At 39.5% G+C, this 144,179-nt stretch overlaps 1 protein-coding gene across 1 annotated transcript; it reads right to left on the bottom strand.

The window, feature by feature from the left end:
- Positions 1 to 10,431: 10,431 nt before the first annotated feature.
- Positions 10,432 to 66,715, bottom strand: ATP10B (ATPase phospholipid transporting 10B (putative)). Its single transcript, XM_052772159.1, has 21 exons — positions 66,075 to 66,715; positions 53,403 to 53,607; positions 50,197 to 50,282; positions 47,329 to 47,435; positions 43,571 to 43,702; positions 40,952 to 41,079; positions 39,565 to 39,817; positions 38,414 to 38,649; positions 30,929 to 31,108; positions 29,797 to 30,376; positions 29,159 to 29,265; positions 28,280 to 28,406; positions 26,561 to 26,745; positions 22,945 to 23,257; positions 21,670 to 21,746; positions 21,008 to 21,133; positions 18,850 to 19,050; positions 16,961 to 17,041; positions 16,747 to 16,851; positions 16,102 to 16,289; positions 10,432 to 13,102 (listed from the first exon to the last, which is right to left on the bottom strand). Exons 1-21 carry the CDS (start codon positions 66,575 to 66,577, stop codon positions 12,595 to 12,597), a joined length of 4,428 nt encoding a protein of 1,475 aa, XP_052628119.1. The 5' UTR covers positions 66,578 to 66,715; the 3' UTR covers positions 10,432 to 12,594.
- Positions 66,716 to 144,179: the final 77,464 nt, after the last annotated feature.

Below are 144,179 nucleotides of genomic sequence, written 5' to 3' on the forward strand. Positions count from 1 at the left end.
CCTGCTTTCATTTTGATAGAGGCTTTTTTCTTTTTTTTTTTTTGCAAATCATTGGAGATTTGTTATGAACTGCAAGCAAGCTCAAATTATACTCTTCACCAGTTATGATTTAGTTCATAACTAAACTAGTTCATAAAGTCAATGCAAATCTTTCTATGTTGTTTTCACGGAAATCAGAACAAATTCATATATTTGCATGAGCAACGATATTCATAGACTGATCCAAAAAAAACATTTTCAAAACTTCTAACTTGAACTGCATTTATAGAAGATGTAGCTAATTCCTTGTTTTCCTGCCTGCACTGAAATGGAGTACAGCTGATCTGAAGAGCGCATCGTCTTTGTAACACTCCACATTCAGGAAGACTAGTTAAAAAACCCCACGTACAGTGGAGCCAAGGGCCTGCATACAAAAGAGAAACATATGTGTATACGTATGTGCTTGTGAACCCAGGACAGAGGGGTCAATTCTGACAATATGGATCCTTAATCAGAACAGGCATATTTTTTTCTGGCTCCTTCCCAGTAGCTGGAACCATAATAGCTAATATTAGAGCTTTAGGGCAGGGAAAAGGGTGATAAGGGCAAACACCCTTTTATTTTTTCACATAATTTTCCTTCTTTCTTTTTTTTGTTTTTTTGTTTTTTTTCTTAAAACAAACATTTCCTGATTTCTTTCTTCCCTGTTTTGAAATAGTGAGGATGCTACATTGACTCAGAGTGGTCACAAGGTGTTTCCACTTACATGAAATCTGTGAGAAATGTGTTTCTAACAATTTCCCTGCAGGCAGGAACCTATGGAGCTGGCAAATGTCTCAGTGGGACTCATCTGCAGCAAAATTGTGAGTTTGAAAAGGGGCTGTCGATGGGCTTTCAAGGCTTTGGCCTGGCTCTCTCTAGCAACATTTTTGTGATCCGAATTGGCATTGATTGTGTTCCTGTGCAGGGTAAACAATAGCTTAAAGCAGCTGCTAATTAGCACAGCTCTGTTCTGTTATTGCTTTTCATGTCTAGATGCCTCCTTCAGAAATAAGAAGCAGAAGGAAAACATCCAAGCAGAAGAATCAGAAGGCAAAGGAAAAGAAATGGATGGGGATTACAAGTGAAAAATTAATGAGGAGAGACCTCATTTCACAAAGCTTATATAAAGCTGGGCTGCATCTGTGCAAGGAACAGTGACCCAGAAAGAGAAATCTGTAAAAACTGAGAGCAAGGTGCAAAACTTGGTAGCTTTTGTCCCTCTGAGGCGCACCTACATTCACAAACAAGGATCCCTTGTTTATGGCCACTGCGAGCTCATCTTTGAAGTTTCTACCTCTCTTTCCCTCCCCTCCAGCAGGTCCTGGCTCAGGAAGCAGCAGGGCGCTCTCAGCGCTCACGAAGAAGATTGTGGCCAAGTGTGAGTCCAGAGAAACTGTGCTGTGGGCTCAGCACGTCTTACCTCACATTTATTTAGGGATATCAAACCTCCTTATGCAGCCATTTCTTTTCTATCTATTCTTCATATATATATATATATGTTTTTTATATATATATATATATATAAAACATATATATATATATATATATATATATATAAAAGCACTTAGCTTCTGGCCCAGATGAAACCCTTTGTAACACCGCTGCTGCCCATCTGGCTGCCTTAGAAGAATTCCCTTTCTGGAAAACTTGGGATTGTTCCCAGTGTAGGTGAGCAGGTAAAAATCTGTGTTTTCAGGTGCAGCAGAAGTCTGCAGAAAGTCATTCTTGCTGAAAAAAAAAAAAAAAAGGCACATGGATAGTACTAAAACGGATGGGGAATATTTCTCAGTATTTCAGAATTCAAATCCTCAATTAATGGACATCTCCTTTCATAGCCGATCCCAGAAGAAAAAGACCTTTAGTACCTTGCATGACAGGGCTGAGATTCTCACCCCAAAGGCTCGCTACTTAATACCTGAAAACCAGGACTCTTCACAGTTTCCCTAGAAGAGAGAGTAGCATCGGCAGGAGTGCCAAATCAGCACGCTAGTTTGAATTACACCCCTTGCTTACTTGCCTGTTGCCCTGAGTGGAAACTCAGGAGAATTATTTAAAATGAAACCTTTTGTCTTCTACATTAAGAACATCTCAGGTAATACTGAGCACCTCACTCTGCTATTAACGGTGGGTAACCTCCAGGTATTAACACATCGCTTATCTCTCCTACTAATTTCTCCTGCCGATCTTTGCCTTACAGTTCAAATAAAGGATCGAGGCATCATATGCTATCGCATCACATAAGCTTTTTCTCCGAGTAGCATCACCCGTTAGCAGTCAGTCTAATTTGACTGTTTCCAAACCAGAAAGGACAGCTGTCAGCCACCTCCCAGAACGGATTCAAAAGCTATAATCAAGAAATATTCTCCAAGAAGTTGTTCAAAGCTGGTGCTTATCACTCTTCAAAAGACCGTGAAGACAATAAACTAGTCAATTTACTCTAATGGACAGGTGCAATCTGAGTATTTAGTGTCTCATTAATATTGACTGGCAAGACTTAAAGGAATTTGAATGCCATGGATGTCAGCTGCTAGACTGGCAGGATATGAAGCAGTGATGATCAATATTTGTACTTGCGCAAGAGGATAATTCCAGTTTATTTTCTGAGGTGTTAACTATTGAAATTAATGATGTTTAAAACTTGCACTTTGTGAATCTGTTCAGATTTCCCTTTGAAATAGTTGCTGTTCGCATAAGGTTGCAAGGAACCACCATACAATAGCAGGGATTTCTCCTGATGAATCTGATCTGGTTCTCTCTACATTTGGCACCAACTTTCCTGCCCTCTTCTGACTCCCCCAACTCTGCCAGCATCCCAGCCACCGACGACTTAAAGCATGCTTGTTCTCATATCACTTGTGCCAGGTAGGGCAAAGGATTATTATTTCCACTTACAGACTGGGAGAGCAACCACAGAAAGACTGCTCCCTACCTCCTGGAAGGTATTTAGCTCTGTCAGAGTCACTGAGCGGCACCTGCAACCGATGAACCCTGAAGCAGCATGTTTATTTTCCTCAGGGCCAGACGAACTTGGGGGAAGTCAGCTGGCAAGGCAGCCTCACCCAGGTTGGTTTAGGGTATTTATGTATTTTGGTTTTGTTTAAGAATGCTGTTGAGAAGGAAAGACTATTAAGCCATCTGTTGCACAGTTAGGTCTAGAAAAATACACGCTGCCCAAAGTCTGGTTTCTTTTTGTTTTAGCAGCACATTATCCATTTTGCTGCTGGCACCTGCATCTCTCTGACCCTGGGAGCTCTGCACTGAGGGAAGAGCATCCCTAGGGGCTGGCTCAGGAAAGCCTGGGTAGCCAGCAAGTGACTTCTTAACCTCAGGATACTAATTAAAAAATGCCCTTGAGTCAGCTCCAAGTCAGGTAACAAAAAAAAGGCCCCGAAAGGCCTGGAGAAGGATGGATGTTCAGTAAATAACAAGACCTGGAAGACCTTACTGTTGGTGACAGGCAGATAGTTTCAATACATAGAGCTTAAGTCTTATTGAAAGTTGTTTAAAACCACTTATATACGGTTTCTTTTTCAGAAATACAGGCGAATTGTTCACTTTCCTCTTCCTAAATATCTGATTATTTAGCAGAGTTGAACTATTAGCGTCTTAACAAAGAAAGAACTATACACAAGCTAATACCTATTTTTACAATAAATTCTCTGCTTTGCCTTTTGTGAGCTGAAACACCTTTTCGATACTGACAATGGATTAGAGATAGATAAACAGTATTAAGAAGACAAAATATTTCTTGAATGTGAGCATTTAGGGGATTCTGAATAATTTCCTATCCCTTATCAACCTTTAAAAGGATTTTCATTTACCACTGAACAGCATATCTAAATAAGTTGCAAAACAGAGGTTTGCCCGTAAACCATTGACTTTGATTATCTGCATTTTATCAAACACAACTAATTTGCACTTTAACCTATTTCCTGCCTTTTTTTTAGGTGATTGTAACTTTCCAGTATGAGAATAAAACATTATTACATGTAACAAATAGAGCATATCTAAGGACATACTTTCAATGAAATAGTTTCCAAACTTTTGATGTTTGTGGTCGTTATCATGAAGGTTAATGATGATAGGAATAATAGCAAGCAATAGGTGCTGAAACTCTTACAATAAAAGAGCAACAAAGTGAATATGGAGCTTTGATGAACTGACATTTATCTGAATCTATTATCGTAGTATTTTCCTAACTCTGCAAATTCCATTTTGCTTCAAGATTTCTGCATTTTTATAGCAAAAGCATTGTACGGAAAGCTGATGTTTTGAAAATGAACTGATCTCATATTAATTCTGCATCATGATAAAACTTTTGCCATAAGCCACATGACTGCTATGAAATACATGTTTCTATTTCAGCTGATTTAGAAAAAAATTATCAATTTCTATATACTGGGGGTGATACAGAAATCCAAAAAATCTAGACTGTAGTGAAAACGATGAAGCCTATTTAATTAGGAAAAAAGTGAAAACATTAAAGACTTTCCTGTTTCTTAGTACACACAGGACCTGTCTCTATGCCATCGAATGCAGTAGAGGCTTTGCCATTGACCCCAGAGGGTGGCGGGGCGCTCCCTCCAGCACAGCACCTACCCCTCCTTTCACAAGAGATTTCTACTGTCTCTTCTAACCTGCCCTTCAAGTCTAGTATGTGCTAATGAAATTGCTTTAATAAATTAGTGATTACTGATCCAAATATTTAAATGTAGCTCCCCTCCACAGAAACAAAAAATGATGAAGCCCTCCAACAAAAAATTCTGTATTTTCAAATGCTGTGATTAAAAATCCAGTTTCAGAAACACATAATAAATATAAACCAGAGAGAGCTCTTAAAGATAGGCTATAGCTGATTTCCCTGTACAGCTTGTCTTTTAGTTTCTCTGGTTGCTAAGATACTAGCAGTATTACCTTTCAGTATGTCTTTGGGATTTGAAGATGTATATTCTCTTACCCCCTGTAAAAGTCTCCTCCATGTATTGCATCCATACCTTTACCTGCACCTTTCCTTTCAGAAAGAGCAGGTGGAGAGTGTAGGTGAGATTCTCCACACATATAAAGCCACAGACCTCCAGTTACTCCAACAGAGCACTCCTACCTTCCAACCACTTACAATCTGGCCTGGTAAATGCAACTGCTTTATTTAGAAATTAACAGTTTTGAGGTTGTGTCACACCAGGTAATGTAGACTCTTCTATAAATGCAAATAACTTCACTGTCCTAAAAGATGCCAGAATTATTTTATATGAGGGTTCTGATTTTCAAAGTTAACTTTCAAATTCTATGCCTAAATACCTGATTGCCTCAATCAATATAATTTTGATGTCTAAATGGTTTTGTATTTTAGCGCTCTACCATCAGCCTTGAACCATCATGAAGACTCCAGGCTGGGGAAGTTATCTTCAGGATTTTATAAATGATGATGTCCATTTCCAGAACAACTGAAGATGGAGTGATTTGAAACAAACTCTTTAAAGTTCATCCCTTGCACTAAGCGTGATTAAACACTATATAATTTAACATTATTTGCTGATAGAAAATCAAAGCATTTGCCCCCAGCATGCTGACATTTACAGCAGTGGAGAACATTTGCACATTTTATGCTTATAATAACAGATGAGGTATGAAATGGATTCTGATAATGCTTTGAACACCATGGAAGTCTTGTCATTTATCACAACATATAAGCTTGCTCTGGATCCCTACCATTATTGTGATATATTTCTATACAGTAAATGTAAAGAAAAGCTTTATTTCTATGGTGGATGGTGGATGAATGTTCAGAAGTCCAGTAAGCAGGTTCTCTTCAAGCAAGCCCCACTGTAGTGCTAGTCTCATTTCTTGCAGTTTCTTTTTTTTCTTTGTTTTTTGTTTATTAATAAAGACTTGGGTAGACAAATAGCTGATGTGGATCATCTGTAACTCCTTACTGCAAAGAGATCAGATTCTCCCTTGAGATGCTCTACTGTCTTACATTTCTGTGAAACTATGATGTATCACAAATAACCAGTTATGTGGAATAATCTCAAGAAACTGCAAATCAGTCTAAATTTTAAATGAACACAAGTCAAATGCACACACGGTGCCAGAATATTTCTTTTAAATAAGCTGCCTTCCAAATCAGTATTAGGAATTAAAATATTCATTTGGTGTGTGCTTGGACTTTTTTATTGAAAGGTGCTGGACAGTTAGATTACTTTGGGCTGTAAATTTTAGCTTTGGTTTTTTTCATCTGAGAACTAATAGCTGCAAGCACAATTCTGGCTCTTTGATGTCTCTGGACTATATTACTTCCTTACTGTGAAACTGAAGATTATGAAAAGGAGCAAAGGATCTTAAGAACAGATTCCCATAATTTATATATGTTCAAAATTTTTGAGAAATCATATTTGAATCTTTACAGCATTATCTCCTCTCAAAACAAGATTAAAAGAAAATCATTTTAGCCTACTACAAGTGTGGGGCCATTCTTCACAGTCCTCCATACTTAACTGAGAACATACATGGATGCATACTTTACTCGTTTTACTCATAAAACGTGTTAGATAGAGACTTCAAGCCCCGAGTGACCTCTGAACAATGCTTGAAAGTAGTTTAAGAGTTTTGTTGGGAAATGTCCAGGAGGCCTTGGACATGTTCATGTTCTTCCTTTGTCATTATGGTGCACTCCAAGTCTTGGTACTTATTAGTCCATCTCCCACTCTATCCCATGTACACAGTACCAGAATGAAGAATCTAATCTCCTCTCCAAATCTTGATTCAGACCATGACATCACTGGCCACAAGCTGCCTAAACATTGTGAAAGAGGAACCATTCAGATCAAGCACATACAGAAGTTTGTTCTTCCTGGCAAAAGTCTTTAGAATTAAAGTATTAACAAAACAAGATAGGCTCTAATAAAATTTCAGTTGAAGCCAGCTGATTTTAAATGAGCTGTATTGACCTGCCTGCAGCCCATTGATTTACATTTGTCCTTTTTTGAATAAAACCAAAAAAAGTACAGGAGTTCCTTAAATTATCTGTTTGAGGTTAAATAGAACAACGTTAGTAAAACAGGGAGGAATACCAACATACAAAAGGAAGGTCCCAGCTGTGTTTGGACTCATCTTACAACGTATTGGCTACTTATTTTAAATATTTGTCAGTGTTTGGGAAAAATACATTCTTTCCATTTGAGGTTTTTTGGATGCCCACCACCTCATGCAAAGTACAATACCCACGAAGTCTAAGGTATCTGCTGACTCACTGGAACAGCCCATGGTACTATAAGCATAGCAGCTAATGAATTCAACATTAGAGCCCAGCTTTGCTTTCTGGCTGGCTTCAAACTCTCACAGGGACTGCAGGCAAAGTGGAGAACAAGATCTGAACAACTGAAAGCATAACAGAGAACTCTGACAAATTTCTTGTCAGGATTATCTGAAGCAGTTAAGAGATTATCTGTGGTTGTTGTGCCACCCTCCTGATGAGGGCAATAAATTGTGGCAGAGAAATAGCCCCCAGGGCTGACAGCAATGATGGGTTAAACTATTCCCTCTCCCCAGTCCCATAAAGATCTTGACTCAGCTTTGTGGGCTTGAACCAATGGCAACAACAAATCAGCAGCTAATGACTTGGTTTCTGTGAAGTCAAGGTCAAAATTCAGTTTCTGTGGAGCCAAGAATTGACCTTTTAGTTATAATGATGATCATTTATAGAGCTCTGCTCTCCTGTTGAAGAACACAATAACCACACAAGTTCTTTTGGCACTAACATGGGAAGAAATCTGCAAAGTATGCCTGGAGGTGGGAGCCTACTTCAGTAGCTGCACTGGGGATGGTGGATAAATAACCATTGCCTTCAATGACTTCAGGCAACAGATGGCTACCCCTCTGATATTTTTGGAAAAATAATGATTCAGACTCTATTCAATCTCAGTCTTGTTTATGTAGCTGAGAATAATCAGGTGTTACATTAAAGAGCCGGGCAGCAAGTTCTGTTCACAGTTTTCTCATGTACTGATAACTGCAGCAAGTTCCAGTCACCGGCAATGTCAAAAGTACTTTATAGATCTTCAGTGTTATTTGGTCAGCTCTCTAAATCCCACCCTCTGTGATCATTATCTTCAAGAGTCTCTCGTCTCCGCGTTTATATTTTTACTGATCAGTGCTGCTTACAAGTACCTAATCATGCCACATCCTGCCTGCAGTCACCTTACTCCTAAAGCAAATAGCTCTGTACTCGCATACCACCTCAAATGGCAATCAAACAAATGAATTAAACATTGCAGCATCAGCCAACAAAGTGGCAAAATATACGCAATTCACGCTTGGGAAAAGTGGTTTCTGTGCTGGAGCACGATGCACACCTATCTCTACAGAGTTTAAAACCTGGTTTTGCATTTCTGAGATATATAAGAAAAGAGAACAAACTGGATTCCTCCCTCTATCCCACCTGAATAATTCTGGATTTTAGCCTGAACAGTTATTGCTGATATCAAGCAGATAATCAGCTATAACTGTCAAAGACCACATCTCCAACTTGCTGTGCTAAGACAGACGCAAACAACGAGTAGACATGTGCATGCGTTTCCTGCACCTTGTATTAACCCCCCCCCCCGGCCCAACAACTGGTCTCTGTTGAGAGCATGACGCATGGCTCTTCACTGACCATTGCAAGCAGCCTGGGATTGCATCTGTTACTCAGCCAACAGACCTGGTAAGTCAGCTCCTGTTCACCTCTATATGAGATGCCACCTTCAGTTTGTCACATAGGTATAGCTCTGTATAGCTCAAAGTGTTATCAATTAATATGTATAATATGATTGAAATAACCAGGGAGCCGCTAAAGTCCTGTGTACAGCCCCCGTCAGTTAATATTTAAAACAGGGAAACAATAAGTAGATACAATTTAGGGTTTAGGAACTAACTACTAGACAATGGAGCTTTATATTTATGTAAGAAAAGGTAATGGATTGTGGTCTGGTCAATAAACCTTGAAGAACCACTTGGAACTGTCAAGACAGACTAAGGAGGTAATTCCTACAGGAGGACATCGCGACCACCAACTCATTGACCACCGACTCAAATGATACCACCTACTCAAAAGAAGACAACGAAGGAAGAAGACAGAGTCTGCGCACTAACTTACGTGAGGGGCAAAGAAGAAAGAACCAATCATTAAGGAAAATAACAATGAATATGTAGTAGTTAAGTGTATAAATGTGAGAATTTTTGAGACAAGGGTGTGCTGTCTTGAGACAGGCACCCATTCATGCTCATCAATGAAATTAATTTGAAAATACCTCAACTCTGTGCATTATTGGCTTGCACACTGGGTAAATGAACCCTGTTTGTGGGACAACAAAAGCACTGTTGCATATGCAGTATCATTACTATAATAATATCATAGATCAAAATAAAAAGTATGCAGTAATTTCACAAAAAAACATTAATTTTAGTGTTTTCTCCAAGTGTATGGAATGTTGAATATCACCAGAGGATACATTAAAAAGTGAGACACCTGTTCTGTTGTGAAGCATTCACATTAGAACTAATGGAACATACATCTTGACAGTATTATTAAATATGTCTTGAAGTAAAAACAAGCTATCTTGGAAATCCAGTTAGGTCTAAATAACCCATTTAGTAAATACACTTCCCCTCTTGCAAATAAATTCATTGGAGGGCTTGCTTTCTTACTGTAGGCTTGCTTTCATTGGAAAAAAAAATGTTTTTTAACTCTAGATCCTACTTCCCAAAGGGATTGATAGTCTTAGCTAATTTACCTCATGATCAAAGGGAAGTGCCTGTTCACCATCTTTTTAACATGAGATAGTTCATGATCACTGCTTACCCAGGAGCATAGAAAAGATCACACTGTTTAGCAGTGAATAGTAAGTCCTGAACTATGGCAGCATCTGCTTTGGGAGAGGGATGGTATCGTTGTCACCCAGGAGGAGGGGATTAGGGGAGAGCTTTATAAAGCTGCAGAGCCAGCTGGGATGCAGAGGCCAGGTCTTGCCTGATGCTGCCTTTTGTTTCTGGTTGTTTCAGCTTTCTCTCTCCTCAAGGATCAGGCATGCTTTTCCTCTATGTTGCAAACTGCCCAGGTAAATCATCTATTGGACCATTTTTTTATTATCTAGCACACAACAGAATTAACAGATTGCAGGTCTAGCTGTAGAATTATTTAAGGCAGCCATGCAAATTTGGATTCTTTCTTTCTTTTGACTGAAGTAACTATTTTTGGTTACAGCCTAGAAGCTACTTAGAGAGGGATTGTCTTCCACTTCTCTCATCCCCTGACACAGCAGGGACTCCATCACTATAGAGCTTTTAGGGACTATTTTGCTGGAGATCATAAGCAATCCTTCCTTCATTCCCCTTCTTAAAAGGACCCTCCCTTAACTATATGCCATTTCTCAACCTAGGCCCAGCTGTCAGGGCAAAATACATGGTAGAATGGTTTTGCAGAAGCTGTGGTGAGAAAACGTGAAATTAATTCTTGGCTTTGAATTCAGGAACGTCTACAGGTCTTCCAGATTTGCTTAAACATAATCTGTCTGGCCCTTTTCCATATATGCTCAGTCGCCGTGCACATTCTGATAAATTTGTTACCTAGTTTTTATGATAAGCATTCCTATAGCGCAGCCTACTAGCTAGAGGAGTGGCCTCAGAAAACAGGAGTTTGTCACTCATGGATGACAATAGGAAATCCACTCCTCTGCCTCTGCTTTTGTCCTCTCAACAACACACCAAGTCATGACCATATTACATTTATTACTATAAAAACATTTCACAATTTGTAATAAAATGTATAAGAAATTAGCATCTTCTTTAAGTTCAAAGGAAATGGACCATTTAATGTAAGAACACAGCTGTGAATTGTAAAGGCTTGATCTTAAGTCTTGTCACCCAAGGTCCATTCCCAGCTAGTGAGCAAACATTTGAGCAATCTCACACTCCATTAACAATAATCTCAGCTATGCCTAATTCCCTTCATTTTGTACATCATGCAAAAAATCTCTTTCTGAATTGTTTTACAGCTGACAATTAATACTTTAACGATTGCAGTTCTATGTGTGCTCTTGCTCTGGCTACCAGCAATCCCAGTGGCAGATATGCTACTCAATTTTGCCTGAGTTGCTTTAAAATAACATCTTGAAGACTCTAGTTACAGTAATTATTATAACACACAGAATTTAAATTAGTATTTGCTAAACAGGTTATTAAACAGATCACACATTGTGATAGGTAGTAAATAGCTAAATTAACATAGCATGTATAAAAAAGGCTAAAAACCTACTTAAATCAGAACCAGTGGTAGATTCATAAAAGTACAGAGGGCTTGAATTTAAAACATAGTTAAGATTTCACCCTACATTGTGAATAAAAACTTGGGAAATGGTCTTACTAGTTAACATTTCTATAAGAAATACCAAAGTACCTTTCATTGCATTGCAATAGGTAGTGATGATAGTGACGTTTTATGATTTTTTTTTTCCCTGCATCTGGTTGCCCTGAGATACTGAAAAGGATGAACGTATTATGCATATTTTGGTCATTCTACAACATGTACTTACTGCAGGGTGATTAGTAACCTTCATATATTGCTTGTCAAAATCTCCATTATTGAGATCCCCATCAACTACTGGATGTAACAAACTGTGGGCAGGAACATGATTTAGACTTGATTGAATGCAGCAACACTACATAATAATAGAGAATGGAAGGAAGAAACTGAACTTCTAGATGAAAAAGCAGGGACAACTTTAGAATTCTAGAACATAAATTCTTGAATTTGACTTGTTATATCTGTCTACTTTTGTACATATGAAGAAGTAGACTCCACTTACCCCTGAGTTATCCTGTCAGTTCTTGTACTTCAGTATTTGCATTCTTCTACTTCATAAACTCATTTGTTCTTTTCTTAACAGTATCAGGTCAAACCACTGCCTGCATAAAAATACTGAGCTTACTGTTCAGGGAAAGCAGACTATAGACCTGATATTGTTATATGTATAAAGTCCATATATTAAAAACCAGAACATTCTTTAGTCTCTTTCCGATGCTGTTATTCTGCAAATACCTTTAGTACCAGGAGGTAACATTTTTTCTAGGCAGAACTGTAATTTTTATGTTAGTAAGGTCTTTTTAAAACTTTTATAGTAAAAGCTAGAGTGGGATGTGTTGCTCTAAGACTTGGCTTAATATAGAATGGATTCTCTTTCTATTACCTCAATAGCATAATAACATTGAAACATCACTAGTACAATTATTCCCTATTACTGTGAAAGAAAAATATTCCTCGATGAAAGAAAGTAATTGTACATTTCTCAGCAACTGTGTGATGCTTATGTAACATTCCCCTAATGAGACAAAACCAGGAAGATCAAGAAGTCATGTAATGACAAACCCAAACTATATATGCACTTAGGAAAAGATGCATATTAGAGATGTTATTGCACTACTCCACACGTCTCTCTCTCCTTTTGCAGTGAGCATCACAGTTAAGTACAAATAGACTTTTTATTTTCCCGATGGTATCCTTCTCCACATGGGCTGTGGATCCCATTTCTGAATGTTTCTTCAGAGTGTCACTGCACTCACAGACCGCCGATGGCTTCCCCGGTTAAAACTGTTAGCATTATCTTTACTCAGTTTGCCACCGTCCTGTCCAGGAGTTGTTACCCTGCTGGGTACAAGGAGGTAATGGCCAGAGAAAGGTCCTGCTGAAGACTCTGTAGCAGTAGGTTCTTCCTCTGCCCACTTATTAAAGAAATAGTAGCCTTCTTCAGGTGTCTGTTTCCTGAGAGGATTCACTTCAGAGGCAGAAAGTCCCTGACTTTCTGTGTCCCCATGAGACACAGCTGTTGCCACTGGATGTAAAAATGGTGACACACATAAGTGGCTGATGTTTTGGTCAAGGTCATCATGAGATGTAGGTGATGCTACAGGTGCACCAGAAGTAGTTTGTTTTCTTGACCTCAATTTCTGGATTTCACGATCCTGTTGCCCTTTAGGAAGTTTATCTATTTGCTGTGCTTTCAGAATCAGAGATGCTCCAAAGGTTCCTCGTAGAGCAAAAATAAAGAACCTGATGAAAGAGGAAGAGAATGGATTGTTTTACCAGTGGGTTCCTTCCATAATCTGCATCACATAACACAAATCCAGTTGCTAATTTTCCAGTGCTCTGCAGGCATCTGGTAGACACCTTATAGCTGGTAGATTAAAGTTGACTCCTGGATCTTAACGCAACATGTAACACTTATCTTGACCTGTATAGAGTCAACTACATGCATATAAATACTAAATAAATGATACTAGAACCACTTGACTGTTGAACAGTGCAAGAAAGATACACAGAAGCTCACCAAGAGATGCAGTATTTGAGGAGACTGAGATTATATTTATACTGTTAAAACAGGCTAAAGAAGGGATATTAATTTGATAGATAACATAAGCCCAGAAATTTAAAAACCTCAGCTTGTTGATTTCTCAGGAAGCAATAAAAAAAAAAAAGTGTCCTATCTGCCCTTTGCAGGACAGAGAACTTATATAACTGTATGTTGTGTGCAGTGAGAGAACACGCTTCCTCTCTTCGTGTCTTGTCAGTTTTGTCTGAAAACCAAAGTCTCTTTCAAAGCATCTTTCTAATAGGATTTGACCTTTACATAGATGGCCTCAATATGCATTTTAAAACAAACACAGGGATTCTTTGAAATTGCGTTAAGAAAGCTGCCGTCTTCACATCCTGCTGCTAAATGTATACATAAATAAGTATAACAAGATTAAAAAGCCTAACAAGCTAGACTAAGTACAGAAAGGGCCTTTAAGGCAATGGATTTCCCAGGCCTATCTGCACAAGTAGGAGTGGATAAACATATTTGCTGTGCTTGTGCTCAGGCTGGTCAATCCCATAGCATCTCAAGTCTGGGAACTGTGCAGTTGCTAGTTACAGTTGGACAGCTAAGAGCACAACTACAGAGATCCCAGGTCCTTATGTGTAGATCTGGTGTGGATCACGTTGTCCTCTGTATCTTCTGTGCAAGTTGCAGGTGGACCAGACAGGATGAGAGAGAAGGGAAGGAGAACTGTGTCTTCCATCCCGTGAAGTGCTTTAATTTGCTCCTGCCCTTCCCACAGCCCTGCAGGGTACGAGACTCAGTTACCTCTTGGGCTTCTGCAGGGCTTCCTGGCAGACTGCAGTCTGCCTTCCACAGCTGGAGAAATAGATTTGGTTCATATGTTGAAATCCTGCAAGAGACACACTGCCTTCCCTTGCCAATGAATGAATGTGAAATTCCGATCCCTTGCTTCTTCTCAGACTCAAGGGTTTTAGTACCTAATGCTGTGCAGTCTGTGTCCCAAAACAAAGCTCAGAGGCAGTTTTGAGATGCAGGTGCACAGAGGATGCACTGCAAAGTCCTGCCAGACAGCGCTCCAGGAAAAGGCTGCACGCAGGCAGGGCACAGACAAGCCCCCCGGAGCACCTGCAGTGTCTCAGACGTGGCAGCTAGCACAGAAGGCAGTAGCAAAAGGAAGAAGCAAGAAGAGCAAGGATTTTAACAAAGCCTTTTAGAAAGAAACCAGAATCTCAAGGCTCCAACTGGTTTCTGAAGGAGATAGGGAGCAGGCAGCATGGCAAGATGAACCAACTGAAACTTAAAATTAAGGGCATTTTAACAAAGGGTGGTTTCACCACTGCTGTGATATGCTGACAGCTAAGTTGTAGCAGAAACTGGGGGCTGGATATTCTGTGAACTGAGGACTCTGCAGAAAATAATCTGGGGTACCTACATGAAAGAACAGCAGTTCTCCAACTTTGAAGATATCAAGATACAAATCTTAAAGCTCAGTATCCTGCTGAGGCAGCAACAATCTTAACCTTGCTGAATTCCCAAGATGGAGATACGAGTTCTCTAACCACGTGTTTGATGTAGCTCTCGGTAGAAAGCTCAGGGTCAGAAATGACACTGTGAATGAGGGCTGATAGGAAGACAAAAATCGCACAGGAGCAAAACAGACTGGAAAAGGATGCCCTGCCTAGAAGACAAGAGACCTTACTGAACTATATGTTGTTTATCCTGACCTGAAGTTATATAATGTAACATGAAATCACAAGAGCATCTCAACTCAAATGGGGAAATAATAATAATAATTTGAAGAAAAATATTATCTAGTCTTGAAAGGTTTCTTTTCAAAGTTAAACCTCAGATTCTAATGCCTTAAAGCACTTACGAAATCAGATACTAAAAATATTTTCCTGATTCTTGCAATACCAGTGTGCTGCACTACTTCATGACAATTAGGATGAGAGAGAGACTAGCAAGATAGTCAAACCAACCCATTTCTTCCATTGTGCAAGCACAAATAAAGATTTTAAATAAGTGGTGCAACTCAGACAAAGCATATCTGCTTAAAGAATGATTCAGGTATCAAGCACCAAAAGTAGTAAGGTTACCATATACATAATGGGAGCAGAATCATTATGTTTTTCAACCTAGTTTTTTTCAGCAACCTATCAAAAGAATTATCCCTCTCCAAATATTATTTGGCTGCAGTTAAAGCTATCTTTAACATACCTGATTTGTTGCACAGAGTAAAACTAAAATTCTGGATGCAGAAAATGATTTCATATGGAAACATGTTCTCAAATTTGGCTTAGTAATGCGCTGTCATGTACTTAAGAAGCAAAATACATTTTGTAACTCTCAAAACATAGAGGAATATTTCAAAGACTTGCTTTCTAGTCTTGATCAGCGCAACAACATTGTGTTTATGATAGTGAACAATCATGTAGCAGATTTGTACTGGTAAACTTTGAAGCACCCCAGAAAGAAAGGGTTTCCTGATGGGAAAGCAAAAGCAGTAGATATATAGTGACTTATCTAGGGTTATATAACTGAATAAATTAATGGTTCATGAACTGGAAAGTTGAACCCAGGCATCTGACTTCCACACTGATCGCTTATCCCTCTGCAACACGTTTGCCCGACATATCACATATCCGTACACATCACTATTGTTATTTCACTCAAATGCCTACAAATCCACAAAATGAAAATGGAGAGGAAAACAGTGCATCATTCAAACCTTGGCAAGAGTGCGATGACTGGGGTAATAAGACACAGTAAATAGAAGGTGGGGTCTGAAAGCTGTTTCTCCATAACCCAGTAGGGGTTGGTGGGAGGGTTGCAGACCACGCAGGCGGCATTGTAGATCAGAGAGAAGACGAAGTAAAACACCACGCTGCCAATCATCGTTACCAAATGGAACAGGGTCTGTAAGCAGAATTGCACAAAATGACAGTGATGCTTGTGAGACCCTGACTGTGGGTGTAAGACAGGAGGTTACAAAGACAAATTGGAAAGAACATATTCAATAGTCCCTGCTACTGAAAAGTATAGTAGGAGAAATACCCAGAAATTATCTTACAAAACAACAGTGACAGTGAATACAGTTCTTTAAGAAACACGTCCTCATATATTGACGTATGTAAAAATTGTGTACTGTCCTGTCCAAAGGCACAGTAGAAGCAAATTCTGTCACTATGCACATGAAGGTATTACCCTGAGGGTAATAATCAATTCTGGCACATTGTGAAATCTCAGTGCATCTGTTACTTTTTGTGACCCAGAATTCAGGTAAATGACTCTGAAAGACAATGCCATGTCTATACAGTATGCTATGTTCATAAAAGAAAAAAAGTCACGGCAACAGGACAGGTCAAATACATACCCATGTTTTCATTTCTAGAGCCTGGTGCAAGAGAATGGTGAGGAGGGAGATGGTATTGATGGGGTTTCCAAAGGAAAACACATCTGTGTTAGAGTCCTTGTATGTCTAGAAAAGAGGCAGATAGACTGTGATGAGCCCTGACTATTCAGAAGTGAATTTTTCTGTTTTTTAAGGGGGATAGGAGAATGAGAATATTAATGAACCTGGTACTTACCAAATAGGGAACAAAGAAGCAAATGAGGCTTTGGTAGAAGGCATCCAACATTGTAATAATAAAAGTTGACAGCTTGTATATCTGCAGGAGTTTATAGATAACAGTCATTATGATTGGACTCACATCTCTAGTCTGTCCTGCAGACATAACTGCTGTCTGTTATTCTTCCATTCAGACTACTGATTATAGCTAACTGGTCTCCCTTCATGAGTAAATGGCTCCTGAGCAGCTGATTTAGACCACAGGCTTATCTCTGAGCTGGCATTTTTTCTGTGTTAACTAAAGACAGACCTTAGGAAGATTAGCCAGTCAACTAAGGGTCTTAAAAGCTGAAAGTCATGAATGCCCCATCCCTCTCCAAAGGACCCCATTCCTCGAATTCTCTTTCAAAGAAAGCTCTTCCTAGAGCTATAGAATTGGTCAAAAATCCTTTCTTTTAAGGTTCCTTCCACTGAAACATCTATTTTGTCCCATTTTAATTTGACTACTTGTCATATTTAAACTTATCTAGCAACCCGTGGGGCCACAGCTCCCATGGAGTGGGATGCATTATTGGAGTGACAGAAGGCTGGGCAACTGTTGTTTCAATGCAGACAAAATGCCAAAGCAACAACAATGACTTCTTCAAAGTGGTAAAGAACATATATTTTGCATATATGTGAGGTCCAAGAGCCCCTAAGAAAAGGTATGGAAAGTCCTACAGAGAATCCTCAAATCCTGTATTCCCTTGCCTAGGTTTTTCAAAATATCATTAAACACGATATGAACCACCAGTTCCTCAGTGCTAAAAATCACAGTCCAGGATAATGAAAGTAGGTATTAGGAGAAAAAGGAGGAGAGAGAAGAATTCCTAAGTACCCTGCAATTTTGTGATTTAAAACTAAGGCTGCTTCAAATTTTGCTCATTAACATTTTCATAATTTCCTATTAAAAATGTTAAGGCAATTTGGGAATAAGTGCTACTGTACTTTATGTATATGCAAAACCAGGTATGTATGTCTGTATATGTGTGCTCCTCGCAAACATACAGAGATCAGACTGGTTCTCTAAACCTGACAGGCAAACTGATGTGAAAACATAATGTATTTCATGCATATTTTCTGATGGTTAGCAATACTATTTAAAGAAAAAGCAGTAAACAAATGAAACAGTTCATGCCTGGAACAGCCTAGACACCAAACTGTGACAAAATCCTTTATGCATTAATAGGTATATTTCTGAACCTGAGAATAGAAAAAAAATGTCGGGTTGTTTATTGATTTAAGGATTTGCGTTTTCTTGTCACTTTTTGCTGTAATCTTTTTAACAAGCTTTTCTTCTTCAGTACGTTGAGACTGTTCAAAGCACCAAATCTGAGCAGAGTTTAATCAGGGACCAGCTAAACTATTTTACCCTCATTTGTTACATTTCTCACCCTGTTTTATTTATTTCTCCCTATGTCTTCACTGCGAAATTGTCTATATATTTTGGTGTGTACGTATATACACGGACACACACATATTTGCTCCATCATCTCTTCTTCAGATCAGAAACACCAAATACAGGGCTGATTCACTAGCACATCACTTTACCTATTATAATGCAGCATGCTGGTGCCAGACTGGCTTCATGTATTTAATGGCAGAATAAATCTTCCCAGTTACATCTTCCAACTATGACCAAGCACCCAGCCTCATTTCCAGGAAGCAACTTCATTCATATGTTCCTTACCAGTTCTTCTGACAGCTACAATTATACCTTCTTTTAGTGGACATCAGTAAACTAGAAACCATAAATGGGTTATTTGGTTCCAAGTAAGTCTAAACTCTTCTCTTCCTTCCCTCCTCACAAAACCAAAAACCTGTGGTCCTTTGGCTTATCAAGCAGTTATTTCAGCAATCAAGACATACCTCTGAATTTTGTCCATTCTTGTACAACTCGGGCAAACCTAGAAGTGTTTCTGCAGAAACATCTCTATCCAAGATTCCGAAGAGAAGAGGGGGCATCGAGGTGAAGAAAAGATTGAAAAAAATCATCTGCCAGTAATCTATCATTGTGCTGCCTGAGAACCCACAGAAGAACTGGTACCAGAAGAGCAGGTTGACGTAGCTCTGTAGAGAAGCAAATACAAACACAACATACTGTTACGAGCCGAACCGTGGCTCCCTACACGCACAGAAGCACACCATTCATGCTGATGCAATTTCATTTCTCTTTGGGTTGTGGAAGTCGTGAAGCGGCACCTTTCCTGTGGCCTCTTCTGTACATCCTTTTCCTTTCCCCATGCTGTTCCCTACCATTACAGCTGATCTGGACCCTTTAGTTTGCAACCCATAGATGGTCTATGTCTCTCATAGTTTCACCTAAGAGGTTTATGTAGTACATTGGTTATTAACAGAGTCTCCCAAGAATACGTTATTTTGGTTAAAGGTACCCTTCAGTAGACAGCTCTGCACTTTATTCTGTAAAGAAGTATATCTTAAGGGTCTACTTCACACCAAGCCACTGTGATACAGCTTTTTAAAAGCCATTAGGTTTCTTTAAGAAAATAGCAGAGAATAATTAAGTAAACTGTTCACAGCTCTGAGCACCAGATTTTAAAATCCTTTTACAAACTGGTTGTCCCTGTGGAATCAAAGGCCTCCTGCTCCCTAATGGTACTGGGGAGATAATAGAACAGCAGCATCCCAGTCTGGAGAGCTATTACGCATTGCAAATAAATATCCTTTGAGCTCTAAAAGGATGCCCAATCAAGAAAAAAGAAGTTTCCATTTCCACTACAAATTTTAACAGTGATAAGAATTAATCCTTATTCGAAATTATTAAAAAAACCCCAACCAACAGATGCTTTGAATTCTAAGTAAATAGTCTTTCACGCTGAGAGTGTATTTCATGTCAAATGGACTTGTTTGCAGTCTTGTAGAAACTGTATTACTATCAGGTTTTTCCACTTCACATTATTCTTCAATGAACAGCTCATTTGCATATACATTAAATTTTTAATAAAAATGCCAGATATGACTGCATCATTACTTGCAAGTGGTTCCTATCAAATTAAATGCAAAAATCCAGAAATTTCACAGGCAACCAATTCTTACTACAGAATCATCTTCTATATTCTAGCACTAATAATCTGCTCTTCCTTATGCAAATTTTATTTTGAGGCCACGGGTATTATTAATAAAGTTTCTTGAACTACCATATAAAAGTTACTAGCCTTAAGTCCTTTTCCCCTCTGGAATCATGCTATTTCAAAATATTTAGAACCCATATTTTCCTCAATGCTTTATGCAGCACATTACTAAGAAGGAGGTAGCATGCTATAAACTTGCAAAGTGAAGAAACAGGAACTGTAGCTTCATAAAAAGTAAGAGAGTTGTTCTGGTTTCAGCTGGGATAGAGTTAATTTTCTTCCTAGTAGCTGGTATAGTGTTATGTCTTGGATTTAGTATGAGAAGAATGTTGATAACACACTGATGTTTTCAGTTGTTGCTAAGTAGTGTTTAAGACTAAGTCAAGGATTTTTCCTTCAGCTTCTCATGCCCAGCCAGCAAGAAGGCTGGAGGGGCACAAGAAGTTGGGAGGGGACAGCCAGGACAGCTGACCCAAACTGGCCAAAGGGGTGTTCCATGCCATATGATGTCACGCCCAGTATATAAACTGGGGGGAGAGGGCTGGGGGGGTGGATCACTGCTCGGAAACTAACTGGGCACTGGTCAGTGAGTGGTGAGAAATTGCATTGTGCATCTCTTGTTTTGTATATTCCAATTCTTTTATTATTATTATTGTCATTTTATTGTTATTATTACCATTTTTATTTGCTTCCTTTCTGTCCTATTAAACTGTCTTTATCTCAACCCACAAGTTTTACTTTTTCCCCCAATTCTCTCCCCTATCCCACTGGGTGGAAGGGGAGTGAGTGAGCAGCTGTGTGGTGCTTAGTTGCCGGCTGGGGTTAAACCACGACAAAAGTATAACCTGCAAAAACCAAAAACAAAGCAAAAAACCCCCCATCCCTGGCCTTGACCCTTGCTGGGATGAAAACTTCCAGAATTTTAATAATCTTACCACATTTTTGTAGAAAAAGTAAATCACCATCTTTGCCAGGCGAGCATAACACCAATGTCCATGGACAAGAAGGAGTTTTTTGAGATGCTTGAATCGGGATATTGCAAAGTCACTGGCCATCACAGCCTTTGGTAAAAAGAATAGACGTTAATTTACAATATATCTTTTTCCCACCCAACACGATGAAATTTGAACATGGACATTGAAATGATTTCCTACTGTTGAATATGGTAGAAAAAAAAAACCCCTTGAGAAAATAGTTGGAACTTTCTATCTCTGCAGAACTCTCCATCTTAGAATGAGGGAGGAGGATGTGTGAGAAAGAATTTGGGGCAGAAAACACTGAAAGAGAATCAACCAAACATGGAAATGCTAAAGCAGAGATGATTCAGAAACCAGATGCTAACCTAACACTGGACAGGCATCTGCTAATTTTCCAGGCTTGTGAGCAAGCGCACGTTTGTCCATGCATGCTAATTGTTGGCTCAAAACACTCTTTTTTGGCTGGACCCATAATTACAAACTGCATATTAATTTACAACAGTAATGATGCCAACTTGCATTTTTAAGATGACACTCAAGAGTACAGGGCTGCTATGAAACTTATTAAGCAGCAAGAGACCACGTGACAAAAGAGGAAAGGAAATAAATGGAAGGGATACCTGCATGCCTTCTTGGCCAGATATTCCAATTCCAACATCGGCTGCTTGAATCATACTTACATCATTTGCACCGTCACCTAGAATGGGAACACAGGAGGGAACAAAAAAGGTGCAAGAAAGGGTGCTTAATACAAAATGCCTACATCAGAACAAGAAAAAACCCCTAGCTATGCTGACAAACAAAGGCTATTCTGTACAACCATGCAACTTAATTAGGGCAACTGATTCTCAGCATCAAGCAATTACGACCTCTGGGCTCTGATCATGGTTGGAACATTCTCCTTCCCAGGAGACCTAGATCCACCAGGGCTAGGCTAGACATTGGGACCGGCTGGGTGGTGGCATGGACACCCCGACACCATCTACACCTGCATTGTTTTGTATGTTTCTGCTCGGTGAACTCCATATGCTCAGCATCATGCTTTGCAGCACCCTACTTCACTGAATTCTCCAAATTATATGATAAATTTGATTGCAGTTGACAATGTAACAAGCCAATTTCAGGAGTTATTGTGCTCATTTCAACTTGCAGCAATATATTAAATACATAACAAAATTTCCATGGAAAGAACAGCCATGGTTGTTGCCTGCAATGTGGAGACTGTGAATTAGGTTAGCTGGTAAAGCAAAATAAATGAAGCGGAAGGCTGAAAGCTTGTATTTTGAACTCTAAGGCAAAGCAAGAAATTTTAAAATACATCAGACTCTTCCTTTTCTCTCTGGTCTGCAGAGGGGTATTTTTTAGTTTTAAGTCATAAAAATCAATTCTGCAAGGATTTTAGTGGGATCACTTATCAAAAGTGGAACAGGAAACTGAAAATATTTCACATTATTTGGAGGTAAAAAGCAAATGAGTCAGCCCTTAATACCACTCTCGGGATAACTCTGTTTTCACCAGTTGGGAAAATCTGACAGGAAAAGGGCTTTATGAGAAGACAAAAGAGTGACAACTATTGACTGCTTTCTACGCCCAAAGCAAGGGCATTCTGGAGGGAATGTGTACATACGTTTGTACTGATGTGCATGAAAGGGACCACTGGGAGATTCTGAATTTGGAGTGCCTTCATCTTGTTTAAAAGGGGGCCACATTTGCTCAGTGAAAGCTGAAGAAGGACTTTCACATGGTTTTTGTTCAGGAAAGACTATTCAATGCTATTTTCCCACTGTATCTATCTGAGGCACAAGAGATGGCTCATACAACATATTCCATACATTTCCATAACTCATAAGGAACGTGTTTCCCCCTTTCTCCTGTGAGAGTCAGAATGGAAGTACCTATCGACAGGGTCATCACTTTAAGCTGCCTCCGGACGAGCTTGACCACCATACTCTTCTGAAGAGGGGTGGAACGGCAGCACAGCACTGAGCGGCAGTGCTTCGTCAGCGCCAGGAACTTCTCCTCCAGGCCCCCCTGGAAGATGACGTTCAGCGTCTGTCCATCAATCACCAGTCCGAACTCAGGGCTGGGGGCCTCAGAGGCTGAGAAAGATGTTGGGATAATGCCAAAAAATCTCCTCCATGGTTTTTCAACCTCATAATTCTTCCTCACCTCTTCCAAGGTTAAATTCAAGAGAGATTCACAAGTTTCCTGTGAGAAAACAGAAGCGGTTCTAGAAATAGTTATCTCCATCTCCCTTTACAGCACAGCACCTTACAAAGCGTATGTTTGTATAATCGTGCCAGTGGTATTAAGTCCATCAGATAAACATTAGGGAAAACTGACTGAGAAATGCACCGATTCATCAGATAGGAGATTATTTCAATGACATCATCAAACCCTTCAGTGAAAACACCACACATCTTATCAGCTAGTTAACTGTAGTAAGGAATTATTTAAAAAAAAAAGAAAATACTCTTCACATCAGGAGGACATATTTGTATTTGCAATGCTGAGAGTTCAGAAATTAAAAAAAAATTCCTTTTTTTCTAAAGGAGATTTAAAATATATCATTCTGGTACAAATGATGTGAGATATTGCAGCATTTGCTTCCCTCAGAAATAAACTGTGGTAGAGAAACAAGAGGTTCAGATTTTCAAAATTACCCAGTAACTTTGACAGTTTGGCCTTTTCTAGGCCACAGTTAGGGACAGAAATAAAGCTTCATATTGCCCAGCACTGTGCATCAAACACAAACTAAGTCTTTCCCTCTTAGCAAAACTGCCTCATTTTGGACCAAAGTCCCCCTTTTGATGCAAACAACTGGAACTGACTTAGTATCAAATACAGATAGATTTAAGGGGAGCACTTTTACCTCTCTCATACAGATCTCCTAAATTGGGACACCACTATCAGAGAAAACCCAGAATGATCTAAATGTTATTTTGCTGCCTGTTAGTACTAAAAGTCCTCCTTCTGTGGCATGGCGCTGAATACCTGAGGAGCTAATCACTCCCTTTTCTACCTTTTCTGTCAGCTTTATTGAGTGATGATTCAGTTCTAAAACGTTATTTTCACTTTATGTTGCATAAGGTACATGTGTAGGATGTTTGCAAGATTTAAATTACACTTAAGTGGGAGGTTCTGGAATCAAATGTGCCTCTGACATCTAATAAAAAGCTGCATCTAGCCTGCACACTTAAAACCTCTAAAAAATACTGAAGAAGCATCGTCTTTCTGTGAACACCCAAAAATTGTAGTGGAAATTCCTGGTTTGCCTTGGCTTACATTTTTAGATGAATCCCCCAAACTACCTCCTTGTGTTGCTTCTTCCTGGAAGATATTTAATTTTTAGTGTTTGAATAAGCTGCTGGGCTCAGGGGGTGAAGACAGTCCCTTCCCACTAAAGCCAGTTCAGGGGTTAACTTTGGCAAAATTAACGGGTTAAACGCTTCGTATGTATTATTTGTTTTCCCCCACTGCTGCCATTGGGAGACTCTTTCAGAACCAGCGTCCTCAGCTTCATTTTGAAAGGGAGGGAACTAAATCTTATTATGGAGCAACTCCAGTGCCCACTGAACCATGGGTATTTACACAAGCACCCATATAGATGCAGCTTGCATCTGAGCCTGGATCGAGGGCCATGTAGGGTGCTATGGGTGAGTGCACACGCCTGTGTTTCCTGGAGCCAGGGTGGTCCCGCCTGCAGCATCACTTCTCTGACAGAAACCATCTTCTAATTTCCATCCTCAATATACTCATTCTGCCTTCCATTAAAGCAGATACGCGTACCAAATGAAATTACACATTGAAGCAAGGAATGTATTCCATGCCAAATTCCATATCGTCTTTGCGTGTTTCCCTATTTCCGTGACATTAAAAGAGAGAGACATTTGCATAGGATTTTATTCTTGTTTGGAGAGCTACTAACTGCAGACAAAAGCAGTTAGAAAGTAGGCCATCTAACTGCTCTATACAATTGTCTATCACAAGTAAAACAGTATTTTAACTATATTTATTAATCCTCACAATAGCTTTATAGAGAAAGGCAAGCTCGTATAGGTAACCCCCGTTTGTGGGGAGAAAAACTGAGGCAACCAAGACCAGTGACTTGCCCAGTTGCAGAAAGAAGCCCTGCCTTCCCTCCTCAACCTCCTGTCCACCCACAGAAAGGCTCGTCTCATGGTAACTCCTGTTACTGCTGAGTATGGGCCACAAGTGTACGCTGCATAAAAAGAACAGAGCAGCACACAGGGAAAAGGGCAGCGGCTGCTGCCTGGGGCATCTCAGGGGCATCCAGGGCTATATAGGAAGTAAGAGGTCATGAACAAGAACATAAAAAAGGGCATCGCAGCTGGCATTTTGGACCCTGCTTTTGGGCTTTAGTGATGATCAGGGCTGACCTCTCCTTAGCAAACAGGTCTGGTTTATCTATAACGCCTGAACTCCCTCTCCCTTACATCCATCTCACAAAGCCATCTGTCCCACCAGGATGCCCGGAGGGATGAGACGCTAGGCTGTGCACAGTGGTGGCCATTCTGCTTTCCAAAAGCAAGGCATGGTTTTCCTGGTACCCTACTTATGTTGCTTCACAACCTGCAAAAGCCAAGGTTGCTTTTCTAAAGACTTTTACTTTCACCAGCCTTAATGGCATTTACCCTCTTCGAAAGTTAGGACTCTATTTTCTATCTTCCGTTCAGACAGTTTCAGGAATAGCCATAGATCGCACCACAGACTGTTCACTGTATTTTAGTGAGTCACAGGAGCTGACAGATGCACCCTTGAAATGATTATCCCCATTTTGGAGTACGTTTGCTTTGCCTACTGCCTGACCTTCTTATTGCCCATGGAAATTTGGGGAATATCTGTGCACGTCAACAGTTACGTGTGCCACATGGAATGTCAAGAAAGTGACTGTGGTTTTACCTGGCCCACAAGAACCATATTTAGGTTTCCAAGAAGGTGAAATGGTGCTTGCACAAAAAGTTACTGGGTTAAATTGTTCACTAATAAATTTCTGATTAAGCCTAATCCTATTAGGGAACATGTGACTAGAAAGTTCTAAATTTAATTAAAGCTCCACCTGCATACTTTTCCCAGACTGACTCATACAGTACTTTCTAAATGTCTTCCTACAGATATGACCTAGGGTTAAAATATCATTGTAACTGAAATTTGCATTGCAAGGTAAAAAGCCAGATATCAATATTATTAAGGAATGAAGCACTTAAACTGCATATTACCTTCTTTCTAAAGCTCACTATTCAGGTAATTTTTTAAAGAGTATATTCATTTGGAAAAATCAGTGTATTTTAATTGAATAAAACTCTACATAACTGTCTTGTGTTTCAATTCACAGTTACGTGTGGTCTAAAGAGTTTCTGGCCTAATGCTGCTATGTGGGTTTTTGGTTGGCTGTTTTGTGTTGAATGCAGCCTAAAGCAAAACAGTGCCAAGCTGCAAGACACAAAGAAAGGGAAAGACAGCAGATTCTGTGCGTCTCTCTGTACTCACCTTATTTTCAGTGTTAATGGTGAAGACAGTGTCTCTCTGGTTCAGGAGTTTACAGGAATATGCAATGTTAACTGCTGTTTCTTGTTTGTCTCCTGTCAACACCCAGATTTTTATCCCAGCTTCTCGAAGAGCCGCAATAGTGTCAGGCACTCCATCTTGCAGCCGATCTTCAATCCCTGTTGCTCCTGGGCAAACAGGAAAAGAAGTAGTGAACTAGTTTTTCTTTCATTTGGAAATCATGTTGCTATTTTCTTTTCTAAGAAAAGGTCTTTGGCTTCCAGTCGTGATCCTGAACCTGTCAAGAGCTGAGCCAAGGTATTCTCCAGCAAATAAGCACAGAGGCACAAGATCTGCATTTGGATTAAGATCTGAATGTGTCAGCAATCAAGTTCTGGCTCTTCATTTTACTCGTTGCTAGAACAACGCCATAACAATTCTTAATAATTCAAAATGACAATGCTAGAACAATTCTTAATAATCCAAAATGACAGTGTACTGGCAGAGGAACTACACCATATGCATTTTTAAAATACTGCATTAAGTCCCATCAAAGCAACCAGAAAAGATGAACTTTCACTATTTAAATGAATGTTATCCCTATTGTCAAGTTAGGGGCTTCACCCTTCAAAAGGAGAAGAAAAGGTACAGTAAGTTTTCTTTTTGAAAATGCACAAACTTAGAAGCAGATGCCAACGCTCATCCTGATGGTAAATTACCATCTGAATGTTCTAATACTTCTCTTCTTATCTCTTCCACTAGAGGTCAGTTTGAAGATGCTGTAACTGTGATATATTAAAGATGGATTTAAGCTAAAAGAACACTTTTTTTGTGAAATAAAGTATGAAAGCACACAGAGCCTTAAGAGCTGGCAAAGGTAACAGATTCTGACAAGATCTACATTACCTCTTATGTGGTTCTGCTTATGCCATTTACTGTTATTACTCTAATTTTTTAAATCACTGCAGAGATTATAAGAAGTCATAATGCTAATAGCTTGCAATCACAGAAATTCAGGATAATGAAGTATGGGCACAGATTGTATTCACAGAAACGTGAGACTGAGACAACTCTGAAAATCAAAGTCCAAAAGAGCAAAATGTTTGGAAACAAAAAAGAAAAGAAAGCACTGAAGTGCTCCATAATTTAACAGAATAGCGTTGTTAGATACGACAGTGATGGATGATGCACAAGTGCCAATGAATGTAAGTTTTAACACGAAATATCCTTTTACAAAGTGCAGAAAGCAAACGTGACAATGCAACAACAGCAGCAATTCACTAGCAAAAATGCCTATGTGTTTTAAGTTACCATTTTTTAGAATACAGTTTAATTACCAAAATTCCCTTGGAATTTGTGCTCAAACTGAAGTTAATTTATAGTATTTTATAGGTTTATCTAAGGACACAGACACATGATTGAATTATGGGAACTTCGTTATCTACTGTGTCAGCTGAGCCACAGTAACAGCTGGTGTACATGTTCTTTGCTCCTGCCACGTGATAATTTCAGTACACTTTTTCAAAGTTACTGCTGCTCAAAATGAACAAGAACTTGTTTAGACACTGTCATTGGACTGTATACCCTAGCCCTGAGATTTCCAAACCTCAGAGGAAGACTTTCTGACATAAGTAAGTATAAGCTGTTGTCTGTGTGATTGCCAAGAATATCACAGGAGAGCAAGTGATACTTCACGCAATGACGATTCTTATTTTTAGCTACCCAGCAAGGTGAGTTTGGTCTCCAGATGCTGCGCTGTCTCCATTAACAGCTCATCTCTGTTGTCAATTGCAGCTTCTGCCTCCCGACGAAAATTGGCCCATTTTTGAAAGTCATCTTCATTCAAGACCTGCATAACACAATTTAAACAGAGCTCATTTTAAATTTAAATAAGAGAAGAATGCCAACATTCTGGATCAGAGAGACTTAACTCCTATCCAGGCTGGTAAAGTACTGTGGTACTGTGCTGTCTTTAAAATGACACAAACTTTTCTAAAAGAAGACTGCAAGAACTAGTAGTAATGAGAAAAATAGACCTGCCTTCCTGTTTGTCTAAATGGCCTACAGCTGAGACTTAAAAACATGACCTAGAGAAACTCTTGATCACACAGCCCTTAGCTGGGACACTGAACTGGAACACACAGTTTCTGAAGGTTGCTCTACATTTCTCCAGAGCTTGAATATGACCTATTTGTTGCACATAGACAACTTCTGTATTAAAGTATCGGGCTAAGATGTACTAACCCAGGCTGAGGGCAAGATTTTTGAAAGCTGAATGCAAAGCAAAACAGAAAAAGGTTGGCTCCTCTGCGGACTTTTTATTTCTTGCTTAGAATCACTGTAGAGAGGGTCAGCCAGCGTTACCATGAGAGAAAAAGAAAATGAATGTTTTTGAGGCTGACCAAAAATCCATCATCTGCTCACACTGAGGAAAAAGAGGAAAAAAAGACTGCAGAGCAATCAAATAGAGGGACAAGAAGATGGGCTGTATCTGGCTTGTTCTCTGAAGCAGAAAGACTTATAACCATTGCACTTTTCTAATAAATCTATTGACATGTGCAGAGTAAAGCTGTAAACAATATTAGGCTAATGCCCTCCTACCTTCTTAGCTATGCACAGAGTTCGTAGGCCATCACGGGCATAGTAATTCAGATGCTTCTGTGTTTTTTCTTTTATTCTTTTCATTCTCTTCTCTGCACTCATTTCAGCTGTGAAATACAAGGAAAAGATTCCGTATTTTAAGCACAGATAACTTCAGACCTAATGGCCTAAGGTTAAAAAAGAGTGGGCATTAGAGAAAACTGATTCCAGTATAATAGCAATTCCTTTAAAAGCTCAAAAGTGTTGGCTGTGCATAACCTGAAATCTTGCTAAAAACCCTTGTTTTCTTTAAGATAACATTGCTTGGGGTTTTTTGTTTGTTTGTTTGTTAATGTTATAGCACTCTTTCTGACAAGCTGAAATACAATGGTCAGGCCCTTATGACAGTATTACTGCAGAGTGCACAATCCACATGGGTTAGCGCTGTCAGTGAATTTTAATAAGCCCATTCCTTATTCTGAGCACTACTCAGCTTAAATAAATACCTCAGTTCTCATCTGCAAGGATAACACTAGAGAAAGCTTATTCTTTTTTTATACTTCTAATGCCTAGATATAATATTTCATGCAGAAAAGAGTACTACAAACTTCTTGTGCTTCTTTACAGGAGACACAACAGAAAGCTCATTGGCTAATTACCTTTGGAAGAGTCTTCCAGCAAGTCCATTATAACAGAGTCAGCTCCTTTTGTGTAGACAACAATTGCCTTGGTTAGAGGGTGCCTCACCACCACAGACATCCTTTTCCTTACTGAGTCAAATCCCAAAGTGTAGAGAATATCAAAAGACAGGAGTGTGCCTTGTGGCAACCGTACGGTCACCTGTTCAGGAGTTCGGGACACTAAAGTAAAACTATATGCCTGGGCAGCATAGACAAGCGCTGCCTCATCTGGGCTCTCAGCCTCATAACAAAAGTCTGTTGGCAAAGAACTGTTAGTCACGGATTTAAAAACCTCATCCAAGGAAGCACTACCAATATCTGTGCTGCCCTTGCCCTGGAGCTCATCGCCTCTACTGCAGCAGTTGTCACCATTGTCACAGCAATCCAACACAGCAAGATGCTCCTCGGTGCTCTTTGCACTGAAGCTAGCACCTAGGTCTGAACTAGACTGAGAAGAGGAAAAAGACTGACTAAGGCTTGCTAATTTTAGCCGTTGAAATATCTGATGAATCTTCTCCAGGGTGATTCCTGAAGGTTTTATTGGTGGTGGTACTGTGACCTAGGAGAAAACCTATGGTTAAAAACGAATAAATGTGAACTAAAAGATACTTTTCAAAACCTCAATATATTTTTCTGTATTTAGATTATGCTAATTAGAAAAGCAACTTTTTTTTTTTTTTTGCTATTTAACTGTGGTGGGGGAATTCAGTAGAGGAGTCATAGGTGAGTTGGCATCCAAATTTGATGGTGATTTGTATCTCTACCTCTGAAGCAGAGATGAAACCAAGCCCCTTGTAGTTCTGTCAATGGCCTGGGAGATCAGAGAGAACCCAGTATCTTCAACATACTTCTTACAGTGTATATAATATAAAATCTAAAAGAAAAAGTGCGGATACTGTGGTAGCCATAGCTATTCATCAAACATAAAAGGCCATGTTAGGAAGGGATATACACAGGCAGGGAAACAGCAGATATTATGCAAAAGGTAAAAGAACTAGAGGAGAACTCCCAAACAAACTATTTGTCACCATTTCAGGTTTCACTGAACACTGCTCTATCTTGTTAAATGGAAGCATAATCAATTTTCCTCATATACTTAAAGTTAGATTACCCTTTGTCTTGGCTCAGTAGCTGTGGAGACCAGGACTGTATTGCAGATGGCAAGGGCAAGAAAAAAGTCCGTAAAGGATGTGGAAGTCTTCGTATGCATAAAAGGAGAAAGATTTTCAGTCTGGAACGCAGCTTCTCTTACTCGCCTCAGCAGCCTACTATCTGGAGTCACATCCTTTTCCTGGAAGAAAAATTACTTAATGAGATTTATTCCCATTTACCTTTGTCCTCAAGGAAGAACTATCAACTTGATAACTTCTTCTTGCCCCTTATTGAATTTATACCTAGAATTATGTAAGGTAAATGCCTTTTGTACTTAACATCTAGGGAAAAAAAATCTACATTTCTAAAAGCTGCATAACTAGATAATTAGAAGGAAATGCATCTTGAAACGGAAGAAGATTTCAGAATTTTATTTCTTTTGAGATCTCCTAGAAATCAAGAATAATCTATACTGTATCCCCCAACTTTGAAACTGCTGACTACTGAATTAAAGGGCATTCCAGATGGAAGTGGACTTGGGATCTCCCATTTCAGTGTGGGAGCTGATTATTATTTCAACAGAGAATATATTGTGCTTATGGCTTGGTTACAGCAGTATCACTTTTTGTTTCCAGAGTCATTTTGCTTTGCACCCAGAAAGAGAAGCTGTCTCAACCTGTTCTTCCTCAGTTTTTACAATAAATAAATAAATAAATAAATAAATAAATAAATAAATACATACTTGATTTGTTTCTGAAATGTTACTGTAATTTTACTACCACTCTCTTTCTAATCAAACCTAAATTTGCAAGCCAAACTACATAACAATGTCACTTACCTACAATTTAGTTTGATGTAGGGCTACGGGAGTATTACTTTTAATGGAAATTTCATGTTAGCAGAGTCTGGTTTGGATTTAATTCAGGGCCATATTTAACAAGAGCTTCCAAATTTAGAAGGCACCTTCCTGTGAGCCAACGCTTTTGCATGCTTTCTTTAAGGAACTGCCAAAGTGATTTAGCTGCTTTCTAGTTCATCTCAGCTATTACTTTCACCTCTTTCAGTCTGGCACATTTTTCCTAAATTCCCTAAATATGCAACAGAAGCCAACCAACCACCTTCACGGCTGTGTTGTCCTGAGCTGAATATGTTGCATTGTAACTCCTACTTGCTAAAGTGAATAGCAGTTCTTAAATCATTCTAATAATTGCAAATAAATCTACTGCTCATTTTGCAGCACAGAGCTCAGTTGAAATCCAAAGATGAAAGAAGGTTTTGCACTTTCTCTGCTGCAGGAGGTTCTGGTTCCTTTGGCTCAGTGTTTTCATGCTTTTTTGTTTCCTATATGGGGAAATGTTTTAAGTATAGATGCAGTCCTTTCTCTAGCAAAGTGATACATACTGAGGATAAGCCTGATTTTTTAGTTATCTTCTCAGGTCTCTTAAAAGCAATCAGAGGCTGAAAAATTAAAGCTAGCATTCTTTAGAAACCCTTTCACAATGTTGCACTGTAGCAGGCAGTTACTGCAGGTAACTGTGTCTGTTGCCAATACTGTGCTTTGTATGCATAGCAATCCCGGATAGCTTAACTGGACAATTCTGTTGAAGAACACATACGTGCAGACAAAACCGTCAAAACAGTTATGTTGGGAATTATATTAAATTCAAAATATGAAAGATTAGAAACTCACTGACTGTTTGCCCAGCTATTCGTGTAATTTCCTCATGCATTGCCACAATGAGAATGAACCTCACAAATTATTACGCACGGATCTCAGCCTACCCTATCCATCATCATCCCACTGAATTTCTTTTGCATCTATATCCTCAATACCTGCCAAAAATGACAATGCACTAATGGATAGTAGAAACAAAAGCAGAAACTTTCTGAACTCAAAATTTTCCTCTGGAAAAATAGAAAATTGTCAGGTCAATTGTGGCAGAGACAGGTTTTAAAAACAAAATGATACAAAAATCAATATTTAGCAGAAAAGTTTTTCTCTTTTTCTTTTTCACATTCAGTGAAAACAAGGCTGAGCTGAATTTTCAGCCTTATGGAACTTCAGGAGATAAAACCAAATTCAGACAAACAAGTCTGTTCATTGACCAGCCTGAACATATATAAAACCAAGGAAACAAACGAAAAAAGAAAATGAAATAAAACAGCGTTAATGATGATGACGATCAGTTAAATTTACCACCTTTTCAATGTTAGCGATTTTGTTAGTGAAAATGCTGATGTTATAAAATGGCTAGTGCCATTCAGGTTTTAAGATTTCCTCATTAATTTGATAGCATTTCTTCTACTTGATGGCACTAAAACCTGATGACAATAGGACAATTGAAATCTTCATGAAATATTTCTAATAGCAAGGCACTATTTATTGGTATTATTAAATCTAGAAGGAAATGTGCTGTCACGATCTTAATTCAGAAGAACACCTAAAGGTAGACAGAGTAAATATTAATTCTCTATCTTGTTCCAAATTTGCTTATCATTTTATATTTTTCCTGCTCTCTTAAACTTTCCTTAAGTCTGCCTGTCAACCATAGCTCTGTTGTTTTATAATACATTATTTTATTTTTCCCTCTGAGAAGTTGCAGCTGCCACAAGGAAGCAAATTAATAAAGTATACTGGCACGTCTCCTTTTAAGGTACCCAAAGAAACCAGTAAGTTGGCCAATGCCACCTTCTAGGTTCTAAAATGTTGGGCTGAAGGCTGTCTCTCCAGAGGGTTAGACAGGCAGGATGAAATTCAGTTTCTGTTTTCACAGGAGGTGTGACAGAACTGGTAACTCTGTTCTTTTTCCAGTTGCATTAGACGCTTTAGATATGGACATATCCATGAGCAGTGGATATTTTCTATCTGGACTTCAGTAAGGCCTTTGACACTGTCCACTGTAAGATCTTCAGAGACAAGCTGTTGCTGTATGGGCTGGATAAGCAGGCAGTGAGGTGGACTGAAAACTGGCTGAATGGCCGGACCCAGAGTGTGGTGGTCAGCAGTGCAAAGCCTAGTTGGAGGCCAGTGACAAGCGGTGTACCCCAGGGATCAATACTGGGTCCAGTCCTGTTTAACATGGGTGGAATGGCTGATGCACCAGAGGGTCGTGCTGCCGTCCAGAGGGACCTTGAAAGGCTGGAGAATTGGGCTGACAGGAACCTTATGAAGTTCAACAAGGAGAAGTACAAGTCCTGCACCTGGGGAGGTACCAATATGTGCTGGGGGCCACCCAGCTTGAAAGCAGCTTGGTCGGAAAGGACCTGGGGGGCCTGGCAGACCCCGAGTTGAACATGAGCCAGCAATGTGCCCTTGCAGCAGGGGAATGATGGCATCCTGGGCTGCATTAGACAAAGTATTGTCAGCAGGTTAAGGGAGGTGGTCTGACCCCTCTACTCAGCACTGGTGAGACCACACCTGGAGTACTGCATCCAGTTCTGGGCTACCAACTACGAGAGAGACACGGACATACTGGAGAGAGTCCAACAAAGGGCCACAAACATGACTAAGGTACCAGAGCATCTCTTTTATGAGGAAAGGTTGAAAGCCACAACTGTTTAGCTCAGAGAAGAGAAAGCTGAGGGAGGATCTTATTAATGTGTATAAATACCTGAAGGGAGGTGCAAAAAGGACAGAGGCAGGCTCTTTCAGTGGTGCCCAGTGACAGAACAAGAGGCAGTGGGCACAGACTGAAACACGGGAGGTTCCATCCGAACATCAGGAAAGACTTTTACTGTGAGGGTGACTGAGCACTGGCACAGGTTGCCCAGAGAGGCTGTGAAGCCTCCATCCTTGGAGATATTAAAATGTAGTCTGGACACAAACCTGAGCAACTGGCTGTAGGTGAGCAGGGGAACTGGACCAGATGACCTCTGGAAGTCCCTTCCCTCCTCAACCATTCTGTCATTTTTTGATGTCTGCTTCCCTCCAGATTTCTCATAAATGTTTATGAAATGAATAAATCAGTCACTATCTTTCTCTCCCTCTGATACCCTAGGAGATTTCTGAAGTAAAGACTACACCGTTCTTCTTTCCTTTCCATTCCACATAAAACCTAAGATGTACACAGACATCGCACATTTTTATGGAATCAATGTAAACACTATAGACTTAGCAGCAATTCTCGAGTGAGTTTTTGGATAGCTTGAATTTGTGTTCAAACAGATCTGTTCAGCTCAGTCTCCTGACTGAGTGCAACTGTTAATAGGTAGATCTCTATCTCTCTGTATTTATGTTTAGTAAGAATAGCAAGAGAGATGATTGCTGACAATAAGCTAGGACTTTGCTTTTCAATCGTCTAAGACTTGGTCAAGCTCCTTCGCACTGAACAGACTTTGCCATTGAATTTTTGGAAGCTGTAACTGGACATAGGATTCATTGTTTCTGATGAACTGCATAAATTGTATGTAAGGAGGCTCCACAAACTGCCACGGACAAAAATATTGGAAGGAGCAAAACGAGAGGGTAAGCCCTAGGAGTTAGGCTCTGCATCATACATGTGTTAGTTTTACTCCAGAAAAGACAAGCAATGTTATTTGATTATTCTTCTAGGATCTGCAGGCTCCAGTTTAATTAACTTTATCAGATGCCATGAAAAACCCATCATCCTCACCTCTATCTCAGAGACACACTGAAATGAACATGTTAATTGATAAGAGCTTCTCAGATTTCAGCAAAACATCAAAACTTGTCAAGCAGAGAACACTCACAAAAAGGCAGGCTGAAATACATTCTGTAGCTGCAGAGCCTCCTAATTGCAGAACTGCTCAGAATACTGAGACAAGTTCAAACGTGCTGATTTGCAGGCACAATCAATTACCACTGTACAAATGCACTTAAATGCAACCTGCTTATCACTGATTCATGTAAGGCTGATTGAGAGTAAATAAATTTTGTGATCACTGCATAGATAACTTTCCTTTAAAAACTGTTCACATATAAATTTAACATTTGTAAATTATTATCTTTTGTTTGGCACAGTTACTTTCCAATTAAACTCTTTACATTTTGTAGGATACTATTATGTTAACCCCTCTTGCTTTAAAATGCTTTTCTTGGCAACAGTTCTGACATGCAGGTGCTCATAGCAGATGCTGTGCTAACTCTTACCCAAAACCCACTGTGTCTTCTCAGCAGTGCAAAGTTCTTCAATTTTACTGTTACCTGAGGCTACCAGTTTTCATGAATAGTTTTCATGCGGCTGGCGCGTCAACCCTTGGAAACTTGACATTTATTAAGAAAAAAGCCATCAACATCAAATTGTACATTGCCAACTGCTGGCCTTTGGACAGTACGTTGTTTATTACGTAAATCAGTTTTTTTTTTTCTCTTGCATTTTGTTGATCTGAAGAAGCTGTGTGTCACAATTTCATAGTGAGGATTGTGTTTGACAATCATTGACTGCTACTGAATACTTCAATGCTTTTATTTTAGCAGAGCCATTCATCCAGAAGGGCTCTGCAAGCCTTAAATTAATCAAGTTAAATAGCAGTCTGTGTCTTCACTCATACATTGTTCAAAGATGGATTTTTCTTAAGAAACGTTGAGTCCTGAGATACATTCAGGCCCACAATACTATCTGTATAACTGGAGCACTTAAGATGCTCCAGATTTGTAGCAAAGTACAAATGCATCAGACAAGGTGATGTAAGTTCTAAAGGTCAGGAACCATAGAGACACAGAAAATTTTATTATCCCCATTTTATTAATAGGGAATTGGCTTGGCTGGTAAAGAAAGATACTACTATGCATCATTTGAAGGATATCAACATACAGGACAGCCTCTGGGCAATATCCAAGTGTTTCCATTTTTACTACATCTTCATGTTTGTCATAGAGGTTAAACGATTTATCCAGATAGAGTGACACCTATTAGCACCTGAGGCTGGTTATTTCCATGACAGCAGCTTAATCTTCCTCTACAAAGGAGATGTGTGATACTAGTTCCTCAGATATTGCTTTTACAGTGGAACCCCCCCCCCCCCCCCAACATGGCAGTTTATTTATAGAAGAAAATGAAGAGGTCTGGCAGCAAAAAACATAATTGGGGAAATATACTGCAAGAAATTCCTTTATCACACTTAAAAAGTCATGACCCATAAGAGGTTCTCAAAAGGTATGACCCATGGGTTCTCAAGAACCCTTGGAGAGGTTCTCAACATCCCATGAGGACTGGGTTGGAAAATGCTAGGATAACAACTGACAAACCCCCCATATTCCAAGAGCAGGAGGAGTACTGACTGATATCCACTACATGACAGAGGAATTGAATGAGGCAAGTAGGATCTTATCATGAACTTAAACTTACATCCTCCAAAACAACCAGTCAGTGAGTTAAAAACTTTGCCAAGAAGAACAACTGCAGAAAATAAAGTTCTGAGAATTCTGTATTTATTAGATTTTTTTTTTTTTAAATCAAGATTTGGAAGGGTTTTCCAGGCATTTAATTTTAATTGGAATTCTAATTCTGAAAGTGTTCTACCTTCTCCTAGAGTCCGTAAAAGCCTTGTCTGAAATGTCTGTTAAAAAACTTTCAAGAAGAAAATAACAGTCTGACTTTAATTATGTTGTATTAGATTTTGGGAAGTTTCAGATCTAAAATTCAGCAGAGTCTAAGATTTTCCTAGAATTGCAATGCAGACAACATGTACTTCCAAGTCAGTACTCCAGGTGAGGCAGAGGCCACCTAGCTACTGAAGGAGGACAAGGCTCTTCAGCACCTTGCAGAGTTCAAGAGCTTATTCTGTTAAGCCCTTTTAGCTTAATCTCTATTATCTTTGTGAGAAGTGCCACTTTTTTTTGCCTTGAAAAATGCAATGTTTATCTTTTGACACACTAACAAACTCCCAGAACTGCTCTGGAGAGTGCAGCTTGGGCATTTTGCGTGCAGGGGTGGCTGAACTTTGTTTAACAGAGACGGTATGTTGCAGTGCTAGTAGCAGAAGCAGTTTGTGGCTTTCTGAGTTATGTTCAAACTCAGACTTCAAACCCATACCCTCTTCCAGACCATCATCTCCTAGGAGGACCTGTGCCTCCTGTTTCTGCAAACCCAGGCCCAGACTCACGTCCCTAGCTCCTCTTGCACAGTCCCAGCCCAGAATCCCCACCTCATTTTTCCTGGCATTTTAGAGTACCAGAACAGTACAAAAAGCTCATTCCGCTTTGTGCAAAATACCTCTTGCTGTTACGAACCACAGCCTCAGTCCTTGGACCCCAAATTCATGTCTCCTCCTCCTATCACGCAACCATCACAAAAACTCACCCGTGTGCCCCCCCTCTTCTGCTGCAGTCTTTGATACAAGGACGCAGATTCCCAAATCCTCGCTAGCTCCCCCCGACTGCAGCCTGCACACCCCAAGTGAGGACCCCGATGCTTTGTCTCCCCTTTTCCTCTCCTAGCTCCACCAGGGCTTGGATTTCTCCCACCCGCCTGTTGGCTTCCCATCACAAAATGCAACAGAAAGGAGAACTTAAAATGTGTTAGCTCAGTCTGCTTGTACTCACAATGGCACTGCTGAACGCCACTTGAGACTGGTTGCTGTCTCGACGACCGAACGACCTATTCCTTGTATGTCCCTGAAAATGAGCCCTGGCACTCTGGCACCTCCTTAAAGGTCTCACGGTCCTTTGCTTATAAGTGGCTGGTGTCTCAATATTCGTGGGAGGAAGAGTGAAGTGTTGAAGTTTTGCAAAGTCCTCATCATCTAAATCCAACTCTTTGTGGGTTTCCAGGCGTCTGGCTGTAAAAAGAGAAAATTAAACCTTACCTCTTCTTTTGTTTTTAGCATTGCTAAGGAGGAATTCCTTGGTTGGTTAAAAAAACTGAAACAAACTAAACCAAAGCCAAAACATCTCAAAATCCAGCACCAGAAAGACTTCACTACCCACTTCAGTTTCTGGCAACTCCCACTCTCCAATGTTTATTATTGCAAGAAAACAAAAATGCGTTTTCAAAGCGATCAGTCACTTTTATGGACTTCTGCTAATGCTTGGTCTCCTTAGGGGCATTTTGCAGTTGACTGGAACAGGAGAGTGAAATATGGTAATTCACAGATTTGCTAATGTTTTCAGTCACAGAGCACAAACATCTTTTTGGCAGCTGCTTGCCAGCTTAATAAAATCCTTTGCACTATGCAGAGAGAGAAAGCAGTGACCAAGAATGGGCCAGAGTCAAACCCCCAGATTCAGAGCACCAAATGCCAAGAGACTTCAGATATGGACTGCAGCTGGGGTCGACTCAAGAAAATGTGTAGCTGTACCTTTCATATCACAGAGAAGACTGTGGTAATTACTTTTGGACCCACTGAGTTTAATTACTAACTAATCTCAGTTTGTGAGCTTATAATAAGTTGGCTGGCATTCATTTAGAAATGAAAGAGAAAACGTTCTCTTTGCACTCTCGAGTGGGTATTGAATGCGGGGCAAAGCCTGAGATGCCTGCAGTGGGAACTGGAAAACCTTTCCCATCTGACTTCTGAGTCATTTAAAACACCTTCACTTTCATGAATCTCCGTAACAGGAGTCCGTCACAAAATGGAGACGAATCCACAAAGCTCTACATTCAGTCAGGGCTCAGTAGGTTTAAATACTAATATTTAAATTAATAACATTTATTTGCTAAGAGAGAAAAGCAAATATAAAAAAATGTCTCTCACCATTTTCCTGGTGTGAAAACTCAATCCCATCAACAGTACAGCGTCGGAATACCATTTTGTTTTCTGTTAGTGTCCCAGTTTTGTCTGAGAAGATATACTGGATTTGTCCAAGATCTTCAGTAATATTTAGGGCGCGGCACTGTATGGGCAAATCTGCCTCTTCATCATACAGGTCAATGTCATTGTGAATTAAGAAGACTTGGCCCAACTTGACTAACTCAATGGACACATAAAGAGAGATGGGGATTAAAACCTGAAAGAGAGTTTAAATTCTCAGTGAGGGGTGGGACAAGTCTTATTGCTTTCTGTCAGCAATGTCCTGGCACAGATATACTAACAATTTTCAGAGAAACAGTTCTTCCTAGAGACTTATTGTAGGACTGAATAATAATAGTTCAGGGGAGGAAAAAAATCCTGCACATAACAGAGATGGATAAACAGGGACAATAAGTGATAAATGTAAGATAAAATTCCTAGAATACCAAATGCAAAGATGGGTCTTTCAGAGGATGCTCTTACAAAGCACGTTTTCTGGACTGCAGAGCATGCTTGCTCTTACCCTCCTGAACCTCTGACAGGATGCACTAACACAGACTAACTCTTAATGTAAAAAAGTTTCACAAGCAATTACTTTGCATGCAACACTTCCCACCCACTAGCTTCCCTGCCCTGAAATAATAATGAATTCTCAAGATGCACAAATATTCTGTTTCCGTAATGAAGAATAATCCCCCAAGGAATCTCTGAGCAGCTCGGAAAGTTATCTTCACATTTCATTCATATTAAAGAAATGCTGTCCATTTGAATCTCAGCAGTTACATCAAGAAATCTGAAAAGTAAATGTGATTTTTTCCCCCCATGCCATAAAATTTCTCTCCCAATTAGGCTTAATCAGACTTGTATATACAAGTATCCTACTTCTAATTTAGCTTCTTTCCTAAACCAGCTGAACCATATCTAGCTATTATTCCCCATTGGCAAAAAATGACAATTTTTGTTTCACTGTTTTCTTGAGATATTAAGTGACATCCTTATTTGGGAATTCTGGACATAGGCAGAAAAAAAAAAAGCTGACATTTGGATGTAAACATCCTCTTTATTGCATATGCTAGAGATTCTGGAGTTATTTAAAGATATAATAAACATCCTTCCTATCTATATCCTTGTGGGGTTTCAACAGCAAGAAAGAAAAATCTGCAGTTAGAAAGAAAAAAAAAAGATACATTATTTCATGCTTGGGTGATTTGAAACACTCCTAGCAATATTTTCAAATAGGATTAAGAAGGTACTGCACAGCTGTTAGTTGATATTAATTGTTCATTAGTGATTATACTCAGTTTTGAATAGCTTCTTCCTTGGAGGTAACAGAGAGGGTTTTGTCTTTTACCTGTAACAGGATTATCATTGTCAAGAACATGTAGAAACCAGCAAGAACTGGAGACAGAAAATTGCCATTCTCATCTGGGACATCATAAGGTGGATACTCTGAGAAGTTTCCAGTCCAAATGCCATGCCCTGTAGAAATGATATACAATATTGAAATACACTGAGCAGTAAGGTGATTGACAAAGCTTCTGAAATTTGCAGATATGGACTGCTATGATAATTAAAAAGAAAGAACATTTCCAAAGCAACAGCCCCTGAGCAATGCTGTAAATCTATTGGAGAATGCAAAGTATACGCAGAGCTCTGTAGCACATGCATATAATTGATATGCTAGTAAGAAATGAGCGGTCATGGATATTTTTATTCACCTCTCCTTCAGCAGTTGTCCCCCAGGGCTCTCAGCTCTGCACAGATCTTTCCTCATTCTGCATCTTGCTGCTGGAGGACTCCATCTCTACCACCTATCTTTAAAAATCCTCAGTGCTGAAGACTCCCATTCCTCTTTCTAACAGAAAGAAACCTTATAACCTTTATATAGACAAACGGAAATCTTCCTTATCCTTCCTGATCATTCTTGATTTCAATCTTTGTGTAGAGTTGACAAACCCCCTATAATTCAGTCTGGGCAGCTCATTTTTACATTCCCTTCAATTAAGTCATACCCCAAAACTGCTTCTTCCCTTGTGTCTTAAATATCAGTAGATATCATTGCACTACTACAACAAAGCTTCCGTTTCAGGACTTAACCACATCCCATCACGATTACTCTGTCGCCTTTCATACTGCCTTTACTGAAATAAACTTTGCTCAAGGATGCTACTAAATTTACAGCATCAGAAACTTCACACAGAGCTAGGACAAACAACTTGGTTTCCCTCATTACATCATTGCTCCAGATGCCCAAAACCTCTATTAGTCCACTTTGCATATCCAGCTCTGATAAAGCTTCTATTAGCACTGGTTAAGCAAGCAGTTGTTTTGCAGCATCTGCCTGCTAAAATGCTGCCAAAGGAATTAAAATTATTTCAGCAATACTTTCTGGCTGCTAGAGACCACAATCACATCTGAGCAAGGACAACTATGTTCTACAAGCCACTTCTTACCCCAGTTTTTCACTGTGTGCAAGAAAAATCCTGATAACCAATCCACCAGTGATATTTCTTCCTAGAACCCTACATTCAGACAAGGTTGCAAGCAAGAACTCATGGTAGAGCTACGGGACATTTTGAATGGATGAAAGCTAATAGACTTGTTACTGTTTTACATGTTTCACTTAGACTATGAACATTTTATATTCTTTTTTTTTTTAAACCTGAGCAGATAAATTGTTTTTTAAATGCTGATTTTTTAATCTGAGACCACTTTAAACCTTAAATTAAAGGACTTTATCACTCAAGGGCCCCTACACACCAGACAAAGACAAGTCTCTCAATCTACATGACAGCAGCCAGGGAACGAAGAAAAAGTCTCTCTTTCCCTCACACAGAGCTCAGTTGTCAAACTGAAATCCCATTTCTGTGCCAAAAAAGCCCACTGCAACATGAAACAGCAAAATTAAAAAAGTGATTAAGTCAGTACAATTGGTCATCTTTTTTGGATGGCCCTTACTTCTAATGGTATTACACTGATGACTGGCTAGTGTGTCACATCATATGCCTCCAGGGCAGGTTCAGGAAAACTTGACAGGGCCACATGATTTAACTCTGTTGCTGCAAAACTAAATCAGAGCAGTAGCACTAAGCAAGTTATCACCGAGATGGAAGCAATAAAAAAGAAAAGGGGCTTTGAACACAAAAATGCTCATGGGAGCCTCTGTTATCTCTTTACAGCAGTGATCCATTCAAAAATCAGTGGGCTTAAAATTTGGCCCTTTCCTCAGGATTGTGAGATTTTATTAATCCTGACCTGCCTGGGACAGATTGCAATCAGAGCTGGAAGGCAAGCAGGTGCTTACATGCAGTGAAGATGGTGTTTTTGAGATTAGCAATCTGGTAAACTCTAGTCAGGTAACCCTAGTTACTATATTCAAGTGTGGTCTCTTGCAAGGACCCCAGAAAAATGCAGGCTATTCCTACCTAAACAATTAATCTATCTCACAGCCTGCTGTAAAGGGGCTTTTGAGAAGGAAGGTAGCTGTGGAGACTGTAAAATGGATGAATTAGTCATGTGCAGCTCATGGATTGTAAATTGGGTAGCTCTGGCTAACATCACTCCTGAACACAACAGAGGAAGATGTTACCGAAATGAAGGTAAAGCTACATCGTTTTACTTTGTTGTTATACCAAGGAACAAATGTCTACTCAGGAACAAGGATCCCAGTTGGCAAGTACTGATTTCTATAATGCATTAACCCAATGGCTTTCACTTTCTTGCTTTACACATATTTTATCACAGTGGAGATGGGTCTTATCTGAAATATTTATAGCCACGGATGAGTTTTCTTCCATCTGAATTGCTCAGATTTGCCATTTTAACTTGTCTATTGAAAGACCAAGGAGCCTAAAGACCCCAAGACCATTCAGCTCTAGATGGGATCTCACTCATGTCTATAAGATCAATTTTAACCACCATTTAGAAAAAAACAATGAAACAGAAGAAGATTTTTGTCAGTGCTTCATACCTACAGCTCCAACAAGACACATCACCAACAGAAGTCCCACACATAAGAAAATATCCATATTCATCCGTCGCTCTATCTTGCTGCGCTTGTAACGAGGACCGTTGTTATTTAGCATGGCCTTGGTTTCGTGACCTTCAACACACAAATGAATATCATCATATTTATGTAATATTTTGTAGTTTGCTTTTTTTTAAAAAGTATTTCTCTCACAAAATGAGAGAAGGATGCTCATGACTAATGTTAATTTGACTCTAGTTTCATTCAGTAATTTTATTGCCCATCTTCTCATTTGACTGAATAGTAGAATATATCAGAGACTAAATCTAGAGGTTTGCAAAAGACCTCCATCACATTACAGATTTGAGCTGTCATATACATTTTACTTTCCCAAAGGCAGCAGATTCAGTAGGATCACAAGGTTTATATAAATATTCCAAAGCCAAATCTCCTTGAGAATAAAAGTAAAAAGAACAATAATATTATATTTTTATGTTTCACAAACAACTTGATTAGGTGCTATACAGATTCCTGAAACCTACATTTGAATATTTTTCAGCAGCTGTTTAAAAGCCACTAGACACATTTCATGTATTAACTTAAATAAAATCCAACATGTCAGATCCAGCAGTGAAAGACACTAATGTCAGTTAGTTTTTCACTATGTGGTTGTAAAGTGCTAACAAAACAGTAGGACAAGAAATAAACCCCCCCCGATCCTTAAAACTTACTGAATTGGAATTGAGCTGGTATATTTGTAATGGAAAAGAGGAGTGCTGTAAGAAGCCAAGAAGAAATTGCTTTTTCTATTCTATTAATATTATCTAAACTGTGGCTCCACAATTGGGATATCTGGATACCATCTGTTGCTATATTAAATGGTATCTTTTATGTTTATTTCTACAGTCCTTTTCCCTGAAAATACAGACCCTGCAGACTTGTATTTAGTTTACATTTGTTTGTGTGTGATGTGTGTGAGGGACTGTTTTCCAAGGTACCTTTTGGCTTTCTCTAGGGAAGTGATTTGAACCAAAAGCTGGAAGTTAGGTGCGATTCAATCATGCCTGCTGGATTCATTCCAGGTTTACATCAAAGGTTATTAATTGAGGCAGAGAGCAAGAGAGAAAATTACTCTCCAGCCTTATGTTCAGGACATTCACCCAAGAGCTGGGACCCTTGGTTCCTGTTCCAATGAATATGTAATTATTTACACAACCTGGAGCTATGTCAGTGGGACCAGCTTATACTACCAGTGCTCCTTCCTTTCCAACTCACGTCTATGTACATACCCACTCGTTCCACACAGTAAGGTATTCAGAGTACAACTTGTGAAGCAGGAGATGTACGTTCACTTCCATACAGGCAGAACTGAGAACAAAACCCAAGTCTTCCCTTCGGTGAACAAGTGCTCTAAGCACCAAGCTACACAGAAGAGGAGGGTACTGCTGCCTGCAATTCTGCTCCTCCAGCAGCTGTGTGAATCTTGTTCCTCACTTTTCTTTTATGCCAGGCTTAATGGAATCTTTTGTGTTGAAAACAAAACAAGACAAAAGCCTCTAATACCTCCCAGAACACCCTCAAGGAAATGTTGATGGATTTATTTCAGGAAGAAAATGGGAAGAGATTTCTTTCCAAGTATCAGCTCTATCATTCCCTTCCACTTCAGCTGACCAACAGGAAAAGGACATATCTGTAATACAGATATCACCTTGCAAGAAACAGAATATCAGAAATAAGAGGAACAAACTACTTTGTTCTCCTCTAGTCCTCACAGTTTCATATGCTGTGCAACACAGCACCTTACCTACCCACCCCACCAGTACCTTGTCTCTCTATTTCCGGATGATGATGGCCTTATCTAAAACTTCATTCTGGTACTTCATTATTTGGAAAGCATACAATTCTTGCTGCTGTCCCTATCACAATGAGAAAACTACATTGGCTGTTGCTCTGTAATAAGGTTTTTGTGCATTAGCGCTATTGCTTTGTGTAGAACCATTCAGGTAGTCATGAAAAGTATAACCATATTTGGGTCAGACAAGAACTGCACAGGCTAAAAAATCACATTAAGTGATGGCTGTACTCTTCAGAAAGGCTTCCATTAGAAAGTAAGTTTGAGGAGTAATAGAGTTATAAAAATGGAGAATGTGCCATCTTACTATGTGACTGATCTTGATTGTTCAGAAAAGGTCACAGACCACGATTAAAAGCCAGACTATAATCAATGTCAAAGAACCCTAGAAATTAAGCTGGTACTGGCTCAAGTGACTCTAATTTTAGAAGAAAAAGAATAAACTTTTATACTGACATTAATAAGATGTCAGTTGGAAATTGAATTGAAGACTTATTCAGATCAAAGATACCATATCTCGAGAATGACTTTAAAACACCAACCTTTGCTACTAGCAGCTTAAGCAACATTAACAGAGATCCACGTTAGGATCTGTGCTGGTGGTCAAAGGAACATACTGGGAAATCTTTGCTAAAGAGAAGAAAAATAGGAATCCTAACAGAAGGGAAGACAAGTTACTCCAATTCTATAGGCAATGATCCCTACAGAGATTTTTATATAGTAATTACTTCCAAAAACATGGGTGATGAGTTCGGCTCTGGCTCTCCTCCTCTGGCTGGTAGGAACCATCCTTACATGTGGTGTTCAGAGAGACAGGCAATGAAAGACCCACAAAGTGAAGGCTACTTTGGAAACTTATGGGAGCTATAGTAATTTAGAGTCCAATTCTGCAGTAGTGAAATAAAATGGTACATTGTCAGGTAAAATAATCTGGATTGTGGAGATTAGTCTAAACTGACTCATGAAAAGATGGTGACTCCTATTTTCTCTTAGGTGGCTTAGCCTTGAACCCCTTGTTGCTGATTAGACATAAAACAGGTGAAATGACTCTAGTGGAAAGGTAAAAATAACCAATAATAGGATTAATTGTTGTATTTAAATTGACTTTTATTTAATCTACAAATAAAGAGGGTAGCTGATACACTCTTTCTGAAGCAGAAGAGGGCACAGCTGGCAAAGCCAATGATAAATCATGCTCACCGAGTAAAAGCAGTGGTAACATTCCAAACGTAAAAGATGCTGAGAAAAAGATGAACTGACCCACTGCTGAATCTGGCACCGTTGTATTTGATCTGGGCACTGACACTATCTTGCTTGGTTCATGTCTCTACTGCATGAAATTCATGGTTGCATGGACACACTATGTCTATGTCAGCACAAACCTGTGCTGCTGCTGCCTCTTCTGTCACCTCCAGCTGCAGTTCTCACTGCCTCCTGTGTGCTGGCACTGGCACAGCTTGGCTTTGTGATTTTTTTTTTTTTTTTTTTTCCCTGGGTAGATCTTCAGCTGCATCAGTTTCTACCCTGAGGAGCCAGTGAGACCTCCCTTAGCACAGACGTGTAGATTTTATGCCTAATGGAATTAGTACTATAATCAGAGCTGCAGAGATGAGAGTTCAACTCACCTTAGCAATTTTTTACTCGTCTGGATATTTTTGCAAGATATTTCAAAGACAGCAAGATATTTGACATACACAAGGATACTGTCACTTGCCAGAGACCCAGCACAGGACTTGCTGGCTTTTGGAGTTGGATGAGTAATACCTTTTCTTCAAAAAGTTATGTAATTTTCCCATGCACTACCAGTTCTTAAAACAAAATGTCCAATTGTGGTGCAATATTAGACTACACGTATTTACTTAAGGATATTTACAGGGAAATTCTATGTTTACCTAGATTTACATCTTACCTGCATATATAACAATTCCTATTGCAGCCTCAGTATTTCTGATTGTACACCCACGAAGCAAGAGGCTTTCAATGTTAAAACCAATCCGTTCATGATTTGGCTGCTCCCTAGAAGAAAGAAAATAAAATAAAGCAATGCCTTTTTCTATTCTAATATACTGTTAAGCAAAATTTTTGTGTGTGTGTCTGTTTCAAGTTGAAATCAAGGAACTGTGAAGGCCCTATTTTGTTTGTATTTCAATCAGCTTCAATAAAGACTCCAGTAAGAAGTTACAGAGAAGCCCAACTATCTCTTTTAAAGACAGCTTGCATGGTGTGTGTATCATGATGTCAATATGAAGCAAGTTTGGCTTTCACTTGATACCTTATCTGGCAGGTTCAGTATCTCATAAATGAAGCCAAGATATATTATGCGACTTCATTCAGATGAAATTCTTTTAGAAACCTGAGCTGGGTTTGCCTTCTGCTAGAGGTTCAGATGAATACGTCTGCACCATGTAAGAGCATCTGTCTCTCTGTCAGCCACCAAAGGGCTTCTCATCTTTGTGAACCTCAGTTTGCTTGAACAGTCTCTAGGCTGAGGCTCTCCTCCTCACTCTCATGCTGGATGGAAGACTTTTCATCCTGGCTGAAGGTGTCCCATCACACACCAGTTCCTTCTGCTAGCAGAAGAGACCGATGAAAGCTTAATGGAAATTTTAAGGTCAGTGCTCCATCAGGCAGGCGATTTGTTACTTGGTTCTGAAAATGAAAGCATAAAAGTACTTTTGCTCACAGTTTTTATTATACACTCCGGTAGGCTCCTCCTGAGATCTTTACCAAAGCTGAGATTTTTCACTTCAGTCACTCCATCTGGTTTTGTTATGTAAATATCAGCATCAGAAAAAGATTTTTTTCTAGACTATGTATCTTTTACTACTTTCTATTTGATATTTGGCATTGCATTTACCAGTAAACTGCAGCATCACTTAGATGGAAGACAAGGTTAGGTGCTGTCTCAGGGCTAAATACAGTCCTATGTCTATGTGCAGCTGCACATGATTACATGACATCAAACTAGAGGAGTGAAAAGGTTTGGATGCCAACAACCTACAGCTGGTAGAATTGTAAAAAATAATGAAAGAAAGCTGTTTTTCTGGGAATCTAGATTCAGCCTTGGTGAACTCATTAAATAGAAGCCTTCTTGCATCCCCTTGAGCAGAATTTGCTGTGGTCAGGCATGTCAGATGGATGTCACTAAGTTCTTTCTTATCATTTTTAGCAGAGAGTACTGCTACCCTTTTATAGCAAGGCAATAGAGCCTCAATAATTTATTAAGGTTTCTTGGAGAAAAATGTAACCTGCTCCAAGTAAGTTGTGTTTACAAAATAGCTCAAATAACAGCAGACCAAAGACAGAAACTCCACTAACTGTTAGTAAGTAATTTTCACTGGCAAATTCTTTCATCTGCCCCTGAAGCAGGGAGAGAAAGGCAGCTAATTCCATATTCCACCAGGCAGGTAAGGTAATAAGCATTTCCGAAAGAGATTTCTCTTACAGACTTTCAACAGAGATTTGAAGATTTTTGAAGCCAGTCTTGGGTCCTAAAGGTGTGTATTTGTGTTTTCTTATGACGTATCACCCACGTTTCTATAATCTCAGTACTCTTGTGTCATATTAGAGCAGGCTAATTGGAAGGATTGCTGCAATTTAGATTATACCCAGTGGTCCTCAAAGCCAGCAACCACAGGCAGTGATCAATACAAACTTGACCTCTTCTTCCCTTTTAAGATATCACAGTAGAGGGGAAATGGCATTGCTAATAGAGGCATCATTTTTAAAGGGCATAAGTTCTCAAGACCAGATTAAGCATAGCCAGCGCTAATAGATGAGAACCCTCTGGTTTACTCATGTCAGAGGATCTGGCTGTTTTTAGCTACTCCAGGTGCAACTTTCTCACTGCATTCTTACAGAGACATTAACTCCTAGTTTAGCTACTAGTAAACTTCACGGAAGCTGGGGACATGGATAGGGATGCTGGCACATTCACACAGTTAAATTATTCGCATAACGTGGGGCATGCTTTTGGTCTGGGGCAGCAGGTATTTTGGACAATTCTCTGGTGTGGTGTGGGAATCAGCATGGACCAACGACTGCTCTGAAGAGGGGCTTGGGAAACAGCTGCCCTGTATTGGAGGGTAAGAGAATTTTAGGACATGAGCCATGCCATAAAAATGGGCCTCATAGCCAAAGAATGGCCTTAAATCTGCTGAATTTTCTAGTATAGATTTCTCTGTTACGCCTGTGCCAGAATTATTTAATGAAGAAAGAACATAAGGAACAGAGAATGTGGCTTTTTCCTCACAAGCATAGGCTTACACTAAAAAAACCCAAACACTTTTTTATACTAGTCTAACACATTGGTTCAGTAGGATTTTTCTTGCTTGCTTGCTTTTTCTAGCTGTAAGGATAAAATCTGATTTGTTTGTTAGATCCTGGATACCTTTTCCCTGTGGCTGTAAATGTGAAGAAACTAGAGCCATGCAGCTGAATATCTTTAAACATTAGGAAGGATTTAGATTTAAAATCTAGCCTAGCCTAGCCTAACCCTCAGGTCAAACATAAATGAGCTTATGTCTGAATTCTGAAAAGAGCTGAAGCCTTGTGAGAACAGTTTGTGTGAAACAACCGCAAATTCAATGTCAAGTCTTGGTTCTGCCTTGCCTCAAAACACAGTTTCCAGTCTACATTTTATATTGACTTCTGAATCCAGGAATAGATAATAGTGACATACACCAATTTTTGCAAAATATGTTCCTTCCATCCAGTTCCTCCAAGAGAAATATTAAAGTTCAGATACAAAATATATTTATGGATAACAAATACTTACATGTACCCTTTGAATTTATTGAGATCATTGTTAGGCATTTCACAGATGATGGTGTTTTGGAAAAATTCGGGTTCAAACAAAGTATTCTGGAAGAAGAAACACACTGAGAATGAGTGTCAAATCCAATGAGTCCCTGAAACTCTGAACACTAAGAGCAGCTAAATATAGGCCACCAGGATAGTTGGGAGCTGGAGCACTATGAGGAGAGGCAGAGAGAGTTTATCTCAGAGGGGCTAAGTAAAGAGCTGAGATTTTCCTCTCTTGGATTAATAACTAGTTAAATAAAATAAAGAAAATGCTGTGTATTGAACAAGATATCACAGATGCCAATTAGTGAAAACATCTGTCTTAATTTAAAGTCAATGTAACAAATAGTTCAAATTGTTTCCGAAAGGAAAACAGCCTTCAACCAAAAGCAAGCTCAAATGAAAATAATTTCAGGTTTTATCAGGATTTTGAAATATGTTAGAAGAGTTACGTTGCCGGCCAGGATAGTATAATCATAAAATAGGAACCCACACATTTGAATAAACATATCACATTCAAATAAGACTAAAAGGAAGACTAATAGCAAAAGAAAAAATACCCCCCAAGATGAACAAGCAAACAAACAAACAAACCCAAAAGAGGGAAGGCAGTAGAATAAGTCCAAACCACTGGGAGAGACAAAACAAGACAGAGCTTTTCAGGCTAAGTGCTCACTCAAAAAGAGCTTGGAGCTGAACTGAGACACACAATTTTGTTTGATTTCCCCTGTGTTCAAGGAAACAGGCTTGGGTTTTGGACTGCATGAAGCAGCCTGGAAAGCAGACAGCATGAGAGGTACTTGACTGCCGTAAGTAGTGTTTTTTTCTTAACTGAAAAAAATACACAAAACTTTGATTTTAGATTAAGAAAATGTAATAAAAATGAGATGTGAGAAATGTGAAAGATAATCATTATTGCTGTGCCATATAATCTTTAAAAAAACTGAAAAGACCTCACTTTAATCCAAACTCCTCCCATTAGGAAAGCTGGAAATCAAGTCTGCTGCTGGGCCTCCCTATGTTTTTCTACATGAAGAGAGACTTCCAGAGATTAGATTCCTTCAGAAACTGAAAATCCTGGGAATCCTTCATTGGAATTCACAAAAACTTTGCCAGACTGCAAGACGACTTCCTTACCCTGCCAGTCCTCAAGTCTCAATTTTTAATTCACTGTGCTTTAATTTTTACATTATTTTCTCTCTCCTGTTCTTTTTTTTCCTGAGCAATACATATATTCTTTTTGTTTTAAATATATATATAAGTACAAGCAAGTAGAGAATCTGATCTAAAAAAAAAAAAGCTGGAGGAAATATAAAAGCTTGATGAATATAAGGGCATTTTGTATACCTTCTGACCCGTGTGGCTGAATATTTTTAGCATCTCTTTTAAGAGATATTGTTCATCTCTGCTGAATCTTGTTCAACTCGGTAAACTCAACAAGAAAATCAGTACATATTTGGTTGTGCTACAAATATTTGTACAACAGGAGAACAGGAAGATGCAAAAGGTGCCTGGAGGACTGATTACTAATGAAGAAAACTAATAGGTTCTCGCTAGAAAGGGGTATAGAAGGATGGTGGTTGTCTCAAATTTTTTTCTTTTGATGACAAGAATTTTACATTTGAAAATTCAAGTTAGAAAATGGCATAAAAGGAAAAAAATAAGAATCATTCCTCAGCCTTTTACAGATAGGTGAATTCAATGTTGCTAAGCATACCCTAAACCAAAGAACTAACCCCAGTTCATACGTATTTCCTCCCTCCTTAAAGAGTCACACTTTATAGACACGATTAAATCTGAGTAAGTTTTATGCAGCACGTGAATTGCAGGAATAAACAAAGCTCAAAGAACAAGGAAGAAGTTGGCACACTAAAACCTGTACATACGATACTTAGTGCACTGGGTTTTTTTTAGTTCAAAACCTCAAAGTCTAAGGAAAATAAATGTGAATAGGCAGTCTGAAGCATAATTCAGCATGCAGAGATTTTCTGATTTAAAGAAAGACTTCCTCATACTATAAATGACTGAGGCAAAAAGTCTGCATTTTGTATGATAGCAGAGCACTCTGTTTTCCTCAAAAAGCAAAAATACAAAACCTAATGTGTATGCTATGACTATGTGACACAAATGCAGCATTTTTATTTTTTCTATTTAAGTAACCAGTTTATTGTTTTTTTTCTAAATCTCTACATGTTAAAAATTTTCAGTGTTTCTCAGGAAATAAAACTCTCCCTAATCATCATTGGAAAGCACTGGAAAAGGTATGCTTTATACTACAGCATCCACAACCTGAGAAAGCCCTTAATTGTGCTTGCAAAGTGATTTTCATTTGAACAAAGAGCAACTAACACTGGAGTACAGTACCTGACCACGGAAATGGTGTACTTTTATTTAATCAATCTGGGTGCTCACTGGCAGCTGTGTCCCACCCACCAATAACCCCAAAAGATCCTCCTAATGGCACTGCTACTAATGGCTAAACAAATGGACGTAATTCCTAGAATTACCTGTCAGGTTTTTGGATTTCTTGTCTGCTGGAGTGATTCCAATGGAACAAAATATTCCTCTTCACATGCTACAACTCCTTAAACTTGTTCTATGTTATTTGAAAAACTGCCCTGCTATGTTTGAGAAGATATTTAAAAATGTAACAAATACAACTGTCCCTAAGTCATATTTCTTGTTTACTTCAGGTTTATCAAACATGAGTCGAGAGAACATACCAGTAAAGTGTGTGTAAAAAGGAAATGATACGGCCTATGGAAAAAAAAATGGTGATTTTAAGCATTCAAACTGAATCTCTGCTAACAGCCAAACTGATGTCAAGCATATCACTTTTATTTAACTTTTTGCATTTTAATTTACCTCAAGTTCCTATTCAATTGCTTATTATACTCCTATAAAAGATTCCATTACAACTTAGTGTGCCTTAGAGCAATTCCTAGTTGAACTGCCATACATCTACCTGCCTAGCAAATGAGCCTGTGCCAGAATAACAAAAATCTTTTAGAACAAACGGCTGCTTTCCATACGAGGTGTTAGCTCCAACAGCAAAACACTTTCATAGCTGTAGCAGCGCAACCAGCCTGTCAAAACCGGTGCACTTCATGGCTGGAGCTGGTGTGCAAATGGGCCCAGACCAACCCCGCACAGCATGGGCTGCATTTTCAGCAGACTTACCTGGCTAGAGAACCCCATCACGACTTGTCGTTGTTTAAGGTTGGTCTCCCCGTCGAGGTTGGCAGTTTCCAAGTGACAGATCCCATTCTGATCAGAGGAGTACAGCAGTAGGATATCAGCTGGGATGGTCTCGTTACACTGCAGCTGCACAAAATCCCCCACTCGGACATCTTTCCAGCATTTCTCAACGTAAGCACGTTCTTCCCTGTTGCATTAGAAACATGTCATGGGTGAATAGTGACATTAGGAAGGCTGGCCCCCTGGTTAGTGGGGCTTCGAAAAAAGAAAATAGGGGGGTGGTGACATATTGCTGTATTTTTTTTTAAAAGACACAGCACAACAGCTAGAAATTAATGTTAGACACTTTCATAGTGTCACTTTACCATATATCACATTCAAATAAAATCTTTACATGGAATAAAAAGAAACTACAACAAAAGTTCTCTTTCATTCTAGCATTAGCCCTATAATCTCCACAGCAAAAGACAGAAAGTTGTTCAGACTAACAGAGGTGTTTTATTCAAGAAATATTTCAAGGTTATTCAAGAAATTTAGACATTTCACCAAAAAATATTGTTTTTGACTATGTGACTATTTCTCAGATACTTTCCAACAACAGCATATGGATCCTGACAGAAGGAAACTGATATCTCAGCTACACTTGCTTCAGGTCTTTCCAGTTTGTAACTCTCAAAAGGTAAATACAAATCTTGAGCTTAGTGCACAGAAACAACTTCAAAAGGTAGAACAGCAGGTAAATAACCCCTTAATATTAAGCAAAAAAAATGCAACTAGAGCTCAAATTTAATAGAAAAGTTAAGGTAAGAAACAAAGAGCTTCTAAATAAAAAAAGAAAAAAAAGAAGAAAGGAAAAAGAGCCTATGGGGTTCAAGGAAAAGAAATTACTATTACATCAACAAATCAGTGCTCAATGGTTCAGGAAATAGCAAGCTTTTTTTGACACTACATTTTCGATAATTGATCCTTTAACTGCTCTCAATCATCTAAGCAAACTAAAACCTGCACAATAAGCTTTAAAACTAGTTAATGGGAAAACTACATGGGCAACAATAACCCAGTTCCTCTAACTCTTTGGGAGGAAATTATTTTTTCAATATGAATAATTGAATCATCTTATGCCTTGCTCTGTAAGAGGGAAAATACTCACAATACATTGCCACACAGACAGTAAAAGGCTTTTTGTAATGACTTAGAGTCTCATTTTTGCTTAAGTTTTTAATCATCCTCATCTATTGCCTGAAGAATACTGTCTTTCAATTAAGAGTTTGTATCATGAAACGGGGAGCAGTGATATAGCAGATAAAGTGTTTTGCTACAGTTCACGCAACCAAGCATTGCTTCAGAGTCAGGCCAAAGGCTATTTCCTGCTAACCTACTTTCCTGGCCTTCTGTAAAGGAGACTCAGCCACGATGCTTGCTGTCAGGCAAACCCTTGCACTTGGCTGATACCCTTATCTGTAAACCAACATGAAATAACAGCTTCCTGCAAAGGTTATGCATGCAGTTAAATTCTGTGCATTTCCCAGCAGTATCAACTTTTTATTCAAAAAAAGAATGCCCCAAACTCCCCACAACCTAACTATTTAAATCCCTTTAATGCTAGATGTGAGGTGCTTACTAAATAATGGTATTGTAGCAATAATTTTTCCTTCTTACATTAGTTTTTCATTCCTGAATTTTTCAATCTTTTCTTCTTTTGTCTGACTCCACTTATCTGCATGTCCTTTTTCTCAACAACAGACATAAAAGACCACAATGAAGAACAGAGGTTTGTTGTAAGTTAATTTGATGTTACTATGCATTTAAAAAAAAATTCCAGCTCAATTTCTATTTGAAAAGTATTTAAGCAGGTGCATGTTGAGTATTCATTGCTCTACAAAGTAGATACTAATGTTAATATAGCAAATCAACTAAGTAAGTATGAATCCTTCCCATGTCAAACACTTTCTGGGTAAAACTTCTTAATTTGTTTGTTCAAAACATAAAAAAGAGGGTACAGAAGCAGTTTAGAGCAAGCAGATGTCTGGCTATCCTAGACATTTGGATACTGTGTATAGTTTTCATGTAATGTTTGCTATGATTTGCCCTTCTGCAGGGCAATCCTACCTCTCTGTATGTCAACTCCTGCACAATTCTGAAGTTTATTGAACACGCTTCTGATTTTTTCTGCTCATAAAATGCTATAGAAGGGCCTTGCCCAGCTGGTTGTCTTCCACATCAGCCTAAAGAAACCAGGTTAGCAGAAATAACTCACAGTAGTCACAGATTTGTAATGTTTTTTTCAATAATTCCTTATGAAACATCCATTACACATAAAGCTTCAGGTTCTGCCCATTCACTAATTACAGAGGAGACGGTGAGTCAGAAAAGCCAAATGACCCCTTTCAGATCAGAGGAAAAGTCTTACTTAGCACAGGTCTAGAGTTCAGGAATTGCTAGAATCCCAAACCTGCAGTCAGGTGAACAGAATGTTCCTCTCTCCCAACGAGCATTGAATTTGGTAAAGAAACACATTTTCTTTTCCTGAAAGAGCTATTCAGCTGGAGCTGTAAGATTAACAATTTCCTACAGTACAAAGGTTTTCTACAACTTTGTAGAGAATTACCAATGGATAGAAAGAAGAAAAATACTTCACAAGGAACCTGGTGCACCCCACAGCAGCACTGGCTGGGTTGTCTAACAAGATTTTTTCAAATGAAGCAGTTTCCTTTTAGCAATTCCTGTAACTGGGAACACTGCCCATTTTCTGTTCAATGATTAAAGTTCATAGCACAAGTTCCGGCTGCTAAATAAACAGAGGAGCTTCATAAATCTAAGATGATCTGATGAGAAACATACAAAAAGGGCAAACACATTTATCCAATAAAATAAACAAAATGTGGTGATTTACAATAGGTGGAAAGCTGGAAATCTGATTCTTATAGCAGCACAAAGGAATTCCAGCCGCTCCAGCCAGTAAGTCAGCTTCATCAGGGGCCCAGCTTAAATGCCTCTATGCAAATGCGTGTAGGATGGGGAATAAAAAAAAGAGGAGTTAAAGACACGTGCACGCCTGCACGGCTGTGATCTTATTGGCATCACAGACATGTGGTGGGACGACTCCTATGACTGGAGTGTTGGAAAGGAAGAATACAGGCTCTTTAGGAAGGACAGGCAGGGGACACGAGGAGGGGGTGTCACCCTCTATGTCAGTGACCAGCTGGAGTGCATGGAGCTCTGCCTGGGGATGGATGAGGAGCCAACAGAGAGCCTGTGGGTCAGGATTAAAGGGAGGGCAGGGACAGGTGACATTAGAGTGGGGGTCTGCTACAGGCCACCCGACCAGGAAGACCGAGTGGATAAGGTCCTCTATAGACAGATAGGAGCAGCCTCACGTTCACAAACCCTGGTCCTCATGGGGGACTTCAACCACCCTGATGTCTGTTTTTAGAAAGGGAAAAAAGGAAGACCTGGGGAACTACAGGCCAGTCAGCCTCACCTCTGTGCCCAGCAAGATCATGGAGTGGATCCTCCTGGAAACTATGCTAAGGCACATGAAAAATAAGGAGGTGATTGGTGACAGCCAACAAGGCTTCACTAAGGGCAAATCGTGCCTGACAAATTTGGTGGTCTCCTATGACAGGGTTACAGCGTCAGTGGATAAGGGAAGAGCAACTCACATCATCTACCTGGACTTGTGCAAAGCATTTGACACAGTCCTGCACGACATCCTTGTTTCTAACTTGGAGAGACATGGATGTGATGGATGGACCACTTGGTGGATAAGGATTTGGCTGGATGATCACACTCAAAGAGTTGCGATCAACGGCTTGATGTCCAAGTGGAGACCAGTGATGAGTGGCATTCCTCAGGGGTCTGTGGTGTTTAACATCTTTGTCGGTGACATGGACAGTGGGATTGAGTGCACTCTCAGCCAGTTTGCCAACGACACCAAGCTGTGTGGTGCAGTCAACGCGCTGGAGGGAAGGGATGCCATCCAGAGGGACCTTGACAGGCTTGAGAGGTGGGCCCCTGTGAACCTCATGAAGTTCAACAAGGCCAAGTGCAAGATCCTGCAGATGGGTTGGAGCAATCCCAAGCACAAATACAGGCTGTGTGATGAGTGGATTGAGAGCAGCCCTGTGGAGAAAGACTTGGGGGTATTCATTGACGAGAAGCTCAACATGACCCAGCAATGTGCATTTGCAGCCCAGAAAGCCAACCGTATCCTGGGCTGCATCAAAAAAAGTGTGGCCAGCAGTTCGAGGGAGGTGATTCTCCCCCTCTACTCCATTCTCGAGAGACCCCACCTGGAGTACTGCATTCAGCTCTGGGGGCCCCAGCGTAAGAAGGACCTGGACCTGTTGGAGGGACTCCAGTGCAAGGCCACGAAACTGATCAGGGGGCTGGAGCACCTCTCCTATGAGGATAGGTTGAGGGAGTTGAGGTTGTTCAGCCTGGAGAAGAGAGGCTCTGGGGAGATCTTTTAGCAGCACTCCTGTACCTAAAGGGGCCTGCAGGAAAGCTGTAGAGGACTTTTTACAAGAGCATGTAGCAATAGGACAAGGCGTAATGAATTTAAACTGAAAGAGGGTAGATTTAGATTAGATATAAAGAAGAAATTCTTTACTGTGAGGGTGGTGAGGCACTGGAACAGGTTGCCCGGGGAAGCTGTGGATGCCCCATCCCTGGCAGTGTTGCAGGCCAGGTTGGATGGGGCTTTGAGCAACCTGGTCTAGTGGAAGGTGTCCCTGCCCATGGCAGGGAGGTTGGAACTACATGATCTCTAAGGTCCCTTCCAACCCAAACCGTTCTATGATTCTGTGGGGCTTCAGGGCTGAGGGATGCCAAAGGCATGATCTAAGATAAAAGTTTCTCGGTACCTTCTCTCCTTTACCAGTCAATTTATCAACAGCGCACTTAAAAAGTGTTCCCTTGCTGTCCTGGGATAATGGCTAGCATGATAATGCCCATCAGAGGATAGTGCTGACAAAAAGAGGCATTTAGCCTTGAACAGTTGAAGTGAAGTCTGCCAGAATTTGTTATTGGACTCATCATATCTGACCAAAAGGCCCGAACGAAATAGACTTTATGAAGTCATTTCTGGGAAGAAAGGATCATAAAAAAATCCTGCTGTGGCTGGAGATTGTGGGGGAACATGAATAAATTATTGACTTTGTGTCAACAATTTCATTTCATGTTCTTGGATTCAATAAAGATAAATCTCAAACAAAAACTGGGTCAAAATGGATGGTGAATGGGAGCAAATAAAAATTATTGGTCTGCTCCCCAGAGGAGATTAAATAAAGGTCATTTTTCATGTGCACTCCACAGCATGTCTATGAGTCCTAGATTGTCTTAGAGAAAGATCTTCAGAAATCTTTATCACCTAGAAGTATCATATCAACCAATTAGTTCAGTGAGTCTTATTTCCTTGAATTACTGCAAGCTCCACCTCAGGATCCTTTGCAGCTTCAAGTAAATACATTGTTTGCTCAACCTTCACTCCCTAAATTGCCACAAAGTTATAACACTTAGAAAAAAATATCAGTGTCACAAATAGACAAAGCCAAATGTTTGTACTTTATCTTATGTAAATTCACTAGAATGTTATATTTGAAAATGGGCCCCCTCAAGCATCACCTACTTTATAAAAAATTCTAATGTTCTGAGATTCTCAGTTCTACACAGACAACAGGTAGAATCACACAGCTACTTACCCTTTACAGTCTATTTTTGCAAATCGAAATCCCACACATTTTTATGCTATCAAAGATTACACCAGCTTTTATATGGAAAAACCTCACAAAATGTTTTCAAATAGCACTTTGTGACCATGACCTCACAGTTAGGAGCTACTGTCATAAAACTTTGAAAAACTGACAACAAAGGAGCAGATTTAGGACTTCAAGAAGGCACTAGACTGGAAAGGGACTGATTTCTGAAAGCTGTCCATAGGTCAGAGTACAGCACAACTTGGCTGATAGTATTCCTGAGCTAGAGATATTATCTGACCATGAGAAGGTACTGTGGTGTCCATGCCAATTCATCACCTGCTTCTGCCATGTTACCATTACAGTGGCTGGGAAGGTTGTTTTTGTGACATGGACATCAGCCCAGCAGCATCAATGATGTCATTTAGCAGCGGCCAGTCCTGTAACAAGCCCTCATTAGCAAGCAGCTATAGTCTTTCCCCGTAGCCCCAAACTCTCTCTCAGGATTTGAATATTTAAGATGGCAATGAGCATCTTTTAAAGATAATGGGAGTGAAATTTTTCTGAAGTTTAATAAAATTCATCTTTAATTATACTGTTTTGGCACTCCAAATTCCTCAATGCTAGCAACAGATCCTACCCTTTTATGTGCCAAAACTGCCCACAGCATCCTAACAAGGAAGTTATTCTCTCAGTGATAAAAGAAGCCTATATTCAACTTCCGTAATTGTGCTGCACTGCTTGGTAATAACGAAAACATCCCTGTATTATCAACACTGTTTTCAGCACAAATCCAAAACATAGCCCCATACTAGCTACTGTGAAGAAAATTAACTCTAGCCTCTCCAAAACCAGCACAGTAATCAATTCAAGTTTATGTGAACTTTAAGTAAGTACCAGAACTTTATAAATGTATTATATGTCCGTATACAAGGTTTTGGATTTCTTTTAACTCACATTTTTAATTTCTGTCTCAATTTTACAATGACCTGTACCAAATGAAGAAATAAAATTAATATAAGTAAAAAGTATTTTGAGAACACATCTCCTTAGACTTTACTAGGTTCATTTTTTTATGGATTACTGTATTTAGGAAAATCTATTTTTTTTTTTTTTTTTAATACTGCATTGAACAAAATGCTATTGCTATGATTCTGCCTGGCACCAGCTGGAATGAACAGGTAACTCCAAGGTTACTTACTTAATGACTGCTAATCAGTAGCATTAGTTTCTAAGGACTCCCATTAACTTACCAAATTTCTGGAAGCCACAGCCTAGATCAGCTTTTTTGCTATACTCATCTCCTTACATGACCATGTAGCTCTTGAGGTCACGTGGCAGAAACCTGCTTCTCTCCAGGTTTTAGTGGTGTTTTAAAAACTCAGACAGATTCAGACAGGATGGAGCTTAATGCTATGAGGTCATGATTCTGCAGGTCTCTGAGCCAAAACCATAGGTTCTTATTTATTTGCCCTTTGTCTTTAGTCATTAGGTTCTGCTGCTGTCTGCTAAACCATTGAACCTTTTCTGTGAAGCAGCTTTAAATGCCTTGGCAGGTAATAGATCTTGAAGAAAGCTCTGGTAAAGCAATATACAAACCAGTGGTAGCATTAGTAATGTATTTATGGATTTTCTTCCACAAAGACCAAGGATCCTCACTGTAGCAATACACACTGACTGACAAGAACTGCTAGCTTGCTGCTCTTTGACTTTCAAGTGTTGCTGCCTGGACCAGCTGAGTGCTGAAAACTTGAAATTTTTCTTTTGCATTTAGTCAGTGCAGCATGTCACGTATTTCTTCACCACACAATCAGCATGCTCATTGTAAGATGAATTCAAGTTTTAACTATTTCTTCACAATTTTGGTACCACTGGTTTCAAGCAGTTGCATGGTGACATAACAAACCTGAGCGTACTGTTGGTTAAGGCCATTTTCTCAGCTCACTGGAAGTTTGAGGAATGCCTCAGCTTGCACAAACAGAAGGCACTGTTCCTGCCTTCAGTAAAAGCCGCTATTAATTCAGGTATCCATAGTTAAACTAGGTACAAAAATTCCATAGTACCTGAGGTACATACAAGAGTTATACAGATGACAGAGCAGAGGATGCCCACTGCCAGTGACAGTCCCACACAGAGAACAATATAGTCATGTTTGACATTAAGCAAGGGAGTGGCATTGGATCTTTCCTGATAGATACTGAGTTGCAATAATATCATAGCACATAATAATCATGAAGTCATTGTAACTTATTCATATTGCTACTTTTATAAGAAATAATTCATGTTTCAACTGAACAAAGTGCATGCTTTGTGGCTGTCATAGGAATGCACCTTCAGCCATATAAGAGCTGGAGATCTTCAGAAGACCTTCAGCCTCCAGCTGATGAAATTCATGCACTGTTCAGAGAAGGCAACACTGAGGTGTAGAAGCCTTGATATTGCTATGCCCAAGAAAACTGATTGCAATTCTGCCTGAGGGAATGTGGTGGGACTTGACGTGAACCACAGGCTTTAGACTCTCTTTTTTTGGTGTATAAAATGAGCCCACTAAAGCCTCTAGCAGACTCCTAGTCTTTAAAGTTATGCTTTGTTAGAAAACAAAAATAATAAAGCATAAAGAAAAGGCTCTTTAACAAATGAAAACTCAGTGCTGCTGAACAGGACTTTAAATTAAAACATTGGCAACAAATCTCTTTTTGCTTACTATACCCTTGGCAGGATGGTATTTTCCTCTCATCTTGCTTTCTACTCTACAAACTTTCAGGTTCACCCTGGGTTGAATGAGCTGCATGTGATGTTTCTGGCATTCAGAGGAAAGCTTTCTTTTCTCTTTCACCTCTGAGATTTGACAGTAGGTCAATTCCTGTTTTCAAGCATGCTTCCTACTCTTCTCTGCTGTCTTCCAGACACCACAGAGCTCTGTTGGTCGTTGCATCCCTGGCCAGTCCTGGTTGCTCTCCCAGACATGGGGAGCATCCAGGGGAGGTGCAAACTCTCCTCCCTTCAGAAGGTCCAGCTGATCAGAGCATATGAAGGAGGCTGAAATAGAAAAGCAGCCTTCATCCTCACTACCCAGCTTCCCTAATTTTAAGAAAATAGAAAGTATACTATATATACACACAGTAACCTGTAGTCAAGCAGATCTCCATTGCTGTCAGAGAGATAAATTACAACACTGAATTAGAAAACTTCAATTGACTGAAATATTTTAATTGTCTTTCAAACCAGTGAGTCTAGCTTAAGCCACTTCCAGCTTTTCAGCTGTTGGCAGTTCTGACTTTGTGCAACACAGAGGTGAGTTCTTTGTTTTTTCCTTATTTCCACATCACTGCTCTAGGACTAACTCAGAGTTAGTGCTGATGCAGAAAACTTTACATCTTCTAAAACCTTACACTAAGCAGATAAAGGGTGACAGTGAAGGCCAGCCTGAATTTTTTGTATCACAGACATCAGTGAACCTACAGAGGAAGAGAATATTGATGCTTATAGGAACTACTTGAAAACCACAGGGCCTGAAAGCATCACAGAGGAACTTTCTACTGAAAGAGTAATCAAGCTATCTCATTTAGGATGCCTGTTGACTTACCTAGTTATCCAACAGCTCCACAGGATGATTCAAAGCATATAAACTAGGCGTCTCTGAGTCACTGTCTCAGATATCTAAGTTTAGGCACTTAAAATTAAGCAACGTGAATAGCTTAAATAACATTAATGTTTTTATGGCTGCTGCTGTCTGATGTACGTGCATTCAGTCAAGTGTGTTGCTGTGCCATCTTGAACTGTGCATAGTCCTTGCATTTGTATCTGAATGTCTATTGAAACACTGAGAAAATATTATGTTAAATCTTCCAGAAGTGTGAAATTGATGTAAAAACCTGGCTGGATGGTATGGAGTACTTACAGACCATTATAGCTTAATCCTAGGGGTATATCAGATCCAGGCCATACATTAATTACATATCAAGTAGTTCCTTGAACATTATAGAACTTCAAGACAATTAAATAATAGCTTTTAGCAACTGTTGGGTTGACATTCACATGCAGGTTTGTATACTACGTTCAGTGCTGGCCCCTGTTGTTAGTAAATTAATGACAAACTGGAGACAGTTCAGAGAAAAGTAATCACAGTAGGTTTGGAGGGACTGGCTGACAAGAAAGATGAAAAGAGTGATCTATATACAGATCTTGACTAAAAGGTGTCTGGGCATAGCAAAATGAACATAATAAAAATTACACATATTTGAAGATTAAATGTTATGGATGAAGAATGACGAATTAGGGTTGCATGAAACCAGGTGACTTGAGGAATTTAAATGCAATTAAAGAGGGATAATAAAGTATAGTATCATAGAAAATGCTTTGACAATCATGTTTTGTAGTAATGGAAGCCCCTTGCTTGGAAAATTTAAAAGCAAACAAAGTATTTTTTTAAGGAATACCGGGAGAAAGGAGGCAATTAAACTTAGTTCTGTACCATCTGCAATTGATTTTTTTGTTCTCTTTTGGTGTTGTGCAATTCGTTCTGACAGCACAACAGTTTGTATACAATTGTTATGATTTCAAAAGTTTTGGTTTAGAAATTAAAATTGCCACAATCAAACGTTAGATCTACTTTATTGCATCTCCCCAAAACACTTCAATGCCTGTTAATTGTCTCCCATTTTCTCAATTAAATGCTCTCTAAATACACTACTTCAAGTATCTTTTCCTTCATCTGACTAGCAGACTAGATTTCCCATTTCAGCTGATCTCTGCAAAAACAAAATTAGATGAAATGTGTTTACAGGGCAGCCTATTTAAATTCAATTTCCCTTGCTCTATGTTGAAAGAAGGCAAGTTACTGCATTTCTCCTAGTCTTCAAGAAAGTTTTGGAGAACACTCAGCATTTGGAAAAGATTGTTCTGCCTTTGTATTTCATTTGGAACAGGATCCAGGTTTCTTGTTATTGAAATCTGAAATAAAGACAATACACTCTCCAAGATTAACTCTTAAAATATAAGTAATCTTTCATTTTAAGATGGAAGATCAGTTGTTCTATCAAAAAGAATTTTTTCCTGCCACAAGATTAACAAAATTTGCAATGTCTTAAAAAAGACTTTCACCTATGTTCAAAAATTACCTAGAGCAGATGATTCATAAGGAAGAAAATTAGAAGACATCAAGCTCTTCCATGACTTTGCAGCTAGCAAGAAGAACAAGAAATATCAGCTTCCCAAAGCGCTATAGAAGCCTGATTAAAATTATTCATGACATAATAAGCTGTAGCTACTGATCTGATGGCAATTGTAATTACCTATGATTTTTCCAGGCAGGATGAGTGCTATAGTCTGAAACCCTCCTCATTTTCCTTTCCCTTACGTCACCTTTTTGGGCCATAAAACCTTGGTGAACGACAAGATTCTAGACCAGGTTTATTCATAGATCAAAGTCTTTTTTATGGGATGGGATAACCAATTTTAAGAAAGGCCCATGTCAAGTTTCTGCATAAGAAAGTACTCATCGCTGTAACTTGAATCTGGATCTGTATGTATGGTGTAATTCCATGATGGACATTTTTCTCTTATACAAACCAAGTTTTACTGTATTCCCCACTTCTCATGTTCCAATGGTAACAGGCTTTCAGGTATAAATTAACATGATTGCTTTATGTAAAGAGGAAATAAATAAGATTCCTATGCGGATTCATTCATTAGTACCTACTGCACCACCTATTCTCTTTCATACTGGTTTTAACAAGTGTTAAATAATTGATTGCCTCATGGGTTAGTGCAATATTGAAAAGATTAAAAACTCCAACTAGATTGCAATCTCAAAGGTAGGCAGAAGACGCAATTTTGCCACCCTACCCAAAGAGCTACAATTATTGACAGTCTTCATGGTGGAAAAGAAATCTCAAATGAACAATATTTAAAAACTTGTAAAATGCCTGCTTTTTCAGACAAGTTGGCAAGGAGACCAGTGCAATTTTGTTTCTGACAAGTCATTATCTATATGTGGGGTTAAGTTTAGCCCCCAGACAAGCAAATCCATTGTTTTCCTGTTCAACCAGCAGGATATAAAAATAAAAATCTGACAAACACATGCAAGAGAAACAAGCAGAAATGACAGCACTGTGTGATAAAAGCCAGAGTTCTGCAAGATCTTGCTTGTGAAAGCATACATTATATAAAGCACTGTTGATTAATTTGAGGGATGACAGGCAACATTCACGGAGATGGAAAGTTTTGCTCTTTGACTCTGAGATGTGATATTTTAGCAGGGAGAAGTAATTTTCTACTTTGCTGAGAGAACTGTTTTGATACAATAAAACATAATTTTCAAACTTCTGAAAGTCCTAAAAGCAAGAGGTCAAGAATCATTTTGAAGAAGTGAGCACAGACACATATAGTTAATTGATTTAGAGATGACTGAACAGAGGCATATATTACTATCTCCCACTTTTAAACTGCATTTTTACAGTTTTATTTTGCATACAACCTAGTAAAAGAAACACAGCTAAAAGCTAGTCTACAGTGTAGAGTATAAAATTAAATGTAGTCCAAAGAACTACATTTTTAGGTTTCTTGGCATCTAAGAATGCAAATAGGTCTCATGACAGATCTTGTTCTGTGTTACCCTATATTGATAGAATTAAGGTCTCTTGAAAATTCCATAGAAAAGCGGGTGTTCATAGCTATTTAAGCACCTGTTTTCACTGCACTCCATGTTTAAGAGGCCAATAGACACACCAATACCATGAAACTCAAACTTACCTTCCCAGTCTGAAAATGAGGTTTAAACAAAAAAGAAAGTATCAGAACAGATACCAGGTGATATATAGTCCCTATGAGTTTTTCCTGTTTCACTTAATCATTGTGATTTTCCAGCAGTTATTAATTTTTTTAAACAAAAAGCCTCACCATTGATAAAAGATCTCAAGCTAACTTTTTTTTGTAATAAAAGCTGTGTGAAACTCACCTGCTGTAAATGTAACATCTCATATGATTGATTTCCTTGTCTAATTTATACCGCCGAAAGTCCTCCCAAGCATCTTTAATGGCTGTAATGGCCATTATAACACAAATTGGGATCACAGAAACTTCTGGTTGGAAAGCATTCACCACTGGCACAAAATTCAGCAGTGCAATGACCACAAAATAAACATTGGCAAAGCGGTGAAACTGCTCATAGATATTTTTAGGGAGGAAAGTCAGGATGGTATATTTTGTGGTCTTAATTTTATTGGAGTCATAGTATATGTTTGGATTTTCCTTCCACTTCTTACTTCCAAAGGGCAAATTGGAGATGATCACTCGTTTATTTTCATTTTTCTTCTTTCTTTTCTTTACTTTTCCTCTCTTTTCCAGCTCTTCATTTTGGATTTCAGTGTCTGAAGCACCACATCGGCAGCAGGTTTCCTTGAAAAAATGTTTTTTCCATATCATTCTAGAGAAGCAGCCTGGAACACTTTTCCTTGACATCTTGCTTTCCTCTCAAAAAGTAGCCTCAAGTTGAAAACCAACAAAGTCAGAAGAGTTCAATAATCCAAATAAACTCCTAAGTGGTGGAGAGAAGAGTCGAGATGTCCGAAGCCCAGGGCTGCCTCTCCTTCGACTCCAACCTCCACCTGCCTAGGGACAGGTATCATCCTGACGCAGCTGCACCGGGTCCTAGAGCCTGCTGGGGAGGCTGCACCTCACATATGACAAAAGCATCCTGAATGTTTTGTTATTCCTGTTAGCATACGCCTGGAGGCCCTGTTCAGAGCCTTTCCCTGGCATAGACTATCTGCTCACAGGAAGCGTCTCTGTTTTAACGCAGAGCAGCGACAAAGCTAAGAACGTACACACAATTTTCACAGTTTACTCCATGAGTTTCGGAATCACTTTATAAGCCTGGGAGTTGCCAGGAAGTTCAAAGGTAATGGGCAGAGCTCTGTGTCCCAGAAGTCAACAGAAGATTGCTATAAGCCTCAGCATGGGCAGTATTTCTCTCCTTTACTTCCTCTATCTACTGTTTGTTTTCATGACCACGACATGGATTATTAAACAAACAACCCCCACCCCCCCCAAACCAAGCAAACCTATGGTTTGGTAGTTGCGAGAATTATACGTAGACATGGGCAATTGAAGTGCAGTTTACGTAGATTGCCCTCAGCCTCATCCTTCTCCTCTGATAGACCTCCTGCTTCTGGACACCCAAAGCATCCCTTTCTCACCTAGTAATCCCTTCCAGCCTCTCGTTTCTTCTTCCTCATTGGTCCTTGTGCCTCTGACACATAAGTATGTAAGCACAGATGAGGGCTAATTTCCAAGAGAGCTAATGAGGTGTGTACACACCATAGTAATAGTTCTCTATGGCCTGGGCTTAAGGAGAGGTGAAAAAGGGAAGACACCCAAACTTTTAAACTTCTTTTGAATGAAAACTATCTATTGCATTATGTAGTGACAAGCTTAGTAGTTTCAAGTCAAGTTAGTACTTGGACAAGAAACTCTGATGAAATCGAAATGTTGCAATAAGAATTGCACATGAAAATGTTTCTTCCTTTTGAGTCAGTACTGAGCAAACATCACAGTTTACTGCAGGTGTTGTACTATCTCCAAAGCAAAACCATGCTGTATTGATCACCTGTGTTTACTGGAAGTCCTATAAAATATTTTTCAGTTCCTGGTTACGCTTCACCTTGAATGTAGTTGATTATTAATTTTTGTATTAATGGTTTTAGCGTGAAACATCTGAAAGACATTGCTCCAGTTTGTTAAACAGCCCCAGTAATCCTTTCCAGACTTGGATACGTTTCATTTTTCCTCCAGATCCTTCTGTCACCTGGAGAGGATGTTGTGTGTGTTGGCAAGCTAGTTTGGAAACTTGGAATGAAAACTTGTATATCAACACACACTTCAATGATATCAGGATGACTTAAGTGGGATAAATGAGTTATTTTTAAAGGCAGAACAAAACTCTTTTATAACAGCTTTTCCAAACTTACGGTACTCTAAAGGGTCAATGAGTGAATTACTGCAAAATCAGATGAGCAGTTTCCACCACATCAAATGCAAGGAAAAATAACTGGTTTAGTTTACTTACTTGTCATATACCCTGGTTTTAGAGAAGTTTATCTTCTTATCAAATTGGTATTTTCTATAGTCTTCAATAGCATCCTTAATCATACTGGCAAGCAACACCACAATCAGAGGCAGCATAGTAATCTCCCTGTGGAAGACTTCCACTTGTGGGAACCAGTTCAGAACCACCAGAAAGAAGAAATAAAGATTACCTAGCCTGAAAAGGTATAAAATAAATTAAAAGTAGTCAGAATTTAGAATGTGTCCTTTCCTTAATGAACATCCCCCATTTTCTGTCAAAGGAACATTAATCATTCCACTCCTCTACCCTCCTCTTCCTTTCCCAGAATGAATTGATCAGTTGCTTAACTGACATGCTTTTTTTTTCTTTGGAAGAGCCTGTGAGATACATTTTCATAATATTACAGCTATGTCCATTTTTCCACATATTACCAACACTTTTTATCTCTAGGAGCTAAAACTTCTTTAATGATCCCCACTGCCTCAGTCTTGAAAATAAGCACAAAATCAAACAGAAGCCCAAAAAATCTTAAAAAACCAAACCAATGTAACAGAATGGGTATAAAACCCCACATGTTTAGAATCATGGAAATGTCATCATCAGGAATCCATGAAGGATTCCACAGGTGGAAGGTCAAATTATGAATGTGTAAATGTCACATATAGAATGAAAATTTCCAAGCTAGAGATGGATATACAACTTTCATTTATCTTTGTCATAATGATATTTCCCTGGGCATCTTATTGACATGATTCATTATGCTGGGGGAGTACATAATTTCAAACCAGCACTTGGAAAGAAACCTGACCTAGCACTTGCATATACATGTATACTGTTTATAAGTCGGTAGACAAAGTCACTTGCATGCCATTAAAAACGTACCAAAACTAATGTATGAGCCCCTGAAATCTACAGAATTTCATAGGTGTCTCAGCACATCCAATAAATGTCTTTTCACGTTCTTAAAAATTAGAGGTTTATTCAACACAGAAACAGAGGGATTTTTAAATAAAAACTTGAAATTTTTACATAGAAAACTCTTCTAGCATTCAAACAAGAAAGCTGGCCACAGTGTCAGTTAAGCACACCTGCTGTTTACTTGCTTTAAACCTCCATTTCAGTGTGAATCGAGTGACATTTGGTTACAAATAATCATCACCTAAGTTTTACTAATGTGGCAACTACAAAAGAAGCCCTTCTCCATTATCCTCAAATATCACCATTTCAGAGAGAGTTCTTAAATCTCATGTATCATTGAATGAATTTTTTTACCTGTGAAACTGTTCAAAAAGGTTTTTGGGCAAAAAAGTGAACCATGTGTATTTTGTGGTCTGTATCCTGTTTCCAGAATAAAATGTAGAAGCTTGTTTCCAGTCTTTCCACTGTCTGCCATTGTCAGGAAACACAATCCTCCATTTGTTTAAGTTGAGTTTTGGGTTGTCTCTGACAGAAAACAGCAGTGGTGTCGATTCTGACAGAGTCTGGGAGGGACTTTCAGCTCCTAGTCGCTGCCAACGGTACAAAGCCGAGTCCACAGACAAAGCCATTCACAGCAGGGATGTCAGGCTGAAAGACAAATGCATGACAAGGATTGAAAACCAATTCCATTCTGATAGAAAATTCACTTCATATCTTGCTAGCAGAGGTTTAAAGCAGCGAACAATACTCCTGTTCAATGCATTACTTGTTCAGTCTTTGAGCTCAGCACTTTTCTGCAGAGAATGTACAGAATAAAAGATAGAACAAAATCTTCAATATGGAAAAATCTATTTCTATCTCTGGAGAAAAAAACATCCCAAATCTATTTTCTGTGTGTTATAACAGCAAACTAACACAGATAAAGCCAATTTAACAGAGGTGAACAATGGCTTTTCCATCACAAATTCTGTATCGTTTTCCTCAGTCATACACTGCCACCAAATCTATTCAGGCATTTTTCTTCAAATGTCTGACTTTCTCACAATACTTTTTCTGTTCACACTTACTTACAAAGGGACCGGTTCAGGTGTTGAATCTTAATAGCTCAGATAATAAAAAACTGCAGCATCAGCTTAATCTCATTTACACTCACGTAACAGTTTTCCAGTCTCCACAGAAATCTGATCTGAGTGGAAAATGCCAGCCAGCACTAAAACAATGGATGTTTTATTGGTTGGAGAGATAAAGGAATTAAATCTCCCAATAGTAATCCTATTATCATTGAAGACTTGTCTTCTGAGTTGTTCACACATCCACAACTGCAATTGGGACCCAGCAAGCAGGACGCTTAGGCTCCAGCAGCGCAGGTGTATATGCTGTTATGCTCAACCTAAACACAATAAATTCTCAAGTCAACAGCAGGAGTTTGAGGACTGGAAGCTGCCGTGCAGCGATGAGGCACTAAATGTGAAAAAGCAAAAAAAAAAAAAGGCATTGGCCTTGTGCAACTTCAAGGTTCCACTAAACAAAACATGTGAACTGAACCCACCTCACTTAGAGTGTGGGAAATACAGAGAAAAAAAATTACTTAAACTTAGACAATGGTCATTTAGATTAATTCACTGAAGAATTGGTTTAAACTTTATTTAACAGCAGCTGTATTTGAAGCAGATTGAGAATATCTGTATGTGTTTGTACAAGTCTAAATAAACACATTTCAAATACATTAAAACTTTGGAATTATTTATACCTTTATTACCAGTGAGTCCTTTGTTTCTGCTTTGCAGCTTCCTCTTCAATAAAGCCTACCTTTTACTGTATGCAATATGTGACTTGCTTTGGAAAAAACCTTAATCATATTTAAAAATATGTACATTTTTGAGTCTTGGAAGGGGAAAAATATACTGTACTGTATTTCACTAACACATTTGAAGTGTGTTGTTTCATCAGCAAACAACGAGTACTGTTTATGCACTATTACTCACTAGCTGCTCAAAAAAAATTTAATTCAGAGTTCAGGTTGCTCAGCAGTGCCTGGGGATCCTCTACAATGTTGAGAATGGCTAATTTATGCCTATCAGAAACTTGGAAATACTGGCTTGGTTGTTACAAACTTAAGTGCCAATACTTAATGAATCTAGACTTAATGTCATGTTACCCTGATAGAGAGTACTGAAACTACGAATTGCTAGGAAGACACAAGGGCAGGTAAATATCACAATAAGAAAATAAAGAGTTTTTAACAGAACTTGCCATTACTTGTGCTGTACTCCACCGACTGGAATTCCAGCATTTATCCCTTGATTTTAGATGCCTTCACTGTGTTTGCAATAACTTTATTCACCTGTTGAAAGATGAGCCACTGCGAGGAAAAGCAGCTGCCATTGTGATATTGGGTTCATGTATACTTAAAAAATGATCTCCAGAGCTTGCTGAGTATCAATAAAAGCAACATGCCTGCAGGATCCCAGGCCACAGATGAACTGTAGGCAACATGTAGTAAGTCGGAGATGGTCCACATGGGAGAGAGACAGTGATTTGATGAAGGTGTGTGTCGTGGTTTAACCCCAGCCAGCAACTAAACACCACGCAGCCGCTCACTCACTCCCCCCCACCCAGTGGGATGGGGGAGAAAATCGGGAAAAGAAGCAAAACCCGTGGGTTGAGATAAGAACGGTTTAATAGAACAGAAAAGAAGAAACTAATAATGATAATGATAACACTAATAAAATGACAACAGCAATAATGAAAGGATTGGAATGTACAAATGATACGCAGTGCAATTGCTCACCACCCGCCGACCGACACCCAGCCAGTCCCCCGAGCGGCGAATCCCTGCCCCCCACTTCCCCGTTTCTGTACTGGATGGGACGTCACATGGTATGGAATACACCGTTGGCCAGTTTGGGTCAGGTGCCCTGGCTGTGTCCTGTGCCAACTTCTTGTGCCCCTCCAGCTTTCTCACTGGCTGGGCATGAGAAGCTGAAAAATCCTTGACATTAGTCTAAACACTACTGAGCAACAACTGAAAACATCAGTGTTATCAACATTCTTCGCTCTGAACTCAAAACATAGCACTGTACCAGCTACTAGGAAGACAGTTAACTCTATCCCAGCTGAAACCAGGACAGTGTGCTGAACCTAATCCCGAGCATCAGATTCTCCTTCACTCTGCTTTTGTGCTGTGTTCCTGGGTGGTCCTTGAGCACCCATGGGAGCATTGTGCTGACAGGCAGGAGAGAAAAATTAAGGCTTCATTTAGGACTAGTGAGAGCCTTGGGATAAGACACCAGCAAGCAGCTGTGTCTTAGCAAGATGTAGTGGCATTTAGTTTATTTTGTTTCACTGTGTGTGAAGAGCTAGGAAAAAAAGGCATTTAGACACAATAAGTATGGAGTACTGGCTTGGAGAGCTGAAGGAAAGCTTTTTATAATTTCCAAGCTATAACAGCCAACATTTTTAGAAGACATGGATCTCAGGAACCTTTTCTCCATAAGATACCAGATTTAAACTACTAACATGAGAGAGGACTGGAAGCACAGCACACATGATGACACACCTCCTTGTGCCTGGATTTTAGCATACTTGGTGCTTGTTTAGTGAGAAAATCAATCATTCGAAGGTGTTACATTAACACAAACAACCTAAAGCTCTGTATGGCTTCATGCAGAACTGAACAAACTTGTTTAATCCATAGACAGGATGTCCTGTAATCCATGTTAACTACTCTGCCAATGCCTGAAGGAATGAGTACTTGACCGAAATCAAAATGATATTCAACTTAATCTTAGAGCCAGCACTTCCTTACAGTATAATTTTTAATCTGTGGTGCTGAAAGATTTTTCAATGAAAAGGCAGAAAGTCAGTTGGTAGTTACCAAAAAAGGCACAGTGATCACTCAGTGAAAATGCCCTAGTGATATGATGCAGCTCATGTTTGCTAGCTAAAGACGGGACCCTTTTGCCACATTCTGAGCAGTAAGCTCTACAGTTGATTTCAGCTACATCATAAATTAAGATGTGAACAGTAGATGGAAGAGTAGAAGTCTTTATTGGCTCAGATACACACTGTACAACATATGTCTTTAACCACATGAGAGATAGATATATATATATATATATAAAAAAGTTGCACATTAACAGAGCTACACATATGAGTTACACACAACCTACCAGAGCACCAAATTCTTTCTGTATCTGAGATACATCAAGGTAGGTTGAAACTCCTTAGAAATTACAAATGAAAAAAAAGCGTATTACTAAAAATGAAGGCAGACAAGATTAATTAAGGCAGCTTTACACATAAATAGTAGCATGTCTTCCACAACTTCCCCTGGGAAACTTCTACAGCTTCACAAATCACAATTAGGCAAGTCTGCTCGACATTCAAGATAGGGTCTCTCCTCACCCCATCTTTAACTATTTACTTAGTGTATAAATCAATGAAAGAATCACTTAGTTTTATTCAGTTTGGAAAACAACCCTGTCCTCATGGCTTGCTTTGAAAGGCAGTGGTCATAAACAGTGCCATATCCATGAAGAGAGAGGCCAGCTGGTGCCACCATGCAATTAAATGTGTTGCAGGAGATCTAGAGACTTTATGACATAAACCATGCAAAACTAAGCAACTGTTATATGGGGGGTAAATAATGTACCTGGATGCACAATCAAAGCAGTAAGCTAATGGCTTTCTTGACATGTGAATTTCAGTGCTGGCAATGAAAAGATAGCAGAAGCAAATATAATGCTTATTATTTCAGATCAGTAAGAATAAAAAGGAGCCTTAAACTTGCCATCAATGTTAGGAGATGACCTAGCAGGAAAGAAGAAAGAACTCAAAGATACGTCCTTCTGTACAATGACAATGTTCTATAATTCAACCAACTGCTTACAAGAATATTCCAATTTACTGGCACTTTGCTATGTTATGCTAGTTACTTTCTGCATGGTAGGAAATCCATAAAAAAATATTGCATTCCCTTGGCAATATATCTAAGGCGTCTGTCCCAACTTTTTCTAAAGGAGCTTAATAAAATCCCTTTTCTACAATTCTAGAATATTTTACACGTACACACCCATTTGACTTATGTTTTTACAGAGATGTCATTGGAAGAACCCACGAAGTGTGGATTTTTTCAATATACATTTACTGAAGTGACTGGTTTTCTTCCACCTAGCTAGTGAAGCTTCAGTACCGCAATACATATCCTGAAAGGGAAAGATCAAGGTGATGCAGACATTTCCAACACCATTATGTTTGGGATTTGCTAATCTATTCCACTTCAGCACAGAGATTACGACAACTGCTAATTCCAGTGCTGGCACATTAGAGCTATTGCTGTTTTGCCTAAGCTCCCCTTTGTTGGCCACTTCAGAAATGCTTGCCTTTAAAAGGAGTCAGCAGGTTCCAGTGGTCTGCTTTATTTCTGACTGGGATTTTGAGATTTTCCACAGGTGGCTGCAGAAAGTTACATCGTGCCCAGTTACCCTGTAACTGCTCAAGGCACGAGGTGATGAGAAATACAAAGCAGGCATGTGGCTGTGCTTTGGCTCAGCGCTTGTCAGACTTGGAAACTAGGGGACAAAAAGAACCCCTCTATGTCCTTAAAACCACAAAACCTAGTAAGTGGGAGGGATCCTGGAGAAATTATTCAGGTAAGTCATACAGAGGAATACCCATGACAATTTCCCTCTATTGCTATATAATCATGGCAGCATAAGCTTTTAGTGTCTTGCCGTCCAGGCTTTTGTGAAGTTATAGTCAATTAATTCTATTATCATCATTCCCACTGAGTCCTACTCAACAGCCTAAAAAGCCTCAGTTTCAAAAAACTATTTTCCCTCTCTCTTTCTATTCCATTATAGATGGATGTACTGTGGGCAGCTCTCAACAGGGCAGACATGTTTTTCTGATTTGTAATTCCCACACTGTTTTCCAGGGAGAAAACATGGGGCAATCTAGCATAGGACAAGTCCTCTCCCTCCTTGTGTGGATGTGCCTCAAGGTTCCCACAACCACAGACATATATTCATTATATGAAATTATAATGATTCATTACCTATCTTATTCTTCCTTTTAGGAAAGGCACTCCTTCGCACAGTCCAGACTTTTCTCACCCTTCTCTGACTTTCCAGTGGAGCTACTATGGTGTCAAGAGACAGGCAAAAAGCTAAAACATGTCTAGGTATCTCAATTCCTGAACTTCTGCATTTGGAAAAAACAAGACAAGCAACATGTAAGTGACTAAACTATTATTTATCTATAGCAAAGGTAACTTATCCATACAGAAATGTGTCACTTAGACACTGAGTTACACTAAGATGTGAGATGAGAAATATGTACGCTGGTGTTAGCACAGGAGGTTAGAGGCAGTAGTCACATTATTTCACAAGCTTGCATCAAAATTTCTGAAATGTGAAGCAATAACTAAAGTGTGAAAACCTTTGCACCTCTCCCATAAAATTATGGAAGAATGTATGTCCAAGAAAGTTTTCAAGATTTCTAATATTTGATGAAGGAGCGAAGTGAACAATACCCTGCAAATTAAAATGGTATCAATCATTCATGATTCATACCATGAATGGTATCTATCATTCACTCTGTCATCGGGAAGCTCTTGGAAAATCAGAATTTCTTTGCAACAAAAGGAGGCCTGACATCATACTCTTTCTGTAGAGTCTGGGGTGTAGTTTGATGACTTGTATCATCAGGCAATTCAGAGTGACAATGTCATTAAACAATTTTATTCTTTGCCATTTACACATGGGTTAAAATATCCAACTTCTATTAACTAAAAAGATTACATCATACTGTTCTGGGAAAAGATACACATTTTGCCTAACAGTTTTGTAATGGTACTCTGAAAAAGACTGTTTCTGAAAAGCTGTTGAGTACCCTGTCTTAGAGGAATTTGCATGTGCAATAAACACAACAGGAATGAATTTATTGCAATAAACAGCCATTAATTATATCTCATAAAACCTAAGGCCACCATTCATGTTTTGAAAGCCTCATTTATTTTGTTCTTGCTGCATTTAATCAGTGAATGAAACTGTCACCATTGTTAAGATTAGTGCTACATTTCTGCCTGAAACATCTTCTGCAAAGTCAAGGTGTGCTCATGATTTGGCCCACACTGTGGTAAGGTTTCACAGGTAGCCCTTGCCTGTATCCATAACATAAGGTAACCAGGGGATGTGAACACATTTGGAAACTGGAGAGAAACAGGATAATTATTTATTCCTTTTGTTGGGAGAAGAGCTGAAAGGCATATTGGGTCGACAGAGACAGAAGAAATGATGCCAAGTCCTTTCCAAGTACGGATTTCAACAAGTTCAGATGGTTCAGCGTATCAGAGATGAGCTACTGTGTACTTATCTGTCTCAAGCCCTCTCAGGCAGGCCTATGCTTATTTTTTTATTTTATACTTATATATCCTACTACAGTGGCAATATATAGGGATCCTTATACAAGAGGCGAACTTTCTTGTTAAGAGACATATCTTAAACAAGAAACAAACCAGAGGGAAGATAGCACTCTAAAACCCAGCATGCAGTTGGTAGAATTTGGCATTTTTATCCCCAAATATTTTGAGCTTATCTTCTATTTGTGAGTACTGCAACTGTAAGCCAGCGAAAGTATTTGAGAAAAGGGATGCTACAACAGCCCAGTGATGGTAAGTGTTTTCCTCTTGCATCCTTGTGTTGACAAGGGGAAGAGCTCCTCTCGATTTTTCATAGGTAGCCTATATGATTAGCATCCTCCCTGTGATTGCTTAATCTCATGCAACGCTAAAGAAAACTTTCCCTTTATATGATAGAAACAGACTGCATTAGAGAGCCATGCCAAAGCTATTAAGAAGGAAGGATTAGTTGTGACATAGGCTTTACAAGTATTCTTTGTAAACGCTATCTCTTTTTTGAAGATTCTTGTATTCAAAAAAGGTATTGTTGACTGTAAGAGAAAGCTCATCAGAAAGTCAGCAATAAGAAAAGAACTCTTCCTCTTTTGAGATTGCCTCATTCCTGCCAAATGACAGGCTCAGCTGCAGATCTCAGCATCCCAGACTTCAGAAGCTGGAGGGAGGAATCCTGCCTCTCCTGCATATGTGCAAAAACTTTTACACAATCATGCCTTATGTGCTGTTTATTAAAGGAGATGATAGATCCACATTAAAAGAAAAATAATCTTGCTCACAGGCCTATGTAAAACCAACTTCAGAAGCTAACAATACAAAGCAGCAACTTTCAGAGCTATCAAAGAAAGACATGGTCTCTACCTCATTTTCAATAGTTGGTTGGGTGTTTCTGAAAATTTGACTTCAGGGAAAAATTTCAGACAGGGTGGAGCTTATTTTTGAAAATCAGTACTGTGAGAAAATGCAGCAGTAGCACTTAAATGCAGATGTGCACATTATCAAGAACTACAATGAAGAAAAAGTCCTTCCAAATTTTCACCTGATATTTTTATTTCTACATTGCCTGTAAGGCAAGAAGGCATTAAATAACACAAGTCCCCTTCTAATACTTAATTCCATTATTCCCAAACTTTTATTGTATTTCCTAACTGAAAGCAGCAGCAATTTTTCTTCTTGGTGCCCTATATGGACGACGTGGCATCCATTCAAAAGAGCCATTCTGTGGAAGGTTTGGCTGGGGAGATAAACATTACCAAGTGAGCTGAGTATTATAGAAATTTCAGCCACAAACTTCTTTATCAGCTTGGCAATTATTTGCTAGGTAGCTCCTTCCTTTTTTGGTGATACTATGTAGAAATTCCTCTTCAGTCACATCAGTTCAGAGAAAATATTTTGCAGTTAAGACTAATGGAAAAGGGAAAGGAGATTGGGAAGAATGAGCAACACAATTACATTGATTAACAGCATACAGACCACAGCCTAAAATTGTGATGTAACATTTTATATTAGAGAAATAACACTTGCAGTATGAAAGAAAATTGCTAGAAATGAAAAAAAAGCTCCAAAGAACTGCTTCATTCAAAGAAAGCTGGTCATTGCATACTGTTGTCATTCAACTGACAAGAGAAATGTGTTATGGATTAACAATTATGTAATGTTTTTGAGTGCAAGGTTGTGTTTGTGTGGGATAAACAGAAAAGAGCTTTTCATAAATCTAATGCGTCATTAGACCACAGGGCTTCACTATTCTATTATTATATTAGATTGACACATTTTTCATGTCTCGACTAGATTCTCTTTCCTTGGGGAATAAATCCAAAAATCTTGCAATAATAGGTTAATTATAAGACTCTTTCCCGAGGACAGACTAGATTTCAGTGCCTGATGCAGAACTTTCCTTTAGCTTGAGCAGTGCGGAGGCATGTTCAGGCAGCACTATCTTCTGCAGGGCTGCAGCTGTGTTATTAAGACTGGTTTCAAAATAGATGTGCTCTCAGCATATGCTGACATATAGGTCATACAGACAAGGATGATTATCAGATATTATTCAAGAAGGAAGTTTCCAACTTGCAAACGGTAATGCTGGATGCTGTGTTTAGCTTCATTCTGTGAATAAGGAGCTTGCTCTGGTCTCCCATATTACACGCTCATTTAAATAAAGAGTTAGACTAAAATTATCTGGCTAGCTGCAATAAGTATCATTGCTGCCAGCATGCCCAAATACTACAGTGATCTATTCTTATTACATTTGGGCCCACTGCACTTTTCACGAGCGTAGGCAGAGGTAGCTTCTGCATCTTTACCACCTTCCAACACAGTAATTATATTCGCCCCACTCACACCTTCAGCTGAGGAGACATTGGGAGGAGATACTAGCACAGAGCTTTTACAAAGTCCAAAATGGCAAAGTGTTACTTGGAGACATCAGATTGAAAGGGCAGCCAGGTCTGTGGTTTTCATGACTTTAAGTGAGGTGTTCTTGTCTCTTGCAAGTTAATGTCCACACATGGGCAGTGAATTCCACTATAACTTAAAAATGTTTTATGTGCTTATATATCTGTTCAAACAAGTAAAGACGGTTCCAGGCACAAGACTGCAGGCGTCAGGCCAGTGCAGGAGTGAGAGTGGTTGTTATAAGAAATAGTTAGAACTACACATTCTTGGCAGGTATGTAGTTTTGAGGATGCACATGAAGGTACTGTCCTAAATAGAGAGGTTTTCTGAAATCAGGCCTTTTTTCCCTCTTATCCAGGAAATATAAAAGCCATAATGTAGGAAGTCTTATTCATACTTACAGTTCACTTTAAATAATATTAAAAAATTTTCTATGCCGCATGAACATACATTGGCCTAAACAAAACTGGATAAAATACAAACAAAGGTATGTGCCTATACCACCGGCCTTTGAAAACAGCCTTCATGTAAGTTCTTACATACAGGCAAACATTAAATTCTTTCTTTGTTCACAGAAGAAAGGGTAATTCATAAAGTTCATAAAGAACAAGTAAAATTAAAAATGTTCCAGACCTACCTCCTTACTGAACTCTAGAAAACTACATCTCCATTCTTTCCATAACCTGGTAATCAGAAAAGAAAACCCAGATAAGGAAATGAAAAGATGCATATGCTACACTGCCTCTCACTCATTCATTTGACATGCCATATGTCTCCAGCTCACCTCTATATCTTGGTAGACAGCAGGCTCTGCATCTGAGGACTCTGCCTTGTTTATCTATAAAAACACTTAAGATGCCAGTAACCACAGAAAGCAGCAGCAACCTGCATCACCAGGGTACTACAATTCTGACATCTCTCCATGGTGGGGAAGAGTCCATCTTTAAGGATTTAAAAAGTATTGAAGAATTTTGGGCCCAGTTATTCATGTTCTTGTTGGGCCCATAAGAGTCAGTCTAAAACCAGTAGTGCAGTAATGGACTGCAATAAGCCCTCCAAAACATAAATTAAGTGTGACTACAGAAACTCTGCTTGAGCAACATAATTACCACAGCACATACAACCCAGGTGGCAATCAGCATAGCCATTTGCTAAGCCATCTCCACCCAGATCCTGGAGAAAAAGCAAGCACAGGGAGGCAGGTATGCCAGGTCAGGGAGGCAAGTCAAGGTTAGGGTAAGGCAAAGTGAGGCAAACTGTAGAGCCACTGTACGAGAAGCTCATTTAATCAGGAAAGGTTTACTTAGTAAACTGCAAATATACACATCCAGGTCTCATTGCCACAGGTTGGGGAGATTCTCTCTTGTGCTCTCATCTGGCTATTCAGAAATCTTTTGAGTTTGCTATTGCAAAAGAGACTAATATCTGTTTCAATCCAATGTATGCCTCTATCTCTAGCTCTCTGAGTGGTCCTGCACACTACTTAATTAGAAGACCATGTATTTCAAACTCCAGCAATGGCAGAATTTAGTTGCATTTTAGCCCAGAAATGAGGACACCAAAATTAGAGCAATTGTCTGAATAATAATTTTTTTTTGTTTGTTCCACTTAATATTCAAAATCAAAGTGAAGTGGCCTTTAAAAGACAATCTAATATTTATAGCGTGTATGATTATAAAGCACTTATGATGAAAATTATGTTGCAGATGTTCATGTGGGAACTCAGCAATGCTGAAAAAGTCTAAAAGGAAGCAGAAAAATTGAAAATAAATTGGAAACTGACCAGAAGATCCTTTATATGTAAAAACCTTTTATGCAACTATGTTTTTGTTAGAATGTGCTGACTCTAATTTCAGTTCTCCAAATCTGAATATTAAACTAAAGTGCCTCAAAGAGAGTAGTTACTTATTTATATGAAATGGAAAGAAAAAACAGAGGCTAAACCAACTGCCAATTCAGTAGGGCAGAGCTCCATGTCAATCAAAGATCAAGGGAAAGCTTAATCAGGATCTAATCACACAGTATTGTTGAAGGAATGTCCAGTAACACCTGGGTGGGTGAACCAGGTGTGTACACAGGATAAAGTTGTTCTGGTTTGGTCAGGAGCGATACTTTTCAGGCCTTTTTGAAAGAATGACATGAAAACGCTTTCAGTCCAGAAAGGTACTCCTGGCAGTAGTGCACAACACTGAGAGTATCAGGAGAATTGAGAGGACCATGACAGGTAGTGGAGGATGGAGTTAGGTTAAGATGCAGGAAAAATCTCCCCTTCCTGCTCAGCCACAGGTTTCCTTGATCTCAAAGGCCACCACAAATTTACATATAAGAATCTGAGCATAAAATGCATAATAACATGTACTTGTGCAATGCTCCTTGGAAGCATTAATTCCTTTTTAAAAACAGTAGTAAGATTCCTTTCAATCCTATCTCTTTTTTTCCTCCTACACTCTTTCATCCTTCCCCAGACTAAGGTAACTGGGATGCACATTTTTGCATTTAATTAAACTAGATAGATAAAATAGGATAACACAACAGAAACCATTTTATAAGACCACAAAAAAGTATAGTACAAAAGTTCCCTTGTTGACAGAGTATTTCCCCCTAACCCCATGTTAATAAAATCTAAAAGACCAAAATTTACAATATACCAAGTCAAGGCTAGTTTTCCTAGAAAAGTATCTAACCACCTTATTCTATCTATATCTCATTTCCTCTGCAATCTTTCTCTTTCCTCCATCTGTCAGGTCACAGAGATATAACATTAACCTTAGGAGAAACCACCTTGTCCCAAAGAAAATGAGTCATTTGACAGGCAGCCAGCTTGGGCAGCAGTGACAGGGGGAAGGTGGCAGAGGACAGGGGTAAGGGGTAAGCACTGCTCCACTCACACTGCAAATTATTACAGGTGCCTAAAACTAGCTAAACTATTCCGGCTCTTTCTAAAGCAAGAAATCAGGGAGCAGTGGCCTACAGGCAATGTTCCAGAGATGAAGGGAGATCACATTTGTATTGTGAGTTGACTCAAGCCAGACCTTTTGCAAGGGAACAGTGAAAAGTAATCTTGGGAAACTTCACATCTTATTCCCACGGAAAAATACATACCCAAAGCAAGAGGAATTAACCCAGTCACTTCAGAAACTATGTATTTACAGAACATCAGATGTACTGTAGTGAGGTAGCACAAGCAGAGACTTAAAAGTACATTAAAAAAGTGAGCTCTAGAAAAATTTCTGAAAAATGAACTTTACTCCATTTACTCAGGCTGCATGTAGAGAAAATAGTGATTATATTTAAATATCAGCACTCTTAAGCAGAACTGGGACAGGCCTGATGAACCATCTCTCTGTTATTCAGCAGTGCAGTTCTTTTATAAAATTAGGCAAGGCAAAGACTTGTCAAGAAAAATGGGCTGACAGGAAGAATAAAGCTGTAATGCTCCATGCCGTGACTATTTTGGACCTAACAGAGACAGTTATCCTAACTGAGCATCTCCTCATGCTGGGGTACAGATACTTCCTTGCCAGAATGTCTCAGGAGCACAGACACAGAGTTCAAACTGCCTCTCCCAATCTCTGTTCAGGCTCTATGTTTCTAGCAGGTTTAACACAAAATCTGTTGTAAGGAAATGAACTGTAAGCTTTGGCAAATTCTTATTTCTGGTCTGAAACCTCATATGAAACCTTAAGGTAAAAAGCAAACATATGCATCTGTCATCCTGAAGACTCCTTAGGCTTGCTTTTTTGTTGCTTTGCATCTCGTGCAGTGACTTACATGAATGCAAAATCATCACGGTAATGAGCAATCAGTTGACTGATTCCAAAAAATGAGAGGCAGAATAGAATACAAGTGATATCAGAACAGCAAGTGTTAAGACTGAAACCAAAAGGAATTTAAGAAATCTAATTCCAAACCTGAGCTTCACTTGCTACTGGTTGCAATATCTCAGACCATATTTCATAACCTGTGGTGTTAGTTACTACCTAACCAATGGAAATAAGGAAATTTTAATTCTGCTGGAGATTGCTTAAGTCTGAAGCGTACCTTTAAAGCAGAATGATAAGTATCAGACTGTGAAAACATTCTGAAGACTGGGCCTTAAATGACAAAACCAAAACTTTTCTGCTATTACTATTTTAATTTCTAAAATATCCAAGAAACTGTTTAAGAACCTAAATTCTAACACATGAAAAGCTGTTTTGTTCACCCATCCTCAGGGCTATTTGTTTGGTTGTGGTACACGAGAACTTTATACTATCATAAATGCTAGCACAAAATTCAGGCTTTAATTACTATGTAATTAAAAAGCAGACCATGAAGTATACAGTCACTCTGATGATTTGTAGCCAAGGCTTGTTTCAACAAAAATAGCAAATATTTTTTGCTTGCCTTTAAAGTATGACGGTGGCTGATTTCTGATGCAAATTGAAAGGCTGGTTATTCAAAGTACTCCATTAATTTTATTATAACCCAAAGCAGATGACATTCAAAGTCAAACACAGCCAAAAGTGTTAGTAAGCATAAATGTTGTTTGAGTCTGATGTATAAATGACTTCACTTCTAGGTTGACTTTTTACATACAATAGTTTCCACTGAAATTGTATTAGGTCATGAATCTGGTTTTGAGTCAAAGGAAGAAAAGTTCTTATCCTCTTCTTGCTCATTCTGTTGGCACAAGAGAGACTTGCAGCCAACCCTTCCTAACAAAATCTGAAGTGTTACAATTGGTCCCACGGAGTGTATGAAAGAGCTTCTCTACCACTGCATCCAAGGACTGTTTTTTTGTCAGAGCAGTCTACTTGGGCATTACTACAGTGATTTCAAGCTGACTTTTCCTGCTTTTAAAAGCACCTGATTGTAATTTATATCTTCACACTGAAGTTGATTACGACCTGCTGTTACATGCGGTACTTGACTCAGTCATCTTCTCCAGTTATTAACTGAGCTAGGTTTAGCTATAACCCTGAAGTGGATGATGGAAACCGTAATTGTTTAACAGCTTTGTTTTGAACAGGCAATACTATGAGCCTGTGAAGTAGCCAGTCTAACTTCCTGGAATTTTACTCATTTATTATCTTATGTAAGCCCAGCTGACCTGCTGAAAACAATGGAATTTCTTGTCCTCTAAATTCAGAGAGACAGATTCAAACCCTTAAATTGTGTTCCTTCTTGTTTTCTCTTTCTTACATATCTTCTCTAACTTGAGTGTCCTGGGTCCTGCTGTCCCTTCTCATTACATCAGCATACAGTGAAGTTATAAATACCATCGGGTGCTGGGAGTTACATCCCCTGGAATAAAGGTGCGACATTCGTAGGCTGCTTGTAGTAACGTTAACTGACACCTTTGCTTGGGTGGGCGAAGGTTATAACATAACCACTGCAATTGGTAGTTACTGTTACACTGGTCTAAACTAGAAGCTACTGCACAGCAATTTTCCTGTTTTCCTTAGCAGTTAAGACAAACTCCTTTGGCAAAATCATCTACTTCTGTAGCTAGTATACCATCTTTTCATTCATCAGTGCACTGCAGCACCTTGAGACGTGGTTTATCATGGTATCATGTGAATTCCATAAAAGAAATTATTTTCAGGAGTAAGTTCCCCTTGGACAAAAGTCATAGGTCATGTTGGTCAATCTTGCCATTACACAATAGTCTAACTAATCTGTAATATCTGAGTACCTTTTTCAGGGAACACTAGTATGAAAGGCAATATATACACCCTAGGAACCTTGTTCACAAGAGCTAATGGTGCAGTTTTTACCAAGGAGCTGTATATCCACTGGTAAGAGAAAAGTGAGCTGTTTTTAAAACTGAGGTGTCAGGGTTCTTAGTTTTGTAGGTCTCTGGGGCATGAGATTGCATAGCCTGATTTCCTATTAACACTGGCCAATACTTTATCAAATTGTTCCTGCATTGAGTATAAGTCTGTGCTTGATGGAATTCTTGATTTGATAACACCAAGAAATAAAGTAGGTGTCTCTCCTAAAACATATTTTCCTTAATTTCATAAAATACGGGTAGGTGTATACATATATAGTGTCCTGGTTTCAGCTGGGATAGAGTTAATTGTCTTCCTAGTAGCTGGTACAGTGCTGTTTTTGAGTTCAGTATGAGAAGAATGTTGATAACACTGATGTTTTCAGTTGTTGCTCAGTAGTGTTTAGTCTAAAGTCAAGGATTTTTCAGCTTCTCATGCCCAGCCAGCGAGAAAGCTGGAGGGGCACAAGAAGTTGGCACAGGACACAGCCAGGGCACCTGACCCAAACTGGCCAACAGGGCATTCCAGACCATGTGATGTCACATCTAGTATAGAAACTGGAAGGAATGGGGGTGAGGGCATCGCCACTTGGGGACTAACTGGGTGTCGATCGGCAGGCGGTGAGCAATTGCACTGTGCATCATTTGTACATTCCAATCCTTTTATTATTACTGTTGTCATTTCATTAGTGTTATCATTATCATTATTAGTTTCTTCTTTTCTGTTCTATTAAACTGTTCTTATCTCAACCCACGGGTTTTACTTCTTTTCCCGATTTTCTCCCCCATCCCACTGGGGGGGCGGAGTGAGGGAGTGAGTGAGTGGCTGCGTGGTGTTTAGTTGCTGGCTGGGGTTAAACCACAACATATAGACACATTCAGGGTAAATTCCTACAGTAATTTGAAAGAACCGAAAACAATTTCAAGACTATCATATAGGAAGTTCCACCTTTTTCTGACAACAAACGAAGAGTATTGCCAGCTAACAGTGATAGTTCTTGGGATTAGTGGTACAACATGAGGCAGTTCTCCTCAAGAGATCTGTCACATGCCATCCTGGTTTCAGCTGGGGTAGAGTTAATTGTCTTCCTAGTAGCTGGTACAGTGCTATGTTTTGAGTTTGGTATGAGAAGAATGTTGATAACACACTGATATTTTCAGTTGTTGCTAAGTAATGTTTAGTCTAAAGTCAAGGATTTCTCAGCTTCTCATGTCCAGCCAGCAGGAAGGCTGGAGGGGCACAAGAATTTGGGAGGGGACACAGCCAGGACTGCTGACCCAAACTGGCCAACAGGGTGTTCCATACCATGTGATGTCATGCCCAGTATATAAACTGGGGGGAGTAGGGGCAGGGGGATCGCCGCCTGGGAACTAACGGGGTGTCGGTCAGCAGGTGGTGAGCATCTGCATTGTGCATCACTTGCATATTCCAATCCTTTTATTATTACTATTGTCATTTTATTAGTGTTACCATTAACATTATTAGTTTCTTCCTTTCTGTTCTATTAAACTGTTATTATCTCAACCCACGAGCTTTACTTTTTTTTTTCCCTGATTTTCTCCCCCATCCCACTGCATGGGGGGGAATTGAGTGGGCGGCTGTGTGATGCTTGGTTGCTGGCTGCAGTTAAACCATGACACATGCTATGCTGTATATATATATATATGGTTACCCAAAGAATAGCTGCACAGATGCTAAGATTACAAAAGGAAATATGTTTTAGTGATTTTTCAATGGAGAGGCATTTACAAGGGATTTACACAACCCTAGCTAATCACCCAGGACCTATACTTTTGTCACACCTGGGAGAGGGTTTGCAGATGTGGTTCCTTGATTGCCCAGACCCTGGACATCACTAATTACATCTTTGATCCATCCATGTTCCCTTGACAAGATTTCCTTCTAACAGAAACCACAATGTACAGTCAAGTCTGCTACACCCTTGAACCTTGCAGCTGGGAAGTGCTTTTGGCTACGTCTGTTCAAATGAAGCCCCTGAGACCCCGTTGCTGGATTAGAGCTAAAAGTCCGCATTTGAACTGGTAACTAGTGACATCTTCAATAAACAGACAGAGTGTTAAAATATTAAATGATGCCATATCCAATGGATTCTGGCTCTGATCAACATAAGAACAGGATAAGAAATAGTGTACCACTTATTTTAAAGTGCTCTGTCTCTTTTGCAATCATTAACTAGGTAACCATTGTAAAGATTTGATGATGTAAATGAACCACCCATTTTGCAAATAGGAAAATGGCTGTTAATGTCACGGCAAGGACAAAAATTAAGGAACAACTGTCTCAGCCTTACACTCTGTCCCAACAAGATTTTACTATACAGAGAGAGATACTGCCTGTATAAATGTAGAATTGTGCAGAGCAGCAGAAAATGTTGGGTTAACCACATCAACTGGTTAACTTATAAGTCACAGAGCCTGACAAATTCACAGCTGTATTTTTAACAGGCACAATACTTTAAAGGTAAATAGCAGGCAGAGAATCTGGATTCAGGGCTCTATTTCCTATATATTTTTTTTTCTACGTTTACATGTTTTAGCTTTGCAGGCCACTCCCATTTGTAAAGAAAGATTAACACATTATTTTGTCCCAATTATACATGTAACAGCATTAAAGTAGGTCAGTGTCATTTATTAGAAACAAATGAATGTTTAATGCAAACAGGTATTTCCATTTGTCTTGTTGCCCCTAGGAAAAAAAATCTACAGATTTTAATAGAAAAAAGACACTTCTCCACTGATTTAGATTTTGAACGTAAATTTATCAAAAGCTTTCCTTTTTTCTTAATGGACCTAGAAGGAGCCCTTCCTGAACTATAGAAACTAAAGCAATTTTCTCTCTGAGCTAAATGGTGTTAAGAAACAAAAAATAGTAAGAATCTTTCCTTTTTTACAGTGTGTAAGAGTAGAAGTAGAATTAGATACACGTCTTTTATGAGTTTACTAGTCACTCACAGCCCAGGTTTACTTTTTTTTCATTTTGCAGCACTGCAGAGATTAACAGAACAGGCACAAAGGCAGTAGATGACTGACATGGCACACTGAAGATGAGCAGAACTGCCTAAGAAAAAGCTCACAGATACCTCTACTGAAAGTATCTCCACTTAGTCTGTATCAGGCAGCAAGTGTGGTATAAACAGAGCGAAGACAACTCTTTAAGTAGCAATGTATTTATTTTACAACCTGCCCACCCTGCCTGCCTGCTTCCTCTGTTAGAGCACTTTGCTGTACACATGAAGAGCTCTCCTGGAGGCAGTTACATTTACGAACTGTTTGCTCTCTGCTCGCCTTGCAGCCAGCAGCAGCACAACCATCATTCACTCCGAGGAAAAGGGAACCAGGTGAAGAAAAATGACTCTCCCCGAATGCCCTCATAAATTCACATGGAGAAATAACCGTGCAGCACTACCCAAAACCTTTAGTTTTATTAATAGCAGGAAGGCAGTATTTCTATCCAATAAATCTCCTTAGCTTCACCTACTGGTCAAAATGGAAGATGCACCATTCTGGCCAATTCTACTAGTCTTATTATTACAGGTCCTGCAAAATATTAAATCACGTAATCTGGTTCACAGGACTGCCTGCTGGCAGAAATACGCTCTCAGAGAACAAATAAGTAACATGGGAGGCTGAGCACCAGCACTTCTCCCCATGCTCAAGTACAACTCCAATGGTCCTGAGGAGGGCAGTAGAATAAACAAGTGGGGAAAAAAAAAGAAATCTGAACAAAACCTGAAATCTGAATGAAATCTAAAGTAGAGTGGCCTATCATTAAATGACAACAGGGTTGGAGTACTGGACCAGAATACGGATCGCAATAATACATATTGACTAATTGGGCAGCGTAACGTACACTGTTCCTTTCTCGTTGGATAATCTTCCCTGTCTGTAGCATGGTGACAGTATTTACCATCCCACAAATGTGCTTTGAGGCTACCAACATTAAAACAACAAGATGCTCTATGTATTACAAGAACCACAGGCAGATCAAACTGTTGGTTATTTGCTTGTAGCTGAACTGGCTTCAGTGCAACTGTTTCATCACTAGGAGAAATTAGCTGAACCCTCCACATTTAAAAATGAATAAATCCCTTAGCAGCTGTACCACAGTCCTAACTGCAGAGCTGAAAGAGCTAGACCTCAGGCCTACAGAAGACTGTGTGTGGTTATTAGTATGTGTGTTTTGTGGATACGAAATCACTGACACAAACTGCTGTGTTGGGAGCCAGGGAGAACACTGCCACTGTCTTTTGCAGTTTGTCTAAAGACAAAAGATGACTATGCCCCATTCAAACTGAAGGTGAACCAATTCATGAGCCAAGCGCATGACTTAAGTGCCCATAAAATATTTCAGTATATCTTAAATACAAGAGAGTAGCTTTTCAAAAATAATTGTAGATGCATCAGTGATATCACATCTCTTCTGACGCTACATCTTCCCGAACTTCCAGCATTTGTCACTGTTAAAACAAACTCAGTTGTGCCTGTGAACTAAACTGCATTGTAAAGGGACCAGGGGCAGAAGGACTCCTCATAACAAGTATAGGAGTGAAAAAAACCAGCTTTCCTGCTCAGCTTTGCAAGATTACACTGCAGGCAACATATTTCTTTTTAGCCAGGATACAAAAGGAAGTGTGTGCGGTTACGATATCAGTCCGTTCTTCATTCCCCTTCTTCCCCAGCAAGAAATTTTGAATTAACTAAGTTCAAATGCAAAGACATTAACACGCCACAACTTTTGTGAAAACAAGCAGCCAGTCTATGGAGAGACACCCGAGGTAGCCTCCCCTGAATGAAGGGCTGTGGTGCAAGTGCAGTCGTGATACTCTGCAGTTGCTGATACAGCTGGGAGACTTACTCCTCCCCTAAACCAGGCTTTAGAAGTTGCACTGCTCAGGCAACTACTTGTTTGTTTTTACAAAGCCTGCAGAGCATAAACGCTATGAGTGCGTTATCCAGGTTACCAAAATGTGATGTTATTAGCAGGAACGTTACAGATTCATTTTTTACTACAGATCTTTAAGTGGGAGGCTCATTATGGTGTTGTTTTCAAAAGCTGTGAACAAGTTTGCAACTCTCCAATGTGCTCCACAGGCTTTGTTCCGCTTTCTTTTCTTGCCAGTGAGCAACATATTCTCCTAAACTGAGAGACTTTTTTTTTTTTTTCTTTTTTAGAGGAGGCTGTGGGAGACAGGATGGAAATGTCATCAAAACACATTTTCCGCAAGAATAATGTGAAGTCTACCTTGCACAGCTTAACATTTTTAATTGCTTCCATGCATATACCTTATGTGAGGAATAAAGTTAAAATGATTTGTTTACTGAATAGTGGCAAGCCTAGAAAAGCACAAAACAGGTGAACAGATACTCAAGTATCTGCTTAATTACAGTTAAATATAGGAGAACATGTATAATTTCAGCCTTCAATACCTGCACCTGGCACTCCCCACTTCAGAGCTTTGTGTGATAAGCACTCTGAGCATCAGCTTTCAAATGGCCCTGGAAACGGCATTCACGAATAACGTGGATGGCTCAGCCACTGGGTTGACAAAATCCCCTACAATACTGAAGGTGTTGATACTGATCTACCTACTTCTGTACTACTTCATTATGTCTGATTAGATGTTATGACTCAATATTTTGGTGAGATTCAGGAAGCGAGGAAGCTTCTGCAGGGGGTCTCCAGCTCTGGAATAATCTCTTCTCATCACTGAGTTTCAGGTACTTTAACCACAGGGGACACAGGCCAGTGATGCCTTGTATATAGTGAAAAAATTATAAAAAACAAGAAAAAAGTAACAAAGACTTACTGCCAAAACAGCAGAAAGTAATTGTATGATAGAAGAACTTTGAAAAACGGATATTTCTAGGTAAACTAGAGGCAACTACTTTAAAGTACTCTTTGCAGAAATGTATCATTGGGGAGAGACCAACCGGGATGAGGTGTGCATGAAAAACTACATTTTTTTACATGGATTTGCATTTATGGTGGGGACACCACAATACACACCAGGTCACCTCACTTGTCACTGAAATGCAGTCTCCTGTAGAGTGGAAGGTAGTTACCAATTAAGAGCAGATAGCGACATTACAACAACAGCTTTGAGCAAGGGATTTCAAAAAGCCATAAAGGGGAATTTTAGGTAGGCAGAGTATAATTATCCATTTGGAATCCAGCCAGATACAACTCTCTGAACTCTACATTTGCTGCCAATCTAAATAACACTGCATCCTCACAATTTGCAGCAGCAGGATTGCTAGGCAGATCACAGATTAAGCACTAGGTACCTCATGAGCTATTTGCGGGATGGTTGTAGCAAACCCTGCGGTCTGGAAAGAAAAAAGCCAGAAAAAAAGCCAGAAAAGTATCAGGCAGTGTGACAAACTCTCTGTTACTTTGAAGTCAAGGGCAAAACCTTTTTCACACGTTAGAGATGTAAAAAGTTATTTGGCATATCAACCTTCTTGCAAGCAACTGCAGCCATCTGGCTTGCTTTCAAAACTCCCGCCCAGACAGCTCTTTTATTTATGTAGCCCCTGGGGAACCTCACACATTTCTGACAGCTCCAGCAGACGGGTACTTTCCCCTCTCTGTTCCTCTCTGCCTATAACTGTGCTTTGGCTCACAGTAGCTTTCTGTTTCCAGACATGCTGCTGAAGCTGGAAACAAGTGCCAACTGAATCGCATCTTTTCAACAAGACACACTCGAAGCTATGTTCTCCGCACTTAACGGGCCATCTACAGTCCTCTGGGCATGCGCTCTCATTCGGTTTTCCTGCTACTACTGGATTCTCCACACTGTGCTATTCATTCGAGGAGACAAGCGTATTACCCACGTTAGCAACACGGGTTGGAAAGAAGCCCTCAGAGTCTATCCAGATCACTTCACCTAGCTAGTGCTGTAGTCTATCATGCTCTTTTCATCCAGGCTCTTCAAGCATTGTTTGAGAGAGCAACACAGTAGACAGTAGAGCAAGTAAAACCCTCCCCAGATCCCAGACTCTTTTCTGTACTGGCTTACTAGACAGAGCATAAGTGATTTTTGCTGGTTTCTCAGCACCTTATCTTTCAAGGAATGGTTAGAGCTCAAGGAGTACTAGTAAAAAACAGAGATTCATAAGGGAAAATGTATGATACACTGGGAGCACATTTCTTGCTATGAAAATTAGAATAATAGTTGTATCATTTATAAACACGTAAGATTCATGGATTCTCCTTCATTTTCCTGCTTCAGGGGATGAACCTGTTCTGAATTGAGAGATTAAAAGGAAACTCTTGTGAGGTTATGCCCTGAGCTGTTGAGTTTAGAAACACAGAATAATTTATATTAGACAGGACCCCTAAAGATCCAACCCCTCATGCAAGAGCAGGGCCAGCTTCAGTGTTAGATCAGGTTGCTCAGGGCCTTGTCCACTCAAGTTCTGCATATCTCCAAGGACAGAAGCACCACAGATACTTCTTTAAAAAATTCAGAGATATGCAGACCAGAGGTCTCACAAGGATAGCAATTCTTGTCTGTGATTGCAATAGCTCTAGGGAGATGCTCACAGCCAAAATACCTATATTCAGATTCTAATCTTCCTTTAGTTAAAAGGAAAGGTGACAGTCCTGCAAAGGCTGATTTGAGAGAATCTAGAGAAAAGAAGGCTCTGGGGAGACCTTATAGCAGCCTTCCGGTACCTAAAGGGGGCCTACAAGAAAGGTGGGGAGGGACTTTTTACAAGGGTATGTAGTGATAGGACAAGGGGTAATGGATTTAAACTGAAAGAGGGTAGATTTAGATTGGATATAAAGAAAAAATTGTTTACTGTGAGGGTGATGAGGCACTGGAACAGGCTGCCTGGGGAAGCTGTGGATGCCCCCTCCCTGGCAGTGTTCAAGGCCAGGATGGATGGGGCTTTGAGCAACCTGGTCTAGTGGAAGGTGTCCCTGCTCATGGCAGGGGGGTTGGAACTAGATGAGCTTTAAGATTCTTTCCAACTCAAACCATTCTAGGATTCTATGATAATACAAGGAGCCTGTCTCTCCTAATTATGTAAACCATCTAGGGAAATAAGCCTACCAGGCCAATACTTTAAATTAAGAATCTACATTTAGGAGGTGTAAATATCCAGCTGTCCTGGTTTCAGCTGGGATAGAGTTAACTGTCTTCCTAGTAGCTGGTACAGTGCTATGTTTTGAGTTCAGTATGAGAAGAATGTTGATAACACTGATGTCTTCAGTTGTTGCTCAGTAGTGTTTAGACTAATGTCAAGGATTTTTCAGCTTCTCATGCCCAGCCAGTGAGAAAGCTGGAGGGGCACAAGAATTTGGGAGGGGACACAGCCAGGGCACCTGACCCAAACTGGCCAACGGTGTATTCCATACCATGTGACGTCCCATCTAGTATAGGAACGGGGGAGTGGGGGCAGGAAATCGCCTCTCGGGGGGACTGGCTGGGTGTCGGTCGGCGGGTGGTGAGCAATTGCACTGTGCATCATTTGTACATTCCAATCCTTTCATTATTGCTGTTGTCATTTTATTAGTGTTATCATTATCATTATTAGTTTCTTCTTTTCTGTTCTATTAAACTGTTCTTATCTCAACCCACGGGTTTTGCTTCTTTTCCCAATTTTCTCCCCCATCCCACTGGGTGGGGGGGGAGTGAGTGAGCGGCTGCGTGGTGTTTAGTTGCTGGCTGGGGTTAAACCACGACACCAGCAAAGGATAAATAATAATTTCCTAAATACCAGGAAAACCTAGGAAAAACAGCACCATCCACTATTACTGTAGCACTATGGTTGTCCAGAGATGACACTGATGAACATATTTAGAAATCTCCCCAATTTCATATAGCCCTCCTTGCTTCTAACGACCAAGCCAGTCACATGCAATATAAACTGCAAAATACAGGTGATTTGGGAGAGGTGGGCATGACCTGAAAACTACAGCCTTTTACTCAAATAACTTAACTTTTTAAGTAACTCTTTTACTAGAGCCACTTGAAGTTGGACAAGGTAGTAGAAAAAGGGTAGGAGAAGAAATCGGGTACTCTCCTCTCTGCATTGTAGAATCCATTCGTGCTCCAGAGAGGTACAGATTAAAGGGTAAACTTTCCTGCAGCCAGATTGCAATATGACTCTACTTTGTTATGGGTAGGGTGCCCTTAGTTTTAATTATCAGTGCAATACATGTTTTAGGGCTGTTAACCTTGACAGAATGTCTTTAATTAGCTACCACATCAGAAGTGGGACACCTACATTATTTCCAAAACAAAGTAGTTAAGCTATAGTAGAATGATTCAGCTCAGTTTTGTTGGATTCAAGAATTTTCTCAATCAAAATTTAACATTCAGGAAAGTATGATACTTGTTTTCATTTAGAAATTAGGTGCAACAATGTCGCTAATGCAACTCCTTTAACAATGTTTTCATTATATTTAACTAAAACCAGCCTTTTTGAAGCAGACTGCTAAATTTTTATGAGTTTAATGGAAAGCTCCATTATTGGACACAACCAGTCTGAAATTGCATACTCAGATCAGGATATGATCCGAATCACCTTGGAGTAGATTTCAGGACTGACAAAAAATGGTCAGCAAAGTCAAGACTATGAATTTTTTATTAAAACCACAGCAGATATGTGAAAGCTCTGTATGAAAGCTTTGAGGCTGAATCTATTGTAACACATTTCTGTGATAAGGATTGGTGACCCCAGGCCTGATGAGAGAAGTCTGCAAGAGATCCAGCCAGACCAACTCTGCCCACCTTTGGCAGAGAGCAGAGTATGTGTTGCAATAGAGATGCCAAAGCTCCAAAGGGAGCTTAAAGCAAAAGGTTTCTAAGCTGCATTATGGGGGTGAGCTGTTCCTACATGATTGGTAGTAGGGATAAGGATTAAAAGTGAAGCTAACCCTCCACACCCCAATAAGTGCCAAATAAATAGTTTGAGGTTTTTCAAGCTGTTATTTGATTGTCAGCAAACAAGAACCACAGCTATGCTCAGGCATACTGGATAAATTATTCAAACTACAACAGTACAACTTGTCATTTCCTGGCAGAAATCTTTTCCTGTGCTCCTTGAACACCCCCAGCTAGTCAAGCTGAAACCAGACATGACCATCTCAGTGTATTCTGTACTTTGGCTCCTCACTGTCCACCATATCACCAATGGAAGTGAACCAAATTTTTGAGAGAGCCAATTTTAAAAACCTGTGATGGCAGAGTTAGCTTAAGGAGAACAAGAAGCCATAATGCAGTTGTGTTACATCATTTACTTGGAAGAACTGCTATTGAGTCCACTAAAACTAACAGTGTCCATGCCACTAAAAGACAAACAATAAATACAGAATGCTATGCTGTGTGATTTTCTGCATCAATTATTCCAGCTGCGGTTTATTATTAGATTTTATTTAAAGGATGGCACAAGTGTTTGAACAGGCTAAGTGGAAAGGAAGCAAAGCATTATAGGATATTTTCATTTTCAGGCTCCTCATTGCAAAGCTATATATTCTTTCAGGAGACAACACTGCCAGAAACGTCAGTTTAAACATTTTAGATTTTTATGTGGGCTTTCAAATGGAAAGAAGGACTTGTAGCCAAGCAACACATTTGAACAAAAGACTGCTAGGGGCACTGCAAGAGAAAACTCCCAGACAAAGCACTACATTAGCACTTGCCATCTAGAGCCCTAGAGGTCAAATCTTGCTTAGGTCACTCTGGGAATGTGACTGGACAGGAATCTTGTTTAAGGACCCAGGGCATAGGAGTTTTTGTCATGAAATGGCAGCAGCATTTGGCATGGTTGGCAGTCTGTGCTGGGGATGAGCTCCAGATGTTACAGGTCAGCCTCAGAGCTGCATGGGAAGCTCACAGGGCATCTGTAGGCCCGTCTCTGGCTGCTGTACAGGTTGTGGTGAATCAGGTTTCAGCAGAGCTTACTGCCAGGCATTTCAGATCAGGAAACTATAACCGAAGCCGAATTTTCAAGTGTTCCTGCCAGCACGTGGGTCTTGCTGAGAAACTCCTAGGCAGATTTGCAACAGAACACAGAGCAGAATCTCAAGCAAGTTCCTGACAATCTGCTACCTTCCCAAGGAAGAAAGATTTTCTGAAGAAATCTGTCATACCTTAATCACTCACCATCATTCACCTGACAGCAGCCCAAATATGGTTAGAAGAAAGTTAAAGGAAAGAAGTTGAGTTTTCAGCAATGTTTCTAGGTAATGTGTTACAGAAAACTGATGGCCTGTTAGGGATTATTCAGAATACACTCCCTTCTGTTTTCTCCAAAGAGATCAGAAAACTGGATAGATATGAGAAACTAAGATACAGAATGGCAACAGCAGCTTTCCTGACCTTTTCCTGTTTTGTCTATGAAACCTGTGCTCCCTAATAGTCCTTTTAGTTCTCAAGCTCTCCAGATACAGAAGACCAGAAGAAGAAGGTGCTTCCGAGCAATGAAAGCAAACTTGCAAGCAGGCTAATCTTATGAGCTGCTGCCACTTCATTTTCCTGGGCATCTGTCAATGTATTCATCTGTGCTACTCTGCTGCACAGAACTTTTTGTGCTCTGAAACGTGTTAACACAAGGCTCAATAATGGCCCTTTTAAGCAAAAACTCCATTGCACATGCCTGGCTAAAAAGGAAGATGACAGCAGTGACACCCATTTAGTTCTCTGACATGAAGATTTGTGTCTCAGTAGATTTATGTCATATATGGACACTCTGTCCATCCTCCTGGGAAAAAATAATATCTTTTTTTTCATGTTATCCAGTATGACTGTCCTCAAGCTTTCTGACTCAAAAAACTTGAAAAACATAATCACAGTTTTACAGATAGAGCTGGAAAATGGCACTTGACAAAAATGCCAGGTTAAATGAGAGATCAAGCAGTTTGTAGAGGCTGCAGATAAGGATGTTTCAGAGTTACAGTTCTCTTGATTTGTTTAGAGAAAAGGGATTTTATTCTTAAGTAGCAGATTGAAATCTTGTGGACTGAATTAGAAGAAAAATCTCAGGCTCTCTCTTCACCCCTCCCACCATTTAAAATATTATGTATTTTGAAACCCACTTCATATTCTAAGTCCTCAACTATGAAAACCCTCTGTGAGACATCCTGCAGCAGAGAGAGGCAGCAAGAACTTCAGGGTCTCTGTGTCTACTTGGCAGCCAGAGAATTCATCAACACAGGGAGATTTACCATTAGAGCTCTAGCAGCATAACCTATTCTGGCATAATTATTGTATAATGATTTTCTTTGACTATTCCACAGGAGAAACCATCATGTGTATAGCTAATAATATTGCAGCCTTTATTTCAGTCAAAACTGCCAAATTAGGAACAAGCTGAAGTAAAATTTAAATTAACATTTCTTAAAATAGTTATCCATCTTTTCTACCTCCTGGTAAAAGTGGGATTTTTCAATAGTCCCTCCTCTGCATGGTCTAGTACCTGTCTTCTGTATTTGTACAAGCTATATGCAGTATAATACATCTCAACATGTGGGATTGGATTGCCTTTCCTATTTACCATGCCTAGGAGGTACCTATGTACCATGCCATTTTCACCTTCAAAGCTCCTCCCTTTTTCAAACATCCAGATAAATCAGCCTTGCAGCACGCTCCAAAGCCCACTAAACTTTGGTTCCAACAATCTTGTTGTAGCAGTAGAAGGGCTGTAGTCTCCAAGGTTACTGGGACACAAATAATTTAGAAATTTCAAGCAGCTCATTGAATTGTGCAGAGAAGATCTGCTCCCTGCAGAAAGCAACACTGTGAAAGTAGATAGACATTGTCTGCATTCACTGAAATTTGTGAGTGGTCTGGAGAGTCAGCCCTGTTCAGCAATGTGGGCTGGGGGCCACAAAAGCCTGGGCTCCCACAGCGGGGTCCTGCAGACCTCTTGACTGAGCAGATGGGAAAAACTGCAATCCCCGTGCCTGGGGTTTGGAACTGGTTCTGAAAGTCCAATCATTCTCGGTGCAGACACCCAACATGCTGTACTTGTGCCTGTCATCACAGGACAGAATGTGCAATTAGATGCAGAAGCAAAGGGAACTAGCTCCTTCCTATTCCAGTCATACACAGCTCTCCTGTGTAAGGGATCAATTGCTTGATCATTTTCTCTGATGCATGCAGTAGGGGCAGGCTTAAAGATGTTTTTTGACCTTTCCAATCTTCATAAAATAGTTTAAGGTAGAGCCCAAATATCAGAATTAGTGTGTATTCCTCTACTTGTAACAGGATGAGCCAGATAAAGGTCTGATCTCAGTTACCCAGGCAACCGCAAACAGCACAGCCTGCTCATGCTCATTAGAAATTTTTTTAAAAAGCATTCAATCCTGGAGTCTGCAGTGCTTCCAAGTAATTATATTCATATGGTGCATATACGCTGCAAAAATAGCTTCTTCATTTTCTGCCAGCCAAATTAACCATGAAAACGGACCAGTTTAAGAATGTAATTATTATAGACTAATTTGGCAAACTAGGCAGTTGGTATTACCTCAACCTGGGCAGCCCTATCTCCTGGGATTTCACTCACTTGAGGTTTTTTACAAAGAGCAAGACAACTTAGAACATGCACTAGGCAGGGAGGGCAGGTAAGCAGGAAGAGTTATGGTGGAAGGGGCTCTTTGAGCTTCATTTCTGCAAACACACTGCTGTAAAACTTCAGCAAAAGCTCAGAAAATTTTTGTATCCCCCCCACTGGAAGATGAGATCAAATGTCTTCAGAGCTTAAATGACTAGTTAAATTATCTGCATAGCCCCATCTGAACTGCATTTTGAGGAGGAGGAATTTACAAATGTAAAATGGGACAGTCAGTGGATGTAAGGCACGGCACACCAGTAACCGTGCGAGGAAAAAAATGTATCTCTTTCCAGACAGAAAACATATTTGCTGTTCTGGACCCTGAGATATTTAAGGTGGAGTAGGTTCCATAGTCTGTCTTTAGGAAGACTGTATGAAAATACATCCCTCCCACCTTGGTGCTGCTGTGCAACGTAGCTGAAAAAGTGTTTTACTGCTCTCAGCATCCTGCCCTCTTTGCTTTCCCCTACAATTTGCCCTTCCATGCAGCAACCCCAAACCAGGACCTCAGCTAACTAGGCTGAGTTTAACACAGCTCAGCTCCTGCAAACGGCCCTGCTGAGTCACCTACAAGCAGGACTGGAACTTGAGGCGAAGGAGAATAAGACTGGACATTTAACATGGCTTCCTAATACTCTGGGCAGCAAGTCAGAAATCTCTCAGTTGCTGCAACTTGTACAGCTCTGCAGCCCCAGGACACCGTTGAGCCACGTGGAGACACTGACACACAGCACGCCCCGTCCCTCCCTTGCTGAAGATCCAAAAAAAAGAAGGAGCCTTCCAGAGCGGTGAAAATACACAATGTCTTTAAAGATTGTAACTGAATGAAGACTTCAAAGGAGAAGAGAGAGAACACACTGCTGCCATTACAAGCACTCTCTGGAGTTGGTGGAGATCTAAAAGAATGTTTTAAAGATGGCGAAGAATACAGGAAAGTGGGAATCAGATCTTCTCAGGAGAGATGGCATCATGTTGATGAGAGAGAGAATCTTTCAGCACAGAACAGTTCATAAGTTTTTTCTGTTATGTATAACACACTGGATGGCATTTCTCAGTAGTGGTTATCCAATTAGTGTATTTACTGGAAGATGAAGCAGTGCTGAGTTCAGACAAAAAAAATCTCATCTTTCTTCTATAAATTTGTTTGGGGTAAGACAACTAAAGCACTCTAGGTCATATGACAGATTCAGTATTCATTGCCTGAATGAGGCCAAAACAGTGCTGGAATGAATCACACATCTCAAGGGTTCCCCTCAGGACCTTTAGGGTCTGGGCTTAGGCGCTACCTTCAGCGTCCTCACCTGTCCACCTTGACTGCACCACAAGCGTTCCTGCTTTTCCCTCAGACTCTAAGGATCCGCTTAGGCACGTCAGAAGAAAGCCAGTTAAAAGAGGTTTTTCTCTCACTTTTTGCAATATGCAGATAGAAGAATAACAGAGCTCCTGATATTAGCTAGGAACAGCCCCAAATATAAAGGCAAAAATTATACCTTGAATGTAAGTAAATGTAACAGTTGTACTGCAGCTTGTAACATTTGAAAATTAATTACTTTGAACACTAGAGACTAAGGATGTTAAATTAATGAAGATTTACAGTATGGTTGCGAAGAAAGATCCAGAGCAAACACCTAACTTAGATGAGGTTAGCTAGGCACTAGAATAGACACGATTCAGAAATGGGATGATCCTCTTTCTCTCCATTGGCTATAGGAGGCATTTAGCCCCTATGACTAGCTGTTATAAATTCCCTACTACATTCCAGTACTACTTACTTTAACAAGAAAATTTTTTTTTTTGCATTTTTTTCTCTCTGCTAATAGCAGGGATGGAAAAAAAGCCACATTATATATGCTGCTCAAATACTGCAGATAAATTTCGGTAAAAATACAGCATTCTGAAAAAGCATATAAGAAATTCCAGGTTACCGCCCTGGGTGGATAACCTTACATGCAGAATCTCAGTAGGTGAAAAAACAAAGCAGCCTCCACTATTGCACCGTATTACAGTAGTGAGGCACTGTTGAAGACTACTTCTACAACTTTAAGGAGACTATTATAAAAAGAATGGATATAAATAATTAGAAAAGAGTTTTTAACGTTAGATGTTGATAAACCATTTCAGTTCCTCTAGCATAAAAAGAAGCAATAAACATTAAGGCACAATGAGATCTATGAACATCTTTAGGAAGGACAGGCATAGGAGACAAGGAGGGGGTGTCACCCTCTATGTCAGTGACCAGCTGGAGTGCATGGAGCTCTGCCTGGGGATGGATGAGGAGCCAACAGAGAGCCTGTGGGTCAGGATTAAAGGGAGGGCAGGGACAGGTGACATTAGAGTGGGGGTCTGCTACAGGCCACCCGACCAGGAAGACCGAGTGGATAAGGTCCTCTATAGACAGATAGGAGCAGCTTCACGTTCAGCAGCCCTCGTCTTCATGGGGGACTTCAGCCACCCCGGTATCTGTTGGAGGGACAACACAGCAGGGCATAAGCAATCCAGGAGGTTCCTGGAATGCATTGATGATAAATTCCTTCTCTAAGTGATAGAGGACCCAACGAGGAGAGGTGCTATGCTGGACCTTGTTCTCACCAACAAGCAGGGGCTTGTGGGGAATGTGAAGCTCAAGGGCAGCCTTGGCTGCAGTGACCATGAAATGGTGGAGTTCCAGATCTTAAGGGCAACGAGGAGGGCGTGCAGCAAGCTCGCTACCCTGGACTTCAGGAGAGCAAGCTTCAGCCTCTTCAGGGATCTGCTTGGTAGAGTACCATGGGATACAGCCCTGGAGGGAAGAGGGGCCTGAGAAAGCTGGTTAATATTCAAGGATCACCTCCTCCAAGCTCAGGAGTGATGCATCCCAACAAAGAGGAAATCAGGCAAAACCGCCAGGAGGCCTGCATGGATGACCAAGGAGCTCCTGGACAAACTCAAACACAAAAAGGAAGCCTACAGAGGGTGGGAAAAAGGAAGCCTACAGAGGGTGGGAAAAAGGAAGCCTACAGAGGGTGGGAAAAAGGAAGCCTACAGAGGGTGGGAAAAAGGAAGCCTACAGAGGGTGGGAAAAAGGACAGGTAGCCTTGGAGGAATACAGAGAAATTGTCCAAGCAGCCAGGGATCAGGTTAGGTAAACCAAAGCCCTGATAGAATTAAATCTGGCCAGGGATGTCAAGGGTAACAAGAAAAGCTTCTATAGGTACATCAGTGCAAAAAGGAAGACTAGGGAAAATGTGGGCCCTCTCTGGAAGGAAACAGGGGACCTGGTTACCCAGGACATGGAGAAGGCTGAGGTAGTCAATGACTTTTTTGCTCAGTCTTCACCAGCAAGTGCTCCAGCCACACAGTCCGAGACACAGAAGGCAAAGGCAGGGACTGGGAGAATGAATAACCACCCACAGTAGGAGAAGATCAGGTTTGCGGCCGTCTAAGGAACCTGAAGGTGCACAAGTCCATGGGACCTGATGAGATGCATCTGCAGGTCCTGAGGAAACATGTAGATGAAGTGGCTAAGCCACTCTCCATCACATTTGAGAAGTTGTGGCAGTCCAGGGAAGTTCCCACTGACTGGAAAAGGGGAAACATAACCCTCATATTTAAAAAGGGAAAAAAGGAAGACCTGGGGAACTACAGGCCAGTCAGCCTCACCTCTGTGCCCAGCAAGATCATGGAGTGGATCCTCCTGGAAACTATGCTAAGGCACATGAAAAATAACAAGATGATTGGTGACAGCCAACATGGCTTCACTAAGGGCAAATCATGCCTGACAAATTTGGTGGTCTCCTATGATGGGGTTACAGCGTCAGTGGATAAGGGAAGAGCAACTCACATCATCTACCTGGACTTGTGCAAAACATTTGACACAGTCCTGCACGACATCCTTGTTTCTAACTTGGAGAGACATGGATTTGATGGATGGACCACTTGGTGGATAAGGAATTGGCTGGATGGTCACACTCAAAGACTTGCAGTCAATGGCTAGATGTCCAAGTAGAGACTAGTGACGAGTGGCATTCCTCAGAGATTGGTATTGGGACCGGCACTGTTTAACATCTTTGTTGGCAACATTAAAGGTGGGATTGAGCGCACCCTCAGCAAGTTTGCCGACGACACCAAGCTGTGTGGTGCAGTCGACACGCTGGAGGGACAGGATGCCATCCAGAATGTCCTTGACGGGCTTGAGAGGTGGGCCCCTGTGAACCTCATGAAGTTCAACAAGGCCAAGTGCAAGATCCTGCAGATGGGTTGGAGCAATCCCAAGCACAAATACAGGCTGGGCAATGAGTAGATTGAGAGCAGCTGTGTGGAGAAGGACTTGGGGGTGTTGGTTGATGAGAAGCTCAACACAACCCAGCAATGTGCATTTGCAGCCCAGAAAGCCAACTGTATCCTGGGCTGCACCAAAAGAAGCATGACCTGCAGGTCATGGGAGGTGATTCTCCCCCTCTACTCTGCTCTTGTGAGACCCCACCTGGAGTACTGCATTCAGCTCTGGGGCCCCCAGCGTAAGAAGGACAGGCACCTGCCTGAGCAGATCCAGAGGAGGGCCACAAAGATGATCAGAGGGCTGGAGCACCTCTCATGTGAGGACAGGCTGAGAGAGTTGGGGTTGTTCAGCCTGGAGAAGAGAATGCTCTGGGGAGACCTTATAGCAGCCTTCCAATACCTAAAGGGGGCCTGCAAGAAACCTGGAGAGGGACTTTTTACAAGGGTTTGTAGTGATAGGACAAGGGATAACTGAATTAAACTGAAAGAGGGTAGATTTAGATTAGATATAAAGAAGAAATTCTTTACTGTGAGGGTGGTGAGGCACTGGAACAGGTTGCCCAGGGAAGCTGTGGCTGCCCCATCCCTGGCAGTGTTGCAGGCCAGGTTGGATGGGGCTTTGAGCAACCTGGTCTAGTGGAAGGTGTCCCTGCCCGTGGCAGGGGGGTTGGAACTAGATGAGCTTTAAGATCCCTACCAACCCAAAACATTCTAGGATTCTGTGATTCTTTAGATGAGGCTTGAAAGACAGCAACACTGAAAGCTATAAAGACTATTTTTGGATGGCCCAAAAATAAGGAGAAGTGTGGGTTTTTACCATTTGGAGGAAAAGAAAAAGTCAATGTATATAAAGCAGGAAAACAAGAAGAGACACGGCAGGCTGAAAAAGTGAATAATGGCTATAGGAATTGTTAGCCAGGGCACTGCCAACTGATTCTCCACTTCTTGTCTGTCATCTGGAGTGATTGTCACAGAAGTTGGTTACTATTATCTTGACTATAGACACTTTCTCTATAGGAGATTTATCAAGGTAGACATTTTTATGAAATAACTTTAGAAACAAAAACCCCTCTTTATTATTTTTCATAAAGAGATGATAACTTGACGAGGATCTTTCAAAGTGTCTGACTTTTCTGATATAACACATGTATTAGCTGTAAAATCTGTAATATAAGATCAATTTATTAGAAGAGATTAGTATAAATCCATATGAAAACCTTTGCATTCTTTTAATGGAAAGAACCTGTCCTTTCCTGTCAAATGTTCTCAGTTGGCAATTATTATGGTACCTATATTTTTTTGCCTTTCATGTATTATGAGCTAGGTGGAAAAAAGTCTCTTACATCAAAGAACAAATATAAAAATAGGTTTTAAAAGCCTTGCAAAGAGGGTGCTTTAGAAAACACATCAGATGCCATTCTTGTGTCCGAGAGAAGTAGAAGTTATTAAACCATATATCTAGAGTTAGAAAAGAATGGTTCACTGTGCAGAAAAAAGATGAAAACCCCCTAGCTGTTAACAAAGACAAATAAGTAGCTGTTACCATCTGTATGGATATGAACAGTTACAAATTTATAGCTGTAATCGCTACTGTGCACTGGCTAAAAACTGCACACCTTGTTGTTTGTCACCTCTTTTCCATCAGCTTCTGAATGCTTTTTCAGTTGATGTTAGTCCCATGGAGTATATTTGCACAGAACACCTCTGGGTAAATACTTGGTTCTGAGACAGCAACTTTCATGATTCAGGGAGGATTCAGAGAAGACGACTTCCACTTCTAGAAAAGCTGATTCATATTCCTTTTGGTGTGCTGGCTGCACCCTCTCTCAGGCCAATTCCACTCACTTTTGAGCTGGCTTTAGCTATTCAACCTAATATCCTCACAAACATGAAGGGTAAATTGCAACTGCTTTTCTGCAGAGCAGAAGGCTTTCACCATGTGGTGCACTGTTTTTTCTGTGTTTAGATCAGACACGTGAATCAAGCCATTTGTTTATGCATTTAACTTCTGCATGTACTGCATGCATTTCTGCCCATTCGAAAGAAGAAGAAATCTTTGAACACAATGAATATTCTTTTTACTTTTAAATGAAATGTAGAATTACACTCAAATGAAAAACAAAACTTTAAAAATTGATTGGTGGGGTCATCTGAGAAATTATTTCAAAAGCAGAAATTGTTTATAGTATAAAGATGTTTGCTCCAATTCAAGACCTGATGCACCGCGGGACCCTACCTTTAGAACTGTATACACCATTACCCATTCTACAATAAACTAATCACCTTACTTTTCAATCAGTCCAGAAGCACACATCCAACTATTCTGGCATCTAGGATTTTTACACTCTTAAAGAAAAGCTGCATAGTACACAGAACCATTAAAATTCTGTCTTTATGTCTCTTCAATCCCCAAAGTCAGGTTCTTTAGCCAAAGAAGCTGTGCTACGATCTTTATGAAATCTTTTACTTATTTATTAAATCCTTGAATTGTTTTAGCACCCCAGAAAATAAAAGCCTACTGAACTTTCTGTTTATTCCAGTCTAGTTCCAACCCATTGCTTTATTTGACATAAGCAATTCATCTTGTTGAAGCCTCTGTTTAAAGGTTATGACAGTTTGCACAGGACACGATAGAACTTGTAATGTCATCACTGACAAGGCTACAACCTTCACTTGTTGACATCTTATCAAATAGTCTCATTCTTGTTCAAATCTTGGCCCAAGTTACTTAAAATGACACTTTTCCATTGCCAGTGACTGAGTCAGCCAGTAATTGCTGCCCAAAATAATACAAATTCATAAAAATAAATCATAGGAGATAGTTATTTTTAACATGTTTGACTCGGTTCCTGAAATATCACTCAGTGACACAGAATAATAACTCATGCAAAGGGTGACAGCTAGAAAGCTGGAGTGGATTTACTCATGGGCTTGACGGCATTGCAAGTAACACCACAGGAGGCTCTGCTGCCTCCTACTTCCTTCCCCCCCACTGCTGCACCCAGCTTTCCACAGGACCTATAAAAACACTCATTGTGCAGGTCAGATATCTGCCAGACTCTATCCAAACAACTGGAAACCTTGAACTGCTTGGCGAGGGACACATGAGATGAGATGGCAAATTTCTGGGGTCGGTCAAGTTAGTTTTCATTTGCTATCTAATCAGGATTTTAAAATAAACCTCGAGAGAAGAAATAGTTAAACATTTTAACTATTAAGTATCTTCTCTCCAAAGCACAAGCTTGCAGATACACAGGTACACCCTTAATAATACTCAGATGTAGCACATGAATAAATTAGACAAGTTGAATTTCAATATCAGAAGGACCACAAAAATCTGAAGTCAAATCCAGGTTTATAGGTGCATAAAGTATGTTTTGTTGGCCAATTATTACATAAATGAACTTTTCATTATTGGTAGCCAGACGTTCAGCATGTTCTCACATTAGCATACAGGATAGGTCAATGCTCCTGTGGAGAAATCACTGTCCCCCAGGCGTCCAGCTGGCTAGTCAGTTGTTTTATAGCAACCATGACCCTTCAGAGCTACTGCTAACCCTGAGGGTGAAAGAAGTGCAGCCTTACAGGAGCTGAAGGAAACCAGAGACCATCAAAGCTGCTAGTGATGCTGAAGCTGACACTAGCTACAAGTCTGCATTTAGTCTGGGAAAGGCAGACTCCCTCAGGGGAGGCACAGTGACACAGAAGGTACAAGTCTAGCCTTTGAAATGAAATGCTAAACACGTTAATAAAGTTGCTGAGCGGAACTGATAGTTGGGAATAGGAAGCTTAAAAAAAGCCAAACCACAAACACTCCAAAACCCCAACAACAACAAAAAGAGAGAGATCTGAAAGATCATGACATGAAACACTAGCAAGAATTGACTTGCTTACTCTTCACACAGCCATGGACTTTAACAACATTCTTTAACTCCGGGTTCCCATTCCCAGTTCATTTCTTTTCCTGAAATAGTTCCAGTTCAATGGGAGGGAAAAGCAATGCATTTCTAATTAGAAGACATTTATTAATGTAATATGAAAAAAAGGAGTAAGTTTATATGATCTGGAGATAAATATACATTTTCTCTACCTTTTCTGTTCCCAAGGTAGCCATCTAGTCATGAAGACATGTGTGCCCTTTTTTGTTAATGGTGGCTTGTTCTCATGGATGCCTGCTGCCAATAGCGGGAAAGTCAGTATAAAACTGTTATGTCTGCACTGGGTTGTATGTGGGAGACCTTTTCTAGTTTTCATTTTGCCACAGGCTTGTTGTGTGACCTGCATCCCTTTGTGATACTTTTTAAACTATCTATCTAGATTGCAAGATCTTTGGGGCATGACTTCTTATTCCAAGTATGCCACCAGGGACTAATAACAAATATGTTCATTGCAATCCTTCCCTTGAAACTCTAGAATAAAAAAATAATAGAATTTAATTAATCACTGACTGCTGAGCATTTGTTCTGAATTTATCATGACCTATAACAAGATTCCCCTTTTTCGCTCTTCTTTCTCTTTCCACTATGGGATATTTTGTTTATGACAACTCTCCTATTAAAATGAGCATTTGTTTCTGGACTACAGTTCTCATTCACTCCTGTGTTGAATTTATCTAGCACATTGTTCTGAAGTTACATGAGTTGTTTTTCAAGCTGATTTTAAACCTGGTTTAATCATGCGTTACATTTGTCTTGTCTCTACATTGGAAGACCTCACCTACACTAATATATCCTGCTAAATTAAGTAATCTTTTGGAAAAATCTTTATGTCGTGAACCAGATCAACCCCCTAACTCTGATACTTTTAAGCTAGTTTAACCTTTACTTGCATCATTAAGCTGTCAAATTATCAACTTGAGATCCCTAGAAGCTCCAAGTCAAGGCAAAGGAATGTGTTACTATGTCTTTTATTATCAATGCTCCTTCTTGCTTTGTGCAAGAAGCAGCCTCTGTATACAAGATGAAAATCTAGCTGTGTCTGCATTGCTGGGATGAAACTTTCTGCTTCTGCCCTTCTCAGATGTCCAAGATGCAGGTTTGCCGTTTCATTCATGGCACAGCAAATCACTCTGAATCTCTTCAGTGCTAACTGGAACGTGAAAAGACAGTTTTTCCACTAAGCAGTTGCTGTCCATGATTCCACCATCATTTATCTTTAATTAATATCCTGTTATTGTAGACAGTATTACGTTGCAATATCCAGAGATTAGAGTGCTTCCCTTTTTCTTAGTAGCCCATAACTTGCTTTGGCAACAGCATACTGAATTTCTAGATCAAAGAACAGGTGTTTCTCTTCATTAATCAATTATTTAATCAGTAAGTATGTGATATGCCATGAAGGAGTTACAAGTGAAAGGTGGACAAAATTTGCACAATTCGTTCTGAAACGCTTTGCTTGTGAATGTGTGGCTGTGGCTTACAGCACTTGGTTTGGCGGAAACTGAAGCCCAATTCTGCATTAACAGACAATAAATCAAGGGCTAAAGCCAACAAGATCAGACATATTTTAGTTTGTACTCTTACATCTACCTTTGCTCTTACCAGAGAGATCCAGAAAATGAGTTGACTGACCTAGTTAAAACTGCCCAATTAGCTGAATGAATGACACAGTATTGAAGAAAGTGAAAAAGAGCAATACTGTAGGGAGGAAGCTGTCAGAGACTCTGCTGGGAGTGGGGAGGATCATCCTGCTTATGATGAGACCAGACTTAAGTTTCTAATCCTGTTACTCCTACTTCTTGCAGATATAGGAAACTTAACAAGGTAGGTCAAAAGACTTACAGTGGATGATGTATTATTTTCCTATGGAAGAGACAGTTTGTACCTATTCTCAAAGAAGAAAGGCCAACACTTCTTTCTGATGCTATTATAAACTACACTAACTGGGAAACAAAACAGCAAAATCAAAACCAGAGATCATATAAATTATTTTTTCATGTTTTTCACTAACAAAATACTAAATTTCTCAGCAATATGCTTAAAGGCTTATTTGTCAAATGTTATCACCGTCTATGTTACTAGGAAAACAAACACATTTACCTTTTATTTCCCATTATTATCCTTAAGGACATACAGGTCTCACCTCAAGATAGCTGAGGAAAAAATAGTGAAAATACAGAAATAGCAGCAACGTACTTTGGATCAAGAGAATGGACCAAATTCAGTTCTGCTGATTTGCTTTGACAGCAGCTCTACAAAGGCAGCAGAACACAGTGGACTTGCAGAACATATTAAAGCCTCTCTCATCACCTCAGCCAAGTAAGCCTCCCTACTCTGTTACTGCAACTGCTTCAGTGGTCTTCAAGATTTCCAGGGCACTGAGAAAAAGCCCGATCATGACATATTGATACATTCAGAGTAATTTGAGAGTCCCATCCTGTTGATGAAAAGCCCAGAAACTGAAAAGAAATATTTATTATTCAGAAATTGGGCAAAATGTCAGAGACTGCACAGCAGCCAAACCCCCCCCCACCTTTAAAAAAAACATCTGGTGTAACCCCTCTTTTCTGCTATTAGATTCTTCTGTAGCCAAAGAAAATTAGCAGAGTGAGTCCGATGTCACTCAGTCTTGTCTGGTGGTCGAACAGTACGGCAGGATTTCCTTATTACCAGGCACTAATGATGTAGCATTTATGTGTGTGATTAACTATTATTATAGTGAAAGGTTGTACAATATATCACAGTGAGAGTGTTGCCAAATGAGCAACTAAGCAGCAAGGTTTAGAGTCACTGCTTTTGACCAGCTGTAAAAGTAGATCATAGTTGGTGGGATGGTAATTCTTCAGCAAGGGACATGCTCTGGTCCCTCCAAACCTTTCCTCAGTGGTTTGCATGGAAGTGATGCTGTTCAGGTAAAGCATTTTCTCCTATTCCAATCCTGCTCTTTTATTTCTCTAACCCATAGAAATTTGTATATGCTGATGGTGACTTTATTTTTTTACTCACCTCTTTTGCCTAGCCAAATTATTTCAGGAGTGACAAACTCATGACACTACTGCCGTGTGTGCTGTGTGGGTTTTTTTTTCAAGCAAACAGTAAGAGTCTGTGAGTGGAATGGATTTTTCCTGATAGAGAAGCTGAAAGCAAGAGAACTGGGAACCAGCTATAAATCACAAGGTATAATTTCTTCCAGATGATACAAAGATATAAAACAGGCTATACATCTGATCTCCAGACACATGCCTTGGTGCCCTACAAGTCCTTATATCAGATGCCTGTAGGTGAACAAATAAACATTCACAATCCAGACCAGATATCAAGATAAATAAGACTCTAAAGTAGAAAGGCTTCAGATTCTCTTCCTCCCTCCCAGCAGCAATTTGTCAGATTTTGCATACCAGAAGGGAAAGGGTCTTGCAGTACAAGTGACACAGCTTCAGCATTCGCTGCAGCTTACATGGATGAATCCCTTCCTCAAGTGTTGCTGGAGTAGCTGAAGGGGAGGCCGTAGTGACTTCATGCTGCATCCTTGAGATTAGTGGATGCAAAAAAGAAACTATCCTTTGCAAGGACAGTCAGTACCTCAAAAGGGATGTATAGTTTAAGAAGCAGAGCATTTCTGGGAATAAAATCACTTTTTATTCTTCTTCCCTGTACATAATAAAATTCCCTCTCATATTTTTTTCTTTCAGCCCTTTCCTCTACCTGAAAGCAAGAGAACAATGAGAAAAATGAGAACACATACATGTAACTTAAGACAGGAGAAGCCACTAACATGAAACACAGGTCTTGTTCCTGGTCCTCATTTCCCAAAAGAGAGCTTTTCTGGTAAAGGAGGAGAGCAGTACAGAATGACAGTGAAACTTACATCCTGGAACATGAAATTTCAACACTGCTACGGAAAATTGTTAACGTGATCCTTAACTTCAAGATTCTGCAGTCATCTCATTCAGTACTTACAGGTAGGACAAAACAGTTATTTTACAAAGGCATGGGAATGCTTCTTAAGCTAACGTTTGTGAATAAAACTAAACTCCAGAACAAACAAGGTCATTATAGTAATCATGAATGATGAGTGAACTTCACTGTCCTCCAGCTGTTTTGATGTGAGATTCCTCATGTACACCTTAACCAAAATGAACTTGCTGTAATATCTATTTTCTTCATGGATAATCATTTTGGTCCTTCGTAAGTCTTAAATTTTACTATAAATCAAGGTGGGTTTCAACGAAACCTCTTCCAGTCTCAAAGATTTTAATATTGTCAAGATTATCCCTTCACCTTTCAATCAATTGTGAAAATCAACAGAAGGGGAAAGTGTTATTTATGTAATGAACAGCTTTTAAGTACATAGAACCTATGTGGCATACAGATTTTACAATACTTATAAATTCGATACATTCTGCATAATTGCTATATTAAATTAAATCACTAAACTCCATCTGCAGACAAATTCTCTAGATACTTTGGGTTTCTTCATATCAAATAGCCTGCAGGTGTGCAAAGAAGCATTCATAGTCCATACCAGATGTCAATATCTAATTAAAATACGTAATTTTAAAGGGTACGCTCTTGATGCTATCTGCGATCTGTGATTTTTCTGTACAGCGCATTGCTGCTTTTCACTATCAGTATGGAACAAAAAGATGTATTGACAGAAACTGGTGAAACACACAATTCAATTACTAATAAACCAAATTCTATGTAGAAGTATAATGAAAGCATTAAATTAGATCTAGAGATTGCACTACTTTCTCAAGTACCAAAAAGGAGCTAAAAGTTGTTTCTTTGTCTGTCCCCCCTCTTTATGAAAAATGCAATACCAATTAGTACCTAGCTCACGCACACAATTAAGAGGATGACCACTACCATGGACAGTGGGACAAGAGGAAGCTGCATCAGTCTGGGTCTTCCACTTCTGATGGACCAGTCCTATAGAATTACCTATCAATGGAGATTTATGGAAATTCCAGTGTTTAACATAGTGACACCCGCAACCTAAGTGTTTGGGGGGGTTGGGGTTCAGGGGCTGGTTTAATACAGCATCAGTTAGCTCAGAACAGGACAATCACTGTTAATTATTTTCTAGACAAGTAACGAGCAAACAGTTTGGCAAACCCAAGAAATATAGTAGCCTAGGAGAAGAGCTCTCCTCTCCATCCTTAATACAGGAAATCTAGTCACATTTCCCCCTCAGGCAACATTCTAGATTTCAGTTGCAATTTCTTCTTTATAAAAAACCTTCAAAAAATAAAGGGCTCTGAGCAAGTGTTGAACACTGAAATATATAATAGGTTGCAGATACACAAGTTGGAATTTCTTTAAAACTCTAGAAATATCCTTCTGTTTTCATCTTACAGAAGGAAACTCTTGTTCATAATACGTACATGTAAATAAAAGTTGCATCTAGATATCAGAGGAGGACTACAGTCACAAGTGTCAATGTGGGTATCAAAGGCGCCACAACGACAGGATCTTAGATTTAGCAACATAAATAACTGACAGACACGTGCATGACTGACTTAATGTGGGTTAAGCACTGAGGGTCCCGAAAATAGGACCTGGAGGGGCTGGGTATTCTACTTCCCCCCCTCCTTTTGCAAGTCTCAAATCAGGAATTCCTATTTCTTCTCTTTCATTTTTAACTAGCTATAGAGATTTGTTAAAACAAGTAGATAAAAAACACAAAGATGGAGACATTTTTCAATTATTTTAGAGTTAGAACAATTTAACTACCTTTATTTCAGAGCTCATTTCTGTTATAGTCTGAGACTCATACATCTGTGTTCAAAGTGGGGAGGACATGGCTTACATAAACGTGTCTTTTCTACCTGTACCAACATCTTTGTTTTAGTCCTTGGTATGTTCCATCTGGCAAGGAAAAACACTGTTACCACCTTGGAAGTTTGTCTTCAAGTGTAGCATAGGGATTGAGCATTTTGAAAACATCCCCCAAATCTATTTAGTTCCAGGAAAAAGACCAAGCCCCACAACTAATGAGAAATCATTATCATCCTTATAAAATTGTAAAATGTGTTCTTTAGGTGAAGGAAATGACAAGAACCAAAGCCTATCCATTTTTGTTACAAGGAGGGTGTTCAAAAGTTGGCTCCAGCAAAAAAAAAACCCAAACAAAACCCACCACCCCAAAAAACCCAGTGAGACAGATTAAATACAAAATGCAGTTATGGTGTTAAGTTTTGTATAGCAGCTGCTCCATCGTGCAGTAAACACAATTATGGTATCAAGAGGCATTAATACTGTTTACAATAGTAAGACTAAAAGCAATTAATCAAAAGGCAATATGGTGGCATAGAATGGATTCTGGCTACTTGCCACCATGAGCAAGAATGGAGTTCATTGAAATAATAATAATAATTGCACAGATTTTTTTTTCACTGGAGTGGAACTTTCCATCCCCTATTTACATATCAAGTATTGGGTCAATGAGCATGTGAGAAGTCTTCTTTTTTCCCCTTGGAAAACACACATGCACATACACAACTAAAGGACAGATTTCACATCAGCCAAAAATGAATACAAGCATTTCTGCACTGATGTTTATAACCGTAATAATTCTAGGCATTGTATTTCTACTGCATAAGCAAATAAATAGTGACAAGTGGTATCAGAATATGCCACCATGATTTGACTGGCAGAAGGTCTAGGCAGGCAAATCTAAAGAGTGCTCTGCAGACAGCCTTTTAAAAAACCTCATTTCTTGCTTATAAACTAGAACTATGGGTCATTAAGCTTTCTGTGCTAAACATAATGCTACCCAACTAGTCAACCAAGCCAATGAGCCATGAAGGACAAACTAGAGTATGTATTTTCCTAATTTCAGTTTGGAAAACAGAAGAGAAACCTTGTTGACTAGCAGTGATTTTGTTCTGCGTTGATCTGTCGTCATGTAATCCAGCTATGACATTCAAGGTAATATTGCCTTGGAAGTTACTTGAAAAAGGAAAAGCTCCACATTATCTGTGCAGAGAACTTTACATCTGTTTTACCTTGTCCTCATTACTTCATAGCACTTATGTTCGTTAGTGAAGTACTGTGTACCTGACTGAGGGACTGCAAAACATTCCAGGAAATAGAATGTTTGATGGTGAGAGCCTGTAGCCTTATCTGAACCTCTTTGCAACCTTGTCTGACTTCCATTTTAGGACATGTTCTACCACTTATACTGCCTATGACAGTCCTGAACTTCCTTGCTGTGTAACACTTTGTTAAGTCAAGCTTTGCTTGCAGCTTTTCAATAGTTTCTTTTCCTTTTAATTGCCTTCCTCGCCTCCACACGACAACCTCATTCCTATCCTCTTACCCAGGGGACACGCCTTGGATGTCTCTCACAAAGACTTGAGCTCTTCTGTTATATACTGTACTAAACATCTGTTTACTGTCAGGTGATGGTTAAAACACACTTTGTATTTTTCTAAAGTCCTGTATCTATCATCACTTTCTGTAAACGGAATTCTTCATTAAAATAGAATAACAAGAGCACTATGAAATGTTTTTTGAGGGACTAGGTTAACTACAGATATTTTAGTATGCCTCAGGCCTTCCCAATGTTTTGTGTTTTTATTGGTCAGCATCATTAATTTACTCCTTTCTGACAGCAATATATTAATCTACATTTAACTATGAGAGTTTAAAAATATTTTACGTTACTGATTTTTTTCAAAAGCACCATTCTGAATATATTCAATAATAAAGTTCCAAGTTCTACCCAGTCAGATATTTTAAATGAGGACATCTTGACATAGCATACAAATTACAGGCTTGTCTATTCTCTTTATCTTTCATCAACTTATGCTGAAAAAGACAACAGAAATTCTTAAAAAGTTAGCACAAAAACTGTGACAAAGGGTTGTGGCAGAAATTGCTTGCTGTGGTAATTCACTTGAACAAGACAGTGAATAAAGTTTTTTTTTTCAGATAGCGTTTTTATGTACAAGGTGTTCCAAAGTGATTTACGAAGTACTAAGTTATAAAGCAGCCTGGCAGAGCAGATACTGTGCACCGAAAGATACATTATACACTCATAAAGGCTCCAGAATGTTTTGAAAATTAGGTATGGGAAACTAGCTGCAAAATTGGAAATGCTCAGGTCAAGACAGAAAATGAGGAAAAATAGTGGAGAACATTACCAAAGGACTACAACAGGGTCTGGTGGATGAAGGATCATTCCAAATGTCAGGATAGGAATAGAAGAGGAACTTTTAGTTTTAATATTTGCCTGATTACCCAATTATGTTGACTGATATGCCATATTCAATTGAACCATCAGACCTTGAATAAATACCATAGGATTGTAACTTTAGCCTTGAAGTAGTGTCAAGGGGTTCATCCATCTGAGCCTGTCATGGGAGACCACGGGGAAACTGCTAACTCCATCCTGACCACAGAGAAACACATTAAGTTGCACTAGACGGAAGTCTGTGGCTGACCCACAGATAGCTTACTCTTGCCAGAAAACACTCAATATTAAAAAAAAAAAAAAAAAAAAAAAAGCACATTGCTAATCAAAACTGAACTCCCTTAGAATTCAGGTCCTTCTCAGACCTTCCATAAGGAAAAAGCAGTAAGTGTGTTGATACATGTTGGTGTACACACACAATCTCTCACACTATTTTTAATTGTGCTTCGATCATTTTTCTCTTCTAGGCCTTGAAACATGAAAATGAGAGCCTGTATCCATACATTTGAGATGTGACCATGCATTTTAGTTCCAAACCAAAAGTCTCTGTCTTCTTTTGAATAACCAGTCCCAGAGATCTCCCCATGTCAGAAATCAGCTGCTCTCAAGATTAATCCTTCTCAATTGTCATACAGTGGTAGGCATGGAGAAGACAGCAGGAATTGCCTTCTGTTCAGCAACCAGACATCCCCCCTGCTAAATCTTTCCACACTCTCTTGCCCAAGCCCCTCATGGCTGGACTGAGCCAGCGGCCAAGCACACCTTTCAGATTGCCATCCAGAGACTTGGACTTAAAGTTTGAGGTCTGCCTTGGCAGCCAACTCCACACTGTGTGAAGGCTCTATGCCATGAAAACTGAGGTTGAAAAATCATTAATAAAATGGATATCATATGGCAACAGGTTTAAGAAATTCTAAAAATTAATTTTGTCCATTTTAGATAATCAGTCCCAAATGCATGCTGTGCTACAGAAAAAAATCTGCTAAAATAAAAAAGGAATCACGTTAAATAAGAAAATTCAATAAAGCAGATAAAAAATCCCATTCATTAAAGTTCACTTTTGTAAAGGAGAAGAAATTTATGTCTCAGCTTCCATAAAATGGACTTTCAACATTTAAAAAACCTTTCTTTACTTATAATAAAGACATACAATAAGACTAGAAATGGAAAACTTTTCACAGGAGGAGAATTTTCCTTTGTGTTCTGATCCAAGTGGTTGAAACAGTGATTAAAACCTGCAGAGTTTCACAGCTGTAGTCGAAACAAGCTGCCAAAAGTAAAGGTTATTTTATGGGCGGTAACTAATAATCTAAATGGATGTACAGGTCTCTCACTTCTCAGTCTTTGTCATAAGAAATCAGTAATAAAAAGAGCACTGCTAATATCTTTTGTTGCAAAGTATTCTTCCCCCTTGCAATCAATGTTTTATCATGCAGATAAAATAAAAGCAGGTTTTTTTTATCAACTCAAAGAAGAGCAAATAAGTCAATTTGAAGAAAAATATTCCAGCTCTGTAAGAAGGAGCTTGTTGGAAACAATCATTGCAACAAATTTTTACTTAAAAGATTAGATCATTGATCCAGAAATGTTTCTTTCATAACATCAAATTTTTTTTTTTCATGAATAAAGTTTTGGTAAGTGAAAATTAAGCATAGAGTAACAGAGGTATTTAAAATATCTGGTTTTATTTACTGAAACTAAATGCCAAATGCAAACTGTATTTTGTAAGTATTCACAGTTGTCGTCAGTCCAGAGACACTAAAATCTGTAGCTGATTTTCCCCTGCTGAACCCCACTGCCAAACACTGAATGAAAATATTAACTTACTTTTTCCTTAAAAAAAATTATATATATATATTTGAGTGTATTGCTCATGGTTAAGCCCACAGAAATAAACAGGACAATGAACTCAGAGTGAAATAAATAAGGTTTTCTAATAAAAGAAATGTCACTGTTAAGCTTCTAAGCAGCATTCTGCCCCCCTCCAGTATTGCTGGAGAAGAGATTTAAAAAGTTGTAAAAAGACACTCGAAAAGTTCGAATCTTTAAGCTTTCCTAGTTGCGATCTTATTATTACGGTCTCAGAAAATCAGTATTTTGGGAACAGTTTTCTGGTTAAAAAGCCAAGAAGCACCAGCCTGTTCTTTGAGTTCTTTAGTGTGATTTAAGTACTCTTAGTGCTAGGAGATACCAAGAAATACTCCTGAAATAGTCTCTCACTTTTAGAATTAACTTTTGGTTGGATAGATAGCAGCAGTGAATTATCAAATAATTAGGGTTATGGCAACTTGTCCCATTCGTTTGGTAACATTTTCAGTTCAAAATATTCCATGTACAAGAGTATAATCTCAGATGTATACGTCCACTTTTTCTTCCTCACTGGAGTCAGCAGAGCACCACGGACTCGAAGACGAGCACCACCACATATGCCAATGTGACTCTGTAGTTTGTCTACTTATTATTTTGTCTGCAGACTTGAGTTCACTCAACCCATATTTTGAGCTCACTAGATGTGAATCAACTCCAAAGCAGAAAGCTGCGTATCTGCGGTTAAAAGCACTGAGCCCAAGCTAATGAGCTCCGCTGAGACCCGAGGTATAATGGCCCGGACGCGGTGCCTGCAAACACAGCTACGGTGCGGCCTCTGCCTCAGACGGCGCTTGTCTTGAGTAGGTGGAGCAAAGTCTGCCAGCAAAGGCATATCGGCATCCCCTTCTGAGCCTGTGCCATTGGTTTCATAGAGGAACAAACTCCCAAATCACACAGGTACTTTTGATAATTCTGCTCACATTTCCTAGCTCGGGACAGATGGAAAACAACTGGCAAATCTTGCAGTAGCGATTCAGCAGGTCACATCCCTGAGCTCTCTGCCCAGCTCCTCTGCCAGAGGTCACCGCTCCTCATCACTGAACACGTGCCCATGCACACACCTCTAGCTCCTCAGGGCACCGGCTCACGGCTCGGCTCTGACCGGGACGCTGCTCTGGGGCAGCAACAATGAACTTTCCCGCTGATTCCTCTACACGGCAGTGACCCAGCGCTGAGGTTAGCAACTTCTAAAACTGCTGTAACAAGACTCATTCGCACTCACCTATCAAGAATAACTGCAAAACCATGTGCAGCAGTGGGATAAATAGGCCGTGTGTTTACATTCTGTCCAAATTACTTGGTTGCTGTGGACAGCACTAAGAATCCAACTTTGTTCAGGAACTGGACCTTCAGAAACCTGCCCGCTCCTTGAAGAGCAGCACAGGTAGCAAAAGCAGATGCTAGGGATGAACAGACTGGACTGAAAAACCTGCCTTTCATGTCAAACACGAGTGCCTTCCGCTTCTAAGAGCTTCAGTTACAGAGGGGCAGAAAGCTTGGTAACAAGGATCTGCACGTAGCTCCACGTTAAAATGGGAGCTGGTGGCAGATTGTGTTATAGTCTTCATCAGCTTGTGAAGGACCAGTGATACTGCAGGAGTCTGGGGTAGCTTTTCATGCTCCCTTCTGCTTCTCTTGTTTTTGTTTATTAGTTTGATTTGTGTTCTGCAGTGCAGGATAAGAGAGCAAGGTATCTTCTGTATTAAAGTAAGGGTTTTAATAAGAGTTGAGCTGATCTAAAGAACATTTTAACTCCATCTATTACCAAAGGAGGCAATCCCTACTCTCTTTTGTACTGCAAAAGGTTTATTTTGAGACTATCATGGATTTTAAGGTGAAAAGCCACAAATCAGTTCCAGAGCAGTAGTAACTGATCAATTTTTGCTTAGGAGTTGTATTCCCTCTCTCAGCACTACAATATGAACTGGAAAAAAACCCCATTCTGATTTCATTGAGCTAATTTAATTGAACTTCTAACTGAACCACAACATAAGAAAAAAAAAAATCTAACTCCAGGGAGTTAGTTTTAAAGCATTTTTACAGGAAACTCTTATTTCATGACTTTTACTAGACATATGAAATGCTAAACCCCACAACTTTCTCAATGGACACTTAACTCACTAAGACCAACAAAACGCCAGAGAGAATACTTCTTGAATATTACTTTCTCCTATCCTCTGACAAGCTGCCTTTATAAGAAATTCTCTTATCTTTCGTCTTATGACTACTTCACCATGTTGGAAACAGTAAAACAACAGCAAGGGCAACACAGGCACTATTTCAACCCATCTTGTTTGGAGCCCTTGTGCACAAACCACAGCAACTTCAATACTTACATTCCCTTAAGACAGAATGGAGTCAAAAAAAAAATGTTTTTTTTCTCCCATTACCAGGAAAGGACACACATGAGTGAATTACTTCTAACCAAAATAGCAAAGAAAATAAAACACACCGTACAAGAACTTTAGCTATTTGGTGTTTTAGTCTTGGAGGTACACAAAACCACTAAACAACTTATGAAACAGTATGGCCTACTGTCGTGGTTTAACCCCAGCCCGCAACTAAACACCATGCAGTTGCTCACTCACTCCCCCCCCCACCCAGTGGGATGGTGGAGAAAATCAGGAAAAGAAGCAAAACCTGTGGGTTGAGATAAGAACAGTTTAATAGAATATAAAAAAAAGAAACTAATAATGATAATGATAACACTAATAAAATGACAACAGCAATAATGAAAGGATTGGAATGTACAAATGATGCACAGTGCAATTGCTCACCACCCGCCGACCGACACCCAGCCAGTCCCCCAGCGGTGATTCCCCGCCCCCACTTCCCCGTTCCTATACTAGATGGGACGTCCCATGGTATGGAATACACCGTTGGCCAGTTTGGGTCAGGTGCCCTGGCTGTGTCCTGTGCCAACTTCTTGTGCCCCTCCAGCTTTCTCGTTGGCTGGGCATGAGAAGCTGAAAAATCCTTGACATTAGTCTAAACACTACTGAGCAACAACTGAAGACATCAGTGTTATCAACATTCTTCTCATACTGAACTCAAAACATAGCACTGTACCAGCTACTAGGAAGACAGTTAACTCTATCCCAGCTGAAACCAGGACACCTATCAAGCTCAAGATGTAAAGGGTGCTCTTCTAGTAAAGTCTATCCTTACAATAATCCTCTGGGATTATTATTACACTACCAAAGACTTCTTAAATACTTTATTAAACCGACCTTTTTGCCTGCTATTGCTTTGGTCACTCTCAACAACATGCAGACAATAAGCACTGACAAAAGATCAGGACTAGACTACTGCTACAATACTGCTTTTCCTTATAAATATCATCAAAACATGCAATTTCTTCTTACAGATCCTGTGTCTCCTGAGATTATCATAATACAAAGAGACAAGAGAGAGAAAACATGCCTCTGTTCCCAAGTGGTTTTACACTGACAGTACTTTCTACTTAGTCAGTATCATTGTTTTTCTTGTATTCTCACTTTTTGTGTCTACATTAACTTACTTAATTTCCTAGCACTATCACACCACTGGTGGGAGTAACATAGCTGTCATGTCACCTACATTTTTTCTGAGGTCTAGTGAAAATGGTGGCCGTGCCAGCTGCCCCACAACCACAGCAGATGTAACGCAGGGGGAGAACGAAGGAGAACAGACCACTGCAGGGAAGACCTTCACATGCCAGTTTCTGTCCTGGGCAGGTCTGACACAGGAACAGAGAAAAGATACAACTCAAAAAGACACTGAAGAGGAGCAATTTTGAAGCACGGACAGCACCTGAACCTACCTTGCAAGAGGTGAACAGTTTAATTAATACTTGTAAATGAATGAGAGCTTCTGACAAGACACCATGTAAGCACAAAGAACAAAAGAATGGTTAAGTCAAATAATAATATCTGTGATCCTGCAAAGCTACAATAAGAACACCTACAGCTTCTATATCTATATGATTTATGTACTTTAAGAACTACTTAAGGTCAAATTTCCAGCGGCAAGTACTTTGGCTGTTCCCCAAAGGTGTTTTTGAAAGCAATGATTCATGTTCTCAAATGCTTTGATAGAAGCTTACTCAATATGCCAATAGGCTAATTAAGAGAGGAGAGGTGCATGTACCTAATAGGATATTTGGCCTTAATATTTGCAAAATCTGCCAACTCCTTTATAACCAGGAAAAAAAAAAAAAAATCTGACTAGACTGAAATCAGAGGGGAGTTTGGTGTGAAAGCATGCACACACACAGAGGCCCACACTCTACTGGCCACACTGCTCAGAAAGCCTCAGAGCTCCCCAAACCTCTCTCTGGCTAATTAAATTTCAGGCAAGGTAGAAAATGACTGCATTGGCTCTCTACTTTCTGCGCTGGCTGGTTTTATAAGCAATTCCTAACAGAACTACCTTAGCAGCCTTTTGGCAAAAATAACATAGTGAGTTAGTAAAAAGTAATAATAAAGAGCACCCACCTACCCACCCACATTTTACTTCACAAACAGCAAGTTGTACACTGTCGTGGTTTAACCCCAGCCAGCAGCTAAGCACCACGCAGCTGCTCACTCACTCCCCCCCCACCCAGTGGGATGGGGGAGAAAATTGGGAAAAGAAGTAAAACTCGTGGGTTGAGATAAGAACAGTTTAATAGAACAGAAAAGAAGAAACTAATAATGATAATGATAACACTAATAAAATGACAACAGCAATAATAAAAGGATTGGAATGTACAAATGATGCACAGTGCAATTGCTCACCACCCGCCGACCGACACCCAGCTAGTCCCCCAGCGGCCATCCCCCGCCCCCACTCCCCCCAGTTCTATACTAGATGGGACGTCCCATGGTATGGAATACACCGTTGGCCAGTTTGGGTCAGGTGCCCTGGCTGTGTCCTGTGCCAACTTCTTGTGCCCCTCCAGCTTTCTCGCTGGCTGGGCATGAGAAGCTGAAAAATCCTTGACATTAGTCTAAACACTACTGAGCAACAACTGAAGACATCAGTGTGTTATCAACATTCTTCTCATACTGAACTCAAAACATAGCACTGTACCAGCTACTAGGAAGACAGTTAACTCTATCCCAGCTGAAACCAGGACAACACCTAGTATGGAAAGCCCGATTTTGAGGATAGCAATGTATCATCTTCCAAAGGATGCTAATGAAGAAGAGTTTCACTGCGCACCGGGGGAGGAGGAGAGGTAGAGAGATGGAGCATAGGGAAGATGGCTTGGGAGAAAGACTCCATCCTTGCCTGCTCCCGAAACACCTCTTAAGTAAGCGCTGGCAGTTTGCTGTCCAATCCAAAACAAAACAGACTACTTACAAGTTATCTGCAGGACTCAAATCCACAAATTAATTTTAAATAAGAGGCTGTAAAATTGTTTCAGCGTGACAGATACATTAACACTACCCAGTATATGCAAGTACTAACTTCTTGAATTTCTGGTTTTTAAATGTACTTTTAACTATTCTAGGCTAAAATATGTATGCTGCATGCTCAGGCAAATCTCCAGCTGCATAGAAATGAAATATTACTGAAAGAGGTTGTTTACGAGAGCCGGCTGGAGCAGCTAATACATATTATAATATGCTAAGCTCTGATAGTCCCATATCAGTTGCAATTACTTAAAAATGCAGTAGCTCTAAGATTGAGGCAAATTAAATTCTCTTTATTCATGAAGTAACTAAAACAATGGGCAGGGAAATAAAAGAATATCTGTGGTAAAAGGTAACAACTGGTAACAGACAGGCTGCAGGCAGCAGAATATGCTTGTTGACAGCACCCTGGAGAATGCTAAAGAAAACACCCAGTTTTCTTTAATTGTTTCTTTCTTACATTGTTTGATCCAGGCACATAAGCTCTATTAAACTACTGAAAACAACCTCCTTGGGTTTACTCATTACACAAAGTTTATTTCAAAATGAGACCCTGGGTGCCTAGCAAAGACTCTCGACTTTTCCAAAGAATTTTTCTGAGAACGGTATAGACATGCACAAGCCCAACCTGCACACAGAGGCAGGCCCAGGTCTGCACCTCTGAACAACTGGGCCCACTCAGTCAAGATGTGCTCAAATAATTAAAAAGCTTACTGAAAGCAGGAACGGGGGAGAAAACATGGTGTTGATTGGTTTGTTCAGACTGATGCTGCACAGAACTCAAGGCAGGAATAAAAGCAGCACAGCTCAAGAACAAACATAGCACATGCACCATTCTGCAAATTTAAGGGTTGTACTCTTTGCTTACGTGTATAGTACCAGCAAAATTTCACCTACCTTTGTTAGCCCTTGTAAATTGAGAATAAAAATGAATGCTGGATTATTTTCAGTTTTGTAATTGGTGAAGAAACTACTAAAAGCATGTTCCCAGAGTGACTGAGACCATTTAAAATTAGATAACCTCAAATTAGGGCACTTGCTTGGAGGGATCTACCTGCACTACCACATGGGAGAAAAATCTGCCCAAGTGCAGAATAACTCAAAGGTGTTTGTCATCAGAGGTGTGAGAGGGCAGGAGAGTGAGCACTGGCTGCTGAACCCGAGGTTGGCACAAGCTGAGGAAATGGGAACAGTCAATTCCCAGAACGTTATCTAAATGTCGGTGCATCTCTGAAATGGGAAGAAAAAGTTGTTCAGCAGAAACCAGCACAAAAACATAAATGTGCATGCTTATTAACAAGCAAATAAAACCTTACTCTTCAGTAGAACCTAGAGGTCTCTTATAAAATATAATAGCAGCAATCTGCAAAAATTAGCTTTGTTTCAGAACAGCGATGGTATAGGGACAGTGGGGTATAAGGTCTTGGTCTGTAAAATATAGGGGACACAGAGAGACTTACAAAAAGATATGGCTATTAGCAACATTAAATTATTTAGAAAATGGCTCTCAGGGTCAGGAAGTTTGGCAGCCCCCGCCCTACAGCTTCACTATCTGCATTAACTAGTGCTCAACAGCTCAGAAGCTTAAATCCATACAAGATTTGCACAGAACTTTATCCACAAAAGGTGGGAAGAACAAGCAGCTGAGTTAGTGGCCCAAATTAAGCCTCAGAAATACAACAGAATTCAAATATTGGTACATGTTCCTAGTCCACACCCTCCTAATCCTCCTGAATTTACCATATAAATAAAGTGTCACTGTGAATTTAGTCAGTTAGTGATCGCTTGCAGGTAAACCTCATTACTGGTTACACTAATATGAAGATTGCAAATAGAGGAGAAAAATAAAGAGGAGATTTGGGTCTCCCACAATTTTGTAAAAAGAGTATTTAAATTGAACCTTTGGAAATCTTATCTTAATGACAATATTATTGCACAGATGAACAAAATATGGCATTGATGTTGTTATCTTTCTGAAACAAATTACTACAAGCCATCACAACCACTCCCCCCACACACAACACATACCCATGGACAAGACTGACAGAGATTGATTTTTCAACTTGTCTAATTGGCCTGAGGATATAGGAAATTAACTGGATCCTGCTCTGCCTGAGCTAGCAGCTTTTCTGTTTGCTAGGAACAGAAAGCAAGCAAGATTACATATTACTTATTGTTATGTCAATTTTCTTGCTAGAAAAAATTAGAGATAGTTTTCTCTGCCCGCGTAATTATTTCTTTTGCATAGAAGCTTACAGTTTCTGTTTTGTTTGCTTGGTACTTGTTTGTTTGCTTGATGCTTGCTTTATTTATTTAATTTCTAAAAGCTTTTTTAAAAGACTGGAATTAAGGAGATTATTCCTCTGGAATGGGTAATGGTGAAGGATGACTCAAAATGCTCACAGAGGTAAATGCAAACACATCACTGCTTTTCTCAAAGTTCACACAATAGCCCTGCAATGAAATAGCTGAGGGCAAAGGAACACTCAGAGTAATGACGCACCAGCATTACTAACATACCATGCATCCTTTTGAACTCTTTTTTTAGGCTCTGTAAGCAGTCCATCTTTGCATTATTTTTTTCATTAATTCATCTTTCAACACTTGAACCAAAATGAGTAGGCAACCTCTGAGAAACAGTGCTCTGAGCACCGCCACCATAAGGCTGTCTTTCCTGTGGCTGCCTCCCAGTTAGACTTCTTGGCACCTAACAATGGGACTGAATTTACTCTGCAGCCTTTGCATTAGTGGGGTCACTTATGCCCCACCTTCTTTCCACAAAACATGTCAAATCTACCTGAAGCTATTACAAAAGTTACCTCAGGATAAAGGGGACAACAGTTTTCACCAATGCATAAGCTTCCCTCCCTAACTGCTCCCCAAACCAGGCTTTCTTTAAAATATGAACCAGGCATAAAGCTCACAAGTTCCCAATACAGTATGGTCATCTTGTTTTGTTAACAAAAGGATTAATTTTTTATTCCCGTCTCCTTGACATCCTTTCATTTTCATATTTAAAATTCTATATTTCTTCCCTGAATCTCCCTGGAAAGAGCTCTTCTGCAGTCTTCTATGAAGTCCTATCAATATTAGTATTCTGTAACTAATTCAGCTCCTCTACTCCACAGCCACACAGCAGAGTACCCTAACGTAATCATATTGTCTGCTATCCGCAGCAATAATCTTTTCTGAACCCCGTCACATATCGGCAGTCTGTGGTTTAATGGATTACTCTTTGGAGGAGTTTAAGAATATATCTAAAGTGTAAAATAAAACTTTACCAGAAACAGCTTCAAAAGTCAACAACTACTCTATATTAAAACTGAAAGTTTGTATTTTTATGCTCCATTTCTTTCCAATATGGATTACTTGTTACTGAAAAAGTCTCTACTTTGCCTGTTCTAAAATCTGGGTGTTTTTAAAGACCCCAGAAAAATGAAAAAGTCAAACCAGCAATACATATTAATGTTGCTTTTTGTATTACTGAATTCTGCAGTAATGTTTACTGTTTCAAGGGGAGTTTATAATTATGCAAATTGCTAAGCAGTCTGCATAATGTACAACACGTTTGGGTTCACTGACTAGAAGCTGAGATACATTTCTTTAATGCTGCTTGTATGTTATGCAATTCAGTTTGCATTTCTTACGCTCCACTGCGCTGTACCTGTCTCCAGCAGTATCCCTTGCATTTCAGAATTTATATGCAACCTAGGTACCTTTGCAGACATTTGGCTTTCAGAAATTACTTAAATAATTTATGTGTGCCGACTTAACATTTTGCAAAGCAACATTTTGATAGCCCTGTAGTTGCTGAAACCTAGTGAAAAGACTTTCACCCTTTTCATTATAAGCTCAGTTGTTCTCATCATAGTTATAACATTGTGAAAGCTCTTCTAAGCTGCATATATGACATTTAAGTGGGAGTTGTTTTTTTTTTCAAATCAAATTTTCTTACATGTACTCCATTGCTTTAAACACTGCATACCTCCTTCATATCATGAATATCCTGGCTGTAGTCACTAATGGACTGTTTCCTGATTCTCTTTCCAAAGGCATATATCATTCTCACCTGCTTGTGCAAGGCAGTTCTGAACGGATGTGCCTACGCTGCTCCTGGTGTCTGGTGACAGCGCGTGATACCAGAGTGGTGACAGAGTATTTTGAGGTGGGCTGGCAGGGCCCAACAAACCCCCCAAGCCTCCATCAACCTGTTGAAACATTCTGCCCTGTGTGAAAGGTTGAACCACTCAACAACCTTCTTCAAATACCACCTAGGCAATCACCGGGCCCCTGAAAGCCAAACAAAAGTGATTAAAAACCCCTGCAGACAAGTGCAGGCAGCGATCAAACCCTTCTGGTGCTCTCAGCTACGACTAGCTCTGTCACAGCCTTGTGAATCCTTCGTCCTGTAGCGCTGCTCATGAGCCAGGTTTCCTTGGCTTTTAGACAAGATCAGCTCTTGCCTGTAGCCCAAGGCCTGGCTAAACACCCCAAACTGATGTGGTCAGCCCTGCAGCAGCACTTACATCCTCACTGTATCCCAGGGTTATCTCACAGGTAGGGGCTGGGGAGAAAAATGACAGAAGCAGCACCAAGTTAAGCATGAAAGCAGCTGGAAAGTTTTACTCTCTTCAACATCTGCTGCTCACTGCTGTGGCAAGACGGTGCTCGCTCACGCTCGGGATTCACCGGTGCTGACCAGTGAAGCAGGGTTTCTTATTTTAATGTTAGCAACAGCCTCTCAGGATCACAGTCAACGCTGGCTTGTGCCTCTTGTACCTGGATACATCCCCCCCGTGCCATAACGGCGCAATTTTATTAGGTGATTAATTAGACCAATTATTAACTTCAGCCCATCCTCAGAGTGCGGACCATGCTATGCAAACTGATAGACTCAAAAACCATAGGTCTTGACTCAGCTCTGGTTATGCTTTTTATGGTCTCTGTGGGACAGCGATGCTCAATTAGCTTATATTACTGTCTACAAACTTAATAGATTTTTTTATAGCTAGAAGAAATCTGTGACACTTTTTTCAAGCTCTCACATCTGAGATTAGCTGAAAATGGCTTTTGTCCTGCTGGTACAAGCCTATAGTGGGTTAGACCTAGCAAGTCTAGGTCTAGGCATGAGAGAGGCTGTGCCATGCCAGTCTTGATTTTCCCTGTTCTTCCCAACAGTCAGTATGAAATCCACTCTTACTAACTGTTTCTGAAAGAGATAATATTTAATTCACATCCACCCTTTGAAATAAAAGGACAAAATCTGGAAGAGAAGAATTTTTTCCACCTTGTGTCTGCTTTCCACATTAGTTATTTTGTGTCTAGAGTTTAGCTGAAAATGGATTTTATAGTTTTCTTATATCCATTTATTTTAAAAAAGGAAATTCTTTCAGCACTTTCTAAGCTCCCTTGTATAATTATATGAGGAATATAAAACATTCTTCCTTCAGGGAATAAGCCAGCTCATGCGGCTAAGAAGAAGTTTTCCTTAGAGACAGATAATTTCATAATTAGCCACTACAGAATTTCTTGTGGCTTCCAGCTATTATGGGAGAAAAGATATTTGACCAGCCTGACTCACCGGCCTCAAACAACATCACCATCACTGTGTTCTGACTGGACTGGAGCGGACAAAAGCTCTGGTAAAAAAAAGCCAGCCTACCAATGCCAGCAATGCCTGCCTTTTCTAGTTTTTTTTTTTTTCCTTTCAGGTTTTAATTAAGGTTACTCTTAACTTACCTACTGAGTTTGTTTAATAAATTGAACAACATTTGTATGGGTCAAAACACCTTCTACATCTACTTCCCTTCTGGAAGTCTCTGTGTTTGTTCATCTGCCAGATTAGATGACACTTCTGCTATAGATTTGCAAAGTCTAATAGTGAACATGCATGTGCAAGATTCAATGACATGGTAACATGTGATGTCACTACAATGCCAGTTGTTGTTTTTTTGTAAGACCTCGAGAAACTACTTTACAACAACCAGATCTTTCTTGTGCTGAGACATGTAACATCAAAATACACAAAAGTTCCTGCTTGAAGGAATACACAGTTTCACTGAACAAAAGAACAAGGGAATGAAAAAAGAAGAATATAGAGCTACAGTGAGAAAATTATTTGTCCAACATTATAAGAGCCTCCTGAGAAATCTAGAGTACAAGTCCAGATCACCTTTACTCCTCTTTCTGGAAGGTGCTCATTTTTATCTAAACAGATGAACGATTTTCCCAGCTATATGCCAGGTGTTACGGTGACATAGAGCTGGCATAGAATTTATTGATGTACCTTGGACTCCACTGATCACAGTAACTAAACCAGATATTTAATTCCTATTGCTACTTGTGCATTAAGAATCTTTCAGTCATTGCTTCCTGTTCAAGAAAACTGCTCAAATCAGTCATACCCTTTAAAATGGCATTCAGATGATTGTTGCCCAGTCAATTGCTAAGCAAACAGTGCTTAACTAGTCATATCAGTGGGCCTAGGCACCAGAAAAGCTTGAAAGAATGCTTTGGACAAGAATAAATGACAATGTTATGTACTGCGATCTAGCCTGAGGAAAAACAATCAAAGAATAGCTCATAAAGGCTGAGAAGATGAAACCCAATGATGGATGGATGTAGGAAGAAGAAAAAGTTATGACCTGAAGCAGAAAAGAACCATAATTGAAATACATTAATTTTAGTGCAAGTTATTTTCCTGATGCTTTTTATTTTCTTGTCTTACAGTTTGATCTTGCTAAAGTTAAAGCTTTCTATATATTTCCCTTCTCTTTCCCCATACAAGCTTCATAGCCCATCCAAGCCTCACCTCTTCCATCTGCTTGGTGTCATCTCCCTGACCAGGCTCAGCTGCTGTGAGAGGGGAGCATGACCTCCTGCCTCAGTTGACCAAGTTCACAGGCTGGTGTCTTGACCAGAATTTACTCCGGTCCAAGCATCTTGGTCACAGCCTTTGCTTCCCTGAAGAGCCAGGACTGTTCACCCTCTATGGCCTCGGTGTCTCACACAGCACCACAAACACAAAGATCAAAACCAATGTAAGCCAAAAGTCTTGTACAGTAATTTTTGATACAACCTTAATACACATTTCCCCCCTAAGGGAATAGTTCAGACTAGCTATTGTCTACCAATTCAGGAGCATTTTGAAGTCGAAGTGATCAAGCATTGTTAAATATAAATCTCTCATATGACTACATTCATATTGTCTATTAATTTCTGACCCATGTCTCTCATATTTTAAAAAAATTCTGAAGAAATGAACACCTAAACCAGTCTGATTAAGTAAAACAAGTGGTTTAGCCCTGCACTCCAAAAGGGAAGAGTTGAAGCTTCTCAAGGAAAACCAATGCTTAGCAGGCAGCCATACAGAGACTGTATCAGTGACCTCAAAAATGGATAGTCAAATGGAAAACAGAAAAATGAAAGAAGCTTAGCTTTAAATTTATTAAGCAAAATACCACAACCTCGGTATTTCCAAGCAGAAAATAAATTCCCGAAAAGATCAATTACTATTGCTAAGAATTCACAGACTCTCACAATACCATAGTGCTGTGGTAACTATACTAACAAAGTTGCATGTTACGGCTGTGGGGATTAATATGTTTATATAAAGGCTGTAGTGTTATTTCTAACACAAGCCTACAAATAAAAATCAGTGAGGTTTGTGAGAGGCCTAGCCAAGTGTTCTGCTTTTTACTAAACAGAGAAGAAGTAGTATTCAAAAAAGGAGGCAAGACTTCTACCACCTTGGAAATAGAAATATTGTGGTTTATGGGTAAGGAGAAGATGATTTTCTTAAGCAGTAAAAGGAATGCTAACCCATAATGCATGCAATGTGCCATTTTGAAATGTTTGCAGTTAAGCTATTATAGCTGCAAATGTCCTCATCGTAAGTTAAGTGAAAACAGACAGTAGTTATTATTAAATACTGTGACTTTGAGTGATGCAAGTGTAACTATCTGAAAAAACTAGATTGCAAATTATTGTTAAGAACCCAATCAATGAAAATTGCTTATAAAGACATATTTAAATTGGACAGATTAATTGACGAATATAGTGTGCGTGAGAGTTTAGTTAAAAGGTTGAGATGTCATACATTTGCAGTCCTTTTTCTCACCTCCAGACACAGGTAACTGCTAACACAGCTGGAATGTTATTCAGTGTTAATAACATACAGTGTCAACCTATATTTATTTTTTCTGTTGTGAAAGGGTAAAACAGTTCCTAGAAAAGCTGTAATAATTTTTACATGCCTGTATACAATAATGAGCCTCAAGGAATAACAAGTATTTAACCGACTTCTTTTTAACAGATAGCCAGGTGCACAACTGCTCATTCCTCAAACAGCATTAACATTTGCTTCCTAGAGACTTATTAATTTTAAATGCCTGTACCTATGTTAAAATAGCTTTAGAGTGCTTTTTTTCCATTTCAGAAAAAAAGAAAAAAAAAAATTCTTTAATTTCACTGTCACGTAGAAAGCTCTTTTGAGAGACATAAGAAATACTACAAGCAAAAAGAAAATAAAACATTCTGAGTTGTTTAATAGGTAATTCTAAATTCTGTAAGACAGATACAAAAGTAACTTCATCACAGATTTTTTTTTTCTGGAAACAGATTTTAAATAGAGATGGGCTCTAACTTGTAACAGATATTTATGAAAGAAAAGGGCCAGAGAATAGTCTTTTTTTATGAATCACTGCGCTCAGATTTTTCATCACAAAAAAGCCCAAGAAATAGATCAAATGAAAGTACGACTACAAAAGTAGCAGACGGTTTTCATTAAACCTGGAGAACACAATATCTGCTTTATCTCTGCATACATTTCTATATTAGGTTTTGATTGCTTGATGGTATTCATAATGATTTGCAATTCTAATATAATTTTATTTGGGATGAGAATCTGTAGCTATTTCAAGGGGTGAAGGGCTAATTCGCATGCTATTTATTGTGACTTTGAGTGCACCAAAATATGAAGGACTAATCTTGCTCCAGCTACATTACATACAGATTACCCAACAGAGCTACTGAAACCATTGCTTGTGGTTTATTGACAAGTCTTTTGATAAGCACCTGGGTTATTCATATTGCAGGGATACCCACCATTGAAGTCATCTCACTGGCTTTAGAAGACTATTTTCATAATTTTGTATTAATAAGAGCCTGGCAGAACACATGCATGGCTGGTCAGCTGTTTCCTTGGTCTCCATGGAAATTAGTTACTCTCGAAGAGGGCAGTACGTGCCTGAAGGAAAGCTTCCTTTCAGCTATGGTAGGGTGAGGTAAGGTCTGAGCCAAGCAGCTCCATGTAGAGTAGACAAGAGAAACCATAGAAGCTCTCCAGTTTCCACAGGTGAACCCCCTCGCTGTCATGTTTCTCTGACCTCTGATACAAAACTTCTTACTGGCTGACTTCACCCATCTTACATGTGCCTTTTTTCCACCTAAAATCTGAACCAGTGCGTCCCAGGGTCCTTTCTCTCCTGTAAAAACCTATGACAGTCATGTCATGATCAACATTATCACCTCCCTAGTGCCAATGCCTGCTGTTGAAATGAGAAAAATAAAATAACCCTCCATATCATAAGTCATGGGTATTTGAAGTAACTTCTGGTCCAGAGGAATGCAAGCATACTGTTAATGTATACAAGGAAACCAATGATAAAATATTGGTTATCAACAGAAAGAAGTTGCTTCCAATTCAGTTAGATGCAACATTTACTTTTTATATTAAATAAACATAATTTTCCTTGGATAGAACATTTGCAAAACTAATTTCTCCACATTCCTGCAAAATATAGACACTACAATTAAACAACACTTCTATGTCAACTAGATATTAAATATTGTAGCGATGAGAACCTACAAAACGGTACTTGCTTAAAAAAGTTTCATTAGTTTTCACTGAACAAGAAAAAACCAAACACACTGGGGGGGGGAATATCCCCACAAAACCAAACAACAAACAAAAACAAAGCAGAATTTCTTTCGTCATGCATGGGAGCAAAGCTTGCAATGTGATTTAGAAAATTTGAGTATCTTTTTAGGTCTTGTATTATCTCATTAGGCAGGAGTATAAACTAGAAACAAACCCCACATGAGCACTATATAAACAAGACAGTAAACATAAAATATTCATTGGAGCAATTTATTAGTGTTCACAAAACTGTAGAGAAGCAAAGTTTCTCGTAACTGAAGAAATGCACAGGTCTAAAGGCATATTAACCAACCCTGCCTGATTTATTTCCTCATCTGCCAGCCCAATAGTTTTAAATTTTTACATAAAATTTCAAAGATTGAGACTGTATTAAACAAAACCGGCAGCCACCTGCCAACCTTTTCACTAAGGAGGATCCCCGAAGTTTTTTTTTACATCTGTTGATCTTCTACATTTGTGAAGGGAAAATGGCAGTAATAAGAAATCCTCTAAAAATACAGGCAAAACATGTTTCCCTACAGCTCAGCTCCAGGAAAAATAAAGTTACAACAATCACCTATGATCACATCCCAGATTTCGACTGCGAGGCGTTCTGCAGTTCCTCTGAAACACTGTAATAGTTAGGGTCTGATCTCCACACTTTGCCTTGCGCTGAGCTCTGCTGAAGCCATGCTGGAGGTGTACACAATGGGAGGAAGGCTGAGCTAAAGGCTCCTGTTTGTTTGTCACAGGCTGGGAAGACAGACCCTAAAGAAAGGGGTCTTCAAAAGGTGGTTAAGGCACCTTGGCTCACAAGGAAATTCTTCCTATTTGTGTTTGAAGAAGGGCAGAAAGGAAAAATCAATAGTGGGAATGTGTAAAAGAGAATAAATCATGGGGGTGCAATAGAGCAGTAGATAAACATCCAGTCTGACAGTCTGCTTGGGGCTATCAGGCTGCAATTCAGAAAGAAGCTTTCAGTGTAGCAGTTCATTTTGCATCAGAAGTGAATAGACCTAAAAATCAATGCATCCCTCAAAGAGGTACATCTACCATTCATTATATATGCTTAAGTTATGCTACAAGCACCTAGCCTAGGAATAGTAGCGTACTTAGCCTGCTTGTGCTACCACGCAGGATGCTCAGAGCCATGGACAACAAGTTCTTCTGCAAGCTGTCTAGGGTCACTATTAAGAAATGGACTTTCCCCAATAAGACATGATGCTTCTTTGTATTCAGAAAAGAATTTCGTAAGCCAGCCTGTGGGTAGCTGGAGCTGCAAGACAATTTTCAAGTTTTCTCTTGCAAAGCACCTACATCATCTGGGTAATGAAACCGCGATCTTCTAACAGAAGCTGCATATACAGGCAGAATTTTATTCCTCTCAGTGTTCTGAACACACTATTTCTAAAATACAGAGACAGTAATAAAATTTTTTCTTGAATGGTTTTGTTTTCTCCTTGTTTCATTAAGGTCGTTTTGACCATTCCTGTCCCACAGCTGCTGGGACACCTTCTCCAAGGGAATTTTTTTTCCCCATTTGAATCAGACTGTGTGGTAAGACGTTCATGACTTTTCACAATACTGATCACAATCCTTTTGAAACTGTACAAAAGCTGAGATTTTTAGCACCCTTATAAAACACTTAATGTTATTATAATGTTAGGCATAAAGTTATTCCTCTGAGAAAAAAAAGACTAAAGTGGAAGTACTGGAAAAAAACATTTCTATCAATTGAGCATCAAGTGAGTTACAAATTATAATCAGAAAGGCTATCTGATACCACTTAACTAAAAAAGTGTATATAATCCAGTATTTGGACACTAGATGGCAATGTTAGATTTTATTTAGTCATGTGATTGAAACAATGATTAAATGGGATCTTCTAAGACAGGAAAACCCTTTTGGGGGTTAAAAAGGAAGGAAGGATGGTTTAATCTGGCTAAGTAAGAATAAAGATCTGAATCTTAGTGAATAATCCATCTAAAATAAGGAAAATCAGCAAAACACTTTTCTGTGAGATACAAAATATAGATAACCTGGATACGATCATCGAGTAGATTAAGAAAAAAAAGAATATATTGTGGTAAGAGCACAACATGCAGTAAAACCATAAGGCTTTATTACTGTCCCCATTTTATGATACTATTTCCGTGCTTCAAAGTAAGAAAAAAAAGAAATGTAAATTTAACTGTTCTTTACTAAATTCTTGCCTTCTCTGCGTTACAGGTATTGAGACATCCAAGGACACAAAGTTTCCCTCAGCCATCATGAATTTAAGCTTAAATTTCACTACAGTCTTGAGCAGCCAGCTCTGTTTTAGTAAGGAAAAGCAATATTTGCACCTAACACATACAACTGCAAAGAAGAAATGTTTTTAGGGCTATTCCTGGGAGAAATGATGCTAGGAGAAAGTTGAAAGAGAGATGATAATACAGTTTTATAATATGCAGAAAGCCTAGATTTTTACGTAGACTGTCTTTTTAAACCTATTTCACAGAGACTTTAGGCTTGAGCTTGTCTCCCTACACAACAGAAATTGTGTGAAATAAAGGGTAATGTCTTTTATTTTGCCAGTCTAACAGCAGCAACAACTGTTTTCTCTTTCTTTCAAGTAAGAGCAAGAGTCAGGCAGAAGTACCGACATCAGTTCCATTCCTGCTTCCCCAGCTGTTTCATCTGCCCCTGCTGCAAAGCACCTTTTTATCCAATCCTATTTCCTGTTGAACGTTCAAAAGATTCTTAAAACTTTAAATATATGTCTCTCTACATTAGCAATCCTTACATACAATAATGAACAGGCAAATAAATAATATTTTATAAATAAAATCAACTGGTCTGGTTATGTTGCCTCACAGTCAAACACTCTTTATTATGTGCTGTACAGGGAGTGTTAAACATGTGACCCCTCATTCTCTCTTTGGGAAACATACATCAGTCTTGTAGGCAAACAGATTTCAGAAATGTTCCTAGTAATTCAGTAATTGCTTTTGCTTATCATTATATTCAGGGAGAATCCCATTACTTAAAGAACATCCAAACCAAAACCACCCAAAAAGCCATTTTCCTTCAGCTGCAGTAATTCTTCTCTTCACAGGCTTTGATAAAACCACATATGCAGGAAAGATTCCATATACCAACAAACTTAGTTTTGTGACTAAGTGACATTAATGATAATTTTGATGATTCTGACATCAGAGATAATTTTCTCAGGGAAAAATAAGCTCAAGGTTAAATAATTTCAGAAAGAGGACAGGAGTACTGATTAAAATTTTACAATAAACTTTCCAGTTTTCTTGTCTTATGGTTTGCTGCTCTCTAACCTAAGAACAGTAATTAAATCCAATCTGTCTGGTGGGATGCTATACTGCTGACTTTTCAAAGCCATGGGGACAAAAATGCTTGGATGTTAATCTAATGATCTGGTGGAAACACTTTAGGCAGTATGGTTAAAAAGAGGAAAACACAACAGGAGATGCAATAAAATTGCACTACTGAAACCAATCACAGATGTTTTCTACCTGTCTTGGCCAAATTCATGTGTCATCTCTCCTTCCAACAGCTCTGTCATGGTTCAGATTTTGACTCCTTTCCCTAACTACAACCATAAAAGAAACACAACAAGAAGAGAAGGAAACAGAAAAGACAGCTTAAATTTTAGTTTTAAATTATATTTGAGATTCAAAAAATGGCAGACAAACACTAAGTGTTCAGAGCAACTTGGCCTCGGAAATGCAAATAAGTCACAGAATTTGTAGACTAAAGTAGTCCTTATATACTGGTTAAAGGAGATAAATAAAGCTAAGAAGTACATTTCTATTAGCAGTTATGAGGCACAATTTTCTCCCATCTGATTATTTGTTATTTATTCCTGGTGCAGCAGTGCCTTGAGGTCTCAGTAAAGTCCAGACTCCCTCGTACAGGAAGGGATAATTCTTGTCCTACAAGAGACAACGCAAGTGATGAAGGAAGGTAGAAGCAAAGGACTGACAAATTAAAGGATGCTCCTAAATGATATGGTATATCAGTGGCAGAAAGAAAAACAGATTGAGGTTTCTGGAGCCCTGGTCTTGTGCACTGACCTCAGAGGACCTAGTCTCAATGCTTGTTGCCACTGTTTTGTTTACTTAGGTTGTACCAAAGTCTGCCTTTCCTGTCTTTCCATTAAAATCTCTATGTTCCATTACTGGTGCTTTACAGTTGAGCTAGCTGGACTGGCAATGGACATGGATCCAAAATAAAGTGTGGGCAAAACTACAACTGGAAATGCAGGCAGTAACGCAGTTCATCATTTGCATCAGTTCAGATGACAGCTCCGCATGAACGACTAATGTATCGCTCCGTGAAACCAGAATACAACATTGAGACATGGCTCACTTGAGCTAAACGAGCCTGAAAATAATTCAGGTATATTAACTTAAACAAGCTTGCGTGGCAAGAAGCAGCACCTGGTTTCACTGAAAGGAGAGGACTCCTGATGCTGGTTGCCATTCTCTTTTTCCAATACACTTGTTTCATGTAGAGTAGGGGAAAAGGGCACAAAGAGGGGCCAAAGCATTCGAGGGGGAGTTACTTTTAGCTGTTGCAAAGCTACTGCAAACTTAACACAGACTTTCTCAGGACTTGATACTGCCCTTTTTGGCTACACAGAGCTCTGGGGGGTGGGGGGGTGGGGTGTAAGCTTTAGTTCTACCAGGGCAGCAAGCTCAAAGTCCTACTTCTGTATAAATAGAATGATGTTGTTTGTCATAATACTGAAGAGTAGCAGCAAAATACATAAAAAAAAAAATCTACACCCTGCATGAAATTCACTTTTTTCAACATTTAAAGATTGTGTACATGTCACAATATCAGAAACATACATCTAAATATCATACAAGTTTTCTTAATATGTTCCATAACTCCCTTAAGAGTTACAATAATTCTCCCAGTTTCAGATTCCCTGAAACTGAAGCGAAATCCATGAAACCCCAAAGCTTGAATTAGCTTAGGTCACCTCTCTACAATGAAGACTGCAGAGCTTACTTCTGTGAGCTGATGGTCTCCCCAAAATATTAATTTTTAGTTACTTGATTAGCTTAAAAGAAAGGATCAAACATTTTTCAAATTTGAAATATAAACAGAATGACAATGCCAGTTATTGAAGAGCTTATAAAGATACAAAGAAACTATATTAGTATATAAGAGTTTTGAACTTATGTTGTTCCTTCAGAAGAATGACATACTGCATACAGAAAATCAAGAGGAAAAGAAGAAGGAAATACCCCACATACCACCTGCTGTTCTTTTGTAGAGATGTCTCTGCTCTGGGAAGTCTGCCCAAGAAATAGCAAAAGATTTTGTTCAAATAAAGATTACATTACAAAACAACTATATAGCTTTACTGCTTAAGCAAGTGTTTGAGTTTTGCCTCCAAGGCTACTTCTTGGCTCCTTTTTGCTGCAGTAAGGATAGCACCACACCATGCACTGATGGGTGTACATCAGAGGGCATTTTGGCTTCATCTGTGGGAGCCAAGTCCCTCAGTTTCTATGACAATCAATTCGTCTTGGATTTTTCATTCTAAAGATGACATGTGAAAAAAGTCCACGTTAAGCTTCTCTCCAAAGCAGACATCAATAATATTACATACCACTGATTTAAAAAAGTTCGGTGAAAAAAACAGGTAAAACAGAGCAAGGACAAAAGATTTAAGTTGGCCTTTCCACTCAAAATCAAGGCATAAATCTTAGGGTGGTTTTTCTGTTGTTGTTTTGTTCTTGTTTTTATGAAGGAAAGGTTTAAAAAAACAAAACAAAACAAAAAAACCCAACCCAAAATGCAACAAATTTTGATATTCCATTGATAAAGGCTACATCACTCTTAAGACATATACTTCCCTAAAAGATCTAGTATTGACAATAAAACTATGGTTCCAGGGCTCACGTAGCTTTAATGACTTAAGAATGTAAACAAGGCCGTGTTTATAGGGAATTATATATCTTATATTGTATCAGCTGATGGAGCTGGGGAAAAAAATAGATAAGCCTTCAGGCACTTGCAAACTGAAGTGAGTCCCCTTTGTTACTTAAAGCAGAATTAGTCAAGAATGCAACATAATCATCTTATTTCTTATTATCAAAATAGTATAAGATAACTTATTTATTCGCTTCTTTTTCTCTTTTCATATACATTCTTGTTTTTACTGTTTTATTACTCAGAGGGTTAAATCCGGATGCTTAAATACTTTCATATCTTAGTTCTACTTGACACATAAAAATAAGTTTCTAGGAGACTTTAATAATGAGAAGTTAAAAGTAACAAGGAAAAAATCCTGGGAAGACGACCAGAGCCACAGGGCACAGGCACTTTTGATCACGATTGCAGCAGATCTTGGAGAGGGCTCTAGAGACTCCTTCTGCTCCTGCTCTGCGTTGCATCCAAAAGCTGATACCTGAAGCATATGCATTCAAGGCATCTGGTAGGTCAGAGTTCCTAAAGGGCACATAAGTAACGTAGCAGTTTGATGAGGCCCTTTAAGGTCTAGCCATTCAACAGACTCTTGCGAGAAGAGCTCAAGTGTTTTTTTTCTGATTACTGAGATAGTTCAGTTAAAGGGACCGTGGGGATAAGATGCTTTTCATGGTAAGTAAGAAAGAGAGCGGAGGAAGATATTGAAAAGCCAAGTATGCAGGATGGTTCAGTAGATGTAACAACCTTTATTTGTGTTGCTTTGTAAGATCTGTGTTGCTCTGCAAATACAGATCTGGAAATGCCTGTCTTTATAGTAATGCATATTGCTGTTCACATTATGGTACAGACACAAGGCACGATATCATTCTTTGTTCAGTTGAAACACCTGGTTAATCCAAACAAGAGCTTTATAGGCACTGGGACTTCAGATTAGGGTATTTGTCCGTAAAAGGCACTGAAAAGTAAATTGCGCCAGTATTCAGAATTTAAGATATCAGTGCCTTATCGCAGCAAGTACTCCCTGAAAACCCTGTGCATAGACAAAGTACATTTCCAAAAAGCTCTGAACCACCATGAAAGTAACACAGCTAACAACAGCTTGTGAAGAAGCAGTATGTTAAACACTGATTATTGAAAACATAAGTTTGGGTGCTCCAAGCAATAGCATTCCAAAACATTCCATTAAAATCCAAACAACCAAACATTCCAAGAATACAGAAAATAAAACAGACTTTTGGTAAGCCTTCTGGCTACTAAGTTAAAATAGGCTTTCCTGAAGGCACCACATGCATTCTTAATGAAAGCAGTTTTGATGACAAACGTTTTTAAATGTGGTATTAGATGGCAGCAGTGTAGGTACCAGACCTCAGGCTAAGCTTAATTATGTTCAGCATGGAGCCCAAGGCAGGACAGAGGTTAAAGTCACCTTTTCTCTGAGTAACCACTGCTCTCTTTGAAACACAGGCATGTCCAAGACATACAGCAGCCTTTACACTCCACTTCAATGAGTTTCTGACGTTTTGCTCTACAATTGTTGCAGAGCTGCTTTAAATGGCACAATGCTAGAGCTCAGATCTGTAATAGATGGGGCAGATATAATGCACAGCTCAGAATTTCATGCTTTTATTTACATTTTGAGATAAAAATTATTAATACATTAAATACCAATTGATTATCCAAACCATTAATTCAGGATTAAGGAATATTAAAAAAGCACATCATGCATAACTGCTAATCAGCAACAAATCCAAACTTAATAAACTGGTATTTACTTGTATCTTGTTAAATTTAGCAGTTGTCTTAATCATAATTAAAAGCAATTCCAATATGCAATTTAAATCATTACCAAAACCTCTTGCCAGTCCATTTCAAAACACCACCAAAAAAAATTATCTGGAGTGGCTATTGATTTTTTTCCTTCTCCAAGCTGACTACGTTAATTTATACACATCCCTGCGTCTGTCCCAGTAACCATGATTAACCCACATCAGCCAGAGCTAGAAAAGCTGTCCAAGGTGACAGCCAAGACAGACAGGACAATAAAATATAACTACACTACCAACAGCAATAAAATGCTTTGCTTCACAGCACTGATTTCTTTGGAGTCTCACCTGGCCAGCTGCACTGTAGTGCTATAGTTCTATGTAATGTTACAAGGGGACCACATAAAAAACGGGCTATATTTGTACATGACTGTACAATGCTCCTATGGGTTGTTGTGTAAAAATGAAATACTGCAAGATGAGGCATGCGACTCACAGAAATCAGCTGTAAGAAAAGGGACAAGGACCTTGGATTTACAGATTCTTTCATCTCAGCGACAAAGGATTGCAAGGCCCAATTATGTTCTGTTGGTCAGATTCAGGCAGCAGGAAGCTTGTATTTGCACCATTGTCTTTTCATCAGAGGAGCTGGGGAAGAGCTTTTCAGATGATACACACTGCCCCAAGACCTGACTGTTTTCTGTTGTCCCCGAGAACGGTCTGAACGCTACCCATGCATCTACACGAGAAGAAGGGATGAGGCTGCATGTGAATCTGCACATACATACACGTGGCTGAGGGCAGAGTGGGGAAATGCTGCCACAGCCCATGAAGAGGGTCCACCTCCCTGTGGTATAGCAGTAGAGGCTGGACAGACTAGACTCCTATCTCCTATACTTCCAGCAACTCTGGTACAAATGGGCCTGTTCCTGTAATCCACCTCAAAGTTTTTGGATACACCGTCCACAACTGGATGGGCAACATTTGGTAATACATTTACATTATATCCATAGACAGGAGAAATGGAGATACAGTGCATTAGTGTAATAGAGAGACACTTTACTCCCTCTGTAGATGCAGTTTGAAGATAGTGAGCTTAAAAAAAGGGGGACCCCCACCACCTATAGCACAACACATGCTTTTTCAGAGCACTGTGGGTGTATGTCAGCACAATGCCAGAAAGCACAGACCTAACATTAACTTTGCTGAAAAACAATGTACCTGGAAAAAAAAATATTGTTCTTTTACTTTGAATCTGATAGTCCAAAATTTCACTTTTCTCCACATAACTGGACTCCTACAGATGGAGAAATGGATTATGAGACATTTTTTACCACAGAATTGCCCCCATTGTTCTTACTGCTTTGAAAAATCTGTGGTTCGAATTACCTCACAAACCAGTTCTCCAATACTTTGAAATAGTTTCAGAAAAAGGACTGGGAATAATCCTCTGTGGGCCAAGTAATCAGGTATGTAAATATGGAAAAAATCTGGTGCTACTTAAGTGAATCGATTAATTCAATGGGAAATAATAGAAGTAAAGACATGCTTTCTATTTGCTCTTTGCACCTTTCTACTTAGGCTGTAGAAGTTACAGCCTTTGAGTTTTATTTTTTTATAATTTAAATGAGCTTTTTTCATTTTGAGCACTTTTCCTGTTTGCTCTATCATGGTATACGTCTGTCTGTACTAAAGCTCATCTAATACATCAGGGCTCACACTTCAGTTTGGAATTCTTTCAAGTCTCCCTTATTGTTTGTTCCACAGCCTCTACTGCTCCAAATTTAGTTTCATCAGCAACTAACTAGTTCACTGTTCCCGTCAGTCATGTACATAGATTAGACACTGTCTGTGTTCAAGGACTACACCTTTGGGAACCCTGCTTAATACTTCTCTCCAATTTAGAAGAGCTTTTCTGACAAGCAATTGCTTGTTCCCATTTTTTTCAGCTAGTCTTTATCCTCTGTATCCACTCATGTCCTCCCTTGGCTAGCTGCAGCTTTCAGCTTAAGCAGAAGTCTGTGAAGTGGAACTTTTGCAAAGAGTTTTCTCCAAATCCATAAATTAAGCTGTATACAGTGCACTATGAAGGCTATTGCTGTGTGTTCAAAAGAAACAGCAAGAAAGCTTGGCTTAGCAGGAGCCACACCGTTCCTGCAATGTTGCTTCTGCAGTCACGCTGGCTAGTTCCTCTGAGGTTAACATAAAAGATGAATGTTTCATCACGTATTTCTTTCTAACATGTTGAGAGAGATTCTGCTCTGGGTGACATCAAATTATCCATGGAGTAACTTCACAGATTTCAGAGATTTAGTGTCTCCTGCACCTATCCCCTAGCATGGATGTCAAAACTCAACATCTGGTGTTACAGATTCTAGCATTTAGCACAGTTACAAAGTAATAGGCCTCCAAACTGGTTCAGAGAGTGAGACTTTTCTTAAAAAAAAATCACAAACCAACCAATCAAACAAAAAAGGGACTCTGAGATTAATGCAAGTCCTGTGCATGGAACAAAGGCATGACACGCTTGGGATTTGTTCTGCAAAGAAGAGTTCAAGTTGAGAATTTTGCCCTAAGGGCCAGTTACTACCCTTAATCTGTGCCTCCAGCTTCCACCAGCATCACTGTAATATGAAGCAGTTAGACTTTTAACAAGCATGCCTTCAGCCAACCTTCATGACTATTTAAAGTCTCTGTAAGGACTCTCTTATGATTTGTAACCAGAACATCTGCCATCTCTTGTTCAGTTGTACATCTTTTCTACAGGCTCAGAAAGCATCCTGATTCTCCGCGAATACTTAGCCTAAATGTACATGTAAAGATGCTGAAAATTGTTCCCCAAACTACCAAACATTTAACTCACTCTTCTTTCTGGGCATCTTAATGTTGTTACAAGAAACTGGCCATATATTTGCTACTATTTCGCATGGAAGTCAATTGACATAGAAGTAATAATCTAACACAGCCAATGTGTCAACATTTGTGAAAGTGTTTTCAGCGCACTGTATCCCTACATTGGGAGACAATGTAAACCCCTTTCCCCTGTGCGAAACCACAGGAGTATCCTTGGAAAAATAATCTGAATACATCTGAGAGTGTGAAATGGCAGAAGAATAGAATGGGAACGAAACTGAATGAGAAGTATAAGACCAAATCTTCCTTGCCTCTTGTTTTGAACTTTGTGATGCAGTCATGACCATGTTGTTTTAGGTTGAAGAAGAATAGAAACTGGATACAAGGAAAATATATCAGGCCATATAACCTGACCAAGGAAAATCTTGTCAAAGGAAAGGTAAAAAACAGGCATGGACCTTACAAGCTAAGATGTCCTTAATTTAACTGTTGCATAAGAATTCTTTCTCTTTTCCTCCAGTACATTTGCATGCAGAATCCCCTCAAATCCAAGGAATTAATCCCCTTCACTTTGCATTCAGCAGCTGAACAAGAGAGAAAACACAAATCAATAAGAGGTTTCTGTGCCATTAACAGGTTTGTTGCAACTTTTATATTAAACCAAAAAGTGAGTCAAATCAAGACTGCCAATGGAAGGCACATCTTAGCTGTTATAAATGGACAGATGGGGAATAAGGCTAATAAAATGAGAAGACAGGACCTCACTGGAAAAGATGGAGAAGGTCCTCCATCTGCTTTCTGTTCTAAATCCCACCTCCATAAGGATAAAGTAAGTGCCTTTGGTGAAGATGAAGGAACAATGTGCAGGTGTCCACCTTGGGGCTTAGATGAAAGACTAAGCACAGATGTCTAGCCTAGGGCTGAAACATCCCCTTTATTATAATATGCTTAAAAATAAAAGTTGAAACTACACATTCTGTTACAGTAAGCACCAAACAGTGAATATGCATTACTGTGGTAAACAAGGACATGGGAAGGGTGGGCTGCCAAGCAGCCACCATACTTTCTAGGTGGACTGACCTAGGTTAAGGGTTCTAGCCATGCCAGGGACCCCTGCTGTGGGTTATGAACTGAATAGGAAGTGTTGGCTCTCCCAACGTCATGCAAAGCCATTAGAAAAATCTCTGCAAACAGTTCGAGGCTGAAATAAAATACCACAAGCTCTTCTGAAGCTATTCAGAGTCCCTGTTCCAAATTCTCCAGTGAAGTTTCAGTGTAAGTTTCATTTTACAACTTCCTATACAGCTCTTAATTCCAATTTTTAGGCTATGCTGTTACTTTACTTCGGTAACTCATAAGCATACAGATCATTACTAAAAATCCTACTTAAAGGCCCTAACTAATAGAAAACTCCTACTGTGTCATGCATCATAAAGCAGATCATTTTTGCAAAGAAATCACAGTAGAAATAGGTAGCTGTTAACTTTATTGTAGAAGCAGAGGTAGGAATTTGCCCAAATCCCACAACTTTTGGAGTACTGACAAATCAAATCTACTTTGTCTAAAGACTGTTCTTGTGCGCTCTTTCACAAAGCCATTTTTTTTCTAGTTTTACCACCTCTTTCATGCATCTCCAACAGAAAATGAGCTCATTTAGTTCTTTCATATGCTACTAGATATGGAGCCTGAAGAATTTTCAGTCTAAAATCCTGAACAAAATACAAAATGTAATTCCTTCATCAAGCTGATAACTTGAGGTGAAAGGAGACTTTCTGTCTTGGTTTAATGGCTACAAG

This window comes from Harpia harpyja, chromosome 20, assembly GCF_026419915.1.
Source record: "Harpia harpyja isolate bHarHar1 chromosome 20, bHarHar1 primary haplotype, whole genome shotgun sequence".
In the NCBI taxonomy this organism is placed as follows: domain Eukaryota; kingdom Metazoa; phylum Chordata; class Aves; order Accipitriformes; family Accipitridae; genus Harpia; species Harpia harpyja.

What these genes read in the sequence shown, in the direction of transcription:
- ATP10B (XM_052772159.1), bottom strand. Translation starts at nt 66,577, where the DNA reads ATGTCAAGGAAAAGTGTTCCAGGCTGCTTCTCTAGAATGATATGGAAA. An exon ending in AGGAATTGTTATATATGCAG is followed by an intron (nt 43,703 to 47,328) that starts GTAAGATGTAAA and finishes TGTGTGTTGAAG; the next exon opens with GTCACGAAACCAAGGCCATG. An exon ending in CTACTGAGCCAAGACAAAGG is followed by an intron (nt 30,377 to 30,928) that starts GTAATCTAACTT and finishes GTTTTCTCCTAG; the next exon opens with GTCACAGTACCACCACCAAT.